The sequence below is a fragment of the Oryctolagus cuniculus genome, chromosome 6 (genome assembly GCF_051225735.1).
Source record: "Oryctolagus cuniculus isolate XC-2025 breed Fujian yellow rabbit chromosome 6, ASM5122573v1, whole genome shotgun sequence".
NCBI classification, from domain to species: Eukaryota; Metazoa; Chordata; class Mammalia; order Lagomorpha; family Leporidae; genus Oryctolagus; species Oryctolagus cuniculus.
The window spans coordinates 34,487,838-34,614,351 of record NC_142872.1 but is presented as its reverse complement, the minus strand read 5'-3'; the positions used below and the strand labels follow the sequence as shown (position 1 = coordinate 34,614,351).

At 42.6% G+C, this 126,514-nt stretch overlaps 2 protein-coding genes and 2 pseudogenes across 3 annotated transcripts in view; 2 read left to right on the top strand and 2 right to left on the bottom strand.

Annotated features, from left to right (window-relative positions):
* The window catches only part of GRXCR2 (glutaredoxin and cysteine rich domain containing 2), a 14,319-nt gene extending 9,889 nt beyond the window's left edge, over positions 1–4,430 (top strand). Inside the window, exon 3 of the mRNA XM_002710280.6 lies at positions 3,515–4,430. Coding sequence (XP_002710326.4) covers positions 3,515–3,697 — 183 coding nt within the window. The 3' untranslated portion in view covers positions 3,698–4,430. The remainder of the gene's footprint in view (positions 1–3,514) is intronic.
* A 25,307-nt stretch (positions 4,431–29,737) lies between these two features.
* PRELID2 (PRELI domain containing 2) lies at positions 29,738–124,224 on the top strand. 2 transcript variants are annotated; one of them, XM_051843459.3, is made up of 7 exons: positions 29,741–29,934; positions 47,143–47,200; positions 49,352–49,425; positions 51,674–51,834; positions 81,980–82,085; positions 108,520–108,589; positions 120,325–124,224. In XM_051843459.3, exons 1-6 carry the CDS (start codon positions 29,860–29,862, stop codon positions 108,577–108,579), a joined length of 534 nt encoding a protein of 177 aa, XP_051699419.1. In that variant the 5' UTR covers positions 29,741–29,859; the 3' UTR covers positions 108,580–108,589; positions 120,325–124,224. The 2 variants fall into 2 exon arrangements, 1 of the variants encoding a protein (XP_051699419.1); XR_016236319.1 differs by lacking the exon at positions 49,352–49,425 and having other exon boundaries at positions 29,738–29,934.
* On the bottom strand, positions 82,107–83,280 carry LOC108176544 (thymocyte nuclear protein 1 pseudogene; annotated as a pseudogene).
* LOC149126098 (axin interactor, dorsalization-associated protein pseudogene) lies at positions 113,521–116,245 on the bottom strand (annotated as a pseudogene).
* Positions 124,225–126,514: the final 2,290 nt, after the last annotated feature.

Below are 126,514 nucleotides of genomic sequence, written 5' to 3'. Positions count from 1 at the left end.
TTGAAAGGCAGAGTTACAGAGAGTGAGAAGGAATGACAGAAAGAGAGAGAGAATTTCCATCAACTGGTTCACTCCCCACATGGCCACAACGCCAAGGCTAAGCCAGACTGAAGCCAAGAGCCTGGGACCCCATTCAGGTCACCCACGTTGATTGGCACGGTTCCAAACACTTGGGGCATCTTCCGCTGCTTTCCCAGGTGCACAAACAGACAGCTGGAACTGGCACTCATGTGGGCTGCTGGCACTGCAGGCAGCAGCTTAACCTGCTGTGCCACAACGGTGGCCCTGGCAATTTGTTTTAAAATTATCTTGGCAAATAAATTGATTTTGAATACTTTAAAGGAAGAAAATAAATTTTCCATAATACATTAAAACACAGCAATGATCTATAAAATATTAACAACAGAGTGCATGGAGTTTTTTTCAGTTGGGTAATCAGTTCTATTCCCTAAATCTAGAATAAATAAAATTTAATAGCAGTTTGCAGGATGATGAAGCAATTCTGAAAACTGATGCTTCCTTTTCCATGATTACTTTTATTATAAAGAAAAACTGTTGGCTGGGTGGAGTTAACCAATGGGCTCCATTTGTCTGGTTAGTCCCTAGAATTTAAGAATAAGAAAGGTGGTCTAGACGTTGCTGTTTTGTTTGTTGATTCATTTGGACAATATGTGAACAAATACTGTGCCAAATACCATGCTAGCTATCCAACAAGTGATGGTGAAAAGTACTAGCCCGGAGAGCTGCCTGTCTAGACAGCTGAAACTTCCAGCAGAGTGTAACACCCACCATGCCATGAACAGTACAGGTGGCCGTGGGGAGGGCCCTTGGTCCTTAGGCGTAGGCGAGCAAGGCTTCTTAAGAAAGCATTACTCAGCTGATATCTGAGAACAAGTGGGAGTTGGCTCTTGTGGGCATAGGGAAAGGTCTTTGGAGAGCAAGTGTAGCCATGTCCAAAGACAAGAGACTAGTGGAAGAAGTGTCAAAAAATTTAAATTGACTAATGAGACTGTATTTTATTCTGAGGATTTTCCTGGAGGTTGGCTATTTATTAAAAGGTTTCTGGAGGGCTTTCTCTGTGGCACTCACTATTGTAGGTGACTTAATGAAGCTGACATCATCGAGAGAACATCCCACAAGACCATAAGCGGGGTTCACACTGTATTCATGTCAGAGTTGGGGGCGGCTGGACTAATGATGTGGCTGTGGGCTGGAGAAAACAGGATGGATTTGAGGAGTTCAGAAGGTGAAATAGACCAGGCTTGTTACCTGATTCACCCGATATTGATCTTCTTTATTCACAGTGTACAGGGAACACAAGGATTGTCAGTTAAAGTCTTTAAGATGTCACCCAGGGGTGGAGAACCTTTTTTCTGCCAGTGGCCGCTTAGACATTTATAACATAATTTGTAGGCCATGCAAAATTATCAAATTAAAAATTAGCCTGCTATAGATTTATTGGATTTTGAGTCCTGCCTGTGACCACCTTGGCAGGGCTGGAGGAGATGATGATGTGGGCCGCACATGGCCTGTGGGCAGGAGGTTCCCCACCACTGTCTTAGGGGAAGAGCAAGACAGTAACCAAGGGGCACTTGCTGCGGAGTGAGTCAGGGACTAGCATCTTGTTGGAAAGGCTTAGAAGTTACTCATTCTTGTGGAGAACCTCTGTTATACCAGATAGTATTGCATTTACCTATATGAGGATACTCCTAAGAGTTTATGTGAAAAGGAATTAAGAAATGAGTTTGTTTTAGTGGAATTTAAAAAAAAGATTTATTTATGTATTTGAAAGTCACAGTTACAATGAGAGAGAGAGATTGAAAGAGAGAGAGAGAGAGAGATCTTCCATTCATTGGTTTATTCCCCAAATGGCTGCAACCACTGGGCTAAGCAAGGCTGAAGCCAGGAGCAAGCAGCCAGGAGCTTCTTCTGGATCTCCCACATGGGTGGCAGGGGCCCAGAGACTTGAGCCACCTTCTGCTGCTTCCCCAGGCACATTAGCAGGGAACTGGATGGAAAGTGGAGCAGCCAGGACTCAAACAGGCACCCATTTGAGATGCCTGCTCTGTAGGTGGCAGCTTAACCTGTTGTGCCACACATACGGCACCTGGAAAAAATTTTTGAAATCCATATGCACAAGGTGTCTGCAGAAAGTTCATGAAAAATGCCTACTATGAAAAAACTGTATGGATTTCAAAATATTTTGTGAATCTTATCCACATAACATAATCTTTTCCTTCCATTTTGCCATGAACTTTTAAGGCATCCTCATATCCCCTGGTCTGATATTCCAGCTACTCATAGGGGTAAGCATCACCATTTCCATTTCACAGGTAAAGAAACAGATTGGGAGGGTGAAGTAGTTGTCCCAGTTGCACAGTGGATGTCAGACGCCACCTCAGCATTAGTCTGCCAGTTCCAGAGCACAGAGCTCTAATGCACTGAGCCTTACTCAGTTCTGTAACAGAATAAACAGCTGCAGCTCTGCAGTATGTAACTGATTCATTTATTCATTTCTCCGCTCAGTCGCTCAGTCACACCCAACAGCCTTACCTGGACACTTACTGTTGGGCACCTACAATGAGGTGCGGTGAATGTCCTCCTTAGGAGCGTGAATGCTGGTCCTCAAATCTCTGGGATCCAGCTCTGCCTCTGTGTGGGCCTTTGTGGCCCACCAGTTAGTGAGTTTAACAGTGTTGGAGTTGCCTGGGTCTGAGTCTCAGCTCTTCTGCTCCCCTTTCCAGCTTCCTGCTAGAGTGCACCTGGGAGGCAGCAGGTGATGGCTTAGGTGGTTGAGTTCCTTCCACCCACGAGGGAGACCTGGATGGAGTTCCTGATGGATGGAGTTCCTGATTTCTGGCTTCCGTCTAGCTCAGCCCCTGCTGTTCTGAGGATCTGGAAAATGAACCAGAAGATGGGAGATCTCTGTCTCTGTCTCTCTGCCCAAATAAAATATGTAAATAAATAAATGAAAAATAATAAAAACAAACTGTGTCTTCCAAATTGTGTGTGACTGTTGGCAAATAACTTCTCAGTATCTCATTTTCTTATCTGTAGGACAACATGGTAATATTATACTATCTCATTTGGATGTTGTGAGGATTAGATGGATTGATTTATACAAAGCTCTTAGAACAATGCCTGGCACCTCCCAGGCATGTAACAAGGGTTCTCTGTTAGTATTTGGCAAGGAGGAAGATAAGGTCCTTGCCCTCTGGGCCTTACAAGAATAACCTGTTGAGTGTGATAAGGGCCAAGAGAAATGAAGAACCTTGGAATGCAGGGTGTGGTGGCAGGGGTAGCTGTCTTTGGGATGTCCAGCAGGGAAACTATCTCTGATAAAATTGCTATAATTATTCTGTGTCACAGTCAGTTCCTTCAGTGGTGTTTGTGTGGGAAATACGTTCTAATTCTGTCCAAGCTTTTGCCAAAGCCCAGTGCTATTTTAGACCTGCATGTGTGAACAATGGACTTGAACTGATGCTCCAACTAAACCCTGACCTGTCTCTTGCAGGAAGGGGAGCTGCCCGAGGACAACTGTTTTCACTGCCGAGGGTCGGGCAGTGCCACCTGCTCTCTGTGCCACGGCAGCAAGTTCTCGATGCTGGCCAACAGATTCAAGGAGTCCTATCGGGCCCTCAGGTGCCCTGCCTGCAACGAGAATGGCCTACAGCCTTGCCAGATTTGCAATCAATAGCCTGTGGCTTTTGCATGTCTGCTTTTCCCATACCCTCCCTAAAGCAATTCTAATAAACTGCTCCCTCCTCCTTCTCCTGCCTGTTTCAGCAAGGAAGCCCCAGTGACTGCAGTCACCTCCACCACTGGCAAAACTCAATTATTCCGTGACATTTAGTGAGGCTGGTAACATCTCTATGAGGGTCTAGGTAACAGGGGCATTTTCAAATCAGAGTCTGCTTTGAAACCAGTTTTAAAATTATCCTTCCAGAAACATGTGCATGCATCTCACTTGACTTAGCTCCATTTTCTCCTTGCATCAGTGAACAAATAAATGTATACTTCAGGCTGCAGGTTGAAGTCATTTTCTGGTTAGGAGTTATTTTGCAAAATTATGCTGTGAGAAAGGAATAAAAAATGCAGGGTTTTGATGAGCTGGATTCCCATTGCTTATTATGCATCTTGAATTGTTATTGATCAAATTGAATTTCTAATTGAGCAGAAGAGGAAAGGCATAGGCATGCTACCGTGAGCAAAGCAGGATGTTCATTCTGGAGATAGGGAAGCCAAGGACGCCTTTCCTTTCAAAGTCTCCATTCTCCTGTGTGATGTGCTTGGGTAATATTCACACAGGCAGTGAGCACTACTACTTCTTAGGTCAAGATGAGATAAGACACTTTTGTGCGCCTCTAACTACTGAAGTTATAAGCCGACTCAAAGCTATTTATAATAAATTTGGTGCTCAAGTATGCGTGCATGATAAGGACTTCTTTTAGCCTCTGAATTATTACCAAGTAAAGAAATCTATTTTATGTCTAAGGGTTAGCCATGATCTTTTCAAAAGGGACTGTGGATATTTTATAGGTATCTACTGGAAACCTCTAAGAGAATAGTGAACCATGGTGGATTTTTAGCGATTATGTTTTACTACCCATGAATACACATGGAGATGAGTGTTTCATTTGAAAGTTGATTATAAAATTTAAAAAGGGGACAGGTGTTGTACAGTAGGTTAGCCACTGCTTGAGATGCCCACATCCCCTGTCAAAGTGCTTGGCATCCAGTCCCACTTCTGTTTCTGATCCAGCTTCCTTTAATGTGCCTGGGGAAAAAGCAGATGATGGCCCAAGTACCTGGATTCTTGTCATCCACGTGGGAGACCTCAATGGATTCCTGGAATCTGGCATGGGCACAGCTGAATCCAGGCTATTGTGGGCATTTGGGGAGCAAACCAGCAAATGGAATGTCTGTCTGTCTGTCTGTCTCTCTCTCTTTCTCTCTGCCTTTTGAATCAATCAATCATTTAAAAAATTTAAAAAGTACCTTTATTCATGAGTTTTTGTAGCTGTAACTTCCAATTCCCATACCCTTGGAAAGTACCCTGTTAAAATCTGCTATCTACCGAGACTCATTGCTTTTCTATAATAATGATTTGGATTCCATAACAATAATTTTTCAAGGTTTGTTTGTTATTCTCTACTATCCAGCTGTTAAAATATTTCAACAATGGAATTGTTTTCAAACAATATAAACAGTTCTAATAAAAATGATCAAAATACTTTTTGAAATTGCCTGGCCCTCTCATCAAGGACTTACTATCTCCACCAGCTTCCTTGGCTCTGCACCTAATTACCTCCTCCCTCTATGTTTTCTCGGTTATTGACTGCTCTGCCTTTCCAGAATCCCAGAGGAAGGATTGACGTCAAGAGGACGTTTAAGCGCATTCTGCTCTTTGATAGGAGCGTTTAACCACAAATACTGTGTGAGCGCCCCCTGCAGGGCAATACTGGCAGATGAGTAAGTGGACAAGTAGGAAGAATGAAGTCACAGGCGAAGGCGTGTGTGAGTGTGTGTGTGTGTGTGTGTGTCAGGCGAGGGGGATGCCTTTCCTTGGAAGCCATGATTAAGAATTTGGGCTTTGCTGTCAGTTAGGACCTGCTATGGATGGGGCCTCTTTTCTGTCAACTGCACACACTCTCCTCCTAGGCCCCCCCTCCCCCCTTACTGCTGGGCAGAGATCCGCAAACTACACTTCCCAGACTCCCTTTCCTGCTGGCTCTCTAGTAGGTTCTGACAAGGGGAGGTACTGCAGGAGTTGGCAGGATGGGAGGAAGGCTCCTCCTTCCTATTCTGGAAGCAGGCTCCTGGCAGCGTCTTCCCCAGGACAGCTGCAGTAGCAGCAGCAGCAGCAGCAGATGGCAATGCTGGCTCCGGCAGCTGGTGCCAACAGGAACCACTTCAGTAGCTCTGATTGCAGGTTCAGAGCAGCACCATTTTTCCTTTGTTCCTCCAGCCTAGTGATGCTATTGGCTTCCTGCAGTTACTAATCTTTGTAATCACTTCCCTGTAACATATTTTCTCTGCTCGAAGTATCTAGAGTGGCTCCCATTTTGCTGCTTGGACGCTGACTGATATAAACGCTTAGAGCAGAAGAAGGTCATGATCTGATTCATGTGTTAACAGGCCACTTTGGCTCCTGTGCTGAGAGAAGTCAGTGGGGCAAGGATGCAAGTGGGAGTCCAGTGTGGAGACCAGGGAGCCGTCCTGGTGACAGCTAAATGGTGGCTTGGGCCATTATGGTAAAAAGCCTTTAGGCATATATTGAAGGTAAAACCATAGGGTTTGCCTATTGTCCTTTGTACTTAGAAATATTGCTGATATAAAAAAAAAGCTGAGGTGTCCTAAATCTAATTACAAAGGCCAAAGGGTGGAGGGGGAAGAGATAAAAAGAAGTTAATCCATTAATAGCTACAGGTGAAACCATCAAGAAGTTTATTTCAGATTTCTGACTGTATGTGGAAACTTTGACTTAAATCCTGTCCTGGTGACTCCAGGGCCTCTGTGACCTGTTTGCATATAAATTGCCCAGATCATTAAACCCAACCAATCCAAAGCAAGAAGTGCTTCTCCCTATGGACTGTCCTCCTGCTCCCAAACTTAGCCCTCTGTGCCTTATCCACGCCTGTTATCTATAGCCAGTGAGGGCTCATTGTAAATAACTTGAGCTTTCATTTTCCAAAATTCATAGATGTGCTCTTAGCTCTGGGTCCAGTGGACATGTTTTCAATTGCTCTCTAGCCTTGCTGCAGAAACTTGCCGCTGGGCCTCCTCTTTTTCCGATCATCATTTGCAATAGCTCAATATACTTGTTGACTCAGAGATACTTTCATTTCAGGAGTTGTGGTTTAACATTGCTATGACCTGCTGCATGCAAAGCATATGTGAGGTCTTTGCCTAGTCGTGGAGATAAGTTTGCACTAAAATATCTTCCTGATTTGTGAACTGCAAATATTTAAATATTTTCAAGTGGATGGGGGAAGGCTTAGGAGTAAGTTTAGGGCAAGCTTAGCCAACTCATCGGACTACAAGAGCCCCTTGAGAGCCAGAAACAAATGTGAAAGTTAAAAAATACCATCGTAGTGATACTCTAATTAAAATAATACTAAATGATTTGGAAGTTCAAACCATTTTAAGTGAATGCATGTCTTTAAAATATAATGTTTATCCATCAATTCTTAATTGAAAAAAATTTTATTTGGTTTCTATTATGTGCTAGGCATTTGTGCAAGGTCTTCAGAATACAAAGATGGCAAAAGGCTTAGTATTTATCATTAATGGGGTTACAGTCTTGAACCTCTCCTCAGCATAATAAATGAATTTGACCTTGCAGTTTGGGGAGAACACTCTGGCTACCTATTGCTGCTTTTCCCGTTGACTTTCATTTCCTCTGCTTGGCCGGGTTAGCTGGGCCCATTTGGGGTCTGTGTTACAGAACATATTTGTTGTTTTCACATAACAAGCACAGAACAGTTGTACTGTGTGCAAGACACTCTTCTAAGCACGTTGTGTTTATAAACTCCTTGAATTGTCCTACCAAAGTTCAGTTAATGGAGATTATTGGTCATTTCTTAGTCAAAGATATGCTGTGTCTTTCCATGCCACACACACCCGGATTAAACACATAGGCCTTCTCTGGACTGCTCAGAAACATCTTGCCCTAGCAGGCCCTGTGGCCATCAGGAACTGTGCTGACAATGGGAGCTATGCTTAGGGCGCTGATGTTGCATCACAGTAAGGAGACAACATAACGAGCAAGCCCTCTTTTGCTGACTGCGCTAGCCACTTACAGCCATCCTGCTGGTTCCTTCTTTCTTTAGCTTCCCATCCCAGTTTGTCCCTATACCTGTACCTCTGTTAGCAGAATGACTCACCTGCACGTGGCTCAGCCTCCAGGTGTATCTCCTCCTCACTCACAAAGCCCTGCAGAGTCAAGGAAGCTTCCTTTCCCAGACCTCACCTTTCTTGGAAGACAATCATTTGAAAAGGCGCTATGCTCTCCCTCCCTGCCTATCGAGGGCGAGGAGGGCAGAGTCCATGGGCCTTAACCCTCTGCACCTAGAGCAATTCTGCCTTTTTATCCCTTTATTTTTATTTTGGCTTTCAAATAAGATGCTTGTTGAAGAGAGAGTTTCACATTTAAACGTTTTTGAAAACTGCATTAAGCATTAACTTTGTGACCTATAATTTGCCTTTACAAATTAAACTAGCCAAAGACATCAAGTAAGCTTAAGTTCACAGGAAAGATCTATCTTCTTATTCTAAATCTTGCACAAATATGAATCCCTCTGGGAACACATTCATTTAGATGGGTGCTGGTGACATTTATATAAAAATTTCTGTGGTTCACTGGAGCTTAATTGGAGTGAATTTTATGCTCAAGGTAAATTTGAAAGAAATGCTCGTGGTTGTTTTTATCACCTGTTCTCATTAGCTGCATCTCCTCATTTTCTAATTAAACGCAGTAATTATAGACAGTTCACATTCACGCAATTATGCGAGAGAGAAATGGAGTTATGTCATTGTCAAAACTGTGGCATAGAATCACTGCCTGTGTTAAAGACATGTAAAATTCAGAGAAGGAAAGACCTGGAAGCAGAACATGGGGAACTTCCTCCATGCTTGAGAGACAGGAAGCAGGCAGGAGAGAGCGGAAGTTCACTCAGACCTTGATAACCGTGGAGCTGACATTCATCTCCTTTAGTGCTGTGCATTCCTTCTGTGTGGGACCTTTAGCCTCACTTCTCTACAGCTCCCAAGCTCTTCCTCCCTTATTAATGATTATTTCTCAGAAGAATGGGGCTCTTAATCCACACTAATGTGTAAGTGGGTGATAGTTGATCATGCCTGCTTTTCTAGGTTCAAAATGTGAATGTTTTTGAAGGCTGTCCATGTATGTCAAGACATAAGAAACCATGAAGATGAAAGAGACATCATATTTTCTCCCAAAGACATCATAATCTCATGGGGAACCAGAGATTTAAATGATTAATTGCAAAAGAAAATGATAAGTATCAATGGAGAGAAAGAATGTAGAAGGTGGTTGACTTTCCTTTGTTGTTGGTCTGCTTCATTCAGCTATGGGCTCCTCCTTGTGAACAGGAGCTCTGCCTCACCCATCGCTGTATTCCCAGCGCCCACCACAGTGCCTGGCACATAGATGTTCAGTACATGTTGGTGACTTGTAGTTTTCAAAAAAATGGCCTCTGGTTGCACACACAGGGCATTGTTGTTTTATGGTCGGTCCCTTGGAAGAGTTCACAGGTGGACAGCATCAGCATCTAAAATGATTCCAACAATCCCCACCTTTTGGTATTCCTGCCCTTGTATAACATCTTGCCCTTGAGGGTGGACTGGACCCAGAGATTGATTTCCAATGACAGGATTTGGCAAAATTACGGGATTCTGGGTTCCAGATTTGGTTACAAAGGCTTTCTTGCTCACCTGATAAAGCCAGCTGCATGCAGTGAGCTTCCTTACAGAGAGGTCCACATGATAAGGAGCAGAGGGTGGCCTCTGGTTAACAGCCAGCAAGGAACCGAGGCCATTAGCCAGAAATCTGCTGAGAGCTGAATCCTGCCGATGACCACATGAATGAACTTGTGAAGTGCTCTTTCCCCAGTTGAGCTGTGAGATGCCCCTTTGTTGATACTTTCACTGTAGCCTGTGTGAGACCTGGAGCCAAAACCACTCAGCAAAGCCATTATCAGATCCTTAGCCTGTGGGATAATAAGTATTGTTTTGAGTCAGTAAATTTTCAGATGATTTGTTACAGAGATATAAATAACTCATACAAAGTAAGGCCATCTCCTGTCTAGGTCCTTTTTGGCTGAGATTTTTGTGTCCGAAGGATTTTTTTTTTCCAGGAAAAGAATACTCGCAACCATTTGTTCTTTTTTTAATACTCAATTTATTGAGTTCATGAATCTAACACCAAAAACTGAAAAGCAATTTTTCTTGGGTCTCTATAAATTTAGTAAGCACATAATTTAAAAATAATTTAAACTAATGGCAATTATACATTTAGACGAGTTACTCTTTAAAAACATTTCCAAACCTTTATTCACAGACATGCAAAGATTTCAGAATGTACTGCTATGGTTTCACTTAAATAAACTCTAAAGCATCAGTATCATGGGTTTGATGCTTTTCTTACTTCTGTGCTTGTTTTTCTAGGCTTGTTCTGATGTGCCGGCTGGGTTTCAGTGGCACTATTATTTTTCCTTTCTGGAGTCACAAAATTGTTAGCAGACCCAAAGAAAAGATTATCTTATCAGAACAGCCTAGATTTCAGGACCTGGTTTATTGACTGATTAATTCTTAGACTTGTTTGCTTCTCCCAAGGTGATTCTAACCCAAACCACCTTTTTATAGTAAGCTTTCTTGTAGTTAAATCCTATCTGTCATGTCAGTGAGTCTCTTTAGGCCTTATCTTATGCCTAGGGTTTAATTTTGCAAGTATCTACCCTTGAAAAATTATTTTAATTATCCCTTGGCCATAGTTATATAACCGATTATCCTGTCACAATCAAATATTGATTTGGTTTATTAGCATTAAAAACTGACATCTCCCTTATTAGCACTGAGATTTAATCTCCTAGGAGTTGAAGGATTGAATCTGTATAGTTAGTGTTTCTTTGTAGGTCATCTATTAATTCATTACTTGGGTAAACACTTTAAAACCTTATTTCTGGTTGATTGCTGTGGGTGCCACTCAAATCTAAGAGCTGTTCCTGTTCTTGGTAACTACTTTTTCTGAGACCATTGGCTTACAGATTCCAATGTTTATTTTCCTTAAACAAAGAAAGGCATATGACTGTGCCTTATAAACACACAAAGTTATGAGATGGAATATCAAACCTCCCTAATGATTAAAATCAGTACAAAGTAAACATGTCTATAGTCTCTTTTTCTATTACAATGACCTTTGAAGAAGACTTCATGCTAACTTTTTTCCCATAAAATTATCATCTTTTAAAATTTATTTTATTTTTATTTATTTGAAAGGCAGAGTTACAGAGAAAGACAAACACACACACACACACACACACAGAGAGAGAGAGAGAGAGAGAGAGAGATCTTCCATCTGCTGATTCACTCCCCAAATGGTTGCAATGGCTGGAGCTGAGCCAGGCCAAAGCCAAGCGCCAAGAGCTTCTTCCAGATCTCCCACTTGGGTACAGGGACCCAGGCACTTGGGATGTCTTCCACTGCTTTACCAGGCACATTAGCAGGAAGCTGGATCAAAAGTGGAGCAACTAGGACTCAAATCAGCACCTGTATGGGACGCTGGCTTTGCAGACAGCAGCTTAACCCATTATGCCACAGCACTGGCCCCTGTATTAACTTTTATATTTTGAGTGATTTTGAATTCATGGACTTTCACAAGACTCCTCTTTCCTTATAAGCCATCGTGGTGATGGAGATGGAGGTAATGATGTTGATAATGATAGTGATTTTGATGCTGAATCTGTAACTTCAGGGTGAGGGTTTGGCACAGTGATTAAGTCACTGCTTGAGATGCCCACATCAGTTCATAGTGCCTGCTGAAGTCCTGGCTCTCCTCATTCTAATCCAGCTTCCTGCTAATATTCCCTCTGGAAGGTAGTAGATGACAGTTCAAATATTTGAGTCCATGCCACTCACATGGGGAGGCCTGTATGGAGTTCTAGGCTCCTGACTTTGGCCTGGCCCCATCCCAGGCTATTCATGGGCATTTGGTGAGTGAACTGGCAGATGAAAGATCTCTGTCTCTCTCTAACCTTTCAAATAAAATGAAAGTAAAGAAATGAATTGTGATTTTAATTAGGAGATAATAATCAATTTTTTTTGACAGGCAGAGTTAGAGAAAGAGAGAGAGAAGGATCTTCCTTCCGTTGGTTCACCCCCACAAATGGCCACTACGGCCAGCGCTCTGTGCCGATCCGAAGCCAGGAGCCAGGTGCTTCCTCCTGGTCTCTCATGCATGTGCAGGGCCCAAGGACCTGGGCCATCCTCCACTGCCTTCCCAGACCACAGCAGACAGCTGGACTGGAAAAGGAGCGACTGGGACAGAATCCAGTGCCCCAACCAGGACTAGAACCCAGGGTGCTGGCGCCGCAGGCAGAGGATTAGCCTAGTGAGCCGCGGGGCTGGCCATCAGTTTTTTTCATCAGGAGATAATCATTTATTTTTTTGTGTGATAAAACTATAAAAATGCACATTTGGGTGACAAAACTATAAAAAATATGAAGAATTCATTACTCCGAGTGAAGCTATGCAGAAAAAGATGGGATGTGATTGTTCATGGAAGGAGCATACGGGGGGATGACAAAATTCTACTTTTTGACCTGAGTATGCATTTGGTTTGTTTTATTTATGCTTTATTTTTTACAATACTATTTCTATTAAAAAAATTGCCACCATATAGCCAGTGTGTGTGTGTGTGTGTGGGGTGGTGGTTATGTTGTTTCCCTTAGCCTTACATACTACTCCTGACATCCTTGAAAACCTTGTCATTTGACAACAATAAGATGTTGGAGAAGAGTTTTCAATTTTTCTGTCCTGAGTAATGAAATTAGTTCTCCAAGAGGTTCCGTTTCCTTTTATTAGGCATTAATTTAACAGACCAGGCATTAGGCTCTGTGGTGGTGCACGTGAGATGTGCTGTGAGATAGGGTACTGTGGATGCTCTGCTGGGACCACTCAGAGCTGGAAAACACTTTTACAGATGATTATTTCACACCGTTATTTCCAATTTAAGTCACTATATTGCTATCTCATACTTCTCTTGTGTTATATAAGGCTTCATCAACTACAAACTTTTCCCCTGAATTGACAGTCTCTTGGGTATCATGAAACTCCTGGTTGCAGCCAAGACATACATTATATTCAATTCTCTTTGGTATAGCAATTTCCAAACTTTGGCCATGCATGTTGTATTTATTTTTTGCTGTATTTTCCAAATTCATAATTTTATGCTGCCTATATTATTTTCTTAATATATTTACTTAACATTAAATTGGTCTTCTAAAAGCAGTAAGTTTCCTATTAAGCAATAGTATCTGAAATCATAGTTTAGTTAATTGACAATATAGTATGTATTAAGGTGAATATATAAATACTGGAATTTGAAAATACTCAATAAATATCAGTGTCCTTCACACACGTTTAGTGACACCTGGAAGACAAGAATTGGGAAGGTGGAGCTCAAGATGTCATCTTCATTACTAACAACAGTTGCATCGGAGGATGTAGCTTAGGTGTTGAGCAATGATGGACTCCCCAAGAATGGAAGCCAGGGTTCAACAAGCATTTCCACGGCCAAGCCTTTCACGTGTATGGTCCCATTTACCTCCTGGCCAAGAGCACTGCAGATGTCGCCTCCTCTGAAAGAGACATTTTCAAAAATGGAGGGAAGGACGATGCTACTTGATTTCCCTCCAAACTCATCAGTTGGGCCAAAGTGAGTAAAGGACAAGATTTGGACTAGAAACTAAGTGTCTGGCTTTCCCCTAATTAAAACATCAAATCGGGGGGGGGGGAACTGCTAAAAATATGACAGTACTTCAGAAATTCATGGAAAAACAGAATCTAAATATAAGGTTATTGTGGTCTAAACTTTTAAAAAAAATCTGTGCATAGTATTTTCATGATACACTTTTTTTTTAAAGACGTATTTTATTTATTTGAAAAGTGGAATTAGAGAAAGAGGGGGAGAAATAGAGAGAGACAAATCTTCCATCAGTGCTCTCAAAGTGGCCTCATCGGCCAGGGCTGGGCCAAGCCTAAGCCAGGAGCCAGGAGTTTCTGGGTCTCCCACATGGGAGCAGGGGCCCAAGGATATGGGCTATCCTGTGCTGCTTTCCCAGGTGCATTAGCAGGGAGCTGATCAGAAGCGGAGCAGCTGGGACCCAAACCGGCATCCACCGGGAATGCCGACGTCACAGGGAGCAGCTTTACCCACTACGCCATAGTGCCAACCCTGTGATGAGCATTTTCCATGAACTTTTTGAAAACCCCTCACTTGTGTTTGTCTCTGAAGTGAGTTGTAGTATCTCAACTACATGTTTTGGGAAAGTCTACTAGAGTGAAGAAGAGTTATAATTAAGAGCTGGTGAGTTTCATCTCATCAAATGTTGATGAGGCACCTTTTCTGCATCGCAATCCAACTTACGCTGAGTCATCGTGACAATATAGCACATATACCATCTTGGCCATTTTTCTGTTAAAGAAACTGTCATCACGAAATCATAATTAAAACTTGGTTCTGGTTATGTCACTGAATGTATTTACTCTCATCATTCACAAAAAAGACTAGACTGTGCCAACTCTTACAGGTTTTTATTCTATATTTCCTTAATTGGGTCAGAGACACTTATCCTATGAAACTCTTTTCATGTTCCTTCCAACAATCATTCACAGACTGTTAGTTTGCAGAGGGAAAAGTAAAGACATTCAATCCATTCTTCCTTTTATGGGGACAAAGATGTAGAGGTCTGAGAAGGCAAGATTACACCCTGCTTCTTAATCGACTTAACCCCAGAATTGGCTTCTCCTGATTCTCAGCTCATTCCTTTTCTATGGTGTTCCTTGGTCTTGTAAACATAGAGTCAAAATGAGAAAGCAGTGCCCACTTTCTACTTCCAAAAAAATGTTTTAAGTGCCTGCATCCTTCTCCATTTTCCCTACCATCACCATAGTCCACCAATAACACCTCCTGCCTGAACTATCACAAGGGCTTCAAAACAGGTCTTCCCGATTCTAACATCCAGTTGAGTTGCCCCCTCCAATTCAGTTAATTCCCTTCACACAGGCTGTTCACTGGAATGCTTTATCTTTTATTTTAAACATTTTCTTTCTTTCTTTCTTTCTTTCTTTCTTTTTTTTTTTTTTTTTTTGACAGGCAGAGTGGATAATGAGAGAGAGAGAGAGAAAGGTTAACCATTTTCTTATATTCATTATATTGGTTAGGAAACTTTCTATTGTAAAAGATAGAAAAAAAATTCAAACTAGTGGATGTAAGTCAGGATGAGTTAGGCGATACTGTAGTAAAGAACTCCAAAATGTCAGTGCTTTCATTTCTTCATCTTGATTGGAGCTGTGCTCCCTATTATGCTGTTAGAGCTTCAGGTTAACAGAGTCGCCACCATTCAGACTACACTTGCTTGCCATGGCCGGCATAGAAAGCATGGTGGAGTGAGCATTGGCTCTTTAAAGTTTCTGTCCAGAAATGACAGGCATTTAGCAGATTACAAATCCTATATCTAACTTTAAGGAGTGAGGAAGTACAGTTCTATCATGTGTCCAGAGGAGAAGACTTTGTAGAAAAAGAAACAATTAGCACTAATGTTAGCCATTATCATTTTTGCTTTAGCCAAGAAGAAATAAGATATGACTCATAGAGCTGACCAGCTCACAGGTGGATATGGTCATGCTCAACTTGAATCTGGGCTCAAATGATGTCAAGATAATTAATTTCTTTCTTTTTTAAAGGTTTATTTATTTATTTGAAAATCAGAGTTACAGAGTGAGAAGGGGAGAGAGAGAGAGAGAGAGAGAGGAGAGAGAGAGAGAGAGATCTTCTGCTTGCTGGTTCACTTCCCAGAAGGCTGGGCCAGGTTGAAGCCAGTAGCCAGGAGCTTCTTGTGGGTGGCAGGGTCTGAAATACTTGGACCATCTTCTTCCACTTTTCCCATGTCAGAAGGTAGCTGGCTCAGAAGTGGAACAGCTGGGACTGGAACTGGAGCCCATATGGGATGCTAGCCTTGCAGGTGGCAGCTTTACCCAGTGCACCACAGTGCCAGCCTCAAGAGAATTAATTTCTTGACTTAGCTGCCTCTGTTATGTCATCCTTCTCTTGGTTTCAAGGTTGTGTCTTCACAATACTCATTGTGGTGGATAAGACACTCTGGTTCACTACTAGCTTAAGCCAAGCTGCTATGTGGAGTCTTTTTACTGTGATTGGCCTAACAGAGGTCATATGCTCATCCCTGAACCAGCTGAATGCATCACTGTGACTGGGAAGATAGACTATGTTGATAGACTCAGCCTAGACCTTAGTTCCACCCAGCAGCCAGGAGTGGTAGAAATGTCTGGAAAGCCTACAGATTGAGAATGCACGAAGACTGTGAATGGATGATAGATGAGAAAAAAAAAAAAAAAAAAAAACCACAAGACATCATCAGCTGTTTCCTTTAAAGCCTATGTTTCCTGTCTCTTTCTTAGAAAAGCTTCCTTGGAAAACATCAAAATTATTTTAGATACCCCTCTTCTTATCTCTCAGCACACTTTACCTTTCTGTCAAGGGAAAACATAATTGTTCATTTACTTGTTTGACAATTTGTCTGGTATGTTTCCCTCACTAGAAGGTAAACTGCTTGAGGGCATCAGTAGTATTTGCATTATTCATTGATATTTCTTCAGCATCTAGAAAATTGTCTGCCCAAAAATATTTACTGAATGAAACGACAGCAAATACTACACAGATTGATTTCATGTGTCAACTTGATTGGACTAAGTTACCAGATAACTGGTGAAATGTTATTTCCGGAGGGTGTTTCTAGAAGAGATTAGAATCTGAATCAGTGGCCCTTGTAAAGGGGTTCTTTCCTCACTGATACATCAGCCAAACCCTGGAGGGCTCAGCTACAACAAAAAGGCTGAGAAAGAGCGAATTCATCTCTCTTCTGGCGTGGGGACGTCTGTATTCTGCTGCCCCTGGACATCAGAACTTTGGATTCTTGGGCCTTCAGCCTCCAGGACTTAGACCAGTGGCTGCCTGAGTTCCTAGGTCTTTAGCCTTGCTAAACTCTCCTGGCTTCTGACCTTTGAGCTTGAACTGAATTACATGACTAGCTTCCCTGGTTCTTTAGACTGTGGGGCTTCTAAACCTCTGTTACCATACAAGCCGATTCCCATAATAAAATCCTCCTTATATATCTATATACTCATACATTCCATTGGTTCTCTTTCTCTGAAGAATCCTAATACTGATTTGAATATTGGGGGTTTTTGCTCAAAGACATGTGGTATGATATGTTTAAGTTAATAAGTAGACGCATTTTAGTAAGACAGTGCAGGTAACAGATTGGACAGATAAAAGCATGTTATCAGATGCTCCGATAGTAACCTTTAGACTGCAGTAAAATGAAGAAACAGACTTTCAGGAATCCAAATCAACAAAGAAAAATAAAAACAAAGCAAATTTCTATTTCTGCCTCTCATTCTGTTTAGAAGGTGAAACACAGTCCTGTTATGAGCTGGCTCAGATAAACCCTGTTGGTTAATGTACAATACTTTAAAATTTTGAATTTAATTGTCAGTAGTTATTTGACTACCTAGAATTTTCATTTTTAGATTTACTTATTTATTTGGAAGGCAGAGTTAGAGAGAGAGAGGGAGGGAGGGAGAGAGAGAGAGAGAGAGAGAGAATCTTCCATCTCCTGGTTGACTCCCCAAATGGCTGGTACTAGGACTGGGATGGGGCAAAGCCAGGAGCCAGGAGCTTCTTCTAGGTCTTCCACATGGGTGCAGGGGCCCAGGCACTTGGGCCATCCTCTGCTGCTTTCTCAGGCATATTAGAAGAGAGTTGGATTGGAAATGAAATAGCTGGGACAAGAACCAGTGCCCATATGGAATGCAGTATCACAGGTAACAGTTTAACCTGCTATGCCACAACTCTGGGCCAGAAAATTTTCATCTTAAGTAAGCAAAATTTTGGGGGGCTTATGTTATTTATTTTCATCTACTGCTGATTCACTCCCCAAATGCTGAAACAGCCAGGGCTGAGTCTGCATAAAGCCAGGAGCCTGGACTCCATCTGAGACTGCCACATGGATAGCAGGGACTCATACACTTGAGCCATCATTTGCTGTTTCCCAGGATGCATTGGGTTGGAAACAGAGCAGCTTGGACTCACACTGACACTTCTATGTAGGATGCTAGGGTCATAAGGGGCAGCTTAACCTGCTATGCAATGACACACACCCAAGAAAACATACCTAAACAAGTTGTGCCTTGGCTTCTTTAGTTGTAAGCTGTGGATAATAATACCTGGTTATTGCAGTAAGGATTAAATAAGCTAATACATGAAATTACTCAAAGCGATTACATGAAGAACAATATATGACACATATTAAGTGCTCAAAAAATGCTAACCAGTGTCTTATTTCCTTTATTATTTTATTTGAACTGTAATTTCAACTGTCAGAGCACTTATTTATTTGTTATTTTATCTGAATCTCATGAAGGATCCAGCATTTAAATCTCTTTAGGGTTCTAGAGACAAGAAGAAATATCAGATTCAGTCAGTCTTGTCTTAGAGAAAGTTGCAGTCTAGTTCCAACAGAGACGTTGGTCTTAGCTCTAGGGAAGCCAATTCTAGACGGTTAGCTTTTTTATCAGTTAAAATTCTTTAGTTTATAAGCAATGGAATTCAATTTAAGTTAACTTAAACCACAGAATGGGTTTGTTGATATTGGACAATGAGAATAGTGTTATATTTGGGGATGGTTTGTCCATGAGCTCCCCAGTGTTCACTGAAAGCCCAAATTTCCCCCCAGCTGTTGACTCCTTTCATCATAGGATGAAACCTAAACCAAACCAAACCCAAACCAAAGCTATGGACCCATGGAATGTCTGCTAGCATCAGCTAGGGACATTTCCTTGTTCATGTGGGGTGGGGAGAGTGGACAATGGGCAGCTAGTTTCCAACTTCTTTTCCTGTCTTGTTTGAACAGGTGGAGTGATATGCCTATTCTATTGCTAATCTTTGGCGATGGAGACTGTTCCTAGATGAATTAGGCCCACCTCTGATGCTGGAGGTGGGTCAACTTTCCTTCAGGTCCCTGAGCTAATGTTTATTAGGGGTGGGATAAAAACTTGAAGGAAAATAGGATTTATTTTGAAGACAGAAGAGTAGAATGAATGCTAAATAAACAACTACAATTTGCAGTCTACCCTGGGAAGAGAGAGCCATATCTTACTTTTCTTTATGCTCTAATATATTCTGTGGTAGATGCACAGAAAATACTTAATAAACCCTGGGAGACAGAGTGGATAGTAAATAGACTTACCAAAGAGTTGTTTATTCACCTTACGTAAGCCTGTGAGACCTAGGAACACTTGTCCCAGGAGCTGACACTCTTGCCCAAATGTGTTCTCTCTTGGCAGTACAGCCATGGACTCCACCTAGTACCTGGAGTGTTAGCAGGAGGGTCTGCATAGGGCCTTCCTTATGGAGACCCTATTGACTAATCAGAAGCTGTGGTTGTCACAACTCATTCTGAGTACAAGGGCATCTTTCGGATGCTTGGTATCATGTTTTGTAGCCAGTGAATCAATCTTTTAAGATTTGTGCCCAGGAAAACTGGCATTTAAGCTTCCTCTTTATTCTCGCTCCCAGGTTAGGGAAGCAGCTGTTTATGGACTAATTAGCATCTTAGGGAGACTAAGAGTGATTTTCCCATCCTTTAACAGTTGTTTAATTGGTTGTCCCAGAGAGATTCTGAGAGCAACACTGGAGTGGTTATTGCATGCAGAAATGCCAGGGTGGCTTAGTTTCCCGGTCACCATATATAAAAACCCAACGGTAATAACTATTGGAAAGAAAAGTAAGTCTCTCATGCCCAATCACATATGAAAACAATATTAGAGTGCATGTGACATAGAAATGTGTGCCATCTCCCTGGAATTAACACTTCAATTTGCTCTGTCTCCCTATCTGCTTTGTCTCCTCTCTAATGAAGAGCCTTAAGTGTGTACTATGGATAATGAGCATGTATGATCAACATTTACAATCATACACAATAGCTGTTCAACCTATTGGGAAGGTAAAGCAAAATCAGGAACCTCCTTATTTATTCTGAGGCATCACTACCACACCAGTTAGATCTGCCCTTATTGCAGGGCCGGTACTGTGGCATAGGGGGTAAAGCTGCAGCCTGCAGCCCCCGCATCCCATATGGGCGCCAGTTCAAGTCGTGGCTACTCCTCTTCTGGTCCAGCATCTCTGCTATGGCTCGAGAAAGCAGTAGAAGATGGCCCAGGTCTTTGGGCCCCTGCACCAGTGTAGGAGACCTGGAAGAAGCTCCTGGTTTCGGATCAGAGCAGCTCTAGCCGTTGCTGCCAGTTGCGGAGTGAACCAGCGGATGGAAGACCTCTGTCTCTCTTTTTCTCTCTCTGCCTCTGCCTTTGCCTCTCTGTAACTCTGACTTTCAAATAAATAAATAAATCTTTAAAAAAAAGAGAAATGCCCTACTGCTAAGATCAGTTTGCTTGGTGAGTCAATCAAGATGGGAATAATGTAGTTGCTGAGATTAATCTTGAGATGATCATCTTAGGAAGAGATTTCCCTTCCTCTTGCCCCCAAACAGGAATTGTTAATTCTAAGTCCTTATGGGAATCTTCCATTTTTAGGGATAATTTATCCTGTATCCATATTTACCTCTTGAATTTTATTTTCCTATATTTTTTGTAAGTCACTACCATCTCTTTAGATTGGCTTATCCTTTCTTTGAAAACATCAGTGCTTTCAATCTCAACAATTCTTTGTGTTGTGTCTTCACATCATTCCATTTTTCTTGCACTGATTTTGTACCTACTTGTTTACATTTTTGCAGGAAAAAATTGGGATAAATCTGATCCTGCTCCTTTCGGATGAATTTATTAATTGCTCCGGGCTGCAGTTTACTCGTCTGTGAGTTGTGGACAGGCACGGTAATGATGTGGCCCAGCATCCACCCACATCCCCCGCTCAGGGCCCACGCTTCACTACTCCCCATTACTGGGGCTTGTCCTCCACTGCAGAGGACTTTCCATCCAACCCCTTGCCTCAGTGGGGGCCACTCAGCTCCAGAGCTTCCTGTAGGATTGGCTGAGGCTTCAGTTGGAACCAAATTTGGGGGTGGATTATCGCTTTGCTCAGTCTTGCATTTTTCTCCTCTTAGGTAATCTCTCCCCCTCCCCTGGCCCACATCTCTATGTAATGCCTTGTCTGATAGTCTGTTTCAGAGAACACAATCTAAGACAGCTTGTTGCCAAGATTGAGTGCTTATATGTACATAAAGCCCTTTGGACAGCGCCTGGATTTTGGAATGGATTTGTTATTTGATAGCTGTCATTATTCTTGGGTGGTATTTCATTGTCTGTTAACATTCCTATTTCAGTCTATCTCATCAATCAAATAGTACTTTGAGAAAAAAAAATGTAACAACCAGCCCAAAGCAAAGTTGTTAAGTTTGTTATTTGTCCCTCAACTTCCTCTTCCTTTGTCCTGGGGCCTGTCATGGTTGACTCCTTCTGTGCCCCCTCCTCTCTTTCCCAACCTTCCAGGACCTTCCTGCCAATGCCTTCTTCCCTACAATACATGGGAAGGGAAAGGAATTGTTAAATTTGATATTGATATTGAATGCGGCTCGATATGCTACCCCTTGGCTTTATAAGTTATACTTCATTTGAAATTCTCTCTGTGTGCCTTTGGTTTTATTATTACTACCTATAGTACAATAACAATTGCCCTTCAATAATTTCTAGCCTTCAATCTGGCATGAGATCAGTCTTTTAAAATTGGTCTTCCCAGACAACAAGCATCTTAAATAGATGCTTTTAAAATTCATGCCATTAATTATTCCTACCATCACAAAGAAAATTTCCCCCTTTGTGCTTAAATTGTGAGGTGAATTGGCCTTAAAGGGTGCAATTTTACCAAACAAACAAGATGACTAAAATTCTTACTGGATTTCTAAACAATCAAGGTGAAGAGGGTAAAAATAGGGTATTGAAAATATAAATGTGACAAGCAGCTCAACTTTCAAAGGTTTCAGCAGCTGGACTGATTTGTAGTTAGAAAAAAATGGGGCTATAGAGAGTTTTGTTTTTTCTTTCTACTTTTTTGGTATATGAACTCACAACTCCATATGTTAGATGGGAGTCTCAGTTCACAGTGATAGAAATTTCAACTCAAATTAAATGAAATACAAAAGGAGATTTACTGGAAAGCTCCTGGTGAAGCTCAGAGAATCCAAGAAGGGGCTGCAGGAATTAGGGCAAGTGCATTTTGGTGCCAGAGCTGGAGATCAGGAGCCACTTGAACTTGTCTTTATGTTGCATCTCTGCTTATTCGAGTCTGATCTTCTGGGTTAAGTTGTGCCCTCCAAATAGATGTTGAACTGCTAACCTCCCTACCTAAGAATGTGATCTCATTTGGAAAGAAAGTTTTGCCCAATGATCAAGTTAAGATGACGTACTGGTTTGTGCAAGCTTCCAAAGCACCATAGGCTGAGTGAACCAAACAGTAGAAATGTAATTCCGAGGCTGGGGCTGTGGCATAGCAGGTAAAGCTGTCTGCAGTCCTGGCATCCCACGTGGTCACCAGTTTGAGTCCTGGCTGCTCTACTTCTAATCCAGCTCCCTACTAATGCACCTGGGAAAGCAGCAAAAGATGGCCCAAGTCCCTGGGCCCCTGCCACCTGTGCCGGCCTGCAGCACAATGAACTGGGTCTTCCTGAAACAGAGAGTGGGAATGCGGGGACAAGGACGCAAAGAATGGAGCCAAGACAAGTCCTGATCAAGGCTCGTTTATTGAACAAATCCAGTAGTATTTAAACATGACCAGTTGTTTACAAGAAGGAGCACAAAAGATTTACATATCAAAAAGGCTCTTAAGGTTACAATAAAACACTTAGGTGATAAATGCAGGTTACAGGTGTGACTGATTATCTGTATCATCTCTTGTGAAAGGTTTAGGTTCTTCCTGCCTCTTCCCGGAATCTCCCTGGCCCATTTGTCTGTGCCTGGACGTCTCCATTCATATGTTTAAGTGTAAACAAAGGGAGCGACTACCTGTGGCTGCCCACAGCCACCCACAGGGGAAACCCAGAAGAAGTGCTTGGTTCCTGGCTTCAGTCTGGCACAGTTCTAGCCATTGCAGCCAAATGGGAAGTGAAACAACAGATAGAAGATCTCTCTCTCTATCTTTCCCTCTCTCTGTAATTCTGCCTTTCAAATAAATAAATGTACTTCCTTATGGTTCTGGAGATGATAAGCCCAGGGCAAGGGTATCAGCAGGGTTGATTTTTCTCCCTTGGTTTGTAGTTGGTTGTCTTTTCCATTTGTCTTCACACTGCCTTTCCTGGGGATATGTCTCTGTCCTAACTTCTTCTTATAATGGTACCAGACATGGATTAGGGCCCACTTAACCCACTTAACCTCATTTGACCTTAATTACCAACTCAGAGTTAAATGCAGTCACATTCTGAGGCACTGGGGATTAGGACTTTAACATAAGAATTTTGGGATGACACCGTTTAGCTCATAATGGATGAGGTCATTTGGGTGGCTCTTAATTGAATAAGTTGGTGTCCTTCTAAGAAGTTCAGACAGAAAGACATGCAGACAAGGAATCTGAAAAAATGCATTCATTAAATAAAAACTTAAAAAAGAGAAAATACAGGGAGAATCCCTTCTGTGAGGTAAGGCATGCCTGAGGCTCCTAGAAGACTGGAGAGAGGCCTGCTACTGAGTCTCTCTCCTAGCACCAGACAGAGCCCACTCAGAAGCTGATGTCTGGTCTCGAGAGCTGTGAGACAGTTAACTTTGCTTGTTTAAGCCACTTAACCTACAGTACTTTGTTACTGCAGTCCCAGGAAATTAATACTTGTTGTGGGGAGCAACCCGGACTAGACTAAGTTACTGGAATTAAGACTTATTCTATGCATCTGCTCTCCCACAATATGGCGCTGGGAGAGGAGAAAACAGCTTCTACACAGCTGCCTACAGTTCAACTAATAAACTGTAGGACCTACTCCTGATTGGAGGAGAGCAGCGCGCTCGGCGTGTGGATAGCAGAGTTGGGATTGGTGGAAGAGGACTATAAAGGAGGAGAGAGACAACATGCACCAGGAACGCCTGAGGAACATCTGAGCAGCCCCCGAGAGAGCCGGCCGGCGGTGTGCCACTCCCCCGCGGAAGTGGGGAAAGTGGCAGGGGGAACCGCCCTTCCACGGAGGTGGAAGGGATGGTAGCCAACCCGGGAAGAACCAGCAGCCAACCCAGGAAGGGCCGAGCAGACAAAAGAACAGCGCAGGGTCCTGTGTCATTCCTCCACGAAGAGGGGGAGCGACACTTGTGGATGCATTTCCTTCTGCCATCAGGCAGCCTATCTCCGGATGGTGGCTAGTGAGGCCCTTGGCTCCTCTTTCTTGTCCCACTGCTCATCTTTCAGCACACCTTGCCTTCTCACGCTTTAAAATCAATCTGGAATCTAAGAACCGCTCAGCTCCTCCACAGGTACCACTGTGATCTCAGCCACCGCAGGCTCTTGTCTGGATTACAGTGGTAGCTTCCTGATCACCTTTGCCTGTCTTTCTTCTGGTTTCTATAGTCACCTGTCCACACCAAATTGCCAGTGATTCTATTAAAACATCAAGTTCAGGCAACTGGGACTCAGAAAACCATACCCCATTCTTGGTGGTTTGAATTCAAAGATATTAGAAGATCTTAGAAGCTGCATTAGAACCAAAAACTTGCTAACTTTGTCTTTTTCATCCCAACACCAAGCACAGATAGGGTCTGGAATTCACTTATATGATTGAGTCAAAAAGAAGTACAGTTGTCCTAACTACCCCCATACCTCCCCTACCTTCCTCCCGCCCCCGCCAAGGAATCTAATTAAATAACATGGTTCCAGCAGCTATATCCTTGTTGCCTGCCCCGGCCCAAGTCTCTAATCGATATCTGAAATATTAGGTTGTTAGAAGAGAATTTAGATATAATCTTGGCTCACTCAGTCATTTTGCTGGTGAAGAAACTGAGTTTCAGGGGTAGGACAGAATTTGTTCAAGGTTATAGTCTCTTTAAAGCTCATTTATGAATTTATTCAACACATATTATGTGCCAGGTATTATCCTAGACACTGGGTAGAGAAGAAGGAGTAACACACAGTTCTCCCAATCTTGAGCACCTTCAGGTCCAGTGGAGAATTTATATGCACAGACAATAATATGATTGCGTAAAAAAAGATCAGCGATAGAGAAATGGTAAGAAGGTGGAAGTGAATCAGTGTGAAGAAGGTCAGACAAGAACAGAGAGGAGAAGGCAAGGAGAGAGGACTGAAGCTCTCCATCCACTTAAGCTCTAGAGCATTCAGAAGGGTCAACCATTCATTCTGTGAACTAAAATGTGCGGGATGTCTACCATGTTCAGATCATTGGGCTTCACTTTGGAGGTACAGAGGATATCTGGTATCTCAAAAAAGCTTTGTGGTGAGATATTTGATATCTTACACAGCACATGAAAGCTTTGCGTTATTAACCTGGAACATGTTTCTAACTTTGGGGTGCCCCGATGTCCTTGGAACAGGCAGGTAGTATTTGTTCTCACCCAAATCACTCAGCCAACCAGCTCCAAGTGCAACCAACAAGTGCCAGGTCCTTGAACTTTTTAGGATACAATTTTCCCCTTTTGTGGTCACTTAATCAGATTGGTGACAACCTGTCCAAGGATACATTCTGAAAAAGCTTGGTGGTCAGAGTGGAATTGCGCACAGCTCTGGGCCTGTCCTGGCAGGGGGCTTGTGTTTCATACTTGATCTCCAACTACTTCAGGGAGATAGAAAAATTTCCTCCCACCCTCCTGAAGGTTGGCTCCAATGAACTGAGAACAGGAAGGTTAAAAGGAAAAAAACGCAGAGCAGGAGGAGGAGATTCAGAGGGGTGTGATTATCCATTAGCCCAAATAGACTCAGAGGTTATATGCCCCTCTTCCCCAGGGAAGCGGAGAAGCAGAGTGTAGACAAGTTTTAGGGAAATAGTCAATGATTTTCAGGGGGTGTTCAAGGGGCTTGAAAACACACAGAGGCATGGGACACAATCCTTTGGATCTGCGGGACAGACAGTGATTGTCAGTGATTGTCTTTGGGGTACTGAGTGTGACTGAAATAGAAGACTGTGGTGTATGGTGGAAGTCTGTCCAGGTGTGCTGAGAGACTTCAATCTTTCTTCCTGATATACGTGTTTAGTGAACGAAACTCATGGAAGGGATCACGGGTAATTTTTCTTCTTCGGAGTCTAAACTTGACGCAAAGGAAACTTTGCCTTAAGTCTCTCCCTGCACTTGTTGGGGAGAAGAAAGACAGGGTTAGGGGGACCTTGATTTTGAGCCTGCTTTAAGTTCCTTCTGATTTTCTTTAGATCAAATTGCTCCGTATGCTAAAAAAACACATATTTTTGGAACAGTGTTCCCTGAGCTTCAACAATAGCATAAACCTTTGCAAGAAAATGATCTATTTGTGAGCCTGTACCATCTCCCAAGGAGATTGTTTTTCTGTTTTTCTGTTTTTTTTTTTTTTTTTTTTTTCCCTGTAAGGAAGAGAGGATGATATAATGGAGTTGCTTAATACACACATTCAACACATGTAAGAGCTTTTCCCTCCCACTCCTCCCTCAATGTTTTAATGTAATACTGCCCATAGATTTAGGAATGTGGGAATTAAAAATTAACTATTGGATTTGGCAACTTTGTCATTGGTGACCTTGACAAGTTTCAGTGGAGTGGTGTGGACCCACATTGACTGGAATGGATCCAGTAGATTATAGATAGATAACTCCTTTGAGGAACAAAATACAGCAGAGAATTAGAATATAATTAGAGGAAGTAGAGGAAGATGTGGATTTAAGAGTGGATTTTTTTTTTAAAGATCTATTTATTTATTTGAAAGTCAGAGTTACAGAGAGAGAGAGAGGGAGGAGAGACACACAGAGATCTTCTATCTGCTGGTTCATTCCCCAGATGGCTACAATAGCCAGGGCTGGGCCAGGCCAAAGCTAGGAGCCAGGAGCCAGGAGCCAGGAACTTCATCCAGGTCTCCCATGCGGGTATCAGGGGCCCAAGAACTTGGATCATCTTCTGCTGCTTTCCCAGGCCATCAGTAGTGATCTGGATTGGAAGCAGTTGATTTGAACCAGTACCTTCATGGAATGCTGGTGTTCCAAGGTGGCTTAACCAGCTATGTTGCAGCGCCAGCCCCAAGAGTGGAATTTTTTTTTTAAACATGGAAGAAATCATTTTGTGAGAGCTGGCACTTGGTGTAGCGGGTAAAGCTGCAGCGCCAGCATCCCACTTGGGCACCAGTTTGAGCACTGGCTGCTCCACTTCCCATCCAGCTCTCTGCTATGGCCTGAGAAAAGAGTGGAGGATGGCCCAAGTCCTTGGGCCCCTGCACCTGTGTGGGAGCCCTGGAAGAAGCTCCTGGCTCCTGGCTTCAGATTGGCGCAGATCCATCCATTGCCGGCCACCTGGGGAGTGAACTAATGGATGGACGACTTTTTCTCTCTCTCTCTTTCTCTCTCTCTCTCTCTCTGCTTCTGCCTTTAAAATAAGTAAATGAATCTTTAAAAAAAAAAAAGAAATCATTCTGTGGTTGTGCTAACTGGGATGGTCCAGCAGCGGCACACAGTGGTGATACAGGAGAGAGGAGAGCTATTGCTAAAGAGATGTCCTTGAACAAGAAAGAAGACAGGAAGTTTCCATAATGTGCTAGAGCTGGTTGTTGAACATAGGGAATATTAAATATTAAATTACATAAATTTACATTTAAATACATTATTTTAAGAAGGTAGTAAAAATCAAATCCCGTCCTGTTGAAATTATATTACTGCATCTTCCCATGACCTTGTTCCCGAGATTCTTTATGCCGCTCATGTGTGGGTGGCGGAGTGGCACCGTTTTGGTGCACTGCTGAGCTTCTCTTCCCAGCTCCACCATCAGTGCTGCTATGTTGGTAACTTTCCCTGTGGAAGGAACCTTTACGGCGTGTATTAGGGTTCTTTTGAGACATCGAATTGATAGGATATGCGTGTATGTATATGAAGGGGGATTGTTTGGTTCATGTGCTTGTGGAAGCTGACAGGTCCCACAACAGGTCTACTGCAACTAGGGACCTTGGGTTGCTGGCAGAATGATTAGGCCAAGCCCATCGGTCTCCATTCCAGGGAAGCCAAGGATGTGAGCCTTAGTTTGAAGCCAAAAAGCCCGAGTGCCAGCAAGGGAACTGCAGTGTAGTCCTGGAGAGCAGAGTCCAGCGTCTGAATTTGGAGACAAGAGATCAGCATGTGCCAGCTCTCTGTCCTGGAGAGCCCAACACCCATTGATGGTGCCTGCCCACTTTAAGGCACAGTCTTCCCACCTGGTACACACAGGTTCACATGCTAAGCTCAGTTGGTAACACCTTCACGGACACACCCAAAATGATGCTTTTCCAGGTTTCCAGGTGTTTCTTAATCCAGTTAGATTGACATCATAAAATTAACTCTAATATACCATAATAATCAGCACCCCTTAGAAATCAGGCTTTGTTTTTGTTTTTCATTCAGGGGGAACTGTTTGTGAAACATTTGCCAGCCAACAAGTGGAGACTGGCCCTAAACTAAGGGCCCACAGGTCATCCGCGGGGCAGGAGGGAAGGCAGCGGATTGGGCCAGGCTGTGGACAGGTGTATCCTATTTATTTAGTGGACAAGGAAGCAAGGCAATGAATGCCCTGAGATTATGGCTGGAGAGGAGGCGTTGGAGGACTCTGAGAGAGTAGGTGGATTAGAGAAACACAGTATTTCAGTAGTGTATTTGATGCCATGAAATGGCCTCTTGAGTCCGTGGTTATGAATTGAGAGAGGCTGGTGAGCAGGTGTGTGATTTTCCTCCGGGGCTCTGTCAGTGGCTTGGGTGAGGCAGGAAGAGGAGATTAATGGCAGGCTAGGGTTCTGCTGGACCAGCATGACCACGCAGGGCAGGGCAAGTGAGATTATGAATCCGTCAAGGCCTCAGAGATCTCCGTTTTCCAAACGTGCCCCGCCCGTGGCAACTGGAACCTGCTATCCTGGGGATTTTCTTATCTAGTGGAGTAGGTGGTAAACCATCTGGCTTCCTCATTCTCCTGGTCAGCAAGGCTTGGGCTTTATCCTCCCTAGAATCCGCAGTGCCAGGCACATAGTAGGTGCTCAGAAATGTGTTGAATCACCCACCCAACAAATGGATGAAATCGCTCATTTTAGTAGCGTGTGTGTGTGTGTGTGTGTGTGTGTGCGTGTATGCGCGCGCGCGTGCTTGCTGGAGTTAAAGAGCTCTGACTTCCTGCCTTTTGTTTCTTGCTCTACAGTGTTGAACCTTTGATGAGCAAACAAACTTCCCTATGGTGTTGGAAACACAAAGCCAGGACTGGTTCTTTTTTTTTTTTTTCCCCATGGAAACTCCTTGACGTTTTGGGCATTTTTTTTAACTGTTGGCGGGGGTGGGGGGCACCCCATGCCTCAGAGGTGAGTCAGGCTGTTGCTGGCCTTTGTCTCGCCGGCCTCAACAGCTCAGGGTTAGGTGTTATCTGTTACCCCTAAACCTTAAGGGTGAGGAATGTACGTATTTATTTTTTTCCGTGCAGCCCATGGTGGCACGGGCTTATTCTGTCACTCCGGGTGGAGATGACACGAAAGCACAAGCCCCAGAGCCCAGACCCCTGGGTGTAGCGCGGTGGCAACTTTCACGTGCAGGCGCTGCCAGAGGAGCGGACAGGAGCAGCGGGGCGCCTCTCATCTGGCGGCTGCCGGGCCCGGGGTCGGCCTGCGCGCTCCCTGGGCCCCGCGCACTCGGGCGCGCCTCTAGGCCCGGCCACCCAGACCGAAGGTTGGCGGAAGGGGGCGTGGGCGTGGCCGCTGTGCGTTTCTCCCAGTGGTCAATAAAGTTGCGAAAGTTTGAAAAAGAGAGGAAAAAGTCCACGCCCCTTTGGCCGCCGAGGCGTGGAGGCCCGCGGGCCCGGGCGCAGCTCGCGCCGCCCAGCGCTGGCCGAGGCGTGGCGGGCGCGCGGGGGCCGAGGCGCGCGGCCATGGGGGTCACGGTGGACGTGCACCAGGTGTACAAGTACCCCTTCGAGCAGGTGGTCGCCAGCTTCCTCCGAAAGGTACGGGGCCCCCTCGGGCCTGCCCGGGCTTGCGCCCTCCCGCGCTGGCCCAGCCGCTCCCTGGCGTCCCCACCCCGCTTGTCGGCGCGGAAAGCCCCTGCGGCCGCGGGCTTCGCTTCAGGGCTCTGCGGGGCGAGGATGGAGGTGCATTTCCTCGAAGATTCCCGCTTCAGGACGAGGGAGGGGGCGCCGTGCGCGGCATCACGTTCACGCCTGTGTCAGCTGGAGGGAGAGGCTTTGGGGGTTTTGGAGGTTTTGGAGCCTCGTTAGGGTCCTCGATGATGGACTCGTGACCCCTTAAGAGCTAGTGGTAAAAAAAAAAAAGTGGTTGAATTCATTGTTCTGCTTGCCTAGGATTTGTTATTCTATTGCGTCCCTGCCACAGTTGGAAGACTTTGGGCAGATGTCTTAGCCTCTCTGTGCCTTAGTTTTGCCATCTGTGAAATGGGGGAAGCAACAATGACCGCCCAGGGTGCTTGTGAGGATTAGAATGAGATCGTGGCCTGGAGTACTTAGCTGGGTGACTGGTGGTCAGAATGGGCCCTGAGGCACTTCTGCTGCCTGTTCGGCCACAGCCATCTGGTCCCCAGCCTCAGTGTTCAGTGGCCATTTTCCTCCCAACGCCTGTTCCTGTGGCCTATGGTAATGGGGAATGGGAAATGTCTTTGGAAAATTAAAAGCACCATGCTCGGGAGGTAGGACCCTGAGTTCTAGTCTGGAGCTGAGGTTAGTTAGTACTCTGGGCGGCCCTGGCCAAAGGTCATTTCTCAGGGGCTCAGTTTCTGCATCTATACCATTTCACCAGAAGATTTTTTTTTTCTTTTAAAGATTTATTTGAAAAGCAGCGTCTACAGAGAGAGAGAGAGAGAGAGAGAGATCGATCGATCTTCCATCCACTGGTTCACTTCCTCAAATGACTGCAATGGTGGGAGCTGGGCCAGGCCGGAAATGGGAGCCAGGAGCTTCACCCAGGTCTCCCACGTGGGTGCACGGCCCCAAGCACTTTGGCCACCTTCCACAGGGAGCTGGACTGGAAGTGAAGCAGCTGGGCCTCTGTGCCTATATGGGATGCTGGCGTCTCAGGCAATGCTGGCCTCCCCACAAGACTTTTAAAGTTCTCTTTTAGCCTTCTCTTTCTTAAGCAACATTTGCAAAGATAACAGTTTGACTTGGGCAGCATCTGTTGGACAGTGAACTCCCTGCACATCCTGGGATCCAAACTAAGGGAGATATTGGGGAGATAGAGGTCATTAAAAAAATCAACCTTATGAACCTTTTCCAAAAAACATTTGAGAGGCAGAGGGGCAGGGTCAGAGGGAGAAAGCAGGAGAGAGAGTACTCCCACCCCCTGAGTCACCCCAAAAACCCACAGTGGCCGGCTGGGAGGGCTGACGCTGGGAGCTGGGAACACAGTCCAGGTCTCCCATGTGGCTAACAGGAACTCATCTACTTGCACTCTCACTGCTGCCCCTCAGGGTCTGTGTTACTGGGGGGCTGGAGTCAGGTGCAGAGCTGAGTATTGAAGCCAGGCACCCTGATGGGAAACTGTGGGCATCTTAACCACTGGGACAAGTGCGTGCTCCCCAGGTTCATTTCTGAAATGCTAAGGCCGGGCCTCCGTTAGAGGAGGAGACTCAGGTCCCGGAAGAGTGAGTAGGTTACCGGTTATCACGATGTTGTGGAAGCCTGTTTGTAGCGAGTGTCATCTTGATGATACTGTTCATTCATCCCTGCACTTCGTTCATATCTGCACGGGTGCCTGGCACCTTCTCAGCACTCTGCACGGGTCTGATGCACGAAGGGGTGAACTGTGAATCTGCCGTAGACTTTGTCTCAGGCCAGGCTTCTGGAGGTTTTTATTCAGACTGGCACATTGGCGTGCAGATTCTCTAAGGTCAGCCATTGCCTCTTTTTTTTTTTTTTTTTTTTTTTTGACAGGCAGAGTGGACAGTGAGAGAGAGAGACAGAGAGAAAGGTCTTCCTTTGCCGTTGGTTCACCCTCCAATGGCCGCCGCGCTGCGGCTGGCGCACCGCGCTGATCCGATGGCAGGAGCCAGGAGCCAGGTGCTTTTCCTGGTCTCCCATGCGGCGCAGGGCCCAAGCACCTGGGCCATCCTCCACTGCACTCCCTGGCCACAGCAGAGGGCTGGCCTGGAAGAGGGGCAACCGGGACAGAATCCGGCGCCCCGACCGGGACTAGAACCCGGTGTGCCGGCGCCGCTAGGCGGAGGATTAGCCTAGTGAGCCGCGGCGCCGGCCAGCCATTGCCTCTTTGGAAAGCCTTTCTGGGTTGTCATCGGCAAGAGGTGAGCTCCACCTTCTGAGAACTCGCCAGGCACTTTGTCTGGGCCTCGCTGACCATGTGTAGTGCCAGCTAGTTACTTTTGTGTGTGTCCTGTTCCTGTATAAACCCCAAGCTTTTTCAGGGCATGGTGCACTCCTGCGCAAGCAGATAGCACAATGCCAGGCTCTCATTTTCACAGCCTTTGGAAAGTGCTTTCCTTGCCTGCACTACCTGTTTCAGATCCTTACCTTCTGTGCCCCAGGCTGTGTGCTAGGTGCTGAAGGGCATAGCAGACAGCCCTCTTCCTGTGGAGCTGATAAGCTCTTGCTGGTGAGATTGACATTAATAAATGATGAGCAAATAGATGTAGCCTCCCACTGATAAGGTGAAATTATGCAGGGTAAACACGTGGTGCTGTGGCTGAGTGGAGCAGGGAGGCCTGCTCATGTCCAGGAGGGTGGTGTTTGTGAATTGGCCGCTAAAGCATGAGTAGGAGTTTCCCAGGCAAGCCAGGGTGTGCATGTGCTTTTCATTCATGATCATGTTTGCTGCTGCTGGCAGCTTCAGGAACAGATATTTGTTTCCATTTCACAGCCTGGAGAAACTGAGGTTCAGAGAGGTCTAAGCAGCTTGTCCAGTTCCCACAGCCAGCAGGTGGGAGATGTGTGTTTTTTTTTTTTTTTTTTTTTTTTTTTTTTTTTTGACAGGCAGAGTGGATAGTGAGAGAGACACAGAGAGAAAGGTCTTCCTTTGCCGTTGGTTCACCCTCCAATGGCTGCCGAGGCCGGTGCACTGCGCTGATCCGAAGGGGGAGCCAGGTGCTTATCCTGGTCTCCCATGAGGTGCAGGGCCCAAGCACTTGGGCCATCGTCCACTGCACTCCCTGGCCACAGCAGAGAGCTGGCCTGGAAGAGGGGCAACCAGGACAGAATCCGGCGCCCCAACCGGGACTAGAACCCGGTGTGCCGGTGCCGCAAGGCGGAGGATTAGCCTAGTGAGCCGCGGCGCCGGCCTGAGATGTGGGGTTTTAAGACATCCAGAGCCCACATGCCTAACCCTCGGGCAGTGCTGCTTTGCACATCCTGTGATTACTGCAGGAGTGAAATATTTCAGAAGCAGCTTTGTTGTGCTCTTCTCCATCCTCACTTTCTTTTGGTCCACAGTCTTCCTGGTTTTGTCCATCTGGGTGTACCACTGTGTCTGACATAAAGGCATAGCCTTGATGCATGTGAGGATAAGAATATACAGGTGGTTCAGTTACCTACAGCCATGCAGCAAATCACCCTGAAACTCAGTGGCTGAAACCAACACCTGACTTGTGACTCTGGGTAGCCCAAGCTCATCCACTTGGATTTTGTGTCATGCGGTGTAGCTGAGGTCACGCGTGTGACTGTATTCAGTTAGGATCTGGGAGAGCCCTTGGGAGATACTTAACTCTCTGACCCCCTGGGTACTAAGTGAGGCCTGGGACCCAGGGAACGAGAACTCAGGAGGCCGTTTTGGAAGGCAGAGCTGGGGAAGAGGCAAGCATTTGCACACTGAAGGTTTAGCACTGGGACTATGTGAGCACCGTGGATGCCATTGCATTTGCCTGCTTTGTATTCATTCACAAAGCAATCCTTCAGAGATTCCCTGGGAGGAATGAAGAGACTATTTTTAAGAATTATTTATTTGGCCGGTGCCACGCCTCGCGAGGCTACTCCTCCGCCTGTGGCGCTGGCACTCTGGGTTCCAGTTCTGGTCGGGGTGCCGGTTCTGTCCAGGTTGCTCCTCTTCCAGGCCAGCTCTCTGCTGTGGCCCAGTAGTGCAGTGGAGGATGGCCCAAGTGCTTGGGCCCTGCACCCCATGGGAGACCAGGAGGAAGCACCTGGCTCCTGGCTTCGGATCGGCTCAGTGTGCTAGCCATTTGGGGGGTGAACCAACAGAAGGAAGACCTTCTCTCTCTCTCTCTCTCTCTCTCTCTCTCTCTCTCTCTCTCTCTCACTGTCTAACTCTGCCTGTCAAAAAAAAAAAAAAAATCCAAATGGCTGCAAGGGCCAGGATTGGGCCAAGCTGAAGCCAGGAGCCAGGAGCTTCATCTGGGTCTCCTACATTGGTATAGGGGCCCAAGCAATTGGGCTGTTTACCTTTGCTTTCCAGGGCACATTAGCAGGGAACCAGATAGGAAGTGGAGCAGCTGGGACATGAACCAGTGCCCATAGGGAATGCTGGTGTTGTAGGCTGTGGCTTAACCTGCTGCAGCCCAGCATTGGGATTGTTTATGAGATGTAACTAAGTCCATTGCCTGTGGGAATTCACCTTATGTTATTTAAAGCCTTGAACTAGAAGTCAGTAGACCTGCATTCCAGTCATTACGTTTTCACTGCTGGCTGGGTGCCCATGGAAAACAATTTTCCACCAGCCTTTTCTATGCCCCTGTGCAAATCGGAAAACCAACCTGTGCTGTGCCCTTGTGCAGCTTAGAGAAAGCATCATTTATGAGCTCACGGTACCTGGGTTAGTGGAAAGTAAATGAGGCTATTTATAGACATTAGAAAGGTTGCGACATCCTCTAGGGCAGGTGTACTCCTGGGCCCAAAGGCATACTTGACTGGGAGCCCTTGTGCAGTGAGCAACATGCACAACTGTATATAACAGCCCCAGTTTTACATCTATGAAATGGTTGTAGAATCTACCCCACTTGCCTCCCAAGATTGTTGTGAAGATCACATGTGTAACAGTTTGGTAAATATAGGCCTTTTTCTTTTTAATGAGTCTGTGGTAGTAAGAATCATCTTTTTGGCAAAATACGCTTCTGTTTTTCCTCTCATCTTTATGTATTCCTTTTCCCCAAAAGAAAGCACTTGGCAGAAGGGACAATCATATGAGGATCTCTGGAAAGCATTTGATCTGCTTGTGCACAATGGGATGTTTGAAGCTGCTTTAGCACTGAGAAGTTCTATTTTAAATAGTATCTACTGATCTCTGGCTTCTGGTATGTTAGGGCTTGCCTTCCAAGTTATAATACACTCCTATTTTTAAAACCCAAAGAATGTTTGCTCTTCTTACACCTGCCTGTGGGATACCACAGGCTAAATATTAGCCGTATGCTTTCAAAGCTAAGTGGCACCTTGAAAACAAAGAACACGAATCTCTTTGTTGGTGGAATATGGTTTCTCAATGAACTCTTCCTGGATGAATGCTGTGGAATCCAAAATGGCTTATTCATCAGGTGCTAAACTGTACTTCCCCTGAACTGTAGTGTCAATGCATTTGACAGTGTATTTTGAATTCTTTGTGTGATTCTTAGCTTTCTACACTTGTTTCTTAAGAGTTGTTTCCATTTACTTAAAAACATCTACAAAGAGAACACAAAGTTGCATAAACGAGTAAAGCAGCACAGAAGATAAGTCTCTGGAAGTGCACTAAACATTTCTAATGTGTGTGTAGTGAGCCAAATTCACAGAGAATTTAGGTTTCATCCACCTGAGATTTAAAGCCGTTGGAAAGGAAGGACCCAGACTCCTTGTGTTGACTGAGTTTTCTTGGCTTGAGAGGCTACGGCTTATTTTACCATTGAGCTGTTTACTTTAACTTTATGTTATAGGCAAAAGAGTCATGAATAGAGAATGAGGTTAATAGGCAGAGATTTTCATCATTTGTTTCTGATCCTGGAACATAGTAGGAATTCTGCAAATTCTCGTTCAAAGAATGAAGATTCAGTATACTCTCCTGGAATTTAGCTCTGTATTATTTCAAACTTCAACCAGTATTTGGTTCAAAAATATCTGTACTCTGGGTACTGTAATAAAACAGACAGATTAGAATGATTTCTTTGCTTCAATACATAACCTCAGGTGTTATTTATTCTAGCTGGGAGCCTGATATGCTGGGTGAAATGGTTTGAGTGTTTACCCTAAAGCTCATCAAAGGGATTTATGAATGGCTATTTCCATTTAGAGTAGAAAGTTGATTGGGTAATTAATAATGTTTCCATTTCTGATCCTATCTTTTCTCCCTTGCCGATCTGACAGTTACACGTATGGAGCATCTCTCCCTGGAGAGCTCCAGAAATATTTCGGGTGAACCTGTATTTCCGAAAGAAATGATTTAATAAACCACAGGCCTGGTTTAGCATAATGATTGCTCATCTTCTTTCACATACTGTAATGGTCTTTCTTCGCTTTTATCTTCCTATCCTTGTCTCTTAGATGAGGCCTGGCACAGAGGAGGATCCTGGGGCACCTGTGGAGAGCGCGGGCCCTGGCAGCAGACGGTGGAGGGCAGGGTAGAGCTTGGACAAGTTGGTCCATCTTTCTATGCCTCAGTCTCCTCACCTGCAAAACAAGAGAAATACTAACTTTCTTGTGGAGTTGTTAGGGAGGTTGAGTGAAACATAGTTACATGTAGTATACTTAGCTCTTACGGAGTCCTTAGGGAGGTTGAGTGAAACATAGTTACATGTAGTGTGCTTAGCTTAGCGTTGGCCCTCAGTAGGTGCTTTTAGAGTACTTGCTAAATAATGGTGATAAGAATTTCTGAGCTGGCACTGTGGCTCACTTGGTTAATCCTCTGTATGCGGTGCCGGCATCCCATATGGTTGCCGGGTTCTAGTCCCGGTTGCTCCTCTTCCAGTCCAGCTCTCTGCTGTGGCCCAGGAGGGCAGTGGAGGATGGCCCAAGTGCTTGGGCCCCTGCACCTGCATGGGAGACCAGGAAGAGGCACCTGGCTCCTGGCTTCAGATTGGTGCATCGCTGGCCATGGTGGCCATTTGGGGAGTGAACCAATGGAAGGAAGACTTTTCTCTCGGTCTTTCTCTCACTGTCTATAACTACCTATCAAAAAAAAAAAAAAAAAAAAGAATTTCTCAGACTTATTTCATGAACCTGGAAATAAAAAGCTGAGAGAAGTAGTCTGCAGAAGTCTTGGAATAATGAAGGGGACAGTGAGAATGCATAAAGGTACACATTGGAGGAAAATTATTTTTAAATGTCATTTAAATAATTTAAAAGTCTACCTGGGAATGTATTTAGTGGCAATTGTGGCTTAATCATTATATCCAAGATAGATTTTTAACTATCAATCAAAATACTGATGGTCGGTTAGGTATTCATTAAATGTCTATTGATAGACACTCATTGTAAGTCTGTGCATTGTTCTGCCCCTGCGACATGTGAAGGGAAATAAACATGGCCTTGTCCTGAAAGAGCTCCCTGTCAAGGGGCCAGAAGGGAGTACGTGAATTTTGTGATAAGTACTTTCTCAGGGCCATATCACAGACATGCAGTGTGAGACAAGTTTCATGTTTTAATTATAAAGGTACTTAGAAAACAGTTTGTAGTCCATTTTTAGAAGTAAAGATTCTTTTTGGTGCTATTACCTCTCTGTTCACAGCACACCTTCTCTAGAGCCAGAATGGAGGGAAGTGTCAGGGAGTATCTCCTTCAGATCCTTGCTTGGTAAAGCATGAGCTTGCGAGGTTTTATTAATCTAGAAAAAAATCTAGAAAAATCTGTGGTGTTGCGGGTAAAGCTGCCGCCTGCATTGCCGGCATCCCATATGGACACCGGTTTGAGTCCTGGCTGCTCCACTCCCAATCCAGCTCTCTGCCATGGCCTGGGAAAGCAGTAGAAGATGGCCCAAGTCCTTGGGACCCTGCACCAGTGTGGGAGACCCAGAAGAAGCTCCTGGCTTTAGATTGGTGAAGCTCCGGCTGTTGCGGCCATCTGGGGAGTGAACCAGCGGATGGAAGACCTCTCTCTCTGCTTCTCTTTCTCTCTCTGTGTAACTCTGACTTTCAAATAAATAAATAAATCTTAAAAAAAAAAAAAAGAAAAGAAAAAACATCTTTGGGGGGGCATTTGGCGCAGAAGTTTGGTGCCACTTGGGAGCCTGCATCCTATTTCAGAGTGCCTGGGTTTGAGGCCCAGTTCTGCTTCTGATCCAGCCTGCTGCTAATGCGCACCCTGGGAGACAGTGAGTAATCACTCAGATACTCGGGTCTTTGTCAGTTCCTATGGGAGACGCTGGTTGAGTTCTGGACTGCTAGCTTCAACCTGTTATAGCCCTGGCTGTTGTAAGCATTTGGAGAGAAACCAGTATGTGGAAGATCTCTGTCTCTTGTCTTTTTGTGCCTTTCTGCCTTTCAAATAAATATAAATAAATTAAAAAGAAATGTTATCTTTTAATATTTTTAATATCTTATAAGTATTTTTAGATTACAGATAGATATTCATAGTATACTTAATGTTACCCCATAGCAAATTGCAAGATAACTGAAGCCTTGAAAGTACGTTTGCAAAAGTATTGATTCATTCTTTAATAGAAAACCAAGATATTGAGTACCTGCGTGGTGCTCATATTTTACATACAATTATTTCAATTATTTGCTTTAGTTCCTGTAATAATTTTTTGAAGTAGACTCTACTTTTTTTTTTTTTTAATTTTACAGACAGGAAAACTAAGATTGAGGTAATTTGCCCAAGATTCTCACAAGCAGATGTCAAATTCAAGTCTTTGACTCTAAAATTCAGTTCTGTTTGTCAACATTCCATGCTTTTTTTGTTTTGTTTTATTCTTTAACTTTTCATTTAGAAATAACTTGCCATGTAGTGGGTAAAGCCACTGCCTGCAATGCAGCATTCCGTATGGGTGCCTGTTAGTGTCCCAGCTGCTCCACTTCTGATCCAGCTCCCTGCTAATTCTCCTGGGAAGGCAACAGAGGATGACCCAAGTGCTTGGGCCCCTGCACCCACATGGGAGACCTGGAGGGAGATCCTGGCTCCTGGCTTTGGCCTGGCCCAGCCCTGGCCGTTGCTCCCACTTGGGGAGTGAACCAATGGCTGGAAGATTCCTCTCATTTTCTGTCTGCCTCTCCCTCTCTCTCTCTATCTGGCTCTGACTTTCAAATAAATAAATCTTAAAAAAAAAAGCTTACCATGTAAAATACTGTAAAAATAAAAACAAAGAATTCCTATATATTCTTTTGCAACTTCCCCAAATCATGTATAATTGTTTAAAGATTTATTTTATTTATTTGAAAGGCAGAGTTAGAGAGAGAAAGAGAGAGACAGAGAGACAGAGAAAGTGAGAAACAGAGAGTGCTTCCATCCATTGGTTCACTCCCCAGTTGGCTACAGCATCTGGGGCTGGGCAGGCTGAAGCCAGGAGCCAGGAGTTTCTTAGCTTCTTCTGTCTCTCACATGGGTGCAGGGGCCCAAGTACTTGGACAATCTTCTGTTGCTTTCCCAGGCCATTAGGGAGCTAGATCAGAAGTGGAGTAGCTGGGTCTCAAACTGGGGCCCATATGGGATGCTGGCACTGCAGGCAGCAACTTAACTTGCTATTAACACAGCGCTGGCCAAGATGTATAATTTTTAAAGTAGGGAAGTCAAGACTGACACGATACTGTTAGCTGACCTACAGACCTTATTCACATTTTGTCAACTGTCTGCTGAAATCTTTCTTTTTTTTCTAGTCTAGAATGCAGTCCAGGGTCTTACATTGCATTCATTTGTTGTGTCCTCTTCTCCTCCAGTGTAGGACAGTCTGTCAGTCTTTCTGAACTTGGGTTCTTTTGCAGTTATTTTGCAGACTTGTATCACATTTTCAAGTGCACTGGAATGATATATGCATGTAATACTGACATGAGAGGATTTATCTTTGTGTTGCAATTATAAACTATCCTTTCAAAAATTTTACTGTGCCATTGCTGATTATGGGGACATTTCTGAAAGAGAAAGACTGAAACACTGTAGGTTATTCTTTGTTTAAGGTCGAATTTTGTCCTGGTTGAAGGGCCTTTGAGGATCATGTGTGTGTTTCCTGCCCTGGGATGGCAGCACCATCGTCTGCATGTCTTGACTCCTTTTCCCTGGTCTATGTACTTTCTTGTCCCACCGGCCTGAAAGTCCAATGAACAGTCATTAAGTGTATCTGTCAACTTGAATATGTGTAGTCCTTGATCATTGAAACTGAGTAATTGATGTCGTATTTGATCTTCGTATAAAACCAATCTGTGGCCAGCGCCGCGGCTCAATAGGCTAATCCTCCCGCTGGCACACCATGTTCTAGTCCCGGTCGGGGCGCCAGATTCTTTCCTGGTTGCCCCTCTTCCAGGCCAGCTCTCTGCTGTGGCCCGGGAAGGCAGTGGAGGATGGCCCAAGTGCTTGGGCCCTGCACCCTATGGGAGACCAGGAGAAGCACCTGGCTCCTGCCTTTGGATCAGCACGGTGCGCCAGCCGCAGCGCGCCAGCCGTGGCGGCCATTGGAGGGTGAACCAACGGCAAAAGGAAGACCTTTCTCTCTGTCTCTCTCTCTCACTATCCACTCTGCCTGTCAAAAAGAGAGAGTGCTTCTCGCACATCCCACAGCCAGCACAACAAACCCCGTGATTTAAAAACAAAAAAAAATCTGCTTTTCTTTTGAGATTGACTATTGCATGGAGCTCATAAAAGGGACTGGGCAGAGCTCATAAAAGGGACTGGGCAAAGCTCATCATGATTTCTTTGGATAACTAAGCACTGGGTCTCTTCCTAGCAGGAGCAAATCTTTGCATGTACATGTTTGGAAGCAACCTGGGTCCTGTTAATGCTTGTAAAACAGACATATTAATATTCCAATTTATTTGAAGGTTTGCATGGCCTTCTTTGCAGGACCTGTGAATGCACTTGGTTCCCTGCACACTGTCCAGCAGCTCCCTTGAGGTCACTGACTGTCGCTCCCCCATTCGCGGAGGAACGACACAAGACCCTGCGCTGTTCTCTTTTGCCCGGCTCTTCCCGGGTTAGCTGCCGGTCCCTCACTCGCGGAGGAATGACGTCGTCCCGGGTTATCTGCCGACCCCTCCACCTCTGTGGAGGGGCGGCACCCCCTGCCACTTTCCCCGCTTCCGCGGGGGAGCGGCACACCGCCGGCCGGCTCTCTCGGGGGCTGCTCAGGTGTTCCTTCAGATGTTCCCCTTAGATGTTCCTGGTGCATGTTGTCTCTCTCCTCCTTTATAGTCCTCTTCCACCAATCCATGCTCTGCTACCCACACGCCGAGCACGCTGCTCTCCTCCAATCAGGAGCAGGATTAGCTCCTGCAGCTTATCAGTCAAACTGGCGAGAGGCAGCTGTGTAGTTGTTTGCTCCTCCCCAGCGCCATATTGTGGGAGAGCAGATGCATAGAATTAGTCTTAATTCCAGTAACTTAGTCTAGTCTCAGTTGCTCCCCACACTGACCCTTTCAGAGGGGGCGTTATAAAAGGCAGGCATTGACTTCTGCACTTTTTGGAAAGTTCATTTTATTTTTTAATTTATAGACAGAGAGGGAGACAGAGAGAAAGGTCTTCCTTCCATTGGCTCATTCCCCAAATGGCCGCTACGGCTGGTGCTGCGCCAATCCGAAGCCAGGAGCCAGGTGCTTCTTCCTGGTCTCCCATGCGGGTGCAGGGCCCAAGCACTTGGGCCATCCTCCACTGCCTTCCTGGGCCACAGCAGAGAGCTGGACTGGAAGAGGAGCAACCGGGACTAGAACCTGGTGCCCATATGGGATGCCGGCGCCGCAGGCGGAGGATTAACCTAGTGTGCCACTGTGCCGGCCCCAGAAAGTTGATATTTTAATAACTCCTTAACTCTTATGAATAGGCTTTTTGAAAGGTTATGGATTTTTTTCCTCAGCAAATAAGAAAGGTAAATGCCATGTGTTCATGAAGCTCCTTTCATACATTTATTGAATATTATTCCTGTAATTGGACAAATTTAATTTCTTTGCCTCTCACTTCTTAGTTATGTGTTTCTTTTAATGTATAGTTTGTGCTTTTTCTAGTATCATGTAATTTTTGACCTCTTAGCATGTAAAAATGAAAGCAAGGGTATAAGAGTACATCAAGAAGTCCATAGAAAAGTGGAATTAAAAGATAATGCATATTTTCCACAGATGTTTTTGAGGCTCTCTCTTACATGACAACCTTAGGAAAGTCTACACTTTATCTTTATATTGTTACACATATGATACAGGCAATTGATATTTGCTATTTATATATCTTGGGGAAAGGGGAAGGAGTTGGTTTGCATTCTGTGAAGAAAGTAAAAATCATAAGCAAGTTCAAAATGAAGTCAAGTGTACCTTGAGAAATCCGTTAAATCACCCTAAAGCGTAGCCTACATAGTATGTGTACACAGCTCCATGCAGAAAATCTTATGCACACTTCAGTTGATGATCCACTGAGCCAGGCTTGTGGAGGACAAGGACCCTGGGCAAACTTCTGGGTCATCAGACCATTCTGCTTCCATGAGGATCTTTGGTTTAGGAATGGGACTGGAGACTCCCAATGTGACTGTGCTTATTTGCAGATTTTCCATCATTATGTTCTTAACTGAGGACTTCATATCTTAATACTTAGCAATAGGTTTCCCAATTTTGGAGAGGACCAAATGATATCATGTATATTACAGCCTTTATCTAATACAGCACTCTGCAAAGACACAGTGGATGCTCAGTGGGTCTTTGATGGACTTGATCCTGATCTGGTGATCATTCCAATTTTTGTGAATTAAAACATGAATATTTATGTTGCCACAAGGTGGCATCAGACCATTTCAAGTCATTCCAGGTAGGGGGAACTTCCGTTCAATACATCTTTAATTTTAAAAAAGTTAAAATATGTGCCTTTTGTGTTATGGTATTTAGCGATTACAGATAAACCACTAATTCCTTTTATCATTCTTGAATGGAAACTCGAGGCTTATATCCAATTCCGAAAGTAGCTGTGTAGGAAATGACTTGAATCATGCAAATGATTATTTTCTAGAGTGAATAGTTTATGGTCTCTTGTGTTTGCCTAATAAGCTTTTCATTCACTTTTGTGATTTACAAGCATTTTCTAATGGGTTATCCTTAAGCATTTTATAGTGCTCCCCTCCACAATTTCATCCATTTGTTGTTCCTCAGTCTGCTTTGTTTTCTCCGGAGCAGACCTGCATATTTATCATTTGTTTGCTTCCACAACTGACACATAAACTGCATAAGAGGCTACAGTTTGATTTGTTTCATTATTGTATTTTCAGTGCCTGGCGTGATAGTGCCCCCAAAACTGTTAAATTGAGAACAAGCTGGAGAGTTTTCACTGTTATTTAAATCAATACCCTGTGTTTTAATAAGTAAATATAAACATCCATGAAAATTCAAAGTATTTGAGTTTATAAGCTTTAGGAATTTCTCTGATAACCTAAGGAATTCATCAGGATTTGAAAATGTTTATGATGGTGCTTCTCTGGTAATTACATTTCCATGGAACCTCCTTCATTATTTAGTTCAGTAATCTCCCTACAACTTCTAGTGTATCTGTACTGTTCAGTAAGGGTGTATTATGAATCTACACCAAACAAATGAGAAATGTATTAAAGGATGGTCTTATTTTACATTAACATACAAGTTGCAAATAAGGAACATGTTACAAAAGCCTGTAGAAAAGGCAGTTCTTATTATGAAGAGATTTTATTCTAATATTTTGTGAAAGATCAAACTTTTGAGCAATAAAATTATGTATTTAAGTAAGAAGACTTGGGGCCAGCACTGTGGCATAGCAGGTGAAGATGCATCCTGCAGTTCTGGCATCCATGACTCCCCACTGCTTCTGTTATGATCCTGATCCCTGCTAATGTGTCTGGGAAAGCAGTGGAAGATGGTCCAAGTCCTTGGATACCTGCACCCTGCTACCTGGAGGAAGCTCCTGGATCCTCGCTTCAGCCTGGCCCAGTCCTGGATATTGTGGTCACATGGAGAGTGTACCAACAGATGGAAGACCTCTCTCTGCCTTTGCCTCTCCCTCTGTAACTCTGAATTTCAGATAAATTATCTTTAAGTAGGAAAAAAAACATAAAAGATACATCATCTCTCTCTCTCTCTCTCTCTCTCTCTCTCTCTCTCTCACACACACACACACACACACAAACACAAACACAAACACACACACGATTCAGGGAACCTGTGTGGGTCTCAACTGTCTCCCTTTGAGGTACTGTTTGAGTGAAAGTGTCCTTTGCTGGAACACAGAATACCTAAGCCTGATCCTCTGCTGTGGACATGTGCCTGGAGGCTTCAAAAAGTTCATGAAGAATTTGCTTTAGCTCTTACTTCTGTTTACCATAAGATTTTTGAAACCCCCTCATATCTTTGAAGGGCAGAGTTTCAAGAAAGCGGTAGTAATTTTGAGAATTTCTTTCTAGGAGTAGTATGGATGAATGAATATGTTTTTATTTTTTAAGTTTATTTTTCTGAGGTTTTTTTCAAAGATTTATTTATTTATAAATCAGAATTACAGAGAGAGAGAGAGAGAGAGAGAGAATATATCTTCCATCTGCTGTTTCACTCCCCAAATGGCTATAGTGGCCAGGGCTGGGCCAGGCCGGAGGCAGGAGCTTCCTCCAGGTCTCCCATGTGGGTGCAGGGGCCCAAGCTCTTGGGCTATTCTCCGCTGCTTTCCCAGGTGCATTAGCAGGGATTTAGATCAGAAGTGCAACAGCTGGGACTTGAACTGATGCCCATATGTGATGCTAGCAGTGTGGACACAGCTTAACTCACTGCACCACAGCACTGCCCATTTCCTGAAGTTTTAAATGAAAAATATTTGTATGTGTTAATGGAGCACAGTGTGATATATATTACACACACACACACACACATATGCACAATGACATATATACATATACATATGTGTTATATTGCATGCAAACCAGGTAATCAGCTCTTTCCCCACCTTTGACATTATTTTTTGATTGGAGTCTAGGAGTTCCTAATAAGTACATTTTTAAAAGCCATGTTTTTCATTAGTTGTCAGGACTGCAGTTGCTACAGAGGCAGTATGAGTGATGGAGTTTATCAACTCAGGACACAAAGAGCTGCTCAGGCTGCTGAGAAACAGCCCACTGTTCTCTTCAGGACTAGGTACCAAGAAGAAAGGTTTATTTTCTAAATTGAGCTCTGAGGTCATTGAGGTTTATATTCCGCATCATTTATTGGTTCAGCAAGTCTTCATTGGGTGCCACATGCCAGACACTGCAGGTTGGCAGAGATAAGGTGACAACTGAGCTAGGTGGTGTTCCTGACCTCAGAAAGCCCATGTTCTGCTCTTATGTCCTTTTTGGCCACAGATGTGAAGGGTATTTAAAAAGTTCATGGAAAATGCATATTTGAAAAAAAAATTTCAAGATTGTTTTTTGCATGAAAGTAAACTTTGAAAAAATATTTACGTATTTATTTGAAAGACAGAGAGTGATGGAGAGGGAAGGAGGATGGAAGAGAGACAGATGGATCTTTCCAGCCCCTGGTTTACTCCCCAAATGCCTGCCACAGCCAGGGTTAGGGCAGGCTGAAGCCAGGAGCCAGGAGCTCCATCTAAGTCTCCTACAAAGGTGGCAGGGACCAAAGTACTTGGGCCATTGTATGCTGCCTTCCAGGTGCATTAGCAGGAGGGTGGATCAGAAGCATGTAGTAGCTGGGCCTTGAACCAAGCGGGCGTCCCAAGTGGTGAGTTAACCAGCTGTGCCCCAACGTCCACCCCAAGACTTATCTTTTGATTCCATTTTCTGTAACATTTTCCAGGTACCCTCAATTCTTTTACAATGTGTGAAATGGACAAACTGTTTCCCCTGAAATTCAGTCATACATACACATCATACATGTAAGCATATGCCTGCTACTACTGTGGGGTAGGGAGCCCCACACTCACAGGTTTTTGTATTCTATTCCCTGATTTCAGAAGAAGTAAAGCCAGGTTACCAAGTGGAGGGTCCTACTTCTCCCACCCCTCAACCTACCTGCTACTCTTGCATCCTGCCCACCAGCTTAGGATGTCCTGGCTATGAGGTTCTTCTCAGTTCCTTGGGAGATTTTATCACATGATGTAGCAGTAAACCTTGGGGAACAGAGCCCAGTCCAGGGCTCAGCAAGCTTGTGTCAGCCGCCACCTTGTCCTTTGGCTTTGTGGATGTCCCTTCACCTCTCACAGTCTCCCTTCACATCTGAGCATGAGTGGAAAGGGTTGGATTAGAGGAACTCTGAGGTGATTTGATTGTAGGTTAGGTGGGCAGGCTTTGGAGGCAGACAGAAAGTATCTGGGAGTCAGTAAGCAGTGAAGGTGATCGCTCTGTTAAGAGAACTGGTTGAATTTCCTGGTTGCACCAGAACACAACTGTGTGATTCTAACTAGTCTAATCTTGATTCAGTTTCCATTTCTGAAGAGTGGGGCTAATGGTATCTCCTAAACTAGTTATCTCAGAGAGGCTATTGGATTTGGACAAGGTCTTGCAAAAAAAAAAAGTGTTTAGCACAGTGGCTGGTGTGAAGAACATTTTTGGAACCAACACTGTGGTGTAGCAGGTAAAGCCGTGCTACAGGCAGTGCCGGCATCCCATATGGGTGCCAGTTCAAGACCTGGCTGCTCCACTTCTGATCCAGCTCTCTGCTATGGCCTGGGAAAATAGTAGAAGATGGCTCAAGTCCTTGGGCCCCTGCACGTGCATGGGAGACCCTGAAGAAGCTCCTGGCTTTGGGTCAAACTCTGGCTGTTGCTGCCAGTTGTGGAGTGAATCAGCGGATGGAAGACCTCTCTGTCTCTGCCCCTGCCTCTCTGTTACTCTGCTTTTCAAATAAATAAATAAATCTTAAAAAAGGATATTTTTGATTTATGTTAGACTCATTCAATATTAATAGTGTTATTATTTGTTAATTAGCTGAACCTTATGCCTGCTCTCCACCCAAGGTTAGATTGGATCCAAAGTTGATTTCCCCTGGATTTTGTACAAGGTGATAGCATGTCACTGACTTAGACCCAGGTTGTAAACTTGAGATCCTTAATTGAAAACTAGCCTTTAGTTAGAGGTTGCTTGGAAAATATTTACTACTAAGTAATTCACTCTGGCAAAAGATGAATGCTAATTCTTCTTTATGTGTTTTCATTTAGTACCCCAACCCTATGGACAAAAATGTCATCTCTGTAAAAATCGTGGAGGAAAAAAGAGGTAAGTTCCCTGAATATGCTGTCACTCCCATGATGATCAGTAAGTTTTACTGATTTTTGTAAGGGGTGCGTGCATGTGTGTGTGTGTGTGTGTGTGTGTCTATGTGTATGTGTCCAACCTATTGTGTTTTAAACAATGCTCTTGATACTTTCTAAGTAATAATTGGTGACAAAACTAAGCTATAATTAGCTATAAGTATAATTTTAACAGTTAACACTTCTGAAGCACTTAATACATGCTGGGCACTCTTACTAACCCATTTAATTTTCAGAACAATGTGTGGGGTAGTTGTTATGATTATTCTTATTTAATGAATGAAGAAACTGAGGTACAGAGAGATTAAATAACTTTTTCAAGGTCACATGACTTATCCTGATAGTGCATTTATATATGGCAAAATAGATGTAATGAGCAGCATGGATGTGAGCTGTGACTGGAAAGTGATTGGATTGTGGAATTATAAATATTTGGCAGTGTGATTCAATGTTGACTAAAGCAGGGTGGATCAACTGTGGCCTGTGCTGCCTGGTTTTGTGAATAAAGTTTGAACTTGAAGATAGAGCTTTGCAGGAGGCCATGACAAGGTACCCAGTCAATGCACAAACTTTGGAGATGCCCAGGGAGGTGCAGGTCTAGCATGCTCTTCAGCCTTCCTAAGAAAGCATGGGACACCACTGCTCATCACATGACTGTAAGACCTCTCTGCACTTGGTAAACATAAAACTGTCTTTGGTTTGTGAGGACATTTTCTGTATGTGTATAACCATATAAATATATTAGGAAACACCCATTTTCTCATGAACCTGCCCTCAAATGTGGGAGAAACTTTGTTGTTTTTTTGCATCAGACAAATCTGATTTTATTACTACCTTCACGACGTAACTTTTAGGAGGCTCAGCTTCTCATCCATCAGTTGGGAAAACAACTTGTTTTTAGCTTGTCATGAAGATCAAATTTGAGAGCAATGTGCATATCCTAAAAGAAGAATGTTAGTTATAATTTCCATCATTGTCAGGGTGGGGGGCCTCTTTGCTTCCAGGAATGGCTAATTTATTTTAAGTGTGCAGGCAGCCAACATTGGATGACAGGGACAAAGACGTATCAGTGGGCAGAGGTGAGCCAGTTTTGTGCCCTATCAGCTTCTGAGCAGCCACGGTGTTTGCCACAGGGCTTGAGGCTATTATAGCCAGAGTTTTGAGAAATCCTATAGCAACATGGCTGAGTCACAGTAATTCACAACACCAGTGACCACATTTCAAAGTTTTTCTTTTTCACTGCCTCTATCTCCCTTTTTCTTAACTCATGTTCATTGTATTTTTTATGTCATTGACTTAATTCTGGATACATCACTCCCAAACAGATTGCTTCTTGTCATAGAGGGTCTACTTCCTTATGAGAGAAGACTATGGCTGGAGCCAGTGCCATGGCACAGTGGGTTAATTCTCCACCTGTGGCACTGGCATCCCATATGGGCACCAGTTCTAGTCCCGGCTGCTCCACTTCCCACAGCTCTCCGCTGTAGCTTGGGAAAGCAGTAGAAGATGGCCCAAGTCCTTGGGCCCCTGCACCCACGTGGGAGACTGGGAATAAGCTCCTGGCTTGGGATTGGTGCAGTTCCGGCCATTGTGGCCATTTGAGGAGTGAACCAATGGAAGGGAGACCTTTCTCTCTGTCTCTCCCTCTCACTGTCTGTAACTCTACCTCTCAAATAAATAAATAAAATCTTAAAAAAAAAGAAGACTGTGGCTAGTATAAGTAAGTAATTATGGGTTTAAATTTTGTAGCCAGAAGCCTGTGCTTGATACAAAAGTTGGCAGAATCATGTTTTTATTCAAGCATTCCCATTGCTAGAGTTAAGCAGGAGGCTCGCTAGGTGTCAACACTGATAGTCCAGAGCAAGGAATACTTTCTGATTCTTTTATCTGTGACACCAGAATGTGCCTTGTGAGTTGTTATCCTACCCTTATTTCTTGATCACAGACAGGGAATATTTATGACTTGGCCCAGAAAGTAGTGAAAGAAACTGAGTTTTGAGTTAAACATTTTCTATATACAGTAAATTGAGATTGACTTTAAAAGCTTTATTAGCATTAAGACGAGAATAAATTCTTTAATTAGAATTTTTTGAGTGTAAGTTTTTTCTTTCTCTAGATGAGTCAACAGGAATTATCTATCGAAAGAGGATTGCAGTCTGTAAGAATGTTGTTCCAGAAATTTTAAGGAAGGTAAATTAATTTCAGAAATAAATCTGTGTTGGTATAACACTGAGTAATAGTATTATTTTTTATTTATTTGTGTGAGTGTGTGTGTGTGTGTGTGTGTGTGACAGAGAGAGAGAGAGAGAGAGAGAGAGAGAGAGAGAGAGAGATCAAGCGCATAAAAGCAAACTCCAGTGTGCTGTTTTATTCTACAAATGACTGCAGTAGCAAGGGTTGGGCTGAAGCCAGAGCCAGGAGCTAGGAATGTAGTCCAGGTCCCCCAAATGGGTGGCAAGGAACTCATTACTTGAACCATCACCACTGACTCCCAGGTACAAATTATCAGGAAGTTGGAGTCAAGAGCTGCAGCCAGGTGTCAAACCCAGGTACTCTGATGTAGAAAGCAGGTACCTTAACTATTGGGCTAAATGCTTGGACTTGGAGTAATTTTTAATAGAGAAAGAGACAGCATTTTCTTATTTAGAGAAACAGTATAACTTTCCTACTTCTCCTAACTTGTAACCCTTCAGAGTTAGAAAGCTGTTTCACATCGACCTCAGTTTTGGCACATGCTGCTGGAGATACTTTGTCTCCATTTGTCTCCCTCTCACTCACTCTCTCTGTATGTCATGGTTTCTAGTAGAGATGTTCTACAGTTTTTTAAAAGATGTTTTTGGCATTTTTCATGTAGTGACTATCTTCTAATTTGTACATGGTTAGAAATGACTCCTAGGTAAGAATGATTATAAGTGGGAAAATTGTAAATATTTACTCTGATTTTTAGTAAGGAAGATTGAAAACTTCAGTTTCTGGGCTGGCACTCTGGTGTAGAAAGTTAAGTCTCCTCCTGCAGTGCTGGCATCCCATATGGGCATTGGTTTGAGTCCTGGCTGCTCCTCTTCTGATTCAGCTCCTGATAATGCACCTGGGAAAGCAGTGGAAGATGACCCATTTGCTTGGGCCCCTGAATGGACCTTGGAGACCTGGAAGAAGCTCCTGGGTCTTGTCTTTGGCCTAGGCTGGTCCTAATCCTAGCCATTGCTTTTGTGGTCACTCGGGAGTGAACCAGCAGATGGAAGATTGTTTCTCTCTTTGTTCTTCTCTGTCTGTATTTCTGCCTTTCAAATAAATATTTTTTAAAAAACCTTCAGTTTCTAATTCAGTGGTGGAGATAACAGCTATTTCAGGAGTATTTGTTCTCAGTGCTCCTTGTTAAGTCTTGTTGTGTGTGGTTCTGTAAAATAATATCCTTGATGATGAAATCTTCATGATAGCAAATTGTTTTCTCTTTTTGAAACCCTTAAGCACTCTGGTGATTCTTTGTTGGAAAAAGGTGAGTGGAAATTTTTCATCACATTGCTTGAACCGTAGAGGATTTTTGATGGGATTCTTCTTAGGGTTATTAGGCAGAGGAGAGCAACTTGGTAGGCACTTTTTAAATCGTCTAAGTGGTAGCTTCAACCTGAAGAGATTCTGTGTGTGATGGAGAACTCAAGTTGATTCCCTCTGATTAGCTTGCATATTAAATTGTGGTGCTGTCTATAGGAAAAATGGAAGCTTCCATTGCTTACTGACTGTGAATTAAAAGAGTCTGCCACATTCTTTAGTGGAAAGAAAGATCATATGATAGTGAAAATGAACTTTATTGTCTTTTTCCAGTTGGTAAAATGTGTTACCCATAGCAGCAAGTTATTACTGGCTTTTTCCACAGAGTGCACACCCTGCCTTTGCCCTATATACACACTTTGAATCTATTATTTAAAAAGGCATTCAACTTTGTCTTGTATCTCAATTCCTAAATAATTTAAAGATGCCTCTGACTTGTACAATTCTCCCTTTGTAATTTTCCATATCTTCTCCACCTAGGAAAGCATACATTTTAAGGTTTTGGATGGGATTTAAAGTGAAGAAAATATTTTACCTAATATCTTCCTGCATGGGCGCCTGTAAGTGGCCCAATTAGAACCCATCAATTTAAGGTGGCCGTGACCAGCCCTAGAGGAGACAAGAAGGAGGCCGATAATTTGCTTAGTGTTTACCAGTTAGGGGTATCAGGCACAACCTACATGAATCCTTTGTCATTTACATGTCCTTACCATGACTTACTAAGGTCAGAGTACATTAGATTATCAGAGCGTTACAGCCATTGGTGAGCCTTCATCCAGAAATCATGATTGCTTGTCCACTTAGTTATCTGTGACTGAAAGCTCCTCTGAACACAGTCCTTATGTAGCCTGCTCTTTCTCAGTGAGAAATCTCTTCATCTGTTGCACAGGTGAGCATTTTAAAGGTACCCAGTATTCAGCTGGAAGAGGAATCCTGGCTCAATCCTCAGGAACGAAACATGGCCATACGGAGTCACTGCCTTACGTGGACACAGTATGCATCCATGAAGGAAGAATCTGTCTTCCGGGAAAGTGTGGAAAATCCAAATTGGTAAGACTGTGTGTTGTGTGTGTGTGGGTGTGTATGTGAGTGTGTGTGGGGGTGGGTGGGTGCAGGATTGTTTCCATGAACACAAATATTAAAATATGACTTTATTCTTAGTTTGCTTACAGCTCACACAGATTCCTTTTTAAACACACAAGTAAACAATGAATATATTTTTCTTTGGGGAAAAATGACAGCGTTCAACTCCTTTCTGACCAGCTGCCCATCCTGGTGACTTTTTCTGTCTGCAGAGGCAAAGTATTTCCAGATTGTGAATATCCTTCCAGTCCTTTAACAGATACCTCAGATACTTACATAAGTATTCATAGAATCACACGATGTGATTATATAAATTCTTTGCATACATAATTTCATGGTGTGTAAATTACTGTGTACAACTCTTTTGTTTACTAGAACATTTGAGTTCTTTTTGATACACACATATATAAACTTAGCTGAATCTTTTGAACTATTGCATAAAATTCAATGTTATGACTACCCTTATTTCCTATTTGATAGACTCATTATTACAAATAATACTACAGTGTTTGTGGATCATATGTTCCTTGTACATAACCCCTAAAGCTGAAGCAGAAGTTCAAGCTATCAAGTTTATTGAGATTATTAATAAACAATAAACTTTATTCTTCTTAGTGTATATTTCTATGAGTTTGACAAACATGTATCATTGTTACCACAGATATAATTAAACTGTAGAAAATTTAAGGTTAATTTAACAACACTTAGAATAAAATACTGGTATAATTTTTGTGATCTTAGGTTAGGCAGTGGTTTCTTAGATATGTTCAATAGAAAAAGATAAAATTACTTCATTAAAATTGAAAGATGCCAGTTGGGATACCCACATTTCATATTGGAGTGCTTGGTTTGAATCCCAGCTCTGCTTCTGTCCAGTTTCCAGCTAATGTACATCTGGAGAGGCAGTGGCAATGGCTCAAGTACTTGGATCCCCGCCACTCATGTGGGAGACGTAGATTGAGTACCAGGCTCCTGGCTTTGGCCTGATCCAGTCCAAGCCCCAGTTGCTGTGGGCATTTGGGAAGTGAACCAGTAGATAGAAGATTTTTCTCTCTCTCTTCCTCTTTGTCTGTTCTGTCCATCTTTCAAATAAAGTGAAAAAGACCAATGGAAAACTTTTGTGCTTCAAAACATATGGTCAAGAAGGTGAAAAGAATCTAGAGCATGGGTAAAAATATTTACAAACCATTTGATAGGGGTCTGTGATCCATCATATGTAGAGAACCATTATAGCTCAATAATAAAAAGACAACCCAGTTAAAAACTAGACAACATATTTGAGTAATCGTTACTCGAAGAAAGGTATAGAAATAGCCAGTAAGTACACGAAAAGCTGTTCAACACCATTAGTCATTAGGGCAGTATACATCAGAAGCACTATAAGAAATTGTTTCACAGCTGCAGAGATGGCTGCAATAAAAAAGACACAGAAAACCTTGTACAAAAATATCCATAGCAGCATTATTCATAATAGCCATAATGCAGAAACAAGGGAAATATCTATCAGCTGATGAATATATAATCAAATAGGGTATATCCATAAAGTAGAATATTATTTAGCTATTAAAAGGAATGGAGTATTGATTCATGTTACAAAGTGGACAAACCTTGAAAGTGTTTTGCTAAGTGAAAGAAGCCAATTAACAAAAGGCCACCTAGCATATGGGTTCCTTTATTTGAAATCTCAGAATGAACAAATCCATAGAGACAAGAAGTGAATTAGTTGTTGCCAAGGACTGGGGGAAAGGAGAGTAAGGATTGATTACTAATGGGAATGGAGTTTATTTTTTGAGGTCATGAAAATGTTCTGGAATTAATGTTGATGTGGCACAACTCTGAGCATCTTAACTGTGCTGAATTGGGTACCTTATAAGGCAAATTTTATAGTAAATAATTACATCTCAATGTAAAAAAGTTATTTGGGTGGTATTTTTAGTTTATATAGTATCTTAATTTGAGCTGTTCGAACAAAGAATAACATAGATGGGGCGGGGTGCTGATGATGTGGCATAGCAGGTTAAGCCACCGCCTGGCATGGCAGCATCTCATATTGGTGCCAGTTTATGTCCCGGCTGCTCCACTTCCAATTCAGCTCCCTGCTAATAGCCTGGGAAAAGCAGTGGAGGATGGCCCAAATGTTTGGACCCCTGCACCACATAGCAGACCTGAATGAAGCTCCTGGCTCCTGACTTCTGCCTGGCCCAGCTGTGGCCATTGTGGCCATCTGGGGAATGAACCAATGGATGGAAGACCTCTCTGTCTCTCCCTCTCTCTCTGTAATTCTGACTTCCAAATAAACAAAGAAATCTCTCTATCTCTTTTAAAAGAATAACATAGACTGAGCAGCCTAAATAATAACTTCTCACACATGTAGAGACAGGGAAATCCAAGATTTAGGCACTGGCAACTTAGTATCTGGTCAGGGAATCTTCCTGGTTTAAAAATGTTTGTCTTATTGTTGTAACCTCTCATGGTAGAGAGAGTGAATTAAGGACCTTAATTCCTGAGGGCTTTACCCTCAAGACCTCCTATAAAACTAATTATATCCCAAAGACCCTATCATCTAATACCAGCCCATTGTAGGTTAAGGCTTTAACATAAGTGGTGGGGAGATGCAGATATATAGTTCATACCATATAGATTCTGCCACATTGCTTTTCACTGTATTAATATACTAGTTTACACTTTCATCAGCAGCAGATGAGGGTGTTCATTTCCCATAACATGGCCAGCACCTAATATACTTAACGTTTTTAAAATTTATTTTTATTTTATTTGAAGGGCAGAGGGAGTCAGGGGAGAGGTCTTCCGTCTACTGGTTCACTTCCTAAATGCATGCAACAGCCAAGGCTAGTCTAGGCTGACACCTTGAGTCAGGAACTTCATCCTAGCCTCCCATGTGGAGGGCAGGGACCCAAGTACTTAAGCCATCATTTGTTGCTCCCAGGATATGCCTTAGCAGGCAGCTAGACAGGAAATGGAGTAGCCAGTACTTGAACCAGGTCCTTTGATATGGGATACAGGCATCCTAAGTAGCTACTTAACTGCTATGTCAAATGCCTGGTCACCACTGAATATTAACGTGATTTTAAATTTCACCATTATAATGGATGAGAAATGATATAATTCCTTTGAAATAGGTTTAAAAATGAAAGCAAAATACTTAATATTAGCAGTAATTATTGCTGTGAACTATAATTTCAGAGGATAATTTACTATTTTGTTATTATTCATGTTTTGCTTTTTTCCCCCCTATTATGCATCTGTCATTTTAGTGGAAATAGTGACATCCTCAAGCCTAAATAACTAAAAACCAGAAACCTAAAGTCCACTTTTAAAACCTGGCAGTTGTCCAAATCACTATTGCTCCCTTTAACTTGGGTCCTGTGGTGATAATTCTAGATTCTGCAGCAGCTCACTGAATTAGTGTGAGTGCTGTGTCTTATTAGCATCAGAGGTGGGTTTGCTCTGAACCACCCCTAATTTTTATTTTGTTAGTCTCCCTCATGACACAGGTTTTTTTTAAAGGCCATGGATATTTGGAATTATATATAAAAGACAACCCAATTAAAGGATGGGATTAGAGAATAGAGCTCTTTTTTCTCTGTATGGAAGTAGTGAAAGGATGAAATGGTCAGATTTTATACAAAAAAGTCTTTGATTTTATCTACTTCATTTTAAAATTAATTTTTTGGGGGCCAGCACTGTGGTATAGTGGGTAAAGCCACTGCCTACAGTGCTGGCATCCCATTTGGGGCCCTGTTCAAGTCCTGGCTGCCCTACTTCTCATCTAGCTTCCTGCTAATGCACCTGGGAAAGCAGCAGAAGATAATCGAAGTCCTTGGGCCCTTGCACCCATGTGGGAGACCAGGAAGAATCTCCTGGCTCCTGGCTTTATATTGGGCCAGCTCTGGCCTTAGTGAACATTTGGGGAGTAAACCAGCAGATAGATCTCTCTCTCTCCCTGCCTCTACTTCTGCTTCTCTATAACTCTACCTTTCAAATAAATAAATATAATTTTGAAATAATAAAATTAAATTTTTGTAGGTGTTCAGGCTATAAGAAGCAGAACTGAACCTTCATCAATGATACGTAAAATGATAATTAGTCATGAGAATCCAAGAGAAACATTCTTATCACCCAGAGATAGTATCTGATAATGATTTTTTTAGTCCATTCCCGCTTGACACTTAGATTATTTCTGAGTATTTTGTTATTACAAATAGTTTTGTGATGGAAGTTTCTATGTCTATTTATTTTCATACTTAATTAACTTTTAAGGAAGACTGAACAAAGTGGAATTTCAGGGTTAAAAATTATGTGCATTTTCTATTTTGACTTACATGATTAGGTTTCTCTATAAAAAGATTTGGTGTTGGGCATTTAGCTGAGTGGTTAGGACCCTGGTTGTGCTGCCCTATCCTCTATCAGAGTGCCTGTGTTTGATGCCTGTTTCTGTCTCCTGACTCCAGCTTCCTGCTGATGCAGACCTTGGGAGGCAGTGGTGATGACTCAAGTAATTGGGTTCCTGTGCTCATGGAGGAGACACAGCTTAAGTTCCTGGCTCCCAGCTTTGGCCTTGCTTAGTTCTGGTCATCACAGGCATTTGGGAAGTTAACCAGTAGGTAGGAGCTCTGTGTCTGCCTTTCAAATAAATTGAAGAAAGAAGTTAGACCAATTACACTTTGTTTTTCTTTTGGATTTTTTAATGTTCTACTACTCTTTAAAACCTTATCTTTTATGCCATTGACACAGATTTTGAAAAATTTTGTTTAAGGTATACAAATTTCATCTACAGAGATTTAGGAACATAGCGTTACTTTTCACCCTACCCTCCCTTCTGCCCACGCTCCCACTCTTCCTCCTCTTATCTCTCCTATTCTTTCTCTTAACTTTCACAATGATCTACTTTCCTTTTACTTTATACTCATAAGATTACCATACACTAAGGAACGTGTTCAACAGATAGTAAGAAGAAAAAACACTGTTCCTGAGCAGTAGAGACAATGGCTGTAAACAATCACTAAAGCTCAAAATATCAGTTTCATTTCTTTACCTTACATTTTTGGTACTATATTAGTTATCAGAGATCAGGGAAAACACATGGTATTTGTCTTTTTAAGATTGGCTTATTTCACCAAGTATGATTATTTCTGGTTGCATTCATTTTGTTGCAAACGATGGGATATCATTCTTTTTAATGGCTGAGTAGTATTCTATAGTGTATTATACCATATTTTCTCTATCCAGTCATCAATTTATGGACATCTGGGTTAATTCCATATCCTAGCTATTGTGAATTGTGCTACAGTAAACATGGGGGTACAGATAACTCTTTCATATGCTGATTTCATCTTGTTACAGTACATTCCCAGGAATGGGATTGCTGAATCATATGATCTCTTTATTTTCACCTTTCAGAGATATCTCCATACTGTCTTCCACAATAGTTGAACTAGTTTACATTCCCATCAACAATAGATTAGGGTACCTTTTTCCCTACATCCTCACCAGCATTTCTTGCTTCTTGATTTCTGTAGAACAGCCATTCTAACTGGGCTGAGGTGAAACCTCATTGTTGTTTTGTTTTGCATTACCCTGTGGTAATGAGCATTTTTTCATGTGTCTGTTGATCATTTGTACTTCCTCTTTTGTTCAAGTCCTTTGCCCAGTTCTTCATTGAATTGTTTGTTTTGTTGTTGTTGAGTTTCTTGAGCTCTTTATTGATCCTGGATATTAATCCTTTATCAGTTGCATAGTTTGCAAATATTTCCTCCCATTCTGTCAGTTGTCTTTTCACTTTGCTGAATGTTTCTTTTTGCAGTACAGAAATTCTCAACTTGATATAATCCCATTTGTCTATTTTGGTTTTGATTGCCTGTACTTCTGCAGTCTTTTGCAAGAAGTCTTTGCCTATGCCTATGTCTTGCAGAGTTTCTCCAATGTTCTTCTCTAGTAATTTTATGGTATCAGATTATAGATTTAGATCTTTGATCCATTTTTGAGTTGATTTTTCATATATGGAAATATAAGAGAGGGCCCCAAGATGGCAGAATAGGGAGGCAGCTCACTGATAGTCCAGGAAAAGATAGTATAAAAAAAGTGGAGGCCGGCGCCGTGGCTCAATAGGCTAATCCTCCACCTTGCAGTGCCAGTACAACGGGTTCTAGTCCCGGTCGGGGCGCTGGATTCTGTCCCAGTTACCCCTCTTCCAGGCCAGCTCTCTGCTGAGGCCCGGGAGTGCAGTGGAGGATGGCCCAAGTCCTTGGGCACTGCACACACATGGGAGACCAGGAAAAGTACCTGGCTCCTGGCTTTGAATCAGCATGATGCGCTGGCTGCAGCGCGCTGGCCGCGGCGGCCATTGGAGGGTGAACCAACGGCAAAAGGAAGACCTTTCTCTCTGTCTCTCTCTCACTGTCCACTCTGCCTGTCCAAAAAAAAAAAAAAAAAAAAGTGGAGATACTGTAGCCTCAGGGAAGAGTTAGGGAAAAAAACTACAGAGGAAACTTCCGGAATTAGGGGGACATGGTGGACCTATGTGAAGGGCACGGGTGTCCACGGCTTGGGACCCCAGCTGCTGAGTCTATGCACCAGCGCTGGAAAGGGAGGTGAAGCAAAACCGCAGTAGCCAGAGACACTGGCGGAAAAGTGTTAGGAAGAGCCTAGAGGGAATGAGGCTTGAAGCCCTGTGGGGGAAAGTACACCAGCCTAACTAGAGGAGAGAAAAAAAAAAAGTGACCGGTGTGGACAAGATCCTCTCACTCACCTTACAAAGGCGAGCAAGACAATAGAGCAGGCACCATTTTGGACATACATAACAGCTGCGCCAGCTCAGGGCTGTGCCTGCCGTGAGCCAAACAGAAAAACCTGACTCTGGTGGGGAGAAATAACAGGAGACCAAGACCTAGTGAATGTGTGGAACTTATGAACCGGGACTGTAAAAAAAACCAAAAAACTGAGGGTGTGTGGGAGAACTCTCAGTGTGGCTGAGAAGGGAGTAGTCTCAGTGGGAGATGCCACAAATTCGGGCAGCTTTGGCTACCCAGTGAGGGACATTGCAGGGGAATCTGAGCTTACACTGAGGACTGCACAGATCCTTTGTGTGGTCCTTGGGACAGAGCAGACTAATATTATACCCACTGGGGCTAGCACTCAGGCACTGATTGCCGTCGAGGAGAAGAGCTCAGATGAGTGGAATTACTTCCCATCTGAATAAAAAGAGAGATTTACCACGCCAAACCTGGTTGTGTCACCTTTGGCACACCCTTAACCCTGAAGAACTGAACAGAGCTCTCTGGCCACACTCACCACAAACCTCTAGAGATTCACCAAAAGCAGACATTCCACTTAATCTGGATTCATAGTATAATGAGAAAAGCCACTGCAGTGAGAAAAAAAAAGAAGAAAACAAAGAATATCTATATAATGACAAACAACAAATGCAGAACCTGAGGAAGCAAGAACAAGGAAGACATGATGATGCTCCTAAATGAACATGACACTCCAATACAAGATTATGAAGATGATGAGTTAGAAGAAATGCAAGATACAGATTTCAAAAATTTATAAGAACATTTAGAAGTTATCAAAATCAAATGCATGAACTACCAAAATCCATACAGGACAGGACAGAAAATCTCTCTCATGAAAATGAAATCTTAAGGAGGAAACAAAATGAAATGAGGAATTTAGTAGAACATGAAATTGAGATATTGAAGAGAAATCAAAATGAAATGAATAATTCAATAGAACAAATAAAAAACATATTTGAGAGCCTTAAAAACAGAATCAATGAGGTAGAAGAGAGAATATCATATATAGAAGACAGAGCACAGGAAAGTATACAGTCAAACCAAAGAAAAGAAGAGGAAATTAGAAATATGAAAAATATTGTTAGGAATCTACAGGATACTATTAAAAAAAAAACCCAACATTTGGGTTCTAGGAGTTCCCAAAGGCATGGAGAAAGAGAGAGAAAGGATTAGAAGGCCTTTTTAGTGAGATACTAGCAGAAAATTTCCTGGGTTTGGAGAAGGACAGAGACATCCTAGTACAGGAAGCACATAGAACCCCCAATAAACATGACCAAAAGAGATCATCACCATGACACATTGTACTCAAACTCACCACAATGAAACATAAAGAGAAGATTCTAAAATGTGCAAGAGAGAAATGCCAGATTACTCTCAGAGCATCTCCAATTAGACTCACCGCAGACTTCTCATCAGAAACCCTAGAGGCTAGGAGGGAATGGCGAGATATAGCCCAGGTACTAAGAGAGAAAAACTGCCAGCCCAGAATATTATTTCCTGCAAAGCTCTCATTTGTGAATGAAGGTGAAATAAAGACCTTTCATAGCAAACAGAAATTGAAAGAATTTGTCACCACTTGTCCAGCCCTGCAAAAGATGCTTAAAGATGTGTTACACACAGAAACACAGAAACACGATCATCAATATGAAAGAAGGTAAAAGAAGAAAATCTCTCAGTAAAAGATCATAGGAAGTTAAAAGCATATATTAGAAATATTTTTGGGAAAATGGCAGGGTAAAGTCACTACTTATCAGTAGTCACATTGAATATTAATGGCCTCAACTCTTCAGTTAAAAGGCACAGACTAGCTGAATGGATTAAAAAACAAAACCCATCTATTTGCTGCTTAGAAGAAACACATCTTTCCAACAAAGATGCAGGCAGACTGAAAGTGAAAGGTTGGAAAAAGATATTCCATGCCAACAGAAACCAAAAAAGAGCTGGCATAGCCATCTTAGACAAATAAACTTCAACACAAAAACTGTTAGACAAAAAGGGGCACTATATAATGATTAAGGGGTCAATTCAACAGGAAGATATAACTATTATAAATGTATATGCACCTAATTACAGGGCACCAGTTTATTTAAAAGATATGTTAAGGGTCTTAAAAGGAGACTTAGACTCTAATACAATAGTATTGGGGGACTTCAATACTCCATTTTCAGAAATAGACAGATCAACCAGACAGAAGATCAACCAGGAAACAGCAGATTTAATCGACACTATAGGCCAAATGGATCTAACAGATATCTACAGAACTTTTCATCCTACACTTAAAGAATACACATTCTTCTCAGCAGTACATGGAACCTACTCTAGGATTGACCACATACTATGCCATAAAGCATGTCTCGGCAAATTCAAAAGAATTAGAATCATACCATGCATCTTCTCAGACCACAGTGGCATGAAGCTGGAAATTAGCAACTCAGGAATCCCTAGAGCATATGCAAACACACAGAGACTGAACAACATGCTCCTGAGTGAACACTGGGTCATAGAAGAAATCAAAAGAGAAATCAAAAACCAGACTGGAAGAGGAGCAGCCAGGACTAGAACCTGGCGCCCACATGGAGTGCCAGTGCCACAGGCGGAGGACCAGCCAAGTGAGCCACGGTGATGGCCCCATAAATAGACATTTTTAAAAAGAGGAAATCCAAAATATCCAACAGACACATGAAAAAATGTTCAGGATCACTAGCAATCTGGAAATGCAAATCAAAACCACAGTGAGGTTTCACCTCAGCCCAGTTAGAATGGCTCACATACAGAAATCTACCAACAACACAGATGCTGGGGAGGATGTGGGGAAAAAGGGACACTAACCCACTGTTGGTGGGAATGCAAACTGGTCAAGCCACTATGGAAGTCAGTCTGGAAATTCCTCAGAAACCTGAATATAGCCCTACCATACAACCCAGCCATCCCACTCCTTGGAATTTACCCAAAGGAAATTAAATTGGCAAATAAAAGAGCTGTTTGCACCTCAATGTTTATTGCAGCTCAATTCACAATAGCTAAGACCTGGAATCAACCTAAATGCCTATCAACAGTAGACTGGATAAAGAAATTATGGGACATGTACTCTATAGAATACTATACAGTGGTAAAAAACAATGAAATCCGGTCATTTGCAACAAAATGGAGGAATCTGGAAAACATCATGCTGAGTGAACTAAGCCAGTCCCAAAGGGACAAATATCATATGTTCTCCCTGATCAGTGACAACTAACTGAGCACCTAAAAGGAAACCTGTTGAAGTGAAATGGACATTATGATAAACAGTGACTTGATCAGACCTTGTCCTGTCAAGGAACAAAGTACTACTTTATTCTTTGTAATTTTTTTTATTCCTTTAATACCATTGGTTGAACTCTTTAATTACAGACAATCTTAGGTGTTAAAATTTAACTGAAAAGTGATCCCTGTTAAATGTAAGAGTGGGAATGAGAGAGGAAGGAGATATACAATTTGGGACATGCTCAATCGGACTTGACCCAAATGTTAGAGTTGGAAATGCACCAGGGGATTTTAATTCAGTCCCATCAAGGGGGCATGTACCAATGCCATCTCACTAGTCAAAGTGATCAGTTTCAGTTCATAATTGATCATAATGTTGGGTTTACAAGTCAAAGAGAAGATAAACAAGACTAGTATCTGCTAATACTAACTGATAGAATTGCAAAGGAGAGAACACTCCAACATGGGAAGCGGGATACACAGCAGACTCATAGAATGGCAGATGTCCTAAACCATACTCTGGCCTCAGAATCAGCCTGTAAGGCATTCATATCTGGCTAAAAAGCCCATGAGAGTATTTCAGGCATGGAGTGCCAAGACACTGTTGCAAAACAACAACAACAACAAAAAACCTAAATGAAAGATCTCTGTGAGTGAGATCCCAGAGGAAAGAACGGGCCATCAAAGAAGGAGGTACCTTTCTCGTGAGGGATGAGTGAACTTCCACTTCGACTATGACCTTGTATAAATAAGGTAGGAGTTGGCGAACTCAAGAGGCTTCCATAGCCTTGGCAGCTCATGAGAAGAGCCTAGGGTGATTACTGACGTCATAAATAAGAGTGTCAATTGTTAAATCAACAACAGGAGTCACTGTGCACTTACTCCTCATCTAGGATCTCTGTCCTTAGTGTGTTGTACTATGTGAATTAATGGTATAACTAGTACTCAAACAGTACTTTACACTTTGTGTTTCTGTGTGTGTGCAAACTGTTGAAATCTTTACTTAGTATATACTGAATTGATCTTCTGTATATAAAGATAATTGAAAATTAATCTTGATATGAATGGGATGGGAGAGGGAGTGGCAAATGGGATGGTTGCGGGTGGGAGGGGGGTTCTGGGGGGAGAAAGCCACTGTAATCCAAAAGTTGTACTTTGGAAATTTATATTTATTAAATAAAAGTTAAAAATAAATATAAATGATATGCATTTGACTAAATTTTAAAATTTGACATTTGCTTTTTCCAAATACTTTAATTCTATATGATTTACATCTTGTAAAAGTATTTTCTTGGGCTCTGCACTTTCACTGTAACTGTGTGTTTTTGTGGCAAGTGGAAGCCTCTCTTGTACTTTCAAGTTATCACCCTCATTGCAGACTTATTTGATTCAATGGTGTTGCAGAGCTGGTTTTCCAGCAGAAAAGGCATTCTGTATACTTAGCACAGCATCTCAGTGGTTCAGGTCTTTACCTCCCCGTATCTAGAGCTTCTGCTTATCTTCCGATACTTACACCCCTGCTCTGTTGTCTCCCATCTTGGCTCTACTCGGTATGAAAATACACTGGCTCTGCTAAGTTTACTTAGGAATTAATTCTATGCACTGATCCTGGTGCTCCAGGGCTCCAGGGTGTAGTTGTCTAATAGCCTGAATAAATACCACTGGATGCGTTCCCCAAGCCTGCTTCCCTGTGATCATATTGACCTTGATTTCCGGCGCACCAGCAGGTGATCAAACAGCAGAATTCACTGTCAATTATGGAACGCCGAGTAACAGGGCCTTTTCTGTATAGAGATGACATCTGGGCTGGAGCCTTATTTTTGGTTCAGTAAGACTGCTCTCCAAAAGACACTCATTTGCCTTTTGATGTTATATAACATAATCCGGGTCTTTTACTGGTTTCCCGTCCTGTACTTACTGTCTTGTCATGGCTTTGCCCCTGAGATCTGTTTTCTGCCATATTCCCAGTACCTAGCTCTTATCTGCTCAATGGATGATGCATGAAAATTGAGTCACAGGGACGCTGATCGTACTCCCTCCAGTCTGTTGTGGGAATGAGGGGAGGAAAGCGCAAAGGGATGAAATTGGCTGGAGGGGCAGGTACAAATTAGGAAAATCTCATGATAAGATTTGGTGGGAAGAGGAGATCGTGAGCTGGTGAAGGTGGAGACCTCTCTCTGATTTCTGTTGATCACTAGTCTGCATCTAGTGTTGCCAGGGGTCAGCAGACACACAGCTGGCATTCCTCTTGGAGTTTCATTTCCTACAAAGTTCTTATTACTGCTTTTTTTTTTTTCTTTGACAGAGTGGACAGTGAGAGAGAGACAGAGAGAAAGGTCTTCCTTTACTGTTGGTTCACCCTCCAATGCGGCTGGCGCACCGCACTGATCTGAAGGCAGGAGCCAGGTGCTTCTCCTGGTCTCCCATGGGGTGCAGGGCCCAAGCACTTGGGTCATTCTCCACTGCACTCCCAGGCCTCAGCAGAGAGCTGGCCTGGAAGAGGGGCAACTGGGACAGAATCCGGTGCCCCGACTGGGACTAGAACGTGGTGTGTTGGTGCCGCAATTAGAGGATTAGCCTATTGAGCCGTGGCGCCGGCCTCTTGTTACTCCTATAAAGCAGGACCTGTTGGCAGTTTGGCTCTTGAACAGGTAGTATTTCTCAAAGAGAAAATACTTCACTGAAGTTCAGCAAAATTTGTATGACTTTTTTTTTTTTTTTAGATTTTATTTATTTATTTGAGAGGCAGAGAGACACATCTTCCATCCACTGATTCACTCCTCAAATGGCTGCAATGATCTGAAGCCAGGAGCCCAGAGCCAGGTCTTCCATGTGGATGCCAAGGGCCCAAGTACTTGGGCCATCTTACACTGCTTTCCCAAGCTGTAGCAGAGAGCTGGATTGGAAGAGGAGCAGCTGGGACTCAAATGGGCGCCCATATGGGATGCTGGCACCACAGGCAGAGGTTAGCTCACCACACAACAGCGTAGGCCCCATGAGCCTTTTTTTTTTTTTTAAGATTTATTCATTTATTTGAAAGTCAGAGTTACACAGAGAAAGAAGGACAGGCAGAGAGAGAGAGAGGGAGGGAGGGCGGGAGGGGTCCTCCATCCACTGGTTCACTCCCCAGATGTCTGCAGTGGCTGGAACTGCGCCAGTCTGAAGCCAGGAGCCAGGGGCTTCCTCCAGGTTTTCCCCTGTGGCTGCAAGGGCCCAAGGACTTGGGCCATCTTCTCCTGCTTTCCCAGGCCATAGCAGAGAGCTGGATTGGAAGTGGAGTAGCTGGGTCTCGAACTGGTGCCCATATGGGATGCCAGCACTGTAGGCAACAGCTTTTCTGCTATGCCACAGCGCCAGCCCTGAGTCTTGAATTTATAGGAGAGGAACCATCAGTGAAGTAAGGCATGAAGAAGGGAGAATTAAGTCAGTCTGGTTAGTGTTGAAATTGTGTTGCATTTTCTGTTCTCACCTTGATGGTGGTTACATTTTCTTTCTTTTTGCTAGCTTTTGGATCAATTTTAATTTTTTAAAAGATGTATTTATTCGGGCTGGCACTGTGGCTCACTAGGCTAATCCTCTGCCTGCGGTGCCGGCACACCGGGTTCTAGTCCCAGTTGGGGTGCCGGTTTTGTCCTGGTTGCTCCTCTTCCAGTCCAGCTCTCTGCTGTGGCCCGGGAGTACAGTGGAGGATGGCCTAAGTGCTTGGGCCCCTGCACCTGCATGGGAGACCAGGAGGAAGCTCCTAGCTCCTGGCTTCAGATCGGCACAGCACGCTGGCCACAATGCGCTGGCTATAGTGGCCACTTGGGGGGTGAAACAACGGAAAAAGGAAGACCTTTATCTCTGTCTCTCTATCACTGTCTATCTCTGCCTGTCAACAACAACAACAACAACCACAAGATATATTTATTTGAAAGAGTTACACAGAGAGGGCAGGAGAGGCAGCAAGAGAGAGAGAGAGAGAGAGAGGTCTTCCATCTGCTGCTTCACTCCCCAGATGGCTGCAGCAGCTGCAGCTGTGCTGATCCGAAGCCAGGAGCCAGGAGCTTTCTCTGGGTCATCCTACACGGGTGCAGGGGCCCAAGGACTTGGGCCATCTTTTACTGCTTTCCCAGGCCTTGCGGAGCTGGATTGGATGTGGAGCAGCCAAGTCTTGAACCGGCGCTCATATGGAATGCCTGCACTGCAAGCAGCATCTTACTCCGCGGTGCCACAGTGTCAGCCCCTCTAGGTTTATATTTATGGCTCTATTTTGAGCTATTTTCTGTGCTGTAGGTGGAGGCTGCTCCATTTCATATGGGTCTGCCCTCAAGAGTGTCGTGGCATGAGAAGAGTTCAGGTGATAATTCCTGGTCATTCTGTTTGATCCTCCCCTCTGCTCAGGGAAGACTCAACAGTTTCTTGCCTGAAGGTAGGAAGATCTTGTGGCCTTCTTTAGGTCTGACTCCAAGAATTCATTACTTAATATTTAAAAATAACCCCCATATGATATTTTAATTGTAGAAAAATCAGTGCTGTGTTCACTCCCTCTTCAGTTTTTTGCTGCCTGTAATCAGTGACCCCAGAGGAAACTGTTCTCTGACCTCCATTCTTGCAGATTAGTTTCGCCTGTTGCTCTTCATGTCGAATGGATTCGTGTGGAACTACTCTGTTCTGTCACTTTTAGCATTGTGTCTGTGAGCAGTATCTTGTGGAGATCAGTAATTTGTCATTTTCCCATTCCTTGCATGAGCATACTGCAATTGCTACAATTCATTTACTCGTTCTGAAGAAAAATCATAGAAACGTGGAATTATACTATATGCAGTATTCTGACTTTTACATTAACAGTACATTTGAGACTGCCTTTTATTAGATGCATAGTTTTCAGTGATTTTTTCATAGCTGTTCAGATATATTTGTTGTATAAAATTATTCCAGTTTTATTAAATGTCCTAATTATTGGATTGTTTCTAGTTATTTGCTCTTAGATATAATGCTATGGGGCCGGCGCCGCGGCTCACTAGGCTAATCCTCCGCCTAGCGGCGCCGGCACACCGGGTTCTAGTCCCGGTCGGGGCGCCGGATTCTGTCCCGGTTGCCCCTCTTCCAGGCCAGCCCTCTGCTGTGGCCAGGGAGTGCAGTGGAGGATGGCCCAGGTGCTTGGGCCCTGCACCCCATGGGAGACCAGGAAAAGCACCTGGCTCCTGGCTCCTGCCATCGGATCAGCGCGGTGCGCCGGCCGCAGCGCGCCGGCCGCGGCGGCCATTGCAGGGTGAACCAACGGCAAAGGAAGACCTTTCTCTCTGTCTCTCTCTCTCACTGTCCACTCTGCCTGTCAAAAAAAAAAATAAATAAAAAAAAATAAATAAATAAAAAGATATAATGCTATGAAGAATTCGTTTAACGGCTGGCATAAACGCTCATATAGGATTATTTGCTTGGGACACATTGTTAGAAATAGACATTACGGATTCAAGGGCTTTGTCTGAGGCTTTTTTTAGGCATTGGTAAGCTTAAGTATGCATTCTCAATCATCCCAGAAAACTCCCAGGGGCATGGTGATTGGCAGTGTTGTATAGATGTCTGCCTGAAATGGGATTACAAACAGTTACATAATTGTTGGAGCCCAGTGAAAAGTGAAAATGCTGATCCGCCTTGTTCAAAGATGATTCAGAACTTTGAGACAGTGACAACAGAGTATTCAACAATGCATGTGGCTCTGTGCAGGCATATAGAACATACACCCACAAAGCCAGCGTGAGTCGAAAGTGTGCTCCGGTAGGCCTACTATTGCAAGACAAGCCTCCAGCTGGGCTGGTTCACAGACCCTTGTATAGTTTGAAGTGTTGCCCACCCACTCAGGGAATCAGTAAGGCTTCACTGAACAGAGACTTTTCTAGTTGATAGGAGAGTGGGAAGGGCAGTGGCATCAAAGGTTAACTGTGTGGGTGGGTTCAAGCAGTGGACCTGCCACTTATTTTTGTGTGATCTGAGCAGATTTGCCTCTTTGAACCTAAGTTTTTCCAATTGTAAAATGAGATTGATATATTATGTATGTCATAAAATTATTGGTAATTAGATGAAATGCATGCAATATAAAAAACTTAATACAATGATTTACCACAATAGGCTAATAGAAAGCAACTGTTAGGGGTTGAGTAGGGTTTGACTTCTCAAACTCATGCAAAGATCTAAGCTCCAGTCTTGTGTTGATAGTTAATGGGACAGATTTGATCCGATTATGGTGTCTGAATGGGAGGGCCTTTTTGGAAGTGATTGGGTTAGGCTGCTGGGATCCAATCACGATGGCTTTATAAAGAGAGAGTATGGGAAGGAGGAGGAGGACCGTGGTTCCTATCTCTGCTTCCTGGCTCACCATGTTACCTCCCTCCATATACATACGTTCCACCACCCTCATCAGACACCGTCCTGCTGGGACTGCTGCCCAATCTTGGGCTGTGAACCCGATGAACCTTCCTTCCTCAGGAGCTCCTCTCAGGTATTGCGGTGACAAAAATTTGAGCAATACACTGCTATTACTGTCAGTTCTTTAAATACTGTGTTTTAGGAGATGGAGCCAGATTGTCCTAAAATATATACTTGCCCAAACTCCTGGACTACTGAGATCCCGCTTTTGATTGATTCCTTAGTGTTATAGGATCCCCTGCTGTGCTTTCTCAATGATTTAGGCAGTAATCTGCTGGTTCCTGGGAGGAGCTGAAAGAGAAGTTCAGAGGGAAAGGGCTCCAGGAGAGGACTGAGAGGGTGGCAGGGTGTTCCGCCTCCCGGGGCTACTTTGCAGAACAGATGAGTGTGGGAGCAGGGTGGAAGGGAAGACTGGCCAGATGGGAAGGTTCTGTTCTCAGGGCTGGAATGCCAGAGTCGGGGTAAGGGTGGGCATCATTGCTTTCATTGCCTTGTGGATAATGGTGATTGTCTGACGCTCAGAAGTTACTGAAGTGCATTGAGGTTGGAGTTTGGTAGACCTGGATTTGCACTGTGGGTGTTTTCATTCTCAGACACTGCTCCTCGTACTGTGAACGGAAATAATAATGGTGGTAGTAGTAGAATTGTGTTACTTTGTTACTTGGGCCCATACTGTTGACTAACCTTTGTCAAAGGCTTATATATATTATCTTGAATGCTTTCAACATGTTACTCTTTCAACCTTGAGGCAACTTATGAAACAGATATAATTAAGATTTAAGTTAAAATTTTTGTGTAACTGACTCATAAATATTGTACATATTTATGGGGTTCTATGTTATAATATATCTATACAGTGTATAATGTGTAATCAGGTTAAATGTATGTGTTTTCTCAAACATTCAACATTTCCTTATGGCAGAAACATTTAGAATTCGTTCTTCTAATGATAGAAATACACACAGGACTTGATTGTTATCTGTCATCACCCCACTGTGAAAGAGAACCCCAGATCCTCTATCTACTTTTAGTTTAAACCTGTGAATCAACCTTTATGAAACAGGCTTTATTAACCTCATTTTTCCAGAGTCTGAAGGTGTATATAGAGCTACAAGAATTTATGAAATGTGAATACAAATGATCTAATTCCAGGGCCCATACCCTTAAGCTTTGTCCTATAGTTGTATACACAGTTAAATATGAGAGATCTTCAATGAATTCGAGGGAAATGCATTTTGTAGGAAAACTATGCATGAATTTCACTTTTTTTGTACCCAAATAAACTTTTTTATTTATTTATATTTTAATATTATTTAAGTTATACAAGTTTCATATATACAAATTTAGGAACATAGTGACACTTCCCCCTTTACCCTCCCACCTGCCCAGGCTCCAACCACTCCTATCCCTCCCTCTTGGACTCCTACTCTTAATTTCTACAGTGATCTATTTTCAGTATACTTAATGATCCTGTAGTTAGCCTTGTTCTAAGTAAAATACTCCAACAAATAGTATAAGAGAAAAAACAAAACGCTGTTCCTCAATGGAAGAGACAAGGGCTATAAACAGTCATTGATCCTCAGAATACCTATTTCACTCCAGTACATTACATTTGAGATACTCTATTAGTTATCTTGGATCAGGGAAAACATATAAGAGCTGTCTTTTGGGACTGGCTTATTTCACTAAGTATAATGGTTTCCATTTGTGACTATCTTGTTGCAAAAGACAGAATTTCATTTTTTAAAAAAATTTTACAGCTGAGTAGTGCTCCATAGTGTGTATATACCATAATTTCTTTGTCCAGTCAACAGTTGATGGATGTCTAGATTGATTCCATATCTTGGCTGTTGTGAGTTGTGCTGCAATGTAAATGGCCAGTATAGATTTCTTTTGGTTTGGATAAATTCCCAGGAATGGGATGGCTGGATCGTATTGTAGGTCTATAATTCAGATTTCTGAAGTATCTCTATACTGTCTTCCACCCTGACTGTACAGTTTACATTCCTACCAACAATGGGTTAGGGTATCTTTTTCCCCACATCCTTGCCAGCATTTGTTGACTGTTGATTTCTGTATGTGGACTATTCTAACTAGAGTGAGGTGAAACCTGATTATGGTTTTGATTTGTGTTTCCCTGATGGCTAGTGATCCTGAGCATTTCCTCATATGTCTGTTGGCCATTTGAATTTCTTCTCTTGAAAAATGCCTTTCAAGTCCTTTGCTCATTTTTTCACTGGATTGTTTGTTTAGTTGTTGAATTTCTTGAGCTCTTTATAGATTCTGGAGTTAATCCTGTATTAGCTGCATAGTTTGCAAATATTTTCTCCCATTCTGTCAGTTGCTCCTTCACTTTGCTGAGTATTTTTTTTTTCAGTGCAGAAGCTTCTCAGCTTGATGTAATCCCATTTGTCAGTTTTGGCTTTGATTGCCTGTGCTTCTGGGGTCTCTTGCAAGAAGTCTTTATCTATGCCAATGTGTTGCAGAGTTTCCGCAATGTTCTTTAATGATTTGATGGTATCAGGTCATAGATTTGGTCTTTGATCCATTTTGAGTGGATTTTTATGTAAGGTGTAAGGTAGGGGTCTAGTTTCATACTTCTGCAGATGGAGATCCAGTTTCTCAGCACCATTTGTTAGAGACTGTCCTCATTCCAGGGATTGATTTTAGCTCCTTTGTCAAAGATAAAGTTGGTTGTAGATGCATGGCTTCATTTCTGGAGTGTTTTATTCTATTTCATTGGTCTACAAGTCTGTTTTTGTGACAGTGCCAGGCTGTTTTGATTGTAACTTCCCTGTGGGATGTGTTGAAATCAGGGATTGTGATGGCCCTGGCTTTGTTTTTGATATATAAGATTGTTTTAGATATTCGGGGTCTCTTGTGTTTTCATATGAATTTTAACATCATTTTTTTCTAGATCTGCAAAGAATGTCATTGATATTTTGGTTGGGATTGCAATCTGTATATTATAATCTGTAAATTGCTTTTGGTAGTATGGACATTTTGATGATGTTGATTCTTCCAATCCATGAATATGGAAGATTTTTCCATTTTTTAATGTCTTCTATTTCTTTATTTAGTATTGTAATTTTCATCATAGAGATCTTTGACATCCTTAGTTAACTTTATTAAAAGGTATTTGATTCTTTTTGGAGGTATTGTGAATGTGATTGATCTTAGAAGTTCTTTCTCAGCCATGATGTTGTCTGTGTATACAAAGGCTTTTGATTTTTCTGTATTGATTTTATATCCTGCCACTTTACCAAACTCTTTTATGAGCTCCAGTACTCTGTCAGTGGAGTTTTTCTGGATCCTTTATATATAGGATCATGTCATCTGAAAATATGGAGAGTTTGATTTCCTCCTTTCTAGTTTGTATCCCTTTGATTTCTATTTCTTGCCTAATGGCTCTGGCTAAAACTTCCAGGACTATATTAGACAGCAATGGTGAGAGTGGGCATCCTTGTCTAGTTCAAAATCTCAGGGTGAATACTTTCAGATTTTTCTTCATTTAGTAGGATGCTGGCTGTGGGTTTGTCATAAATTGCCTTGATTGTGTTGAGGAACGTTCCTTCTATACCCAATTTGTTTAGTTTTCATCATGGAAGACTGTTGTGTTTTATCAAATGCTTTCTCTGCATCTATTGAGATAATCATATGGGTTTTGTTCTGTAGTTTGTTAATGTGATGTATAACATTGATTGATCTGTGAATGTTGAACCATCCGTGCATACCTGGGATAAATCCTACTTGGTCCGGGTGAATGATCTTTCATCATGTTGGATTTGATTAGCTAATATTTTGTGGAGGATTTTTGTGTCTTTGTTCATCAGGGAAATTGGTCTTTAGTTCTCTTTCTCTGCTATCTTTTTCTGGCTTAGGAATTAAGGTGATGCAGGCTTCAAAGAAAGAGTTTGGGAGGATTCCCTCTGTTTCACTGTTTTGAATAACTTGAGAAGCATTGGAATTAGTTCTTTAAATGTCTGGTAGAGTTCAGCAGTGAAGCTGTCCAATCCTGGGTTTTCAAACAGAAACTGAAAGAATTTGCCTTTTAAAATTTTAAATATTTATTTTATTTATTTGAAAGGCAGAGTTACAGAGAGAGAGGAAGAGATAGAGATTTTCCATTCACTGGTTCATTCCCCAAATGGTCATAATAGTTGGTGTTGGGCCAGGCCAAACCCAGGAGCTGGGATCTTCATCTGGATCTCCCACGTGAGTGTAGAGGCCCAAGGACTTGGGCCATCTTCTGCTGTTTTCCCAGACTTATTAGCAGGGAGCTGGATCAGAAGTAGAGAAGCTGAGACTTGAACCAGCACCCATATGGGATGTTGGCATTGCAGGTGGCAGCTTAACTTACTACTCCACAATATTGGCCCCTAAATTTGTCTTTTAATTTCACTTTATGCAAACTTTTTGAAGTACCCTTCTAACAGGTGTGTACAAGCACACACATACATACATACAGAGCCATACTGCATGTGTATATGTAGTATGTTACAAGTAATGTGTTCATATGTTTATAATGAAAAGTATTTAGAGACTGAAAACTGTGCAACATTTGTTGAATTTCTGTGAATTGTATTGGTTCTCTGAGAATGCAGTTGTGTAAATGGATTTGCCCAGATAGCATGGCTAAGCTTTCTTGCAGCAGTGGTAGACCCAGGGAATTGGGCTTAAGAAACAGGGAGTGACCGGAGACCACGTATTTCCTTTGGGGCACTCTCTTTTTGTGTGTTTACAAGTGAAGGCCATGATTAGAATTGAGATGTCATCGCAGCAAGAATATCTGTGTAGTTTTCTTCCTTCCTCCCCAGAGACACTTTCATTAAATTCCCATTTTGAAAACAATTAGGCAAGAATTGCCATTCTTAGCCAGTCTGTAATTCAGGGACAGTGTCCCAATAACAGCTTTTGTTTTCTGGAAACTGCTGTTTTGAGGATTCAAGGTTGGTGGCTGCATACTCTAGAGATTAATTCCTTATCTATATTTCCCCTGAACTTTTTTATTTTCTCAAATACAGAAAGAAACAAGTTTCTAAATGATGTAGAAGTAGGAGACTGTGTAATCTGCCATTCATGTTCACAGAGGTGTTGTAAGATTTGAGCTGTGCATTCTCTCATGGGTCTGTTGTGCTGTATGGACAAAGCATTATATGTGACTCAGATACTGGTTCTGCTTCAGTGAATGAGCCTCCCTCTCAGATACTGCAGTGGGTTATCCCTAAGCCAGGTGAAGACTATCTCTCTTGGTTCAGTTTCTCTGACAAGAAGTATTAAGAAGCACTATAAATGTCTCTATTTGTTTTTCCACATTCTCTGCCTGCCTGTCCAATCCTGGGTTTTCAAACAGAAAGTGAAAGAATTTGCCTTTTTAAATTTTAAATATTTATTTTATTTATTTGAAAGGCAGAGTTACAGAGAGAGAGGAAGAGATAGAGATTTTTCCTCTTCCTTCTTCCGTTCAGTTTTCCTACATGCATTATTGATTTCTCTCCATGCATTAGTCATTATAATTAAGGATACGTGAAATTAAAATAGATAGAACTGTTTAGGAAAACATTTGAAGTTGAAGCTGTGCATATCCTATGGCCCATATACTTGAGTGCTATATACCCTAGAGACACTTGTGCATGTATCTACCTGGGTACATTATAAATGTTTTCATAACAGCATTGTTGATAGCAGCCATAAACTGGGTCCATTTAAAATGTTATCTTCAGTAGAAGGGGTACATTATTGGAATATTTTCTAATGGCAGAATACTATGCAGCAATGAAAATGAGTGAACAACTATTGTGTGCAGCAATACGGATGGGTCTCATAAACAAAAGACTGATTATGTGGGCTTTATTCTCTGTAACCTATCAACAGGTAATGACATGTATGTGCTTAGGAAGTGGATTTGATATAGAGTGGGAGTATAGGGAGTCTATGCTGGAGACAGGGCACCTGTAGGGAGGCACTTGCAATGGTCCTGAGATAAAACACTGTGCCGTACTCAGGCAGTGGCAGTAGTGCAAGAGAGAATGGCATGGACTATTGAGGGATACTGGATGTAAAATAAATACAGGGCTGACTGGTTGGATGTTTGAATTGATTGCAGAGAGGGAGCCAGATAATATGTTGAGATTCCAATCTATGGATTAGATTTCTTTTTTTTTTTTTTTTTTTTTGACAGGCAGAGTGGACAGTGAGAGAGAGAGAGACAGAGAGAAAGGTCTCCCTTTGCCGTTGGTTCACCCTGCAATGGCCGCCGCGGCCGGCGCGCTGCGGCCGGCGCACCGCGCTGATCCGATGGCAGGAGCCAGGAGCCAGGTGCTTTTCCTGGTCTCCCATGGGGTGCAGGGCCCAAGCACCTGGGCCATCCTCCACTGCACTCCCTGGCCACAGCAGAGGGCTGGCCTGGAAGAGGGGCAACCGGGACAGAATCCGGCGCCCCGACCGGGACTAGAACCCGGTGTGCCGGCGCCGCTAGGCGGAGGATTAGCCTAGTGAGCCACGGCGCCGGCCTGGATTAGATTTATAATCTATGGCTTAGATGGATGATTATGTCATCAACTGAGCTCAAAAGAGGACTAAAGTTTGGAGCTGCTAGATAATCTGTATGACATTCATCTTCAAGACCTTGGGCAGCTTATTTAACTTCTATTTAACACAGTTTCTTCTTATGTAAACATGAGATAATATTTTTAAAACCATGAATATCAACTTCCTAAGAAAGCACATTGTCATCTGATGCAGAACATGCGTTACTGTACAGTTTATTGAGGAGTAAGGGTAAACCAGAGTATGTAATATCATAAATGTGATGCAGTCTTTTTTTTAGGCTGAACAGAGATAAAAGGGAGGTATGGGAAAACTTGAATTATGCCTGGTCTTTTGAGGGAAACAGCACATACACTACAAGTGTGGGGCAGGAAGAATGTCTTAGGATTGAAGGCACAAAGAACTGAAATTACATAGTGTAAGGAGAGGGAAATGAAGAGGTAATTAGTCTAAATGAAGGGCAAGCCAGATGTTAGCATGTACCCTTGCTGAAAATGGTTCCTGCTAGCACAAAATCCTCTAGAAATAGTATATATTTATATGAAAATAAAACTAGGGACAGGTGTTTGGTATAGCAGTTGAGACACTGCATGAGATACCAACATTCTGTGTCGGAGTGCCTGGCTGGGAGTCCTGGCTCTGCTTCCAGTCTGCCTTGCTCATGCATACCCTGGGAGACAGTGAGTGATTGCGCAAGAGCTTGGGTTGGTACAACTGTGTGGGAGACCCAGATTGACTGGCAACTTGGATTGAATTCCAGGCTCCTGGCTTCTGCCTGGAATAGTTCTGGCTATTACAGGAATTTGCAGAGTGAATCAACAAATGAAAGTTTTTTCTGTCTGCATCTCTCTCTGAGTAAGCAAATAAAATAATGGTCAAGGCCTTATTAATTTTTTTTGGTGATCAGCAAAGTAACATTTTATTATACAAAAAAAATTTTAATCACCGGATAATAGCACAAAGTAAATAATGCTCAGAGATTCTGATATTAGCATTTATGCTCTTTCTGTTTATCCATTTTCCATCCTTTTTGCTTTTTTTTTAATAGAACTGAAATGAAACTGTACATTGTTGATATGTCTTGCTGTGATTTGCATAGGAACTGAAATAGAGGCTAATCCTAGCAGGAGGTATTTAGGCTGCCCATGTGTCACAAGAAGAAAATGTCTGATGTGTTTTGTCAATGAGTTATTGAGGGAGAGCACAACATTTTCTTCTCTGACAGTCTTAAAATATAATAGGATAAACCCTCATCCCATTGATGGCGAGGGCATGACCCTGCTTTACTGCGCTGTTATTCTCAGATACATGAACAAACCCGGAGAGTGCTTTTCTGAGGACTTTTTCTCCCCAAAGTGGCAGAAGAAATATTGGTTAGAATATGATGTCAGAGAGACTTTTATTAATCCCTCACCTGTACTTGCCTTCAGTTCTGACGAATGCATCTCTCCCAAGAGTGTAAGACTGCTCAACTTCGCATTTTTCAACATAAAAATCCGTGTAAAATTCTACTTTGACTAATCCAGAATAAAGACAGCAAAGATTAGTGTCACTAGGATAAAGTTTTACATGAGCAAATCATTTTAAATGGGCTTAAATCTGAGAGATGGCAGCTGCATAGACTGAAGGTGTGTATGTCAGATTGGATGGGATAACTCTGTGTTAGGTGTGGAAGACGGAGGAGGAAGGGGAGGGAGAGGAGTTCTGAAAGTTCCTTTGATTGTGTGCATGATCTGATTGGAGGGCTGTTGCTGTCAGAGGATGGTCTAAGGAAGAGGTTACAGAAGTCATGTTGACTGAAATCAGTGTTTTCTCAGGATATCTGTGTGTCAGTGCATGTGGTCATGTGTAAATGGATATACAGACATGCAAATATACATTTAAGAGACAGCTTCCATCTCATTTCCATGTAGGTGGATGAAGGCAGAGAAATGTGTTTTATGAATATTTGTTTATGTTTATATTAAAAATTTTTTTGAGTGACATGGAATCCTTATACATTTTTTATGGGGTAATGTGAAATATTTTAAAACATATACAGTATAGACTTATCAAATCAGGCAGTTAGCATTTCTACATTTTCTTTGTGTTTTGAAACTATCAGCTCCTCTCTTTCAGTTCTTCATACAGTGTATGAAATATTATGGTGAATTAAAGTCTCCTGAGTTGTTGAACACTAGAATATATTACTTCTGTCTGTGTTTTGTACTCCTTTTCCAACCTCCCTCTAAGCCCCCTTCCCCTACCCTTTCCAGCCTCTAGTAATCACCATCATATGCTCAGATTGACTTTTAGAAGCTTGTATATATGGGGGAGAACCTACTTTATTTGTCTTTGTGCGTTTCACTTATCTCACTTAACATAATGACTTTTCATTACATCGTTTTTGTTGTAGATGTCAGGATTTCATTCTTTTTTAGTGGCTGAATAATTGAATATATATGTGTATATATATGTGTGCACACACATACACACACACAGAAATTTGTTGCTCACGGTTCTTGAAGCTGGAAAGTCCAGCATTAAGGACTCAGTAGGTTTGTTGTCAGGAAGGGCTGGCTTTGTTTTACAGAGAGCTGTGCTCTTACATGGCTGAAGGGATGAATACTGTGTCCGTACATGGTGGAGTGGGGCAACAATACTACTTTTTTAAGATTTATTTTATTTATTTAAAAGGTAGAATCACAGAGAGGGAGGGAAGGAGGGAGGAAGAGAGAGAGAGAGAGAGAATGAATCTTATATACACTGATTTACTTCCCAAATGGCTACAGTGGCCTGGGCTGGGCCAGGCTGAAACCAGGAGCCTGGGACTGCATGCTGGTCTCCCACATGGGTGCAGGGGTCCAAGCACTTCTGCCATCCTCTGCTGCTTTCCCAGACTCATTAGCAGGGAGCTGGATCAGAAGTGGAGCAACTGGGATTCCAACAGGTGCTCATATGGGATGCTGGCATCACAGAAAACAGCTGAAGTCACTGTAAATAAACGCTGGCCAAGGTTACTTCTTTCAACCTCTTTTGTAACGGAACAAAAGCTATTCACTTTGTTGAATATTTTCTGATTGCGTAGGAATTTTTTGACTTACTCACTTAGCAAAGGCTTATAGAGTGAATTTAGTGTAAGCATTGTGCAGAAAATGGGGGCTAGGAGAGTGTATAGAAGTATCAAAAGTGGCCTTTTAGTCATTGGTGCACATATAAGTGTTCATCTGTGCCTGTGGCTGGGTGCCATCAGAAGACAGGGCCTGTTACTTTTAGGATTAAGTGAAGACTGAACCGGAGATGCCTGCCATCTTGCTTCCCCTTATCCTTTGAGTTTGTCTCCTAACACATGGGAAGACTTTATCAAGGCCCCTGCCATGTACTGGGCATGTTAAGATAATTCGCAGCCCTTGACATTCAGTATTTCTCTGGTGGAATGCGTTGCCTCTGTTGACAGTTTCTCACTTGTCTATTTGTCCTTTCCACTAATCATTGAGAATCTGGGGAACAGAGACCTTCTCCCTCACTGTGGGCCTCTCCCACTCCCTCTGATGCTTATCATGCAGTAGCCCTGCAGTCAGTGTGTTGGATACATGAATGAGTGAGGCAAAGTTAGATGTAATCCACATCTGCTTCCTGATGGATTTCTGAAGGATAAATTTGCCATATATTCTGTTCTGGGTTTGTAGTTTATTTTCTTTCAGCATTTTGTTTTATTTTTTATTTTTATTTTTTTTAAGATTTATATATTTTACTTGATAGATTTACACAGAGAGAAGAGAGGCAGAGAGAGAGAGAGGTTTTCCATCCGATGGTTCACTCTCCAATTGGCCACAATGCTGGAACTGTGCCGGTCCAAAGCCAGGAGCCAGGAGCCTCTTCTGGGTCTCCCATTGTGGATGCAGGGTCCCAAGGACTTGGACCATCTTCCTCTGCTTTCCCAGGCCATAGCAGAGAGCTGGATCGGAAGTGGAGCAGCCAGGTCTTGAACCGGCTCTGTATGGAATGCCAGCGCTTCAGACCAGGGCATTAACCCGCTGCGCCACAGTGCCAACCCTTCAGCATTTTGAATCTATCATCCTATTCTCTTCTGGCCTGCAAAATTTCTGCTGATAAATCCACTGAAAATCCTATGGAAACTCCCTTGCGTATGAAAAGTTGCTTTTCTCTTTGCTGCTGTCAAGATTTTCTTTGTGGCTTTTGACAACTTTATTATAAGGTGTTTTGGGGTGTGTCTTCTTGGGTTTATCTTAGTTAAAGAGTATGTTGAACATCTTAAATTTGTATGCCTATTTCCTCCCTCGATTTGGGGACATTTTCTGTCATTATTTCTTCAGATAGGCTCTCTGCCCCTTTCTCATTCTCTTCCCCTTCTAAGACTCCCATGACCTGTAAATTGACGTAGTCCATGGTGTCCCCTCACCGAAGTCTCTCTTTACTTTTCTTCATTCTTTTTTCTTTTGCTTCTCTGACTCTGATTTCAGATGACTTATCTTTAAGTTTGCTGATTCTTTATTCTGCTTGATCAAGTCTGCTGTTGAACCCCTCCAGTGAGCTTTTTCATTTCAGTTATATTCTTTACTGTTAAATTTCTGTTTGGTTCTTTTTTAAAAGCATTATTTCTTTGTTGTTATTCCTGTTTTATTTTTTAAAAGATATATTTTATTTATTTGAAAGGCAGAGTTACACAGAGAGAAGGAGAGACAGAGATCGAGGTCTTCCATCTGCTGGTTCACTACCCAAATGGCTGCAATGGCTTGCTGGGCCAGGGTGAATTCAAGAGCTAGGAGCTTCTTCTGGGTCTCCCATGTGTATACAGATGGCACTTAGGCCATCTTCTGTTGCTTTCCTAGGTGCATTAGCAGGGAGCTGGATTAGAAGTGGAGCAGCTGGGACTTGAACCGCTGTCCATATGGGATGCAGGTGCTGCTGGCAGAGGCTTAATCTTCCACGCCACTGTGCCAGCCACCCCCATTTTAAAACAAGATAACTAGCACATGAAAAAACAATTCCAGAATCTCACCAGTCAGCCCACCTACAGATTATGGGGCCTCTCTGTCTTATTTGGGCCTGTATCTTCTCTTAGCTTGTGTGTCTAATTTCTGTTTGTGGTACTGCTTGCTCTGTAGTGCTGTGACAAGTCAACATGCTTGTTGCATCTAAAGTATTCTGCCATCTCCTTCAGCACGTTGAATCACTCCCTTGGCAGCCCCTCGTAAAGCCAGAATGTTGGGTGCACAGTTAGCTGTTACTCTTCCAAGGAAATGATGGGCAATGGGAATTTTTTCCTGACTGTGCTCTGTGCTGTCTTGGCTGGGAAGGGATTATCATGACTGATCACAACAAACTTGCTTATGTGTTTTTTCTTGGCTTCGCATTCACCTGGGAAGCTGCCACCTCCTAACTGGTGTTGGAGTTCACAAAGACCTTTGGTTCCTATATTGTTGTTAAGTTTGTGTCTCCTTAGGGGAATGAGGACTTCTAGATTCCTATTCAAGATTTATGTCACTCTCAAATATAAGCAAGTTCCCATTGGATGAAGTGGAGGAGTTAATTTAATATTGGAAGAACCGGGACAGAATTTGTAGACATGGTGACACATCTCTTTTTCTCTTCTGTCTCTCCACAGTCAAGGATTAATGAAGTCATTTCAGGCTTCCCATTCTCCGTCTCTGTCTGTCTCTCTTTGGTAATAGTGGCTAACATCTAATAATGCTTGCTATTTATCACTAGTTCTTCATGTTCCTGTTGAGTGTGTTAAGTCAGTTAATTTTCACCATGGTTGCTAAAGGAAGATACTATGATTATTTCCATTTTACCTGTGAGGAAACCGAGTTACAGAGGATCTGAATAATTTACTCACCTCATATAGAAGGCAATTGTTTCAGAATCAATTTTTTTAAAAGATTTATTTATTTGAAAGTCAGAGTTATACAGAGAAGGAGAGGCAGAGAGAGAGAGAGAGAGAGAGAGAGAGAGGTCTTCTATCCACTAGTTCACTCCCCATTAGCTGCATTGGCCAGAGCTGCTCCAATCCGAACCCAGGATTCAGGGGCTTCTTCCTGGTCACCCACGCAGGTGCAGGGGCCCAAGGACTTGGGCCATCTTCTACTGCTTTCCCAGGCCATAGCAGAGAGCTGGATAGGAAGTGGAGCAACTGGGACTTGAACCAGCACCCATATGGGATGCTGGCACTGCAGGCAGTGGCTTTACCCGTTACACCACAATGCTGGTCCCTGAATCAATTTTTTTAATTAATTAATTAAATTTTTAAAGAATACTAATTTCACATGTACAACTTTAGGAATAGAGTTGTTCTTCCCACCACACCGCCCTCCCACCCACACTCCCACCCTCCTCTTCCTCCCTTTCCCCTTCCCAGTCCCATTGTCCATTAAGATTCATTTTCAATTAACTTTGTATACAGAACAATTTGCATAACACACACAAATTGTTTGAGAATAAGTATCACATTTAACTCTCATAATACAACTCACTGAAGACAGAGGTCCTGCATGGGGAGCTAGTGCACAGTGACTTCTGTTGTTCATTTAACAACATTCTTATGTATAACGTCAGTGACCACACAAAGGAAAGCCTTTTGAAACCACCAACTCCGTCAGTATTTAGACATAGCCATTAGCAAATTGGAAGTTCTCTCCTCCTTTTAGAGAAAAGTACATCCTTCTTTGATGGCCATTTCTTTCTGTTGGGATCTCACAAAGATGATGCTGCATATAGAATATTTTTTTGCCACAGTGTCTTTTCTTTCCATGCCTGAAATGATCTCACAGGCTTTTCAACCAGACCAGGAAGCTTTACAGGCTGATTCTGAGTTCAGAGTGTTACTTAAAGCAATTGTCATTTTATGAGTCTGCTGTGTGGACTGCTTCCCATGTTGGAACATTCATAATCAATTTTTAAAAAGGCATTTTGCAGTAGGAAATGAGCATTTCCTAATTTGAATAAACTGTACATCTAATTTTAATAAAATCCTTTTGTGTTACAGAAAAGTCTGTGTATTATTTTATATTGATAAGTGGTAATTATGCTACTGGAAATGTCTATAGTTTACAGATTCAAATGCAGAATAATATCAAAGATTTTTTTTTTTGTAGGACGGAGTTCATTCAAAGAGGCAAGATTTCAATCACAGGGGCTGGATTTCTCAACTGCATTTTAGAAACTTTTGCCAGCACATTCTTACGACAGGGAGCCCAGAAGGTAAGCTTCTTTCTTCTTTGTTCAAACATTGATTTTAAGAAATCTTAGGGATCCTAGTAGGATATTGAATAAGGCTAATGAATAGACGTAACAAGTAAAATGTAGTTAATAAACTACATTGCATAAAATATGCAAAAATAATTGCCTTTGATAATTATTATGCAAATCCAAATCAAAGTATAACTAAAGTCCCAATTGTGGTCTATTAAATTAGAAATATGCCAATGAAGAATATATGGTATTGTGGATAATATTTACAGTATAATTAAGAGAAATAATTAGAATGAATAATTACATTTCCAGCATATTAAGGAGCTTCAAAAAATTTATAGGAAATTTATATTCTTTTTTTTCAATATCAATGTTTTATTGAAAATAGTACACAAAACCTACCCATAAGCACAGCCACAGGTGAAAATAACAAGGAAATCTTCTCACGCCTTCTATAAAAGCCTGACTTCTCTGGAGTAATGTCTTGCCCATCCCAGCAATGATGTCTTAGCGAACTTGGTTTCTTTTCTTTCAGGCTCTAAATGAGAGCAAACTCTTCTTGTGTTAGGGGTTAAGTTGAAAGTCTCTGGCAAATGAAAAGAGCCATATTTTTTAAAGGGCCCCAGTGCTTCTGTGGGCTTGGTGATAGATTTTGAGCTCAGCCAGTGTAATGAAATGCTTCATCATTTGAACAAACTGCATCCATCATGGACTGTTTGGAGTTGTCCTCTTTGTTGCATGGTTCAAAATGGAGACTATTTTTTTCAAAGTGTGCGTGGTCTGGGTAAGCCTCCTCCATGATCTTCATGTCTTGCATGGATCTTTGCAGTTACTAGAGTAGAAGAAGGTTTTTTCTTCCAACTTCTTGACTGTAAGGCAGTAACAAGACTGGTAGCTGGGGACACCACTCCAGCAGGCTGTCTGCTTGGGTTGTACTTTGAGATCCTCAGCACCAAACTTCGCAACCTTCCCATCCACACTTTTGTCTAGTGGGCTCTGTGGCTCTGACTTCATCAGCCAGTGGCTTCTTAGAGTTTTTAGAAGCTGGAGTCTTCTGAGAGCTGGAGGTCTCCATTTTAACTGATGCCTGACCTGACCTGACCTAACCTGAGGTCTTAGTTTTAGTAGTTTTCCAGATGGTCTATAATCTGTGCCAACAGCCCCAGGTAGCTTTTTCCTCTGGCCTCGGCATGGTCTGCCTGTAGAGCGTTGAAGTACAGAGGATTCTGGAGTCAACTGAGAGACACAAGAAGCAACACTATTGCCCCTGTAATCCTAAGCAGAGCAAGGTGGAGGCAATGAGTTGTGTTATCTTTTGATTTCATTTTCAATGAGATTTCTGAAACCTCTTAATATATAGTATGGTGACAACTATGTAATGAAAAGATGATAATAGATGTCTGTCAAGATTGATGTTGTGTTTTAACCCAATTGAGATGGTTCATGGCGCATGTTAGAACTGGTGCAGCCTGTTTAAACCTGATCTTGAAGGCTATGGTTGAAATTCCAGAAGGTCTGTTGTCACCTTAACTCACTCAGATGTTATTTCAAATGCTTCTGCTAAATTACAGTTCTTTTAAGATTAATTAATTGATTAATTTATTTTTAAGGAATACAGATTTTATAAGTACAACTTTAGGAATAAGTTACAGTTTGTGCAATTGTAAAACCCCCATGTTCTATAAAGTTACACTCTAAAAATAATGGGATTGATGAGAAAAATGATTTCTTTGTATGTCCCTGATTGTGTTGACTTCTTGTGTACTTGTTAAATCCTGTGTTATGAAATATGTAATAATAATTGGATAGAATTTTGTGGGATATGAGTCTATTAATGCGAAGAATGAAATTCTTTTTTTTTTTTGGGGGGGGGAGTTAACATTTAGGGGAATTGGGTTTCAAAGTTACTGTTCTCTAACATCAAAATTTGTTGCAGACTCCCATTTGTAGAAGCAATTTTTACTTTCTGGCCTATGTATAAACAAGTTACCTGTAGTTGGTTAATCCTTGTTCAGTTAATTCAAGTGCCTTGTTATTTGATCTACTGATTGATCTGAACCTATAAATGACTTCTGATCATACGGTGGTTGTATACATTCTGATCATTCTGATTCTGTGAGATACATGAAGAGAACATTTTTAGTCCCATTTTATTAATGAGAAGTGACTTAGATAAGTACACCCAATATGTAGATAACCTCTTGTCTGTCTTCTTTCTTGCGAATATATTTTGAGTAACAATGTTGCATTAGACATTGTGCTAAGTGTTGCTAGATTTACTCAAGGTAGAGAATTAGTAAAGGGTAGTAGTGCCTGGACTTAATCCCTACCTTTTGTGAACAAGACTTACCTCTTGCCACTTTACTGAGCAGTCCTAGATGAATGAAGTGAATTCTTGCCACTTAGCACCATGAACATCACAGCTACTGTTGTGTATTTGTGTTGTGGTCTTACTCCCTTTGTATTTATTAGGATTTTTTTGGTTGTAGGCAACAAAAACCATTTGAGGCTAGCTCATTGTAAGCGTACATTCTGCCCTGGGAACTGAAAGCTGCTAGGAGCCCAGGTGATATTCCTGGTTCAGAGCTTTTCTGTGAACCACACATCTGTTTTCCTCTCTTTCTTTGCACTCTGTTTTTTCTGCTCTTCAGGCTGTGTAGTGGAATGTGGCCTCCCTGCCAGCTGAAGTCTGGCTAACAGAAAGCCTGCTTATTTCTTTTCTTGCTACATTTTTTGGTAAGGACTCATGTTGGCCCTCTCTAGTTTGCATGATTGGAAGATTGGAAGTCAGGTTGTACAAGAGTGACTCCGCCTCCACTAGGACCAGGTGGACCAGGGTTGGGGAGCCCTTCTCAGAGAAAAGCGGTTGTGCAAGGGGCACATGGTGCGATCTCTCAGTAGAGTCTGATGTTCCTCAGGGCAGATGGGTTTTTTATTCATCTTGGTCCTGTTTTCCCCCCAACCTATAGTCTCTTAGGTGATAGTCCATACATTTATATGGAAATGAATAGAAAGCATAATGAAGTCCATAATAAGTTTTGGGTGAATATTATCTGAAAATAATCAAGTGTCTTTGACATGTTGAACTGGTAAACCCAATTGATTCCTCTTTATTCTCATTTATTATGCTCAGAAATAAGAGTGTATTTTTTCTGGGGCGGGAGTTGTGGCACAGTGGGTAAATTTGCTGTCTGCATTGCCAACATCCCATGTGGGCAGTGATTCAAGTACTAGTTGTTCTCCTTCCAATCCAGCTCTCTGCTAATGTGCCTGAGAAAGCAGAGGAGGATGGCCCAAGTGTCTGGGCCTCTACATCCATGTGGAAGACCAAGATGTAGCTCCTGGCTCCTGGCTCCTGGCTCCTGGCTTTGGCCTGGCCAACCCTCAGCCATTGCAGCCATTTGGAGAGTGAAACAGCAGATGGATGATCTCTCTCTCTCTTTCTCTCAACACTGCCTTTCAAATAAAAATAAATCAATCTTTTTTTCAAAGATATATTTATTTATTTGAAAGTCAGAGTTAGAGAGAGGGGAGGCAGAGAGAGAGAGAAAGAGAGAGAGGACTTCCATCCGATGGTTCACTCCCCAGTTGCCCGTTACGGCCAGAGCTGCGGCAATCTAAAGCCAGGAGCCAGGAGCTTCTTCCAGGTCTCCCATGTGGATACAAGGGCCCAAGCACCTGGACCAACCCCCTCTGCTTTCCCAGGCCTTCAGCAGAGAGCTGGATCAGAAGTGGAGCAGCTGGGTCTTGAACCAGTGCCCATATGGGATGCTGGCGCTTCAGGCCAGGACCTTAACCTGCTGTGCAACGGCGCTGGCCCCTAAAATGAATCTTAAAAAAAAAAAGAGAAGAATACATTTTTCTTGCTAACCTTTTTTTTTTTTTAAAGGTTTATTTATTTATTTGAAAGGCAGAGTTACAGAGAAGCAGAGGCAGAAAGAGAGAGAGAGAGGTCTTCCATCTGCTGGTTCACTCAGATGGCCACAATGACTAGAGCTGTGCTGATCTGAAGCCAGGAGCCAGGAGCTTTTACCCGTCCCCCAAGTGGGTGCAGGGGCCCATGGCCTTTGTGCATCTTCCACTGCTTTCCCAGGCCATAGCAGAGAGCTGTATCGGAAGAGGAGAAGCCGGGACTCAAACCCACCACCATATAGGATGCCAACACTGCAGGCGGAGGCTTTACTCGCTACACCACAGGGCCGGCCCCTCCAGCTAGCTTTTGTCTTTTCTAAATTTACTTTTGCCTTTGAAGAGACTAAATTTAATTAGCTTTTCAATTTTAGGAGACACATATGCCTAAGTGTCTTGTGCCTTTTATCACATGATAATGTTTTCATTATCACCTGAGCCTACATAAAGGGCTCCTGGGAAAGTCATTGTGAGTGTTGTAGGTGACTTTTTATTTTATTTTATTGAGAGGTAGAGTTACAGAGAGAGAGAGGGAGAGAGAGGGAAAAACAGAGAGAGAGAGAGAGGGAGATCTTCCATCTGCTGGTTCATTTCCCAAATGGCCACAATGGCTGGGGCTGAGCTGATCTGAAGCCAGGAGCCAAGAGCTTCTTCCTGGTCTCCCACATGGGTGCAAGGGCCCAAGGAGTTGGGCCATTTTCTCTTGCTTTCCCAGGCCATAAGCAGGGAGCTAGATCGGAAGAGGAGCATCTGGGACTTGAACGGGTACTCATATGGGATGCCAGCACCACAGGCAGAGGCTCAGCACCAGCCCCTGTAGATGACTTTATTTTTGCTTTAGGACTTTATCCCTAAGGCTGTTTAGTAGTGCTGAAGCTGGGATCTGATCTATCTATCTATCTATCTCCCCCCCCCCCCCCCCCGGCTTCCATGGAAGCAAAAGCAAGTGCTCAGGAATTTTGTATCTCGTCTCCTTGTTTGGGAATGAAAAGCTGGTGCTAGAAATGAAGACCCTGGCTCAGGTCTCTGTGCTCTGCGGGGCCTGTTCAGCTGCATTTTTGCTTTCCCTCTGCCACTCCCACGTGCAGTGTGAGGGCCATCCGAAACAGGCTGACCTTTTACGTGCCTCTCGAACCCAGTGTTCCTCCTGGAATGGAGGCTTGTGGGCAGAATGAGGACTTCCTTTGGAAGTCGAGTCAGCAGATGTGTCTTTGGAAGCTGAGAAGGAGAAGCCGAGTCCCTCTGCCTTCCTCTGTGCCCTAGCAGAGTCGCTTTGTTCCTCTAAGTTTCACCATCTACAGAGTGGAGATTTTAATGCATCCCTGCAGATGGCAATGAAAGCTGTTTCAAAGCTGTCAGAAAATGAGAACATAGATAAAAAACACAAAACAAGTTCTCTTTGTTGTAAGACTTAAGAAGAGTCATAATCCCGTGCTGCTGTGGTTGGAATGTAGTTTGTCCCCAGCAAAACTGATGTGGAGGCTTGATTCCCCCATGTCATGCTTTTGAGGTGGAGGGCAGCAGTGGATTGTACTGTTCCTGTGTACTAGTCTGTACAGAGAGTAATAGCTGTGTGCCTCACTCTCAGCCAGTGAGCACTAGCCAGCATGCCGAAGAGTGTGTTCCTGAATCTGAGAGGCATTTACCTGCCGCTTGACTCTCCATAAACTGTTTGTCAGCCTTGAGTTTGTGTTCTGGTGGACAGGATTGGCCCATGGTGAACAACAGAAGTTGGAATCAAGTGTCAAAAACGTGCCCAGGCAAGTAGCATGCAGGGTGCCAAACACATATTTTATTTAACATGCCTTTAGGTAAGCACATACATTCAAAAAACAGATCAAAGAAACACACACAGAGAGAAAGATCTGAGAGAGCAGAGATTGGTAGGCGTCTGGAACACAGGAAAGGATTCATAGAAATTTCTGCAGCCTAGTGGCTAAGAACTATGTGGCAGAGCTAGAAGGAACCCAGGTGAGAGCCAAGTCAGACCTCAGACTTTGGGATCCCAAGAGAAGGAGACAGAGATCACCAGCAGTTCTGGGGTAAACTTGGCTTGCAGCTGCTCTCCTGTTCTGGGAAGGCTTCCCTGAGATCTGTGTTGCTCAACATTTTTTCCATAATGTCTTGTAAGGCATTCCTTCCCCAATTGTGGTTATTTCACTATGAAATTTTAATACCACGGGCATACTGATAAGCTCTTTTTTTTTTTTTAAATAAAGTCTTATTTATTTATTTGAGAAGCAGAGTTAGAGAGAGAGAGAGAGAGAGAGATTCCTCCATTTGCTGGTTCACTCCCGAAGTGGCCACAACAGCTGGAGCTAGACCGATCTGAAGCCAGGAGCCAGGAGCTTCTTCCTGGTCTTCCATGTGAGTGCAGGGGCCAAGTGCTTGGGCCATCTGCCACTGCTTTCCCAGACCATTAGCAGGGAGCTGGATTGGATGTAGAGCAGTCAGGACTTGAACTGGTAGCATATGGGATGCCGGTGCCGTAGGTGGAGGCTTAAACTACTACGCCACTTTGCTGGCCCCACTGATAAGCTCTTTTTATAGTGTATTGTGTCTTTGACTTATATATAAAAATGTATTTTTCACTCTGAAGAACAGTTTTTTCCTCTTTTTGATGTTGCCCGTCTGCTAAATTGTACATTGTACTTAGCTATCTTTTGGGGGCCTTTGCTACCAATTCTCTCCGCCCGACAACCAACCAACCAAAAAATCCACAACACTTCCAAACCAAAAGAACGTTTTGGTGAATTCCTACATGGTTGCCTACAAATTCACATTTTACTTCTCTGGGAAGGCTTGGGAGATAGTGTGGGTGATAACAGTGTTGTCATGCAAGTGATCTTTTTTTAGCCTTGTTGGTCTCAGTGCTTATGAATGCTATGACAAGGCAGAGATCTCATTTTGCAATGGTATAGAGTCTTTTTTTAAAAAGTCTGTGAAATACTCTTTCAACGTGTGATAAAATAATTTGTTATTTCAGCCACCCTCCTGGCAAGGCCCCTTTATTAGTGCCATCATTCTTCTTCTTTTTTTTTTTTAAGATTTATTTATTTATTTGAAAGTCAGAGTTACACAGAGAGAGGAGAGGTAGAGAGAGAGGTCTTCCATCCGATGGTTCACTCCCCAATTTGCTGCAATGGCTGGAGCTGTGCTGATCCAAAGCCAGGAGCCAGGAGCTTCTTCTGGGTCTCCCACGTGGGTGCAGGGGCCCAAGCACTTGGGCCATCTTCTACTGTTTTCCCAGGCCATAGAAGAGAGCTAGATTGTAAGTGGAGTAGCCAGGTCTCGAACTGGCGCCCATATGGGATGCCGGTGCTTCAGGCCAGGGTGTAAATCCGCTGCGCCACAGCGCAAGCCCTTCCATCATTATTCTTACTGTGTTGATCAGAAGGCAGAAGCAGAGAGAGATTGAATTCAAGAATATTTGTGAAATATTTGTCACTGACTCAAGGTGGCAAGTCAGACTGTCTGAACACTGTTTTGAAGAAGGTCTGGCCTAGACATGATGTAGCTGAAATGATCTGAACATGCTGCTTCCTTAGAGTATGTGTTATTTGGCCTTACCAATGTCCATTTTAATAATAAAAGTAATTCTTTGGAACAGAAAAAAAAAGAGTGGAGATACTATATATGTGGGCCAAATGGGCATTTGAAAAACCTAGCTACTTGTTGGGTTGTTTTTGCAAACTAACAACACTAGTTATTTATTGCTATGTAATGTGTTATCTGAACTTTGCAGCTTAAAATAACACACATTTGTTGTCACTCTGGTTCTGTGCGTCAGGGGTTGGGACGCAGCTTGGGTTGGGTCTGCTTCAAGGTGTTGGCTAGAGCTGCAAGCTCACATGAAGGTTCAATGGGGAAGATTCAATTCCAGGCTTTACACACATGGTTGCTGGTAAGATTCAGCCCCTCTCCCTTGGTTGCTTGCGCATGATCCTCTCTATAGAGCATTGCTCAGCATAGCAGTGGTTAAAATACAGGACAAGAGAATGTGAACAAGGGAAATTGCTGCTTTTTTATTTTTTTAAGGTTTATTTATTTACTTGAAAGTCAGAGTTACACAGAGAGAAAAGGAGAGGCAGAGAGAGAGAGGTCCTCCATCTGCTGGTTCACTCCCCAGATAGCCGCAGCAGCCAGAGCTGTGCTGATCTGAAGCCAGAAGCCAGGAGTTTTCTCCGGGTGTTCCCACATGGGATTAGGGGCCCAAGCACTTGGGCCATCTTCTCCTGCTTTTCCCAGGTCATAGCAGAGAGCTGGATAGGAAGTGGAGCAGCTGGGACTTGAACCTGTGTCCATATGGGATGCTGGAACTGCAGGCAGTGGCTTTACCCACTACGCCACAGTGCTGGCCCCAGTAGCAGCTTTTTGTAATCCAGTCTCCGAAGAGACATCCATTTTTCTGTGTTCTGTTCACTGGAAGCAAGTCACAGATGCAGGCCACACTAATGGGAAGAGCTAAGTACCAGGAGGCCAGGTTCACTAGGAGCCATGTCAGACACTGTGTGTCACACTGGCCCAAGCCAAATTTGTATGCCAAGCTGTATGTGCAGTTGTTAAGTTCTTTATGGTGTGTATTGATAATTGATGATAACTAGAGCTTGGTGAAGATCAGCTGCAGCTGCACCCCTGACACCTCACTAGCAGTTTATGAAAACTTTGTACAATACTTAGAAGCTTTATTTATAAGTATGTACAAAATAGTTGACTTATTCTGTAAGTTCAGCGACATCCCTGTCCTCTTGGTTCTCTGATGATGACCGACAGAACAGTACACGGAAGGCACGTCAGACAGTGTCTCCAAGGCGGGATTCAGCTCTATCTCAGGTAGCCTCATGTAGCTGGTTCTGCCAGTTGCCAGTCATAGGACCATTTAGGTGTAAACTGGGTGCCATCCCTAAGGTCGGAGAGTGAAGCATTTGCCAGATAGAGTCTTATGCCCTGCTGGTGCTAGGAGGAGTGTAGGTTTAGAATTTTCACCTAATCCTTATATCTTAAGGCCTGTTTATTGACTGAATGAGTTTGTTCATAATATCCATTTTGCTGGTTAACTGGCCACTCATTTCACCACTGAAAACTCAGTATTTTAATACTCATTGTGCTGGTTATCAAAGCCTTCATGGGTTGTCAAGGATGAAAATAATGGAAGTTTCTGGAGGGTGAGGTTGGAGTAATCAGAATGCTCGTAGACAATTCTGGAGTGTGGAGTCGTGTTAGGGCAATTGACGGTTTCTGGTTTAAAGCTTGAACTAACACACATACACCATTATACTTCATGTGCTAAAATAATTTAAAGGAAGTTATAGACATCTTAACAATCATATACCACATATCATCTCCTCAACTAAAAGCATAGTATACTGTGCCTTTAGCAAGATTATTCTGTGTTCAAAAAATTTTGGCTATGTGTTTATCATAGGGTTGAATACCAAGCTTTAGACAAAGGTTGCTTGGCTCCTGATCTGATTTCTCCCCTTTCAAATACTCTATTTTACCTCTTGGATCCTCTACTTTCTCTCTGTGAAATGGATAAGTTACAGTCCTATTTCATATGGTTATCAGTGAAGTAAGTTAAGGTCATGTATGTGAAACATGTCTGGAACGTTAACCTCAATAATTACTAGCATTAAGAGAAATTCTCTTCTAAGAGGTATATTTTTATAAGTAAATAGCCATTTAGATACTTACCTGAACAAAAATTTTAGATGCACATTGATATAGGGCAAATTTGTGTTGTTCCTTTTAAAATAATTATTAATCATTTTCTTAAAATATTGAATATTTGTGATCAACTCTTCAAGTGAAGTAGTCATCCAAAATTCTAATGTTTAGAGTATCCATGTTTAACGTTTTTATACAGAACTTTACATGTGTCAATGTATGTTTACAAATGTACACACATGTGTTTTTATTAAAAAAGATAGGATCATTTAACCTGACTTTTACATTTATGGGTATGTATGTTATATCCATTACTTATTCCTTGAAAGTATGAATTTTGAAGCCTACATAATATTTCTGTTATTGTTGTTTATTCATTATTAGATAATACTGGAGTAAATTTTTATTTTTTTTATTTATTTGACAGGTATAGTTATAGACAGTGATAGAGAGAGAAAGAGAAAGGTCTTCCTTCCATTGGTTCACTCCCCAAATGGCCGCCATGGCTGGCACTGCGCTGATCTGAAGCCAGGAGCCAGGTGCCTCTTCCTGGTCTCCCATGCAGGTGCAGGGGCCCAAAGCACTTGGGCCATCCTCTACTGCCCTCTTGGGCCACAGCAGAGAGCTGGACTGGAAGAGGAGCAACCGAGACTAGAACCCGGGGTCTATATGGGATGCTGGTGCCGCAGGTGGAAGATTAACCAAGTGAGCCGTGGCACTGGAGCCCTGGAGTAAATTTTTAAATGGAAATACTTATATATATGTCTCATTACTTCCTGTGTAAAGATTTTTGTTGCAGACTACTGCCAATTTACAGCTCCCATCACCAGCTGGCACTGGGTGTCATTGGTTTTCTTGCTTTATGACTTGAATGAACATTTTGATCTCTTAGAACTTCCTTTGTCTTTAGGAAAGTAGGGCTCATTAGTCTCACCTTGTAGAATTGTTTTGAAGAGGAAACAAAAATTGGTTAGCTCCTGAAGTCTACTCTGAAGGGAATTGAAAATTAATGATTCTGTCAGTTAGTTTGACAACAGTGCCCCTCCAAGCTTCTGAGACTGCTATGTTATACTAGTTACTCTGAGATGTTCTATTCCTTATCAGCGAATTGAACATCCAGTGTACACACCTCCCTGGGTGATTACCGTCTCAAGAAAGAGTGCACATTTCGGAGCTCAGTAATTCCAGTAAAGGAAAGGAACAGATAAAACTGCCATACAAAAGAATCAGTGAAGTCATGAGCTTGTCCTGAGACCACAGTGTGACAGTATGCTGGGCATGTATTGGAGGTGCCCATTTCCTGACTATTCTTTGAAGATTCTTCACCCAAACAGCTCGAAAAAACTGATTAAATATGTTCTCTCTCCAGTTCCAGAGGGTTTGTTTCCCAACCCTGCAGTTACCTCTGTTGATAAAGTTTTTTAGTCCCACTCTTGAGTGCTGGAATAGATCTGTTTGGATGATATTTATTCATTAGATACCACGAGAATATTACCAAGAATTCTGATTTTTAACAACTTATTTCTAAATCAGTAAAATCACAGTCTTGTAAATCCCCTTTCCTATCATCTCTGTTTACATTGTTCCCTCTAGAGTTTTCATCGCACAAAACATAGCCTTTGTGGGAAAACATCTTGGTGAAATGAATATTCTATAAGTGATACACTTCTTTGTTCCTTCTGCTGAGTTTAAATCAATGCCTTTACCTTGACTATGAGATATAGGACTCCAGAATCCCTCAGTGGCTCATTTGAATTCATCCAGGTTATAACAGACTCTGTTCAGTGGTAAGCTTTTGGGAATCCTTTTAAATCAGTCAGTTGAAATTCTGGAATGTGCCTTCTATGAAACAATGAAACCTGGAAAGTTCAGTACTTGAAGTGACGGAAAGTGATTTCCTGAGCTCCAGATGTGTTGGTATCATTGAGTATAGTGATGGAGCTAAGTTTGTTTGCACCCAGTGGGGTGAGGCACCTGCCAGCCTAGCCAGGAGTCTGGACTTTGGGCTCTTGTTCTGGCTTTGTTGCTTTGAATGGCCCTGTTACTTAGACTAGTTACTCTGAGCTTTACTGTCATTTTTTTTTATAAAGTTAGATTGGACTAGGTAGATCATTTGCAGTTCTCAAATTGTATGATTTAAAAAAAATTGATTTATTTGAAAGGCAGAGTTACAGAGAGTGGGAGAGAAAGTGGGAGAGGGAGAAGAGAGTTATCTTCCATCTATTGGTGTACCCCACTGAGTGCTCACAACAGCTGGAGGTAGACCAGGGAAAAGGCAGGTGCTGGCAACTCATCTAGGTCTCCCATGTGGGTTGCAGAGACCCGAACACTAGGGCCATCATTTGCTGCCTCCCTGGCACATTAGCAGGAAGCTGGATTGGAAGCACAGAGTAGTCAGGACTTGCAGGTAATCTGATACAGGATGTGGGCATCCCAAGTAGTGGTTTAACCCTCTGAGTCAAATGCCCATCCCAAAATAAAATATTTAAAAATAAGAAGCATATTTTTATAAAATACTGTGTAGCAGAAAGGGTGGTAAGCACATGGTAGGGTGTTTACAAAGACTTGAAGGTCTCCTAGGTATTGGTGCTCAGTAATAGATTTGTTGGCTTATTTTTAACCCATGCCCTCTATAAACATAAATTAGTCTAAAAATTTTAGGCAAGACCAAATGTAATAATAGCAGCTATAATTTATTGAGTGTTTTCTGTAGAGGCAAGTACTATTCTGTCTTACAAACATTTGGTCTTTCTAGTAGCTCTCTGAAAGAGAGACTACTGTTATTCCCCTGTTTCCATTTTACAGATGAGGAAAGAAGGCACACAGAGATTAAATTATTTGTACAAGGTCATTAGCCAGCAAGTGGTAGAGCTGGAATTTGAACCCAGGTGGTCTGATCTCAGAGCCAACATCTTTTGGGAACACTTAGAAATAATTATAAGACAACTCTTTTAGAACAAGGTCTTGCATGGAAGTTAGTGCACAGTGACTCTTGTTAATTTAACAATTAACACTCTATTGTATGATGTCAGTGATCACCCTAGGCTCTTGACATGAGCTGCCTAGGCTGTGGAAGCCTTTTGAATCCACAAACTCTGTCAGTATTTAGACAGTGCTATAAGCAAAGTGGAAGTTCTTTCCTCCCTTTAGAGAAAAGTACCTCCTTGTTTGATGACCACTTCTTTCCACTGGGGTCTCACCCACTGAGGTCCTTCATGTAGGACATTTTTGCCACTGTGTGTTGACTTTCTATGCCTGAAATGCTTTCAGGGGCTTTTCTACCAGACTAGAATGCCTTAAGGGCAGATTCTGAGGTCAGAGTGCTATTTAAAGCAATTGACATTCTATGAATTTGCTATGTGGACTACATCCCATGTTGTGCTCTACTTCTGAAAGCTGCTGAAGATGGCCTAAACACTTGGGCTTCATACCCACATAGGAGACTGGGAAGAGGTCTCCTGGCTCCTGGCATCAGCCTGGCCCAGCCCTGACTCTTACAGCCATTTGGGGAGTGAACCAGTAGATGGAAGATAGATCTTTCTGTCTCTGTCTCTCTTGCTTGCTCTCTCTCTCTCTCTCTCTATATATATATATATATATATATATATATATTTATAAATCTAAAAAGAAGAAAGAAAAATATTTATTTTATTTATTTGAAAGGTAGAGTTACAAAGAGAGGGAGGGAGGGAGGGAGGGAGAGAGAGAGAGAGAGAGAGAAAGAAAGAAAGAAAGAGAGATCTTCCATCTGCTGGTTCACTTCCCAAATGGCTGCAATGGCCAGAGCTGGGCCAGGCCAAAGCCTGGAGGCAGAAGCTTCAAGGTCTCCAATATGGGTGGCAGGGACCCAGGTAGCTGGGCCATCTGCTGCTGCTGTCCCAAGCATACTAGCAGGAAGCTGGATCAGAAGCGGAGCAGCAGAGACTCAAACCAGTGCCCATATGGGATGCTCTGTGGCTTTACCTGCTATGCCGTAGCAGTAGCCACTAACTGGTAATGTTTTGACTTCTTCGTGTGGAGGACAGAGTCCTTTACCCCAGTGAGCTTAGGTGAGGAGACAAGACAAACCAATGACTTGTCTCCATCAACACTGAGTATTAATCTGACTTTAAAGCAGACACTTAGCCTGTAGAGAAAATGTCCTTATCTTTGTCACACTTACTATGATACTTGCTTTCCCAGGGCTATTTTAGTCTCAGTGAAGTATGCTTGGTGGTTTGGGAAGTTGTCCACTGTTCTGCTTGGAATTTACAACCAATCTATCAGTTTTCTGAGTCTGTTCTCTTACTCTGTTGTGCTAAATTCAAAGACAAAGACAAAGACGATGAGAAAATAGGAATTTGTAGCAGCCATAAATCTTCACCCACCTCGTATAAACCTAAGGCCAGCACAGAATTGAAAACTAAAACAGCTCTGGCCTGGCTGCATTGAAATACAGAAAGAAAAAAAAAAACAAAACAGAGTTTGTCTGCACATCATGTACATGAAGTGCATTTGAGATACAAATCTGTTGTGGATCAAAAATGTCATTACTTGCAGGATTAGGCAGGATTCAGCAAGTCTGTGTGCTAAATTAAAGCTCTTAGTTGGCCAAAAACACCAGGAAATCATGAATCTGGCATCTCAGCATAAGGGTTAATACAGAATTTTGGGCAGAATTGCTTGTATTGGAAGTGTGATTTCATTTCTTATTGCTACATCCAGTAGTAGTGCAGCGTGTGCATGGGCTATGCAGCGTGCTGATGAAAAGCTCCTGGAGCTCTCAGGGTTTCCACTGATCCCCTGGATCACTCTTTCCCTCTGCTTATGGTGATTTCTTATCCCAGCTTCCCACTTTCTAGTAGGATTTCTTCTCTTGATGATGGACCTTTGGTTGTGCCCATCCTTCGTGGTTTGGGCAGCAGGCAGAGCCCCAGGAATGTGATGGGAAGGAGGCTGCAGTGTCTGCCTCTTCTTCGGGGAAAAAGCGTTGTGTACGAGGGACCCCTGTTTGTCAGAGTGATATTTCTTCATCACGTTCAGTTTTATTGGAATCCCATTTGCTGTCTGGGATTTGAATCTATATTCCTTGGCTAGCTTTCTTACCTAAAGTTTAGCCAAACTGTTCCTCTGTCATTCTCTGAATTTCTGTAGTGAAGGAAAATGGTGACTTTTCTAAGAGTTCACCAACTCTTTTCATATTGATTTCCAGTTTAAGTAGAATTTAGAGACTATAATTAAAAATTTTCGTGATCATTGGCCTTTAGTGGGTGTACTTTTTGTTATTTTGAAGGATTTAACATTTGTTAAAACCTACTGGTTTTTCTATTACTCTCTGGGTTTCTTGCTATGTTTAAAATGTTTCAAATTAAAATTTTTTTTAATATTTATTCATTTATTTGAAAGGCAGGGTTACAGAAAGGCAGAGGCAGAGAGAGAGAGAGAGAGATCTTCTGTCCGCTGGCTCACTCCCCAAATGGCTGCAATGGCTGGAGCTGGGCCAGTCCTCGCCAGTCCTTGCCAGGAGCCAGTAGATTCTTCCATGTCTCCCACATGGGCCCAGGGGCCCAGGGACTTGGGCTATTTTCTGTTGCTTTCCCAGGCCATAGCAGAGAGCTGGATCAGAAGTGGAGCACCTAGGACTTGAACCACTGTCCATGTGGGATGGATGGCAGCACTGCAGGTGGCGGCTTTATCCACTGCACCACAGTGCCCAACTTATTTCACTGAGTACAATGGTTTCCACTTGCATCCATCTTGTCATGTAATACAGAATTTCATTTTGTATTCCACAGTGTGTATATATCATAATTTCTTTACCCGGTCAACAGTTGATTGTCATTAAGGTTGATTCCATATCTTAGCTGTTGTGAGTTGTGCTGTGGTGAACTTGGGGATACAGATAGTTTTTTCATATGCTGATTTCTTTTGGTTTGTGTAAATTCCCTGGAGTGGACTGGCTGGATCCTATGGTAAATCTACATTCAGATTTCTGAGGTATCTCCATTCTGTCTTCCACATTGTCTGCAACAGTTTACATTTCCACCAACAGTAGATTAGGGTACCTTTCCCCCATATCTTCGCCAGTATTTGTTTGTTGATTTCTGTATGAAAGCCATTCTAACTGTAGTGAGGTGAAACTTCATTGTGGTTTTGTTCTTAGAATATACTGGCACATGCCGGTGCTGCAGCTCACTTGGCTAATCCTCCGCCTACGGTGCTGGCACCCCGGGGTTCTAGTCCTGGTTGGGGCTCCGGGTTCTGTCCCGGTTGCTCCTCTTCCAGTCCAGCTCTCTGCTGTGGCCCGGGAAGGCAGTGGAGGATGACCCAGGTCCTTGGACCCTGCACCCGCATGGGAGAACAGGAGGAAGCACCTGGCTCCTGGCTTCGGATCGGAGCAGCGCGCCAGCCGCAGTGACCAATTTGGGGGGGTGAACCAACGGAAAAGGAAGACCTTTCTCTCTGTCTCTCTCTCTCTCTCTCTCTCTCTCTCTCACTGTCTAACTCTGCCTGTCAATATATATATATACTGGCACACAATAAATACTCCTTAAATGCTAATTGTTTTCTTTCCATTATAAATTGGCATATTTTGTTCTAGCCTTTTGCATGCAGACCTTAAGTAGTCATAATTATAGTATCAGTACAATTTTGCATCTTGCTTTTTCAAGTAATGTTTTATCACAAATGCCTTTCACAGTAACTACAGAAAACTTCCAAGCTATCATTTTAGTGACTGCATAATATTATATCAAGAGGTTACATATTAATTTAGTTTACTCTTTAGTAATGAGCTCTGAGGTTATTTTAAACTTTTACCATTATTAATGAAATCATGTAAAAAATCATTATACGTAGAATCTTTCATATTTTTTACCATTGCCCTAGAAAGGATTCCCTGAAAAACTCTTATCAGGAAGGGAATCTTCATAGTTACTTTAATGTACTCTTTGTCTCACTATGTGACTTCCCTGTGGGGCTTAGCACTTTATCCTCAGTACCTAGCCTATCACCAGTGCTCAATAAATATTTATTGCATTAAGGAACAAGTGAATATATGATTGTGTGATTTTCTAACGTTGGTAAGGCTTGTGTTTCCATTGTGTTATCTTTTAACAATAATCTAGAGGAAGAACTTTGTGTCCCACATAGGAGTAACAGGTAGCAATATTTATTAAGCAGAGACAATATTTTCTGAGCATTATCCTGAGTGCTTTGAGTGCATTGTCTCATTGTGTACTCACCGGTTCTCTGTAGTAGTACTGTTGCCACCATTTGAGAGATGAGATGGCACAGACAGGTGACTTGAATTGGCCAGATGTCACACAGGTGGTGAGTAGCAGAACTCAGATTCAAATGACACAGTTGGAGTCTTCGACTTGATGACTGGGCTGCATGACTTTGAGATGCTAACCCTTGCCCCCTTATTTTATTTTCATTGAGGGAAAGAATTGGAGAAACCCAGATTTAAATTCTAGCCCTGCTACTGTGTGACCTTGAGCACGTTGCTCACCTCCAAAAGGCTGAGTTTCCTTACCTGGAAATGATAAGAGTAAAAGTATCTTACTTCATGGGACTGTTGAAGATTAAATGAGATTATGCAGATAAAGCCCTGGCATGTACTAAGTGCCAAATAAATGATCATTAACCTCAATGTTGTTGAGACTTGGTGGCATGAGTTTTTATCGGAAATTTAGCTTTAGGAAATTATATTTTGTTCAAAGGAAACACCTTGTTTGAAGACAGAGCAGACTGGCCCTGATGTAAAGAAGTTCATTGAATGACAGAAATACATGAATCTGGGGGCAGGAGAAGGGAAGACGTGAAACATAAAAGGAGAATTATCTGGGCATCTGTTAGATTGATTTATCTTCCTGGCACAGGTAGGATTTATTTATTCCGTTGGAGACAATTCATTGATAAAATGTACAGGCATGCTGCTAACCATTTTATCTGTTAGAACGGGAAAGAAACAAGGGGAAAACGCAGGCGGAAGAGATGACTCAGCTTAAGTATGATGAACAGTGGAAAAATAACTGATGAAAGGGAGCCGATAGAATTTTTCCATTTTTTTTTTTTTTAAAGTTTGTGACTATCAAGACAACAAGAGTTGGTACTGGTACCCCCTGGTGCCAGGTGCTGAAGCATAGTCAGAGCTGACACCCCTGGGACGGGAGCAGTAAGCTTTCCATACACCAGGGCTTCTAAGTGAGTATTCATTGATTGTTTGTCAATACTGTCATTAATGATGGTGGTGCTGGGTTACAGCTGCCCAGACAGTGAGTGGTGAGAACATGAGGTCAGAGTCAGGAAAATAAATGAAATACTGGTCACATTTTAAAAAATTAAAAATGAAAATAGACCAATTGAGTCACCATGGTGGGTGGGAGAAGTAACATAAATATTTATAAGATAGAAAAACACCAATGGCTTAAATGCTTGCATCAGGTCAGAGTTTATTTGGAAGTTGCATTCTGGAAATGTCTTTGTGATCTTTCATTGTGATTTTGACCTGTGGGCCACTTTCAGCTCTTTGGTGAGATTTTCCTTCCTGGATAAGATAATAAAAGATACTCTCCTTGTTTTAGATTTTTATTATGTTGGGAGATATTCTGCTGTTAAAAATTATGGGAATTGAATATTCTCCTTAAAGAAAGATACAGCTTTCTAAGATCAAGTGAAGACATCTGAATTATTGTATCAGTTTAATCTGCAGTTATACCTAAAGATTTTGGGTTATTTATAAAAATAAAAATGAATCTCACTCAAGAGTCTAGTAGACACTGTGAGAAAATTATATTGAAGTCAGACATTGTTATCAGACTGTTCCTACTTGAAAAGTATTGTATTTAAAATAATTTGTAGATGTGATTAGATATTGATTCATATGTTAAGATTCATAACATTTTGTTTAGGAGGAGGGCTAAAATATGGTTTGTTTATTAGTCTTTCTGAACATAGTCAATAGAGAAGGGAAGAAAGTTCTTACTATGTACCCAGCATTATTATAGATGTTGTTTTCTTACTTAAACTTCCCTGCCTTTCTTGTGCTGTAAGATCCTGGACTCTCCAATCTGATTGCCTTGGGTTCAGTTGTGGCTTTGCTTTTTAGTTACTATGAGCTTTTGGACAGAGTGTTTAATTTTTGTAAGCCTTGATCTCATCCAGAAAGCAAAAAGATGATAAGCCTCTCAGGTAGCTGGGAGGGTCAAATAAGTTAATGCAGGTAAAGCTCTCAGCACAATGCTGGACATACAGTATGAGCTAATGAATTTGAACCTCCTCCTCGTCCTCCTCGTCCTCCTCGTCCTCCTCGTCCTCCTCCTTCTTATTTGGTATTATCCTAGTTTTACAGATGAGAAAGCCCGAAACTGAAAGAATTAGCTTTGCAGCATCAGATTAAAAGGTGCTTTATTGTGGCAAAAGCTCTCTTCCTGGAGAAGCTTTGCAGTGTTTCTTTGTTAACTTTTTGATGAGGAAACTGGAAGCAGGTTCCTTCCCTCCCACCTTGTTCTCTTCTCAGTTGCACCCTCTGTGCTGGATTCTAGTGGAGGTGCTAAAGATTCCGCAGTGAACATGGGCCAGGTCTCTTCTCTCTCATGGCGGTTAAATTGTAGCGTGCGTGTCAGTACAAAGTACTTACAAAGCATGAGATTTTGTCATGAGAGCTGTGAAGACGGTAACACAGATGATGTCATCCAGACTGTGGCCTGGCTTGCTAATCAGGGCAGTCTGAGGAGGTGCTGGTTGAATTGGGGGTCAAGTATTGCAAGGTGCTGGCAGTGAATTGAAGTTCTGGGGATGAACCTTCCTAAGAGACTAGGAAGTGCAGAAGGTTCTGAGCATGGCCCAGTAATAGAAAGCAGGCTGTGTACCTGACTGTGGGTGGTGAGGGGAGAACTGAGGGGGCTATGGCTGCAGGAGTGGGCTGGCAGCAGATAGACAGAGCCTGATGGGAAAAGGGGTGTGGATTTGTTATAAGAGCAATGAGACACCACTTGGGGGCCACATCAAGGGAATGACATACACTTACTCTTTTTATTCATACCTTTATGATTCTACATAAAGTAAATGCAAAGGTTCTGACAGTTCTATATAAAACAACTAAATAAAGGAATTACGATCAGAAGGCAGGGTGGGTGTTTGGTCTGGTAGTAGCTAGGATGCTGGTTGGGATGCCCACATCTCATATCAGAGTGCCTGAGTTCAAGTCCCATCTCCACTTGATTCCAGCTTCCTGCTAATATGCATCACAGGAGGCAGCAGATGAGGGCTCAAGTACGTGGGTCCCTGCCACCCTTGTGGAAGACCCAGATTGAGAGCCTGGTTCAGTCCTGCCTGTCGTGGGCCTTTGATGAACAAACAAGCAGATAAGAGCACTCCATTGGTCTGCCTGTCTCTCTCTTTCAAACATTAAATACAAATGAAAATAAAAAAGGGATATGAGGTTTTTGAAGTAACTTGGTGAAAATCTTTTCATCAGGGCATTACTGGTTTTATAATACAAACCTTAGCATTTGAAAGTATCCTACCTTCTAAACTTCTCTGGGCAATCCAAATTCCTTAGACCCATTTTAAGTCCCGCCTCTGCTGTTAGTTCCTTCTTCCTCATTCCCTCCCCCCATTGTCATTCATCTTTTCTCCTTCCCTTGTTTTGTTCTTGTTACCCAGTGAGGTCAATTTGCTGCTTGTTATACCTAAGCACATTCTACTAGGCCAGTCTTTTTGAGAAGAGAAAGACTTAGCTGATGACCTGTAGGAGGCAAGAGAGTGTGGCTCAAATCTGCCTCCTCCATGGGGGTCTGGGTAAAGTTTTATGGATCAGATAGGAGAAAGCTTGTATGTGGAAACACTGGCTAGGTAAGTTCTGTTTGGAGGGGCTTGGATGCAGGCCAGCATAGTAAAATGGACTTCTAAGTCTGGATTTCCTTGTTCTACAGACATCTGACTTCTGAAAGGGCTCCAGTGTATCTGGTGGTGCTCTGGTCTCTGGTTCAGCTATCTGGGTTTTCCTCCTTCTGCACGTGCTGGGGTTGCATGCTCTGCAGTTCTCTGTTCTGGATTCCTTTTGCACATTGTGACCATGTCCTAAAAAGCAGGAACCTAAGAAAATATGATCAGACCCATTGCTAAAGCATAAGATGGGGCAACTTTCAAGAAAAGAATGAGGAAATGTAACCAGGTTTTTGAGTTGGACATATGGGGACATCTGGTAGTGGGACGGTCCAATATCATGTTCTCATCTCCTAGGGCAGCTGTTGGAATGCTGATCTTTTCAATGACAGTTTCAACTAGGCAGATTGCCTTGTGCTTCCAAAATTCAGACTCATCAGCCTGCATTCAGGAGGAATCAGTTGATCAGTTTTACTGTCCATCAACACTGAGTGCCTCCTGCGTGCCCTATTCTGCACTGACACATAAGTAAATTTTGTTCCCTGCCCCTGAGCATGGGACCATCTAATGTGGTAGACATGTAAGTGGATGTTTGATTGGTTGATTGGTAGATTCATTCATTCATTCATTCTGCAGACATTTCTGCTTGCCTTCTGTTCCAGAACGTTGTTTCTGGGGGTACATGTTGATCAAGATAGACATAGCTCTGAACTTCATGGGGCTTGCATTCTAAGTGGGATCAGATGATCATGAAAGAGGCTGATGAACTGAGTGGTCACCAGAAACTCAGTACCATGTTCACCAGATTAGCTATGATTTTAAGTAACTCATCATACAAGTCTGTTACTGTCTCTCTTCACAAACGAGGCAATGAGAATGTAAGAAAAATATCCAGTGTCTCACAGCTAGTGAGAGGTGAGCCTGAATCTCTAGTAGTGTTCTTGAACACAGTGTCATTTGTGGGTAAATCAGAGAGGTTTTATGTGCTATTGTCTGTTCACAAAAGAAGCGAGCAAAAGTAGGGCGGAATCTGTGTGTTGGGGGATGGGTGATTGTCAGAGTAGACAGGTGGGAAGTGAAAGGGTCTTCACTCTTGCTGTATCCAGTGCTGCTTACCACCCTGCAGGGAGCAATTGTTAACTGCTGGAGTGCTGCAGATGCTTCCCACCACCACCACCGTGCCTTTTCCTAAGCCCGCCTCTGCCAGCCTCTGGGTCATCCTCAAATCTTTCTCTTTCTGTGGCTTCTACAAGTCTTCCCTTCCTGCAAGACCATTTCTGACCTCCTTTCTTCCATTGTACTTTTTCCTTTTAGACATCCTAAGACTTCTCAGAGACTGGCTAGCCTTTCAGTTCTTTTGAATTCCTCTGTATCCTCCCAAAAGACCAGTGACCCCTCGAGTCTTCTATGCATCCCTGTTCCCTGCGGCCTCAGTGCAGTCCCTCACATGCAGCGAGTGCTGCTGCTGTTTCTGGTGTTTGCTCTGAAGCCGTGATCCACAGGAAGCATTATTTCTGTTGGGAGTCTCTAACACCAAGCTTTTGTCATCGTGATAATTAAGTGAGCAGTTCTCTTTTGTTAAGAGCTCTGCGTGGATGTACCTTTTGAGAACTGCTTTAGAGCTTGTAAGGTCTAAATATTACTCTCTTTGGAACTCCCTAGGTAAATCAGAGCTTCTTAAGGAAGCATTGGTTTGATAACAAAATAAATACACTGTCTGGATTTAGCTGCCTTTGCTTCTGACTTCTTTCTGTTCCTCTTACGACAAGCTTTGTGTTTTCAGTAATGATCAGAGGGGTATTTGTGAAGTGTTTTGGATCTGAAAGGCGCTGGGACTCCTTTGTGGGGATATGTTGGCCTACACGGCTCTGGTGTTAGGGAAATGAGACTATGAGATAGCTCACTTATCTGTATGTTGGCAAATAGAGAAAGATAGCCTTATAATAGAGAAGACGACTCTCTGAAGGGAAAGAAATAATAAAATCAAGCTGGTTTATGGTTTGTCAGTCCAGAAAGCTTTTAAGCTGTATCTGTAAAGGTGGATCCACTTAAGGTTTGTTCTGCATTTCAGGCATCATTTTGTGACAAGTGGTATAAATGTATACCCTTTATGCCTGATCTCCTGGGGTTTGAGATTTAAGCGTTGGAACAAACTTTGAAAGGACTCTATTGATTGGGTTTTGATTTGGTACTTTCTTGCCAAAGAGAGGTACTAAATAATAGCTTGGTCTCCCTGTTAGGTTCTCCCTTTTTTAAAAAAATTCGCTTTTAGACCACTCCCACTGCCCCAGTTTTCCACTTTCTGTATCTGTTCTGCTTAAAAAGACTGAAGTGGTATGAGAGAACGGAAAAGAAGAAAAATCAACTGTCACATTGTGAACATAATTGATTCAATAAATAAAGTCTTTGAATTCCCAAGGCAAACCTCAGCATCTTCACTTATGTCAATTAATGTTCGGTTCAGCAAGTGGTGGCGACCTTCATTTAGATGGATGGGAGAGTTCAAAGGTTCTTGCTTCCCGAGGAGGGAGTGTGCTTTTCTTGTTTTAAAAACACACCATCTAGATTTATGCATCTGTTCCAGAAAAGGAGGTTGGGGAGGGAATTAATATGGTAGTTTTTTTTCTTCCTCAAAGTAGAAGGAAGACATTTAATTAATTAATTAATTAAATTAATGTCTAGAGGTTTGCTGAAAAAAATTGGAACTGGGCTGAACTCTACCAGACTACGTTCTGTGAGGGCAGGGACTTCATCTTCTCTGTTCACCATTGAATCTCCAGTGCAAGCAGTGGGTGCATAATGAAGTATCATTAATCAAAACTATTGAGTGTATGAGAAATGAGCAGAAATAAGCACGATTCAGGTCTTGTGTTAAGAATTTGGTTGAATTTCACTCCACTGGTTGTTTCATCTCCCACCTGTGCCTGCTGTCCCTTCAGTTCCTCAGAAGAGAGTGGTTCTAAATGTACAGTGCATACTTCATCTTCAGAAATGATTAGGAACCCTGTTTCACCAATTCCAAGACTAGCAGAGTTGGAAGGGGTTTCAGAAGTGGTATAAAGCTGCTCTTTAGGAGCACTGTTCACCTAGCAGTTAAGATGTCCCCATCCTGCATGGGAGGCCCTGGGTTCAATTACCCGTTCTGGCTCCTGATGCTAGCTGCCTGCCATAGAGACCCTGAGAGGCTGAGGTGATGGATCACGTGATTTGGTTTCTGCTACTTACTTGGGAGACCTAGACTGAGTTCCTAGCTACCAGCTTCTGCTGGGCTCAGCCCCAGCTTTTGTGGATATTTGGGATGAATCAGCACATTGAAACTCTGTCTCTCAAATAAATAAAATCATTTAAAAAATCCTATTATATACAAGTTCTAGTAAATAGACTAATTATGTGCAAAATCACTTATTAGGAGCTGGTTTTGTGGTGTAGCAGGTTAAGCCACTGTTACACTGGTAACTCATATTAGAGTGCCAGTGTACATCCTGGCTACTCCGTTTCCTGTTCATCTTCTTGTTAATGTGCCTGGAAGGCAGTGGATCATGGCCCAAGTGTGTGGGTCCCTCTCATGTGGGTAGACCAGGATGGGGCTCCTGGCTCCTGGCTTCAGACTGGCCTAGCCCTGGCTGTTGTAGATGTTTGTGCTGTGAACCAGGAGATGCAAGATCTCTTTCTTTCTCTCAACCCATCTCCATCTCCCTCTCTCTATAACTCTGCCTTTCAAATAAATAAATAAATCTCCATGTAAAAATATCACATAAGTGTTTTACACATGCATAGATTCTGGATTCCCCCCTGGAATTTGTGATTGAGTCAGTTGCCAAGACCTGGGAATCTTCGTTTGCTTTTGTGGATTCCCCTATTAATTCCATTGTGCAGCACTGATCCAATTGGCCTTAAAGCTCACTGATTGCTGAAGTCTTAAGTTACTCCTTGGTAAAAGTGATCAGCTTAAGTAGTCAGCAGAGTGATTTTTGGGGCTGGGATCCATGTCTTCTGGTCTTGATGATAGCGCTCCTGGCCCTACGGTTTGATGTGTTGCTTGAGCCAATACTGCATGCTGTTCAGAGTTCTCTGAGGGCCCTTGAATGCCCCTTCCTTCCAAGACACTGGCAGTTTTTGGGGCAATGGCCTGGCAGAGTTTGAAGGACCTGGCTCCTTAAGGAAATGCTAACTTTTGTTCAGTCAGTCTACGTTGCTGTTAAATATATTTTGTTGTTCGCTCTAATTTTGCCTTTGATTATCCCACTCCCATCCCTTGACTCAGAACAAATCCCAGGTCTTAAGTCCCTGACTTGCCCTGTGGGACCACTCAGCATTTCCCAGACTTTCTGGGATGAGGGGGTCATGTGAGTGCTTCCTAACAAAAGTACTTTGGGACCTGTTCAGTCAGAGACTTTCTGGGAGGGAATGGGTTCATGCATTTTGTATTCCTTTCATCTTTATCATTCTTTCCAAAGTACTTTCTAGTCTCTGAGATTCATGAGTCTGTTCCCCCTGGACCCAGCTTTGACTTCTTTTAGGTTCTGTTTCACAGTTACCTTATGACTGGGTCCTTCCACTTGAGGGGTTATCCTCTGGCTGGAGAACTTGTCTCTGAAGAGGGGAAGCAACTGCTGCTTTCTTGTTTCCTCCAGGGTAATATTACTGGACAGGGACGGTTGATTTGAGAAGCTGTGAAATGAGTGCTTCTGGCAGGTGAAGGGATAGCTCTGAAATCAGAGTAGTGTGCCTGAGCTCTCTCCCTGGCGTTGCTCCTGATAGCTATGTAACTTTGGGACATTACTGACACCTCTAGTTGTATCCTCCTCTGTACTAATAGGAGTAAGAATAGTGCTCATTCAAGGACTTCATGTGTCTTGTTTTTAAAGATTTATTTATTTATTTGAAAGAGTTACACAGAGAGAGAAGGAGAGGCAGAGAAAGAGAGAGTGAGCGAGAGGTCTTCCATCTATCTGCTGGTTTACTCCCTAAGTGGCCACAGTGGCTGGAGCTGTGCTGATCTGAAGCCAGGAGCCAGGAGCTTCCCCCAGGTCTTCCTACATGGGTGCAGGGGCCCAAGGATTTGGGCCATCCTCCACTGCCTTCCCAGGCCATAGCAGAGAGCTGGATCAGAAGTGGAGCAGCCTAGAATTGAACCAGAGCCTATATGGGATGCCAGGGCTGCAGGCTGGGGCTTTAACCTGCTGGGCTACAGTGCCTGCCCCTCCATGTGTCTTAAATAAAGGGTCCTAGGTTGGCTTTTGGGACCTAGGTTCAGAGGTGGAGATTTGCATGCAGAGGGTACTGGAGGGGCTCTGATGAACAGCTCTTAGGGGAGAAGCATGCTTAGGAAAAGGTGATGTTGACATTGCAACGAAGGTCTCAGCTGACCCTGTGAGGAGCTGTGGAGGGGGGATGCCTTTTAGAGCTGTTTCAAGTTGAGGAAAGGGGGCCATCCCTCTGTGGGCCTACATCTACCACTTGCTGAATGTAGGCTTCCCATGGAGAGGATGCTTTCAGGGAAGACAACTCCCTTTGGCTGATTGTGGTTGATTGTCAGCAACAGCCTGCGGTGTGGGTCCACAGGGGAAGGAACTCTGCAGTTCTGGAGGGGACCTTCAGTCAGGCACATAGCACCCACTTCCGAGACAGTGCATGTAAAGCCTTAGTAGCAAACCCAGCACATGTCCCAGTGTTCAATAACTATTAACTCTTACCAGTGCTCCAGCTCTGGCAATGCCACTTAGCAACGTGCTGCTAAGGTTAACTTCTCTTGGGCTGTTTTCTTGTGTTTAAACTCTGCTCTGCCCCTCTTTTTGAGTAGTTCTGAGTGTCTGGTGATAGTGTAGGTGAAATTGCTAAGTAAAATATTATAAAAACATAGGGTGTGATGATGAGCCTACTTTCCTGAAATGAGTATGTGAGCATGACCTGCATTCCTTGAAGGAAAGAGGTGGTGGCACAAGGGCTTGTCTCTGAAATATGGCGTTTTGATTTTTCTTTTTTCTCTCTCTAGGGAATTAGAATAATGGAGATGCTGCTGAAGGAACAGTGTGGTGCCCCCTTAGTGGAATAAAGAATCATCAGTAAGTACTGAAAGCAAAATCAGAACTATTTACTGAAGCGAGGTTTCCGTGCTATGAGCTTGACACTCAGCATTAGCCTCCCTGGGCTATTCGTGTTGAGCATTTCCCTGGTGTGTACACAGCTTACTATTTTACAGGTATTTTGTTATCTGTTCAGCACCTTTATTTACTTGCTGCTTTGATTTTTAGAATAGTTTTCTACTCTGTTCTGGTTTGGCATTCAAAGTGTTAAAAGTGTTCAGCACAGTCTGCTAGGATGAGGACCCTGAAGGTGTCATAGATCTGTGAAGACTGTGACTTGGGATTAACTGAGGCTTAATTGTATTGCTTTGAGAACAATAAATGGAAGGATTTACAGTGTAATTAGAGGAGGAAGGGAATCAAGAAAGGGGCATGTTGATTGGCTAATGAAACAAAATATATCTTGTTAATCATATATATTCCCACTGATTGGAGGTGGCTGTTTGAAGTGCTGTTGAGAAGGATTCTGAGGCCTTGAGAAGGACCCCTGGATTGATTTGTAGTATCTGCCGTGGGCAGAGGGTGGAAGCAGGGTGGTGCTCATGCTGGAGTACGTGCCACCTCTGGTTTTGGGCAAATGGTATAAACTCAAGTGACACTTCCTCTCCTCAGAATTGTTGTTGTTTAGATCAAGGAGAAGGGCTTGGTGGAAAGAGCAGGACAGAGGTAATTCAGAAAAGATGAATGTCCAAAATAAGTGAATATGAGGGATTTATATCTTAGAATATTTATGAGACATAGGTTTTTAGCATCGGAGCGGTGGTGAAACCTTTTAGTAAGCAAGCATTGCTGTAGGTAGTTCAGAATTACCTCCACATTTCTTATGTTGGCTTCAGAGTACAGAACACATTTTTTTTAAAGATTTATTTATTTTTACTTGAAAGTGTTACACATAGACAGGAGAAGCAGAGAGAGAGAAAGAGGTCCTCCATCCGATGGTTCACTCCCCAATTGGCCACAATGGCCGGAGCTGCACCATTCCAGAGCCAGGATCCAGAAGCTTCTTCCGGGTCTCCCATGTGGGTGCAGGGGTCCAAGGACTTGGCCATCTTCTACTGCTTTCCCAGGCCATAGCAGAGAGCTGGACAGGAAGTAGAGCAGCTGGGTCTCGAACCGGCGCACAAATGGGATGCCGGCGCTTCAGGCCAGGGCATTAACCAGCTGTGCCACAGCGCTGGCCTCAGGACACATTATTTTGTATAAGTGACCTGGTATTCAGGTTGTGATATACAAAACAGTTTGAGAGCAATTAGGCAAAGGAGAAGCAAAAGGAAGCTTCCTCAGCATTCAAGGCAGGCTGGTGAGGACTGTGAACCCGTGGTTGGAGAACTGTAAAGTGCTTCTGCTTGTTTGCAGCTTGCACTCCATTCCTTTTAAAAGTTTTATTTATTTATTTGGAAGGCAGAGAGACAAACACTGTGAGAAATCTTCCTTCTACTGATTCACTCCCCAAATGTCCACTGGGAATGAGTCAGACTGAAGCCAGGCATCTAGAACTGAATTTAGTTCTCCCAAGTGTATTGACAGGGACTCAAGTACTTGAGCCATCACCTGCTACCTTCTAGAATGTGCATTAGCTGGAAGTCAGATGGGAAGTGGAACCAGAATTCAAACCCAGGAACTCCAATATGGATTGCAGGTGCCGCAAGTGGTGTCATGACCCTTGAGCCACATGCCTGCCTCTGGACCCCTTCTGATTAAGATTAAGTCTCTGCATACTTAGAAGTAAAAGTAGATTTCATTATTATTGGAAAGGCTAATTGAGATAGTTTTATTTGGTGCAGGCAAGGCACATGGGAGGTGCATATAAAATGTAAGAATTAAATCTAACTATGGTTTACTCCTACACCCATTCTGCTCCTTAGAAATTGTAGAGAAGAACCTGGCCACTTCTCCCTGTTTTTTGTGCTGGCTTATTTGTGATGCTCACAACCCCTGCTGCACCTGTGCCTGGGCTCAGATCCCATGTTACACGGGGGGCTGCATCTAAAGTTAGCTCTTAGTTAAGCAAAGACATGAGGTCCTCCACTTATAAGGGGCAAGTATTTTTTTTTCCCAGAAGCCTTTTACTTAAGGTACACAAACTTCATGCATTTCATAAAGACAACTTTTGGAACATAGTTATTCTTCCCACCATACCCACTCTCCCACCCGCACACCACCCTTCTTCCTCCTTCTCCTATTCCCATTCTTGTTTTTTACTAAGATCTATTTTCAATTAACGTTATACACAGAAGATTAACTCTATACTAAGTAAAGAGTTCAACAAATAGTATGAAAAAAAAAAACAAAACCTGTTCCTCAACAGTTTTTTGATTTCTCTTTTGATTTCTTTATGTCCCACGGTTCATCCAGGAGCATGTTGTTCAGTCTCCATGTGTTTGCATATGTTCTAGAGATTTTTTTTTTTTAAGATATAGTTATTTATTTGAAAGGCAGAGTTACAGAGTGGGAGAGACAGAGAGATCTTCCATCTGCTTGTTTACTCCCCAAATGGCCTCAATGACCAGGCCAAAGTTAGAAGCTTATAGCTCCATCCAGGGTAGAAGGGGCCTAAGCCCTGGGGCTGTCTTCTGCTTTCCCACGCACATTGGCAAGGAGCTGTACTGAATTGTTAACAGCTTGGGCTTGAATTAGTGTTCACGTGGGATGCCAGCATTGCAGGTAATGGGTTAGCACACTGTACCATGATATATGGCCCCCGATCTCACTTTAATTTGCCTTTCTCCAAAGATTAATAAGGCTGGACATATCTTCATGTTAGATAGAGCCTCTGGTTTTCCTTGTTTTTGAAGTTTCTGTTCAGTTATTTTGCCCATTTTTCTATTGATGTAATCATCTTCTTGAGTTGTAGGAAGTCTCTAATAGTTTGATATGAATCTTTTGTTGGTTATATGATTTACAAATTGCAGTTTTCCTTTATAAACATACTATTGAAGCATGGCATATATGTTTAAAAATGCACCAATCTGAAATATAGCTTACTGAATTTTCACAGGGTGAATGCAGCTGGGTAACTAGTGTGAGATCCAGGGAAGACTTGGCTGCATTGAGGAGCATCCAGGATGCAAACCAGTGCCCATATGGGATACCAGCAGCACAGGCAGCGGCTTTACCTGCTGTGCCACAACACCAGCTCCACCAAGTATTTTTTAAAAAAGATTTATTTATTTATTCATACTGCAAAGTTACAGAGAGGCAAAGAAAGAGAGAGAGAGGTTTCCATCTGTTGGTTCACTCCCCAAATGGCCCCAACGGCTGAAGCTGGGCTGATCTGAAGCCAGGAGCCAAGAGCTTCTTCTGGGTCTCCCATGCAGGTGCTATCTTCAACTGCTTTCCCAGGTAACAGCAGAGAGCTGGATCAGAAGTGGAGCAGCTGGCACTTGAACCGGCACCCATAGGGGATGCCAGTCCTGCAGGCTGCGGCCTTACCTGCTACGCCACAGCGCTGGCCCACTGCCATTCACATTTAATTCTGTACTGTACATGGAATTCATTTTTGTCCATGGTGTATTATTGGAGCCCAATTTCATCCTATTCAACATACATACTCAACAGTCCCAACACTACTTATGAAAAAGACTACAATTTTCCCATACTCCTGCAATCTATCTCAGTCATGAATCAAGTGTGGATGTGTTTCTGGGTTCTTCCTTCTGTCTCAATTTACAATGGTAGCTATGGGTCAAAAAAATTAAAATCACTTGGTTGTAAGTAATATCCATTGACAACTAAAGGTGACATTATTTTGCGGTCCTAATCACCATTTAAAATAAAGCTTTTTTAAAAAGTCATATTCAGCTTAAAAAATCATTAAAAAAGCAAATGGCTCAGTAGCATAACTTAATGCCAAGAGGAAGTCACACAGTTAATGAACATCTAACAATGCCAGTGCTGTGGGCAGTATATGGTCTGTCCAGAGTTTCTTGTGTTGGAGGCTGGGTCCTCAGTGTGGTGGTGGAATTTTAGGCCACGTTGTTAGGTTAACTGGGGTTGTGCTCTTGTCAGGGGCTGTAGGACCTAAATCTTTCCAGCTTCCTGTCTGATACCGTGAGTTCCTGTCTGATACCACCACTGCATGGCCCCTCACCAGAGCTCAGCAATGCCAGCAAATGCCTCTGAGCCTCCAAAATAGTGAGCTAAATAAACTTCTTTTCTTTAAAAAGTTATCATGCTTCAAGTATTGTGTTATAACAAAAAAGAGATTATTAATTTAGCCAGCATGTGAAATTTTACTCAGGTTTTCTAACAAAATACAGTATAAGATATTGCACAGGTTCTACTCTCAAACAGTAAAATCAACAGCTGACACAATTAAGGCATATCACCGGAGTTTGAAGAAGTTTTATGTTACAGTTAACAGCTTCTCTACTGAGTCTACAGACTTTGCCAATAAATAAATGCCATTTTGTGGCATTGTAAGAGCTACAGATGACAGTGAAAAATCAAGAAACATTTTCCTATTGCAAAGGCCGCAAGCAAGCTAAGTCCAGACTGGCCTGAATGTCCAGGCTTCCTGCGTGTCTCTGAGAGCTGTGCTGGCAGGTGCACTGATGGTGTCTGTCAATAGCTGGATGGCTCTGTGAGAAGCTTTTCCTCCCTTGTTAAAACAGAAAACCTGACACTGTCATAATTCATGGCAGCCATTGAGTTGCCTGCTGGTGCCAGCATTCTTGCAGATTCTAGCAACAAGGCAGAGTATTGTCATAGCTACAGCAGTGTGGGAAGCAAGAAGGGCTTGTGCAAGGGAAGCCTGTGTGCATGTGGGGCAGCTGCGTCCTCAGGGGACTGCTGCAGTGTCCTGTGATTAGCCCCATTCTCCTGCCCAGGATGCTTGCCTAGGTTATTTACAGAGAGGTAAGACCCTCGTTGAGCTTTCCCATAGATAAAAAAAGCTTATGCTCCATTCTTTACTTCCCAGGAACTCTGGCAGGAAAAGAAGCAGGAGAGCCTGCTCCAGCACCACCCTCTTCTTCATCTTCTTCAAATTCCAAATTCTCTTCTTCACCAGGTGCTAAAATTCTTCTTAATGGTACAGGCTGAACATCAAACAGGAATTCTTTATCATATATAAGAATATTCTTTAGGATCAGTTCTAGCTTCTTCAGGTCTTCTTCTTGGGACTGTGTGGACTGTAAAGCTGAACTTTGCAATTCCAAGCATGTTGCAATTTTGCCTATGGTTTTCTTTTGTTCTTCAGTGATTTTGGCATTCCTGTGTTGAGCTTGGACTTCTTTTTGTAGCTGTCTTGCTAATATCTGATACTCATCTATCGTCTCCACCAGCTGACCCCAGGAGTTGAAGTCCGTTCCTCTCCTAAAACTGGTGCCCCAGCACTACAGCAGACTGGGTCACCTCTGGCATGGCCAGGCCCCACCCTATCCCCTCCTGCTCCTGCCTCAGCAAGGCCAGGCTCTAGGGTGCCATCCTTCCTGGGCCTGGCCCCGACATTAACAGGGCCAGGAGGAACCTCTACCTCCACCACTGCTACCCTCCCTCTGAGGAGCCTCCCAAGCCCATCTGCCCCTGGAGATTCTTGAGTTGTTCATTTCCAGCTTCATCCCATTGTGGTCAGAGAAGATGCATAGTATGATTTCGATTTTTTTTTTTTTAATTTGCTGGGACTTGCTTTAAGGCCTAGCATGTGGTCTATCCTAGAGAAGGTTCCATACACTGGTGAGAAGAATGTATATTCTGCAACTGTAGGATGGAAAGTTTTGTAGATACCTGTTAGCTCTATTTGGTCTGTAGTGTTGATCAACTGTTGGTTTTGTTGCTGATTTTCTGTCTGGTTGATCTGTCCATGGCTGAAAGTGGGGTATTGAAGTCCCCCATTACTACTATGTGGAAGTCTGTGTCTCCCTTTAGATCCATTAACATTTCTTTTAAATAGCCAGGTGCCCTGTAATTAGGTGCATATATATTTATATATCTTCCTGTTAAATTGATCCCTTCATCATTGGAAAATGCCATTCTTTGTCTCTTAACAGTTTTTGTGTTAAAGTCTATTTTGTCTGATATTAGGATGGCTACACCAGCTCTTTTTTGGCTTATGTTAGCATGGAATATCTTTTTCCATCCTTTCACTTTCAGTCTGTGTGTATCTTTGTTGGTGAGGTGTATCTTGTAAGCAACAAGTAGATTTTTTTTCTTTCCATTCAGCCAGTCTGTATCTTTTAACTTGAGAGTTGAGGCCATCTATATTCAAGGTGACTATTGATAAGTAACAATTGGCCCTGCAATTTTTCCATAAATATTCCTCTTGTACTTTGGATTTCCTTTGTACTTTTACTGGGAGATTTTCCGCCTTCACCTTCTTTCATAGTGATGACTGTGTTTCTGTGTGTAGCACATTCTTAAGCATCTTTTGTAAGGCTGGACGAGTGGAGACAAATTCTTTCAATTTCTCTTTGTCTGGAAGGACTTCATTGCACTTTCATTTATAAATGAGAGCTTTGCAGGGTACGTTATTCTGGGTTGACAATTTTTTTTTTTTCTCTTAAGGCTTGGAATATATTTCACCCTCCTCTCCTAGCCTGTAGGGTTTCTGATGAGAAGTCAGCTGTGAGTCTAATTGGAGATTGTCTGAAAGTAATCTGGCATTTCTCTCATGTACATTTTTAGAATCTTTTCTTTATGTTTTACTGTGGAGAGTTTGACTACAATGTGTTGTGGTAAGGATCTTTTCTGGTTATGTCTATTAGGAGTTCTATGTGATTGCTGTACTTGAATGTCCCTTTCTTTCTCCAAGTTAGGGAAGTTTTCTGTAATTATTTCACTAAAACACCTTCTAATCCATTCACTCTTTGCACCCCTTCAGGAACTCCTCAGACTCATATGTTGGGTCATTTGATAGTATCCCATAAATCTCAGATACTGTTTTTTAGTTTATTAATTTCTTCTTCCTCTTCTTCTTCATCTTTTTTTTTTTTTTTTTGGAGGGGGGGTTTAACTTTAAAGTTTCCAAAGATTTGTTTTCTAACTCAGACATTCTTTCTTCTGCCCCACCGATTCTGCTGTTAAGGCCTTCTACCTCATTTTTTATGTGTTCTATTGAATTCTTCATTTCCAATATTTTGTTTTGATTTCTCTTTAAAATCTCAATTTCATGAAAAAAATTTTCTTTCATTTCATGTATAGATTTCTTTAGTTCATTAATTTGTTTCTGATTACTTTTTTTAGAATTTTTTTTTTTTTATTTTTATTCACTGAAAGGTGGAATTACAGAGAGGCAGAGGCGCAGCATGAGAGAGAGAGAGGTCTTCCATCTGCTGGTTCACTCCAGATGGCCACAATGTCTGAAGCTATGCCAATCCAATGCCAGGAGACAAGAACTTCTTCTAGGTCTCCTACGTGGGTGTAGGGGCCCAACGACTTAGGCCATCTTCTACTGCCTTTCCAGGCCATAGCAGAGAGCTGGAAGGGAAGTGGAGTAGCCAGGACTTGAACTGGTGCCCATATACGAAGCCAGCATTGTAGGCAGTGGCTTTACCCACTATACCACAGTGCTGGCCCTTTCTGATTACTTCTAAGTAATCCTATGATCAGTTGTTTGTATTCTGTTTCTGACATTTCTTCATTCTCTTCATGTTCACATTCTGGTATTGTAGTGTTGTTGTGTTTCTTTGGAGGCATCATGTTGTCTTCCTTATTCTTGTTTCTTGAACTGCTGTGTTACTTTTTGGGTGTTTGTAGAGATACTTGCTGGTATTTTTCCCCCTGTGATGATTTTTACCTTTGGACTATGCTTCTGTGGATTAGTGGAGTGTCTACTCTTTCAGTGAATACCCTGAGGCATGTGCTGGATATTGCCAGGGAGCTCTGGTCAGTCCTCCAGGGTGAGGGGAGTGTCCAAGGTAACACCCAAATTGGGCATGGAAAAATCTCCTTTTTTTTTTAATCAGTGGGAAGGTTTAATCTGCTCTGTTGGTGTAGTCTCACGCTCACTTCCTCTCCTCCAAGGAGACCAATGCCTGATCGCTAGCCCCAGTGGGTACAGTATTCATTTGTGCTGCCTCAAGAACCACAGAGGATCCATGGAGTCCTCGATGTGAGCATGGATCCCGCAGCAATGACCCTCACCAGGGCATCATGGAGCCCTGAGCATATGAAGCTGCAAGGGACAAGTATATACTTACTGGTATTCCAGTAGCAAATCAATGGCTTTGAGACTCTTAGGGACACCAGACTCTTCGGCAGGATATTGGGTGGGGTGGGGGTGGGGTCTCAACACCCAGAGTTTTGATTCTGCAGGCCTGGAGATGGGGCTCGAGCATTTGTGTTTTCAGGAAGTTGTCAGGTAAAGATGATGCTGGTCTGAGGACCACACTCGTGAAGGGATGTGTTGAACGAGTTCACATCTGGCTGGAGGCAGATGGAGTGTGAGGGCACTGAGAAAGCTGTCAGCTGGGGTTTTGAAGTCATTGTTTATTCAGTGACCTTGGAGGGATGATTTTCTTTGTATAGCTTTTCTGTGATTGAGTGTCTCGGTCTCTTCATGTTTGTCTACTTTTAATTGCTTGAGTGTTTGCAGGCTGTACATTGGAGCAAATATAACTGAAAAGAGAGGAGGAGAAGCTCACATCAACTTGGTGTTTTAAATCAGGTTGGATTTAAACTGTTGCTAGTGAAGATGAGAACATAAAAATGTCTACAGTGTTATCTGTTATCTTAAATTACCTGTTTTCTTCTTTCTTTTTTTGTTTCCTTACTATGGTTGAGGGAAAAGTCATGAACTCAGAGCTTTGTATTTTTTTTTTTTTTTTGTAAAAAGCCCTATTTCCATTTGTTGAGTGAAGTGGTTGAAGGTTGGACACTACAGGGGTTTAGTATGAGACAGTTGCATTTAATTCAATGCACCAGAATTCCTTAAGGATTAATTAATCAAATCTTCAAAATTCATGTCCAGATTTTTCAGAGGAGCAAATATAAAGTAGGGGATCTATGCTAGGGAACTTCAAAAAATTTATGGAAAGTGTATGTTTTTCATGACTTTAATTTTTTTTGCACCAAAACAAACATATTTGAATTTCATTTTTTGGTGAACATTTTGAAATCCCCTCAAATATGCTGATACCACATAAATTATTATAAATTAAAGACTGTTGCTGAGGCTTTAAGCTTTTTCAGAATCAGCGCCATTACAATGTTATTTCTATACAATTAAATTGACTGATTGTAAGTATACAGCTTGGTGACTTCTGACAGAGTTATGCAGTCATCCCCACCATTATAATTTGGTGCTGCAGCCGCACTGCCAGCTTATTCCTGTCTTTTCCCACTTCCCATTTTCTTGACTATTTTACAGACTTTTTCAAACACTGAATGTGCTTTATTTTTTCATTTTATCAAAAATAATTGTATGGAAAATGGAGGAATGCTTGTGGGCGGTGGTGGGGAACTGTTTTATGAACAGTAGGATGCTGTATTAAGAGAAGGGGCGGGGCGGGCATGTGGTGCAGTGGTGCAGATGCTGTTTTGGTTGAGATGCCTGCGTCCCACATTGGAGTCCCTGCTTTGAGTCCTGGATCCACTTCCCACCTGGCTTCCTGCTAAGGCACAGTCTAGAAGGCGGCAGATGATGGCTCAAGCTGTTGGGTCTCTGCCACCTGTGAGGGAGACCTGGCTTGAGTTCTTCCTTCCTGGCCCAACCTTGTCTGTTGTGGGCATTTAGGGAATGAACTAGTGGATGGAAGTCTGTCTGTCTGTCTCTCTCTTCCTCCCCCCGTCCATCCCTTTCTCTCCTCTCGGTGACTCCTCTAGGGGAGCGCCCTGGACTCGTTTCCGCTCGCTCTGATGCACCGGGTTAGCGTTAAGCTTGAGTTGTCTTTTCCTTCAGCTTGGGGACGAAAACGACCTGAACTCTGACTTGGGGCTTAAGCGCTGTGCCCCTGACAATGAAGTGTCCATCCACCAAGCCCTCAAATGTTGACGGGTTTTCCTCTTAAGTGAGTGAGCTCTAAGTCTGTGGAGTAGCCTAAATGGTTTTATTGTGAGTCTGCTAATATTTATAAAAATCTGACCCTTCATTCCTGAAAAAAAAAAAAGGGCAATGTCTGAAAGTATGTAAAGAAGGGGGAAATTAGCTCCACAGTTCAAAGTGGTGGGGGCTGGGCGGGGACTGGGGGAGGAGCTGGACAGGAAACCTTATATAGCCCTTAAGGCAAGGTTAGCCTGCCGTCTGCTTTGATAAATACAGTTTTACTGAAGCACAACTGTGCTACTGACTGTGTTCAGACCTACAATGGCAGACCTGTATAGTTGTAACAAAGCCCTTACAGCCTTAGAAACCTCAAATACTTACTATCTGGTCCTTTAAAAAAAGTGTGTCAGTATCCTAAATTAAGTACAAGGAATATTTTGGTGATTATTTGGCTTTTTTTTTTTTTTAACAAAAAGAGAGAGGGAAGGGAGAGAGACAAAAGAGGAGAGAGGGAGTAAGGAAGAGGGGAGGTGGGAGAGGGAGATCTTCCACCCAGTGGCTCAGTTGCCAAATGTCCACTACAGCCCAAGCTGGACCCGGCCAATGCTGGGAGCTGGGGACTCTGTCTCAGTTTCTCATGTGTGTGGCAGGGAGTATTTGAGTCAAGCTGGTGAGCTGTCATCTGCTGCCTCCCAGGTGTGTTAGCAGAAAGCAAGATTGGAAGCAGAGGCAGGGCTTAATTCCAGGCACTTCGTTATGAGACTGGGGTCTCAGGCAGCAGCCTAACTTGCTGTGCCACAACACTCACCCCTGTTTGGCCATTATTTTATTTTATTTTTTATGTTGCATTTGAAATTATCTCTTACCTCTATGCCAGAGTTTATAGTTTGACAGTTTATTTTCGGTGCGTTAGTTACCTCTACCATCGATTTGTGAAGACTTATATGATGTTATTTAAGGCATAAAAATGGTAACAGCAGTGTAGTTAAAATACCAGCAACACTGATCACAAAAATTGCTCATGAACTTCTATTGCACATAGTGGAGTAGAAATACTGGCGTTTCATTTAGCACGTAAAGTGACACTGTGATAGGGCAATAGTGTGAATGTGGTTTATAATTACTCAATTTGGCAGCTTTGCCATTTTTAATTTTAAAAAGACACTGCGGGATTTGTACCAATGTGCATAATGAGACATTATTTAACATTTTTATAACTTTCAAATTTTTCATAATTTACATTCATATACACTACATTATATATTGAAGATGCTTTGTAGAACTCTGGGACCTGTATCTCCAAGTGGGTATCTGAAAACTAGAAACATAGAAGGTAGTTTTGTCATAAGCCAAAATGGAGGCATATAAATCTTACCAATATGCTTGTGGCGTTGCTGCTGACACATCCATTTGATAGATTTTTGATTTCCTGTCATTTCTGAATAAAACAAATAGCCCTGACATCTGTTTGTTCTTGCTGCCGGCAGTTGGGAGACCAAGCTTGGTGAGGTTTGTTCACATAGCACAGCTCTGTCACATCAGAATGATTAAGACCTCCCTTGCTAGCTGTATCTTAACTCCTCTGTACTGGCTCCTCTGGGTGGTTGGACTCTGTCAAATGAGTTGGTTGCTTTGTTCGAAGATCATTAAGAGGTAAAACGGAGTTTCTTCAAGAATTATCCGTAATGATAGAATGCAAGAGACACTCTGGAGTTGCTTCGGAAGAGAGCAAGTCTGTATGATGCTTGAGTATGTTTATTAGGTGGTAAAGCCTGTTTGCTTTCTTTTATAGGGATGCCATGTGCGTCTGCTGTCTTTCAAGAATCTGTCTTGGCCACCACACATCCTAGTCCCAGTTTCTGGACTCCAGGTGCGGGGGTGCAGTGCCAGCAGCTGAGAAGAGGACATCTCCCCACCAGGACATAAAGCGATAAACTCCCCCAGGAGCCTGCTTCCAGCAGGGGGGGTCAGGGAGCCGGACTCCTCCCAGCTGGATTTTTATGACCGTCTCATTATTGTTTGACAAATAAAGGAGGAAAATCCATATGACATTTTGTCCACCCCCCTCAGGATATTCTGCTGGTTGTCTGGTGAGGGGGTCTGGGCAGCCAAGGATAGGATAAAGTCCTATGGAGGGTGTCTTTTCCCTTATGTTGCCAGTATCATTGTTCACAAGGATTCTGGAACAAATAAAGGAACTGAACCTGGTGCTGATTCATAGGTGGCCTGGAATAAGTGAGCCGTGTCCCAGACCTGTGCTGAAGCCATGCCATATATATAGCAAGCTTTAAGATTCTCAGGAATCAGGAAGATTTGATTTCTGTCCCTGAGTAGTACACAACTGGACCGTCAACTATGTTTGGTCCCCTGAAAGAACCCGGGACAGGGAGTGGGAAGGTAGGTTCCAGCCTTGGCTCCCACCAACTTGTTCCGCGATGTGGAGCCGCTCATTACCCTCTTTGGTTTTTTTAATGAGTGTGTGGACGGAATTGTGCCCACATCTATCTGCCAGTGGGCTGTGATGATAAAATGAGGCATTTTGGTGGAAGAAAATAGATTAGGGAGACAGGCCTGAGTTTGAGTCCCAGTGCTGCTACCTACTAACTCTGTGATCTTATACGTAATTTTTAAATCTTTCTGAAAAAAATTTCTAAAGTGATAGATTAGCTTTGTGAGCTTGTTGGACTGATTTGAGATCAAGTGTCTAAAGTGCCTGGCATACTGCCTACTGGATGGAAGTCCAGTAAGTAGAAGCCAGTCTTACTATGTGAGATTATTTTGAAAATACATGTTTCAACTACAGTATCAGGTAGTATTCCTGTTTGAAAATTAGATGCCAGTAGTTTGCATTTCCCATTTTCAGAAACCAAAATAAAAATGTACAGTACCTAATGAAGCTTGAAGAGAGGTAGTAATTTAGAATTCATCTTCTTAAGATAAAAATTGAGCCATTACTGAGAAGTCTTGAGGAAATTGTTCTTTTTTTAATATTTGAAAAATTTTCCACTTAGTGCATTGATGAATTTCAAAGCAATTGTACTTTTTAATACAAGCCTGCCACTGTGTGCCTCTTCTTACTGTATTTGAGCTATTGGTGCTGCCTGAGTTTTGTCTTAGGATAATTTCCCTTCATTTCCTTAGTGTTTTATTCTTATGTTGGAAGGGAAAGTGAATGGTAGAAACCACAACACATTTTGACCTTCGTTTCTAGTTTGTAAATGGCATTTGTCAGGCTTTTGAAATAGTAGGCTTTTTTTTTTTTCCCAAAAAGAAGAAGTAATGTGAATTATCATGGTGTTTAAAGGCAAGAGATTTGTATTTGGAGACTGGTCCTGGAATGAACTTGGCACTTCATCCTCAGCAACTTGCGATCTCTAAACCTGTAGTTCTTGGACCAATGCTATGCATTAGGATCTTGTGTGAACTGTCTGCAGTCCTGATGTCCAGACTGTGCCCCAGGCCAAGAATCAGAGTCGCTAGGGGTGGAACCCAGGCATGAGTATTTTTTAGTACCCCCCCCGCCCATGTGATTCCAATGGGCAGCTAAGGATGAGAACACTATGGCAAATTCTAGAATTTACTGAAATTATCTTTATCATGTTTCTGTGTTAATATGTCTCATGTTGGAAAGGATCTCTGTGCAGGAAGTAGAAAGCAGAATGGGGAGGCTGCATTTCTGCCTTGGTTCTTGAAAATAGGGTGGCCGATGCACTAGCAGGTGGTCTGATGGCATGAGGCAGGCTGGGGCCACTGGGCATATACCTGGCCGAACCTCCAGGACCGAGTGGCTGCATGGCTGATTTTTATAGTTCTTTCAGTTCCCTGTTTTCCAGGAAATGGCACACAGTTGTTTGAAAAAGAAATCTTCCAGCTTTTACATGTTGACAGCTGATTCAGAATTGTTTGAAACCTTGTGCTGGCCAAATAAAGCATGTTTGCCAGTCAGTAGTCACTAGCCCGGCTTTTAGGAGTATTGAAGACCTGCCTGCACATCCCAGCCAATTTGAATTTTTTTTATTCTGAGTGTAAGCTGCATCTGCTTTTCTTTTGAAACTGTGTTTTATATGTATTTTATGTGTGTTTTCCTCCCCATTCCTAAGTAATCTTTTGTGCTTTCTTCAGACTCTTCCTCACTCAGTAGTTTTTTTCCTCCCAGTATTCATTTCTTCTGTCAAATCACATTTAGGGTTCTGAAGTCTTGTAGTCTTTTTTAGGATTACTTGGAGTTTGTTAGATTTTTGAAATTGTATGTCTTGTAATAAAACATTTAGAAGCTCCTATTTAGCTTTGTTATCTACTCTGTGATGTAAGAAATGCCTAAAGCAGCCATGCAGCCTTCTCGGGCATGCTAAGAACAGGAGTGGGTAAGGGTTAGTTCATAGGCTTGGCCAGACTCATTGTGACCGGCTGTGTTAGGGTGACGAGTTACTGTGTGATTCCTGGACTTCCTCCTGCACCAGACATCCTTGCTGGGGTGTGCCAAAATGCAGGTTCTCAGGCCTTCTCTCAGCAATTCTGATTTATATAATTTCAGTTGGGACTCGGATCTGCATTGTAAAACAAGTTCTCTAGGAGACTAGGTTATTTTGCTCCACTGACTACATTTTGAGAAATACTGATTTAGGGTGGTGGTTTTTGGTCTCCATGTCTCGTGTCATGTAGAAGATTTTGAAGTCAGTTGGGCCACTGATCAATACAGTTGATTACTCAGTACCCAGGATAAGGCTCTAATGTAAAGAGAGGCTGACTTAAGCTCTTTCCACAAGTTGAGGTGTTTTGACCAGGAAATGGCTTTCATAGTTTCAGTCATAAATGGATGGAAATAGTGCTGTATTTTTGTCTATAAATTACTTTGTCTATATTATAAACCGTGTTTACATACTAGCATTCCATGTATGCAACATTGTGGGGTGCATGGAAGAAAGATCCCAAGGATATGTTTTTGTTCCACATCTTTTTTGCTTCATTTCAACTGTTTATGTGGACCTACTTTTACATTTAGTATGCATTTCCCAGCTTTTGCAAACTGAATCTTCTGAAGATAAGTAAGTCTTTTCAGGTCATCATTTATGTCATTAATTCTTTCAAGTCCCACGTGGTTTTGGTAAAGCACCTGTACTGAATGGCCCAAATGTGTCTGCTCCCTGAGTCCACAGCGATTTTTAGTAATTTTGTTCTTTTCCTCCACTGATATCTGTCAGTCTCTTGCTCACTACCGTGCCTGCCTCTGGGAGTCTTACTCTAATTTGCTCTGGACAGGCACATCATGTAACTGCATACTATATGTTGGGTAAGAGTAATTGAGGTTTTGAGAGGCTCTTCGAGCAATTGAATGAGTGAACTTAGTTTCAGGGCACTTGGGGGCATTATTTTAGTGATTAGCTACCTTCCACCAACTTCCTTCCTGATCCTCAGCTGCAATGGTCAGGTCTGTGACCTCAACAGAAGTGAGATGTTGCTGAAAATAGCTTCTCCTGATCCACAAATTGTCCCCTCAATTGTGTTCTGTATTTTTGTATGTGTAACTTAAGTGAATTAAAATTTAAATGAAAATTTCTCAGGCCAAGTTTTTATGCAAGATAAAGTGTTTTTGATTCACTGTTACTATGGTTTAGAGCTATAAATTTGTTGTATAAATGTACCTGTGAAATTCTGTCCTGCAGCCATTCTGAAATAAATGTGTGACAACTGATACTTATGCATGGCTTCTAATTTTATGGAGGGTGAGTATCATTTGCATCAGATCTGTTTATATTTGGCATTTGTAGTAATGATCCTGGTCCTTTTCATCTACAGCCATATGTGGTAAGCACTGTTCTTCAACCAAGGTGAGCCATTTGGGTTGCTCCCAGAAATTAGCAGAGACCACCCTTTTTGAGTGACGTGTGTGGGTCTTGTGCTAATGGAGCTAGGGACCAGGGTTAGCAGAATGGAAGTAAAAGGAAGCCCAGCACGGGCACACAAAAGCACGGTGCTTTTCCTCCAAAGAGGAAAGGAGAGAGAGGGTAATTTCTGGTTGACCTGTGAGGCTCAGCAATGCTTCAGCACTTTGTTTCCAGGAAACTCACTTTTATCCCTTTATTTGTCCCTTTTTACTTGAATCTGTTTAAGTGTGTGTGTGTGTGTCATGTTACCAAAATACCTTGCTTAAGCTCTATTAATGCTTTATTGTTTTTTCTTTTTGCCTAGAACAAGAGTGTGGTAGTGACCTTACCTATGGAATAGAGTCCTTGTTCAGCCGGTGTTTACTGAACACTTCCTATGTGCAAGAGAAAGGCAAGATTTGTCTTTGGTTTGGTCTAGTGGTTCAGTAAAAGGCTTCAGCACCATTATACTGACAGTTGTTAGTAATGGTCACTGATCAATGGGAAAACCAGACATGGTTGCCTTGTGGGTAAACTAAATGATGATAACTTACTTACAGGATGGAGAAAGTAAGTCGACGTAGGATACACAGAGGGGAGGTGAGTAACAACAACAACAAAAAAGATTGTTGGGCTCAAAGCCCACCAGCACACTTATATAAGTGTATGATTACGTTCAAGTTAGTGAGGGCCGTACCATACCCTTAGTCAGAAAATGGCTTGTCTCTAGGCTCAGTCTTCTATATAGAAGGGTGGAGCTGACCTGCATAGTCCACCTCGTCTGGGCCAGGTGGGAACTTTGCAGTGCACACTGATAGCAGGGCACAGTAGGTTCAGGCACAATTTTTTTTTTTTTTTTTTTTTTTTTTTTTTACCTTGAGTGTTCAGACTTTTACAGCCTGGACTGAAGACATTCTTGACTTCAAGACTGCAGCACCGTGTTTTCCTGATGTCCCTGGAGGTGAGGGACTTGCTAACCAGTGTTGGCCAAGTCTTAGAAACTCCACAACCCTAACAAACGCCTTGGAGAGGTGGGTGGTGAGGGAGAGTCCTACGAGTGGCAAACCCAGTGCTGTAGGGACCTGCAATAGACATTAACTTAAACTTACAGAAATTTAAAATAGAGTATTTAACACTTAAAGTGCAATGTTTCTTCTATATCTTTTCTGCCCACTGGAGTCATCTGGGAAGTTTGAAAAAAATGCTGATGCCTATTTACACCCTCCCCCCTCCCACCAAGAGATTCTTTCTAGTTTATTGGTCTGGGTTGTAGCCCTCCATCAGAATGGCATAAAGCTCCCTTGGTGATCCTGTGGCAATGACAGCAATTCCTATAAACTTTAGAAGTATGAGATCACTTTAAAAAAATGTGCAAGAATGTAATTAAAAGATGTTTATTTTGGTGCAAAAATTTTGAAATCCGTGCAGTTTTTTTTCATAATACTCATTTTCCACATACTTTGAAGTCCTCTTGTAATGTTCTCCCATAAGTGGTGACTGTTAAGAAGTTAGCTAGAGGGGCTGGCACTGTGGCTCACTGGATTAACGCCTTGGCCTAAAGCTCTGGCACCCCATATGAGTACTAGAAAGCACCCTACAAGGGCCGACATCCCATATGAGTCCTGGCTGCTCCGCTTCCGATTCAGCTCTCTGCTGTGACCTGGGAAAGCAGTGGAGGATGGCCCAAGTCCTTGGGCCCCTGCACCTGTGTGAGAGTCCTGGAAGAGGCTCCTGGCTCCTGGCTCCTGGCTTCAGATCGGTGCAGCTTCAGCTGTTGCAGCCAGTTGGGGAGTGAACCAGCAGATGGAAGACCTCTCTCTCTCTCTGCCTTTCCTTCTCTCTGCCTCTCCTTCTCTCTCTGTGTAACTCTGACTTTCAAATAAATAAACAAATCTTTAAAAAAAGAAAGAGTAGAAAGTTTGAGATAGGATACTTCTCCTTTCTAATTCTTCGGAGAAATCTAATTTACTATCCATGAAAAAAGTTACAGTGTTTTTAAATACTAATAGAAGAAAAGAAGTACTAAAAATTCCCCACGTGCAGCCCATTTTTTTTTTTTATGATCAGAAGGTCTGAGTTGCATTTGTTGGAACAGAATCCGTAGAGAACCAGGATCAC

What these genes read in the sequence shown, in the direction of transcription:
- PRELID2 (XM_051843459.3), top strand. Translation starts at nt 29,860, where the DNA reads ATGGGGGTCACGGTGGACGTGCACCAGGTGTACAAGTACCCCTTCGAG. An exon ending in AATCGTGGAGGAAAAAAGAG is followed by an intron (nt 47,201 to 49,351) that starts GTAAGTTCCCTG and finishes TTCTTTCTCTAG; the next exon opens with ATGAGTCAACAGGAATTATC. An exon ending in TACGACAGGGAGCCCAGAAG is followed by an intron (nt 82,086 to 108,519) that starts GTAAGCTTCTTT and finishes TTCTCTCTCTAG; the next exon opens with GGAATTAGAATAATGGAGAT.